Source organism: Agelaius phoeniceus, chromosome 4, assembly GCF_051311805.1.
Source record: "Agelaius phoeniceus isolate bAgePho1 chromosome 4, bAgePho1.hap1, whole genome shotgun sequence".
Classification (NCBI taxonomy): domain Eukaryota; kingdom Metazoa; phylum Chordata; class Aves; order Passeriformes; family Icteridae; genus Agelaius; species Agelaius phoeniceus.
Window position 1 is genome coordinate 50,365,047 of NC_135268.1, and position 113,943 is coordinate 50,478,989.

Here is a 113,943-nt window from a genome sequence, read left to right on the forward strand (position 1 = left end):
GGTTTATCTGTTCTGCCTTCCTACTCATTGGCATTAAAACTTCACACAACACAAGAGAAGAGAGTGTCAGGAAGTCATCCTTGATCTTTCACTGACCTTCACATCTGTACTTTTCAGGACAAAAGAAAACAACTCGTCACTCATATTCTCTTCCATTTCAGTGAGTTGACAGCCACAGCAGTCAGCAAAATTGCACTGGTGGTATGTAGTATGGTAGGTCTACACTAAATGCAGTTTTCTGCTAAAAAAGAGGGTCAACATTTCCTCTAGAGAGGGCTCCAGGAGCATTACAGTTTGTTTTTTTAGCCTTTTAGAACCACAGATTAGAATAGCTCTGTCTGAGGTCTTGCACTCTGGGTCTAAAAGCAGACATTCAAGTCGGAGCAGACATTTTATATGGGGCATTTAGGATTCACCTTTGCTTAGTAATATATTCCCATGATCCATATATGCAAAAGTGATCTTCTTTGTGACATAATTGTTAACATGGGGACTCTTATTTATTTTCTCAGCTACAATGCATGTAAAGCAAATAGACCATAGCAATACCATTACACACACTCCTGCACTCACTTTAGAGACAATCAATATCCATTATCAAATTCTCAGCAGGAGAGAAAAGCTGTGAAATTGCCCATAAAATAAATTTACAAAGTCATCCCAATATCTTCTATGTTCTGTTTGAAAAATGATACATAAATAATTGTTTCAAAGGTACTTTCACTTCATTATCATACCAGAGCTTATTCATGGCAGCAGTGATGATGACTACACCATCCTCTGTTTCACAGAAATGAGGAAAATAAGTTGGATTTTTGTTTCAGTGAAGGGCCTTGTTTTGTAATTGGTTCTGTCTTTTGGATCAGGGTCACTCTTTTTTACTTGCTTCTCAAGCTCTGACATAGACCATAACAGTATATTTTATTAAAATAAAGGTCATGTTTGCTATGTCACCCAAATACTAGAAGTCTTGATCTACTTTAAAAGACCAGGAAAAGAGTTTCAACCCTGGAGGAACTCTTTTTTTGGTAGCTTTACATTTTCTTTTAGGAAGGTAGCCCATAGGGGGTTTTTAGCATTCATGTGGATCTTGTGTCTTTCTCTTGTGGAAGACCCACGAAGTAGAATGATGGTTTTCTCACAACCTTCTAAACATCCCAGGCTCTTGTGTGAGTTTTTCTTCTCTTTCTCCTTGAGTAAAAGAGACAAAAAAATGTACCTTTCTATTTTGTGATTCAAGTGATGATAACTAGGCTTCCGGGAGACTGGTGGATCAACATGCAGGTGATGCTACATATGTGCTGAATCAACTTTGGAGGCACAGGAGGGAAGGAAAAGGAAATTTGTACTTTTGATATATATATTTTAAATTCCATGAGTGTCTAGTGGTACTTGGCATGGTTTCCTGACCCATTTGGCATTTGCTGTTAGTCACATCCAGGTGACAGGACAGAGCTCAGCATTAGTTCTTGGTCAGATTTATCCTATGGTCAAAAAAATCAGTAGATCTGATTCCTGGCAGCTGAAGTGCATTCCAGCCTAAGAGCCAGCACAATATATTTCAGACAACAAAAGTAACACTGCTGTAAGCAGGTTCATATACTATTTTCTGCTTCTCAAAGTGGAGGATTGGGCTCTCCATATATTTTGCCAGTAGTCACCACTTATTTTAGTGGAAACATGTTTCAAGACTTCAATGCATTGCAGCCTTTCCTATCTGTTACTTTCTAAGGTGATTATGTGTATCACACCTAGGCATCATTTAATACTGTGTACTCTGTGCTTGTCCACAGCAAATACAAAGGCACCTGTTATCTTATGATGAGCTACCAACTTAAAAGTGTCGTGTTTGTACTTTTGAACATTTTATATATTTATTCTGCTTGATTCTTTAAATGTCTCATCCTTAATCCTTTATCTTTAATTTAGACAACTAATTGCTTTAGACAAATTATTTTATTCCCTTTCATATTTCCCTATATGCTAAATACTGATAAGTACCCAACATTTATCAATGATAGCCAGCTTTACATTAATTATATTTCAAGGCACAAAAAATCATTTTGCAGTAGCACTGTTTAGCAATGCACACATGAACTACATACTGAATATCAACCAAATACAAAGAATTTAACTGAAACCAAGTGAAATATTGAATCCTGAACAGAGATGAAAATAATATATTCAAATTAATTCAGGAAATTTTGAATACCATCATTTTTCGCTGCATCTTCTGCTCTGAACAATCACTCTCTTTGAACTGCAGCAACTGGGATTAAAGATTAGAATGTATGGAGCCTACCTGTACCTTTTTGAATAGCCACAATTATCTTATGATTTGTAATGCTCTGCTTATGCTCTTGAATGCTAACACCAGGCACTGGTTTCATTACAAAAATCACAAATTTACTAATGCCTTTTAGAGCATTATTTCAGCTGTTTTTATGTGCTGAATTAAACGAACTACACATGCAGCATAAAATTAGGGATAAAATATGCTCTAATATAACTATAATTAGAATAGAAATTAAAGGAAATTAGCTAGTATAGCACCAAAAAACTAGAAAAAAATAATGCCCCAGATATATTTTGAACCTAAGTTCAAACAAGCGATTTGAAAGCAAGTCAAACAGTCTGAGCTAGATGCTAATAGATAACCACCTGTGTCCTCTCAGTGCTCTGGAAAACCTCATTAGCAATGCAAGGCCATGGATCTTGGCTCCTTTTCCACTTAAGTAAATTTAGCACAATGAAGAACCACGATGGAGTGGGTATTTCATGCTAATGAACTCTCTGCACCACATGGTACTCTCTTCCTATTTGAAAAAAATGACCATTTGCAAGGAAAGCCAATCTTTTACATAAAATATTAGTCAATCAGTAGTAAGAGCAATTCCCTGTGCTGATCCAAGAATAACGAATCGGCTAGGATTGTTTTCTAAGTCAGATATGTCTCTTAAATAGAACTCTCTGTGGATGTAGTCCTTTGTTTAAGAACAACAGAAACTGGATCAAAAGTTTTTTATTTTAACTCTATCACACTCAGCGAGGTTGCTGCAAAACAAGATTAAAAGCATATTTGGGAAATGATTTCACAGACCTCTAGTGGACTGAAACTGAGCTACTCAGACTGGTGTTGCTTAACACAGCAACAAATTCCCATTGTTTATCTCTAGTGCTTTCTCACAAAAACTGATTATTTCTGACAAGTTTTATTTTTCAGCAGCTCCAGTGGTGTTTTCTGCTTTTCATGTATAAAGATTTCTGGTATAAATACCAGCCAGTGCATATCCCAGAATTACAGAATCTTACTGTAAGGTAACTTTTAAAAGACAGTGTTTTCATGTATTTGCAGAGCAGAAAATCAGATTTCAGAAGAGTTCACAAAGGTAACTACTGGAGCTGCATAGATTCTATTCAAACAGGGCTGTTTCCACTGTTTCATCTTCCAGTTCCAGCTTCTGAGTTAAATAAATCTCTAAAGTTCTCGGGGATCTGGACCAAGAGGAAGATCTCAGATTTCAAGTCTGATGGCAGCATTAGACTGGAACACACACCATTCTGAGCACCAAATGGCATTCAGAATTGTCAATCCCAGACCAGTAGCAGAATAAGTTCAGGGTATTACAGGCATAGATCTGTAACTATTTGTGGATCTGTAACTATTTAGGCTCCTTGAAACAAAACCTGGAGAGATTAAGCTGATGATGTCACTGGTCTAGAAATTACACCTGTCTTTTCTTTGAAGTGGTCCTGATCTGTATTAAAGTCTTTCCAGGCAAGACAAGTCTTTATACCATCCCCTCAACAATTGTTTTTAAAAATCTTTAATTTTAATTTAATTTAATTAATCCGGTTCACTAAATGAGTCTCACATCATACATCTTGAAGAGGAGACAGAATTATCAGTAAATGCAAAGGGAAAGAGTCAAAGTAATGGTTGAACAGCTCACAGTAGCCTCTCAGACTTTGACTTCAGCATTTCTTTAAGATTCAATAAGAATACAAAAACCCCCAAACCTCCCAACATTTTTGTAAAACACAGAAAATGGAAAGAAAGACAGTGTAAGAGAAACTTTAGCAGATAATAACTGTTATTGTGTATTCTTTGCATGAATGCTTTCTCCAAAATTAAGCATCTGCTGTCATGAGATGAGCACTGATGGCATTAAAGGCCTTATGAATATATATATATATATATATATATATATATATATATACATGCATCACTTTCTCAGAGTTGCTGCTAATTTAAAACAAGCGGTCTCAGACATAGGGCCATATCTTAGCAAACCAAAAGCAATCTTCAAAAAGCTAAAACCCAGTTCAATTTCATTATGGCTGAGAGGAATGTAAATTACAGCTTGAATGGTTTAAACTAATGCTCTCAATATGTCAAAGGCTGAGAACTGTTCACCTAAGAAGAACATTGACATCAAAGGCAGAAGGGAAGGAGTGAAATCAAAGACATCTACAATTTATACATCTGCTCATTATCTTGTAAACGGAAAAATTTATTAATATCCATAGCAATTGGTGGGTTTTCATACACTACTGGAAAAGTGAGTATCAATGAGTGTATTAGAGAGAGACAGCGTATTACAGATAGAACCAAGTAACATTTATCATGGCAACAAGTATATAAAACTACTGAAGAAAGAAGTGAACAGATACATCACTTCTCTGCAAATACAATTGCTATTTAGGAACAGTACTAACCACAGGAGATGCCATTTCTGGATACTTATGTTGCCACAGTGCCATATTGGAACGAGCACAAAAATGCACTACTGAGAAAGCATAGCTTTTTAATAAGGGAATACACAGAAATAATTAGGGTTTAGGAGAGGTAGGTGAATGCCTCATGAGACTTTCAGTATTGCACTTCAATGGCAATTAGGCACTGAGCCTTCTATTGCAACCTTTCTAGGTACTAAAATAGTGCAGTTCTGATGCAAAGTCCTTGCACTCCACACACAGAGTTTAAAGCAAAGGAATTACTTTGTTGAGAGAGATCTGGAAGCATTAACCTTGTATTGCATTATTCCACACAGTTTTGCAGGAGCTAGGTCTCCACAGAGATCTGAGAGGTTTCTGCTGACCAGTGAGTGCTGCCTCCTGATCAGTGCTGTGACTGAAAGCACATGATGCTTGGCTCATTTCTCTCAGTACACAGGTATTTTTGTTACTCTAAGGTAGGTTCTACTCTAAGAAGTCACCTGGAACTGAAAGCATCTCTGACCATGCCTGGCTATGCTGCACTAGGCAGGTACATAAAAGGTGAAGGACACAAAGACCAAAAGCAGGAAATATTCAGATTTATAGAGGGTTAGCAGTGCAATCAGCTTTAAGACACATCTGACCACCATCAAGATGCATGCAAAATTATATTCTCTGAGAAAGCTTTTCTGCTATTAGCAGCATGAGTAAGACATAGCAAGGAAGAAAAGTGGAGAGTGGTACACCTGAGCCTTGTGTCTCTACTGAGAAAAGAAGAGATGATTCTACCTAACTGCATTAGGACCTCTACAGAGCACATCTAAATGACTTAGAGAACACTTAGGCATTATAGTAATAACCACTACAGGAAACTCTAATGCACATGTATAAAACATTAAATAGCTTATTTTTTTTCTAATACATGCTTTTACCCTGCTACCTTGTTCCAACCTTTACATCATATTTAGGGCAAACAGCAAACTCTTTCAAGAAAAATGTTATCCAGGAAGCTGCATAACCATTTCTTCTGCTTTTCTCTTATCTCATTAACTCAATTATATCCATTTCTTCAGTGAGTGTTACTATAGCTACTCCTCACAGACATCACTATCATGGTACTACTGGAAATTTCCATTTACAATAAATATGTTAAAAAACCCCAACTTCTTTGTTCTGGGGATCAGAACAATTTATCCCTAATATTTCAGCACTAAAATAAAATAAAGAGTAGTCCCAAACTTAGTTTTCTAAACCATTTTTTAATTACTCCGTTATGTTGTTTGTCTAATTTATGACTTCTGAATGCTTGGAATTCAAAATTGTGGAAGAAAATGGGGTGGGAGCTAGTAAGTTACACCAATCCTTGTAGAGAGGTTACTGATGCCAATGTAGAGCTCTGAACTAAGATAGCAGGCAGTGAAAGTCTAGATTTTGTACAACAAAATGATAGGATTTAAGGAACCTTTGACCTCAGCACCTCACAGATGATGGTGTTAGAGGGGAGAGCACCTCAACTCCATACTGTGGCTGTAGCCCTGTCCTGGTCTCAGAAAGAGAGAAAGCTGTCTGTTTACACTACCTCTTGAAAGTTGCTGTGTGAGTCTCTATAAGAGCTTATGTATATGCCAAAACACCTAATTTGAGATTAGCAAACAGATGACAGAAAATATTTAGTCTATTATTAATTACTGAGAAAAGAAGTATTTGTGAGTTGGTTGATAGAGCTGGCAATCTCCTTAAACACAGAAAGGAGGGAGATACTGAATCTTTCAAGGATCTCACAACATTTAATAGAGTTTAAAGAGAAATGTTGAGAGCTAAAAAGTACCAGTTATCAAGAAAGGATTTGTCATCTGGCTCAATAAGAAAAAAGGCAAAGAAAAGAGCAGTTTTTAAGTATTCTAGAGCCTATGATTGAAAGTTGTTTCTTTGGAGCAAAGCTGAGATAGATAAGGTAGCTGCAAATTTCCCAACAAGGACTGTGTGAAGCAAGAGAGCCCGAGAAACCTGGAGCTCAACTCCCTTAATCTGCTAACACAACAGGTACTCAGAAAAAATCCTGCAGGGACATTATTCCCTCTAATTCTCCACCAGTATACAAACTCATGATACCCAAGGACCAAACAGGTGCTAATTTATTCCACTTACCCTCTAGCTTGTTCTTCAGTATGTCACAAACTCCATTAAAGCATAACAGGTTGTATTTAGCAAGTACACTGTTTACTCTGAAAGGAACATAACTCTAGGGCAGGGGAGCTGAAACTTGCTGTGTACTTTAATTAGTTGTCTCTTCTGTCCAAAGTTGCTTTTGGCTCTGCATCCACATGTGCACATAACAACAGGTATTGCCTACTGCTGGTTTAAGTATTATCTGCTTGCTCTTCCCAGTTTTAAGAAAAATCAGGCTAGAAAACCATCATTGTTTCAGGAAGACAAGACAAGAAAGAAGAGGTACCATAGCTGAACTCCAGCCCCCCGCAAAAAAAAAAAAGGAAGAAAAACCAAAAGGAAGAAAAACCAACCCAGCAAAACCACAAAATTAAACTGTCTCTTAAATAAAAACATTATAGCAACTCACTCTTCATATATTTATATATTTGTTATAAACAAGTGTAAGGCTATTTCCCAGAACTAACATCACAACTTTTACTTGCTCCATTGTTTCTTTATAGCTCCTTAAGAAATACTGAATACATATGATTTAGAGGTTTTACTGCTTTTATATTTTCCAGAATGGAACCACAACCAAGGCCCACAATGCACTTTACAGAACAAATATAAGTGGTGAGGTTCTCAAATCCTTAATCCAAAAACTGTTACTTTCTATCTTTCAAACTGGAGAAGGGATCTAGTCTTTATTCAGTGGGTAAAATACCTGAGTAAACTAGAATTACAGATGTATGTATATACATAATACAAAAATACAAAATTTACTTACACATACTTTTCTCTATGTAAAGCAAGAAAAACTTACGTTAGGTCATAGCTATTGAGTGACTGTCAAAACAATATCTTAGACATAAAATAGTACCTGCTTTCCCTGACCTTCACAGTTTAGCTTGCTGTACACTTCTTTCCACAGGCTGAGTTCGCAGACTGAGTTCATAGACTGTTTACTTTCTCCACAATTAAGGAACCCAAAGTTTGCAGAATATGCAAAATTCAGAATTATTCTGTTTATCTTATATCTTACTTAACTGTAAAGCAAAATAAAATGGAAAGACATTTTCAGAAACACAGACACCTTGAAAGCCCCACTATAAACCCCCTAGCTCAGACTGCTCTGAGCAACTGAAAACAAGCAACAAAAACCAGCAGAAGCCCTGGACACCAGGGTCACCATAACAGCTCTGCTGGCCAAGAGTAATAACCCATGAAGCCAGCAGTTGCAAAAAGGTGAAAGAAAGATGGATATATCCTAACTTAGCCAAGTGAAACTGTCAGGCAAATTAAAAACTCTTTGAACTCCAGATAAGAAGCTAGCCAGAAAACTGTCAAGTCCCCATTGAGAGAGGAAGAAGGAAAAGACATGTAAACAAAGAGCAGTATTGAATAATGGAAGAGAAATTATAAGTCCCTTCCTTAATGTGTTCTCTCAGAAAAATAAAGAGATCGTTCTTTTCAAGACCTAACTCCATGCTCAAATGGAGAAGACACACCAGCAGGATCTGGGGAAAAAGTGATCTGCAGACAATTCTCTGGATTTGAAGCAAGAGCTTTCAGCAAGTCCTGCACAGTGTTGGCAGTACTGAATAACATGTACTACAGCTTTTGTAGGACCAGCTGCATTCATTTGTGTCTAAAAGTGGCATTTTTGTAGCAGATATTAATTTTTACCCTTAATGAAAACTAGAGTCTTTCCAGAGAGGCAGTAACTCTGTGTGCTAGAAATCACAGGGCTGGCATCCAGGATGTTGTTAGGGACATTCTGAAAGCTTTTTCCTATTTTAATACTCATTACTTTGTCCTTATACTGGCTAATTGGTTGTAGAATCACTGCTGTCAGAAATAGATTCCAGGGGAAGATGGGGTGAATTCCTGATGATCACTCACTCTCTGTTAATCAGATCCATTTATTTTTTTCTTATCTGAAGCGCTTAAAAAAGAGGAAGAATACAGAATCATAAAGTCTGACTGCTACCCTGAAAGCATTATTTCAGGTGTTCCCCCCACAAATTTACTCAGGACAGACATGCTGATAGGGTATCAGGATTTGAGTCACAGAAAAGTGTCCCATCTGCAACACAAGACTTCAGAGAAATTCATAGATGTAGGGTGGTAGATACTCAAAGATTCTGTAAAGAGACTTCAGTGTTGTTCCATTTATAATTGACTTGGACTTCCACATCAGATTTTTATTGCTGATTATTAGCAATAGCATGAGTTTAAAACTTGACGTAATGAAGAGGACTGATACAAAGTGACCATCCATGTCATGACTCCAAAGTATGTTTTTTAATATTTGCATTTAAGGATATTTGCTCACATCTAGATATACTTTGAAAAGAAAGGATAATCTCATAGGAGTGCCAGCAATCACTAAGAAAGCTCATAATTTAAGTTTTTGTAGAGAGCATAATTCGTGTTATATTATCTTTACCTTCACAGTCCATTTCAAGTCAAAAAGGTGTACCTGCACATATTCTGCACCATTTCTTGGGTCACTACTGATACTTGGGTATTTCCTGTGTCACTACTGATACTCACATCCCGAAGGAAAAAGCTTTTTCTCCTCTAATTCTTCTTTGCTGCAACCTGGAAGTGTCACTATGCTTCTGATGTTTCTGTGGTGCTTTGAGGTTTCCTTTCCCTTCAAAGTTTTCATACAGTCGATTAGGGCAGATGGGAACTTCTGCCACTGCAAATATTCTGATTCACTTCACAGGGACATGAAAAAAGCTGAAATGGCTTTTGCAGTCCCAGCCTTGCAGGCACTGTTATCCTTACTTTTCTTTTGCAGGAATACATCTATTTCCTTCAACAAAACAAAGCCACACAAATGTGCTGAATGGCTGTGAATAGACATCATCTCTAGATTCAGCCTCATGGTCTCCCTCAGAGGCCTAGACTTTTGGGTATGGAGACATCAGTGTGTATGACATGCTCTATTTTAAGGAGGTTTGCAATAAGAGTTTGCTAATGAATAAAACAGTGTCTTCATCTCCATACTCTACAACAATTTCTGTTCATAAGTGCCACAACAGCCTTATATCTCACCATCATAAGGGAGGCACCATCTGTTATGGCACCAGTGAGAGATGAACTTCCCATGTGTTGTTTTCATCAATAGTGTGGCATTCAGAATAGCTATTTTTTGAATCAATGTGATCTTTGAGGCTCTTAAGAGCAGCAAGGCCCTCTGAGATTTTTCTGTCACTCCACAGATGAAAACAGCATTCCTGTTATGGTACTCCCTCTTCTGTGCTATGTCAAATTTAACATGCTTTCTTTCCTGCTGCTGAATATGCTTTTCAACATTATTGCTGATGCCTCCTCATCAGCGTGATGTTTTTGTAAGGTTGACTGCCCAAAATGTAAGGCAGCAAGGATGGGCCTAAATTTCTACATAAAAAAGCATTGTATTTTCTACCTATACAGTCCTATACATCTTCATTTCTGTCCTGCAAAACTGCCCAGAGGAGAAAGGATGTTGAGTTTCTGTACATTATGTAGGCCTTTACAGCTAAAGAAGAATTTTCACAATATGAGTCTGAAGGAATGTGAAATAGCCCTAAAGCAGAGTAGGAAGGATATCTGAGGGTACAAAACCTTCTGACACAGACCTGGGGGACTACAGAGAGGGGAGGGAGACAAACCTGGTGTAGTCCCATCTATCTCACATTGTGGGAACTGTCCCTGGTACAAGGTGTCTGAAACCTGGATCAGACATTCTCTAGGCATTCCAGTAAACCGTAAGAAAGTCCTGAACCATGTTAACAGCTAAACAGTGTGTATGGTTATAGTGTAATGGCCAAAACCACTTTCTTGGCTTTGGCTTATTTAATGGGGAAATATTTGTTCGCTGATAGGGGGTAACTGAGCACTGGCAGAGGTTGCCCAGGGTGGTTGCAGGGTTTCCATTCTTAGAGATGTTCAGAAATCATCCAGATACAGTCCTGGACACCCTGCTCCAAGTGACCCTGCTTGAGCAAGGAGGTTGGATAAGACAACATCTGGATGTTCCCAAGCTTCCAACCCCAAGCTTTCTGTGATTCTATGCCTTTGCTCTGTTGAATGTAGACCAAAGGACACGTGTAATTTGTGAACCACATACAAGAGCTTAATGGGTCATAAATGTCTTTTCAGCTGAATTTTGGTGAACCTTGACCTAAGAAAAAAATGTGTCTGCGCATGTGTGTTAATCTCCAGAGAAAATAGAATGTAACTGAATATTAATGTATAAAAAAAAAATCTAAACAAGATACACACACCCTGAATAGTCATTCAGAATGAAATATACTGCAAAAGACATTTTCCATCTGTTCCACAAAGAAACAATCCATAACATCAGAGTACATTTGGCTGAGGGGATTTATTAGTTCTGTTATTAATAATTGTTTATATTAACATAGCTAATAACAGCAAATCCTGCTATGCCAGTGCCAGGGCTGAAATGTTATGTTATGCAGGTGAGGGACAGCTGAGGGCAGGGGGACAGGGTCCATCAAAGGGTCCCCAAATGGTTCCCCAGATCCTGCACCAGAACACTGCACATGATGCAGGATGTGATGCATCAGATCCACAGTCTTGCAAGGGACAGTGTCAAACTGCCCCTCCTGCAGGGGAGGTACCTGGGCTTTCCCACCTGGCCCAAATGTATATTAATCCATGGGATTCCATACTTTTCAGCAGGAAACCCTCACTGCCAGAAGACCAGATGGAGAGAAGCAACAAGACATCATTTGGACCCATGGAGAGGTATATGTTCCTACTTATTCTGTCTCTGTCATACTCTCTTCCCCCCCTCACCTTTTCTATCTCCTTCTTTCTTTCTCTCTCTTTCTCTTTATCTCTTTTACAGTTAAATAAAACATATCTTTTTTTTTTATACCAACATTTAACCTCATTTAGTTTTAATCATATTTTGGGGACTATTGTGAACGTCAGGATTTGTAATCCACTGAGAGATCACTTTGCTCCTCTGGAATTAGGGTGGGTTGTGACAGCTAGAGCTTAGAATAAATAGGACAGAGAAACATTTACATTGTAACAATCAATTTCTTTCATTTACAATTGTTGGAGTATTACATGATTAGAAGACCTAAATAAGAGCAGATTCCTCATTAAAGAAGAACCTAAACTATTTCAGCAGCTACATCTCTTGCCTCCTCTGTCCCGTCCCACACCTCCAACATACAGCCTTTAGAAAGACCTCTCCAGTTACTGTGAATCTGTTCCTGGTATTTTACAGAACTATTTAAGATCTCATTCATCACTGTGATTGTTCATGAACTTGTGTGCTGGAATAATTCAAAGGCATGATGTTCTAAGTTTTGCTCAATAATCAATTGATGTTCTTTAGCCATAGCCAATGCAATATTGAAGCTCTTTCCTTTCATGTACCCACTTCAGCCTCCAATCCTTGATGAGTGCTTTACCAATACTGTCAAGAAGGTAAAATTTCTTTGCCAGGACAGAATTCAGATGTCTTCTCTAGGTAGTGAGACTTTATCAGTTGTTCCAAAAAACATTTCTACTTCCCTTTCCAGTAGATTTACAGCTTTTTTTATCTGATTGCTGCCAAGATCCTGACAGAAATCATTTATTAGCAAATTCTGCAATTCCTACATTAGTCCTTGCACAGCTCTGTCTCCCAAGTGATGTTGCTAGCCATATATATATATATATATATGATCCCTTTTCTTTTAAAGTTGTTTTTCTGCATACATCAATTTTGGTGGGTCACATGGCTTTAAAACTGTGGCATCAGTAAGAAAATTATATTTCATTGCAATAGTTTTATCAGTACTTAGTTTCACAGTAGTAAAGAACCAAAAATATTTTTCGTTTTAGTAAGTATTAGCACTGGAAAAATAATACTGTAAGTTGCTTAATTAAGTGTTCCACTGGTAATACCTGGGATACTAGCAACTCCCAAGAGTAAATGTGGAGTCTTTGTCCCCAGGACCCTGATTCACTTTCTGGGAGTTTCTACAAAGGCAGTTTTTGTTATTAAGCTGTACATCACTTTGGTTTAACAACACAGAGGAGTTAACAACACAGTGAGTGCTGTGAATTAGGGAGGGTGTGAATTCTGAGTTTCTTCAATCCACCTCCTTATCTGTTCATCACAAAGGTTAACTTTATGCTCAGAAGGACAGTAAGAGAGAGAGAAGCAGAGACATTTCTGTTATACTTATGGCAGTCTCCTACTTTTTTGCTCTCCTAAATAAACTTATCATTTTTTATCCTGTAAGTGGTAGAGGGAGTCTGGGCCTCATGGGTATTCTCTCTAGAACATGTACAATTAATTCCAAAATAAATTATGGAAGAATTTGTCTCATAGATAATGATAAGAGGTAGAGCAGATGAGTGGGAAAGGTATCACATCACTTGAAGGGTAAGCTGATCTCCCCAGACTCTGTAGTTAGGAGGGGAGAGAGCAGTTCCTGCAGAGTGGAAATCACAACGTCTAACTTACATGCTCTGATGCTCTCTACTCAGGAGGCTCTCCAGGCAGTGCAGAGGCCTGGGAACAGCTGCAGCTGGGTGAGATGGATAGTTACAGTGAGAATGTCCTCACCTGGAGCCAGTGCAGAGTAAATCACATGCTGCAAATTCAGTCTCTAATTTATTGGGAACCAGCTGTTCAAAGGACACGTCATCCATGGCTGGAAAGGAAACTGTGCACATGTTCTTTTGTAGACAACGCTGCCATGTTAAACCAAACTTTTATGCTACACTTTTCATCCACTGATTTCAAGGAATTCACAGAAACAGATGAACACAAGTACTGTTTTAGAAACCAAGACAGCACATGATACAAACACTCGTCGTTCAGAAATTCTGTTGGAAACCTCAAACAACTCTCAAATCTCTGGGTTTCCAGCCAAGATTTATTGTCATTATTCAGCTGACTTATTGTAACAAGGAAAACTAAGCAACACTTTACAGCGTTGACTCCTTTAGAGGAAATTACATTACAAATATAATTAGGGATGGATGTATACTCTACATAACAAATACACATGAAAACTCAGAGGAGATTCTGATATATGATTAATTTCTCTGCCTACATTTTTATACTACATTCCTGGTATCTGAGAGCAATAATCACTAGTAAGGGTTCAGGAGTGGCTGATTTATGGAAAAATTTTCAAAATACTAAAAATAGATTCAAATTTGCACAGGATAATCTCTTAAAGATAACTAAATTCCAGTTAGAATTTCAGAATCTAACAAATGAGAACTGAAAACCCAAACAAAAAATTTACACATTTGTATGCAAAAACCATGGCTCATTTTGTTGCTGCAGTAGGCAATTTACAGTAAAATAAAAATGTCCTTTCTGTGTCAGACATGCATATAACAAAATAATGCCTCACTTTATACCCACTGAAACTTTGTTCAAGGATTCAGTAGCCTATGGAGTCACTAAAGTGCTGAGGCTGAAGACCTAAATAGGCAAGAAGGAGAGAACAGTGCAGCAATAAAACCTTTCTTTCCATCAGTTGCTTGTCAGTGCTGTGCTGCAGTAACAATGACCAACGACGGCTTTGAAACTTTCACACACTGCTCTTATAATGTGCCACCATAAATCACAATGTAGGAACTGAAGAACTGCAGAGAAGGTACAACATGATAGCACTGACACCATATATTAACTTCTCCAATAGCATATAACTCCTCTTATCAGGATGCCACCAGCATTTGCATATTCTCCCATTGGAAAGTTAATGTCACAAAGAGAAAATCCTGGAAAGTTTCCTGAACCGTTTTGCTTTCTTGCCTTCCTTCCCTTTCCCAGACTGAAAGTGTGGATATGCATGTTTGAATCCCAAGTCTCCCAGGTGCTCCTCTGATGGCAGGACCACTCCAAAAATTGGCTAAGAGCTCTGAGCATTCTCTTTTCCCTGCTGTTAGCCTCTAGCACTGCATTGAAGCGGGGTTTGTGAGAAGCTCCCACCCTCTGTGCTTGCTAGTACATCAGATGAAAACCACTGACCTTGAAAACTGAACCCAGCACAATTGTCACAGTACAGAAAGTTCTGCTGATCTCTTTGTGTCCCTCACATGCACCCCTCAGTGTATGTTATGGCCTTCTGCATGTGCCAGATACAGCTCCACATGAGCTATAGGCACTACAGACCTGCACATTACATCCAAGCTCCTGTCCTTTCCTTCCTTGTGGCCTTCAGCTATGGGCCTTCATGCAGAAAAACTCCCCTTGCAAGAAGAGCCCTGCAGGACAGGACCTGTTGGCTAAGCTTGGGGGCAAAAACCTTGATCTGAAGGGGAACTGTTGATGAGGTCCCACTGCACTCAGTACCCTGACTGCTGGGAAGGCTGGAGGTTCCTCTGGAGCCAAGAAGCATAAACTGGAAATTAATTATATAAAAAATGGAGAAAAAGCTAAATCTTTATCAATTGTCAGGCATCTCATAACCATTCTGCTGGGAAGATGGGTGTTTCCAGCATCTCCTTACTTCAAAATCTCAGTGTCAGTGACTGCACAAGGCTCTTGTCAGAGAAAACAGCTGAAGTACATTCTTCAGGTCAGTACAAGCTTGAATTGATGGCAGATCCACAGACACATTTTTTTTCTTACTGTGGTTCCATACGACCAACACATCCCATAAGACCTAAACAATTTGCCGCATGTTTTCTGAATACTTTGTTCTATGGCAATTTTTGAGCACTATCTATTACTGTGTGAAGAATAGTGAAAAAATGGCAAGATGTCATAAAATAATTTGGACACAAATGCAATAATTATTATTCTTCTCAAGTTATTTTCCATATTATGGCACATCACTGGTTTCTGAATCACTAAGCTGCCCTCCTCTTATCTACCAGCACTTGATAAATTATGGGTAATTCCCTCTTATGCTTGCTACTTTTCTGCTAAGCCAAAAGAAAATCTTCACCCCTGACCCTGACATATCCCCAGCCACAGTTCTATAAACGATTCTGCTCATCTTTTTCCACATTGAGCACAGGTGTCAAAGATTGGAAGCACACTAGCTCCATCTGCTGAAACTCCTTCTGCAGAGCTTTAAATAGATAGCCAGGTTAAACAAGAGATTTATTCTCATCATCCAGCTGATATAGAGAGATGAGTACTGAAAGGAGATGAGATTGCAGTGAAAGTTCCTTTGTCAAAGTTGACTCAATAAAAACATAATATATTAATTGTCTCAAAATCTACTTTGTAGGAATGCAGTCTTTCACAGTGAGAATAAACAGCTTCATTACAAAAATGAATCATTAGTCTTTCACTTCCTTGATTTTGCTCTCCTCCATTTAGGTCAACACTCCTATAATTACTATGCAATTTTTAACCAGATTTAAAAGATTTTAATCACTAAAGTAACCTTCATATTGTGATCATGTAGGGACAGGCTGAATTAAACTTTGATTCAGAAGATTGTGTCTTTTCTTTGTAAAATAGGATCCATGTCAAAATGAATATTTTTCTTGTTATTCGTGAAAAATTTGCAAATTGACTGTAAAGGAAAAGTGACAATTTTTCACCTCCTACCCCTACTAGAGAAAATTATCTAAAGTACTGTTAGGATGAGAATTCTGCATAGAAATCATTAAAACCTCTATTTTTGCAGCTTATATTAAAAAATTTAAAAAAAGAAAATAAAGAAAAAATATAAAAAAAGTAAACACAGCAAAATAAAGAATTCTTTTTTAGCAGATCTCAGGTGGGTATGTAACCACTAATTCACATGACACTGAATCCAGTTCAAGAGCTAGAGCACCAAAAATGAAGCAAGTAATTTTCTTACAGAGAAGTTCTCACAGTTTGCAGAAATGCTAAACAATAATTGTTCCCCACTTTAAAGTAAGCTTTGAAAGACCAGACAAAAACCCAGAATACTTTAAATCCTAATGAAAGGCTTTCATGAATCAACTGTAAGATACCTCAGTGAAGCAAAACAACCCTACTGACATTGTTTTCACATGTAGTTGTTAATGAAACAAGCTCTGTGATAACCTTTCTTGAAGAAGGTCCCAAGATCCAGCACAAGTGTGGGAAAACTTAGAGTTGTCAAGAACAGGAGATTGCTGGGCAGTGCAAATCTGTCCTGTGCTGTGGGTGTTCTGTGCCCAAGTCCTGGCTGGCTTCTGCCCACAAGGGCAGCAAGAAGGATGAAAAGGGCTACAGACCTACAGTGGGGGAAAGAAAAAAAAAAGTGACAACCACAAGGCAAAGGAAGTAACATGTGCACAAAAACTGAATAGCAAAGTTTTGATTACTTCTGAGCAGCACACCCTTAACCACAGACTCTTGATGCAGATTTCCAAAGCTTTAGCCTTGCTAAGGTACATGAAGGGCTTTGTTCTGGCATCATTTCACTAGTGTATCTGTGGACTCACAGATTATTAATATTAAACACACCCCACATGTAGGATTGGCTTATTAGCTCCTGCTGTACTTACTCAGGCTTCTAATTATCAAGATCTGTGCTTAGTGTCTTTTCTGTTAGCTGGGAGGGTTGTGTCCCACAAGAGGTGATAAGAAACTTCTTTCTGTGCTTGATCTTCTCCACCAAGTTTTAAGTAGCTGTTTGTAATTTTTTTTTTGAAGCATGTTCTAGTGAAGTATCTGATATTCTGTGAAGAAAAGTCCAGAATAAACTTTTTACAGATACTGACTTTACTATCTTTGGGACTACATGCATACTTGTCCCAGCCCAGGTGTTAATCTGGTGGAAAATCTAGGGCATTCAGTTACACAGGTAATTAGCATTTTTTACTCAGCCATTGTGCTAATTCTAATGCCAAGCAAGCTGTATGTAGGGTGGTGGTGAAGCTTCTCAGTAACCTCTGGGTGTTTCCTTTCATGAATATCTCCTATTTAAGATAGAAAAAGATTCCACACAGTGGGAGAGACAGCCACTCCTGAAAACCCAGGGTGGGTCCCTTAGGCTGCAGTTGAGGAAAAGGGACATAAAAAAACGAAATGAAAAATGCTATCTACCAGACATGAAAAAAAACCCACAGTAAGTGCTTTAAATATTCCTTCTACAACTGGACCTTTCTAAGGTTCACATGTGACATCCAAAGTATCTCCCATCTTCCATGATTTCAAAGGTGACAACAGTCTCACATCATTACCAAAGGGACCGATTTCACCTAGAAATGGGCTCTGAGCTGCAAGGTGTCCCAAATGTAATTACTCTGCCCTATTTCACTGCCTGCAGAGGTTACATCCATCCCACACACCAGCAGGACAACAAGGGAGGGTGAGGAAGTAGTTTTGTTCCTTTGTCACTCATGGGAAGCTACACATGGATTTAGCAGCTCTCAGCAGCACAGCCCTTTTTAGGGGAGAATGGCCTTTCTTTGTCAGACTCTGAATAGATACCTAATGAGGGAAACCAGCATTTAGGCTTGGCAGCACCTAAGCTGGGAAATAAGTGGTTGAAGTTAAATATATTGAAGATCAAAACCTTTGTTAAATAAAAGCTTGTGATACACAATGAAAAGAGAAAAGTTTAAAAAAAAGAAGAGAGAGAGAAAGGGAAAGGAGAGAAATTAGAGCATTATGTAGTCTCTGTTAAGAGAAGTGATTTATTTTGTTTCTGCCTCTGCTTGTTTTTGACAGTGCTCAAGCTATATGTAGGTTACCAGGGTGTAATGGGTTTGTTTGGTCTGCTTATTTAAGTAGAACAAGCTTTTTGTCAGATAAAAATAAACCTATCCAAACAGTGTGGTCTAGTTGTTCATTTTACATTTTACCTTGAGCATTCTTTTATGTTTCTCTCTTGTGCACATTTATATCCTAGGCCTTACCAGGCATTTGTGTGGCCTTTATGTACTTGAAGATTTCTGTACTATTGGTAGAATTTTTTCAGTAATGATATTTAAAGGCATAGCTCTTTAGGGAAGGGCAGGCAAGCTCTAGCCAGTCTGCTGTCTCTCCAACCTCATTAAAATTATGACTAATACATAAAAGTAAGAATTCTGCTGTGTTTATGTTTAAAAAAACACACACATAAAAATGGGTCTGTTTTAAGGCTTATATATGCACATATAAGACACAACTTATATATTTGACACAACTTATATATTTGCCTTAATTGAGGCAAATCATATTTAGAAGACTACTTGGATCAACACTGAAGTCAAGGAAGCAGTTTGGACAGTGTGGGAAATCAGTACCTGGAAAATGCATGGAGAAGGGGAAAAAAGCCATGGAATCAATAAAGCTTACAAGCAATCAATTTGCTGCTAATGAGTAATCAAAGCTAAAGATCTTGATGAAAAAAAGATAATTCATATCTATATTAGGAGAACTGAGGTTTCTGAAAAGGAGTTTAAAATAATGATAAGGAAAAAAAAGCTAGAAACTTTTTAAAAAGACAGCATAGTCAGGATGTGGAAGGGCAAATGTATTTGCAAGGAGTCTGATTGGTTTTTTTCTTTAATGTTTCTATTTTCTCTTGTGGTAGTATTTTCTGCTTCTACTTGAAGCATCACAGAATGTTTTTGTCCATTAACAGCCAAAATAATAGATAGATAAGTAAATAATAAATAGATAAGTAAACCATGGGGAAAAAAAAAACCAAAAAAAGAAAAATAGCTGAATAGATTAGCAGGATGAGCAAACTAAATTAGTAATTTAATAAATATGAAAATAAATATCTGAGCAAGGTTTTAGTATTAGAAACCAAGAGCAGGCTTCAAAGAAATTAAGGACCTGGTACATACCCCTAATAAAAAAACAACTCCACATAAGCACTCATATGATGCAGCACTAAAAAGAGCTGGCAGTCACTTGATACTTAAATTAGCAATAGGTGTATGAGAAATGAATTTATTTTTAGCTATGCCAAGACTGACATTAATATTGTGAAACTGTGTATAGTTTAAATGTCTGCATAGTAAAAAGGTAGCTAGGAAATCTCTAGATGAAAGAAACATAAATGATTTAAAGGCTGGAGAAATTGCCTTGCAGTGAGAGTTGGAGAGCCCAATCTGTTCAGCCCAAGAAGATGGGCTTGAGAAGTGGCTTGATTACAGCTTGCAAGTGCCTTCACAGTAATAAATTATGTATTAAGAAGATATTTAATATGGGGGTCATAATAAGAACATATGGACAGAAAGTAATGCCAGACACTTCTGGCATGATACTTTTCCAGCAATGAAGATGATTAATCATTATAGGGGATCTTAAGGGAAATGGTGAATTTTTAATTGTTTCATGTCTTTGTATGAAGATTAAATGTCTCTCCTAGAGATATAAATTTGTTAAATGCAACCTGTTTGGTGTCAGGTAGGTGAAAGAAAATTATTCAAGATTTTGTAATGTCTATAAATCCTGAGATCTATACACTGGGACAAGACCTGTGCAATGTCTCTAAGGCACAGAGCTCTTTCTGTATTGTGAACATAACTGTTTTCTATCCTGAAACTATTAACCTACATGGAAGGATGTATTTGGCTATACTTAACCTTCTTTGGGGAAGTCCAAGAACACCCAGTGATGATAACAGTTCATAGGTAGCACCAACATAACATTTTGTGTTAGAGTGAAACCCCCTTTTTCATTTGTGCTTCTCTAACTCTCCCTGCTTATCATAACAGAACAAGTTCTGTAAGTTATTAAATCACAAACTTTCAGTTTGGAGTTTTAGTAAGCCTTGAACCTCAACAGATGGAGATAGACCATAAAAAAAATTAAATACCTTCATAGCTAGTTACATGAATTTTATGAAAAGTTAGGAATGCTCCCTTGTAACAGTCATTTTTACATGTGCACTTTTTGTGTGTGTGTGTTTCTGTTTCACAGTGGAGGCCTGCTCTAGGATTGCTGCAAAGACCAAGAACTATTCTCCCTCAGGACCTCAGGATACTGAAGATTAAGAAGTTAGTGCTATTCATTGGTGTTTTCAAGTCATCCCAAGTGGCAGTAGATAGTCTTGATTAATTGTGTGTTTATAATCAGTCTTCAAATGCTGATCTTCACATCATCAAATGCTGATCTTGTTACCATGGAATAAGGGTAATAAAATTCATTTCCTGCATGGATTCTGTGTTAATGGACAATGTTCTTTAAAACACTCCAGTGAGTTTCATGAGAAGTATCTGCACAGTATCTTTGGCAATGCACAAGCTTACACAGACAAGAAATGCTGCTGGTTGAACTCAATATAAGGTAACTGATACCAATAAAAACAATCAACCTACTTCAGAGCATCACTAGCAAAAATTCAAGTAGATGACTGGGAGAAAGGAAGGAGAAAACTAGAAGACTGTTTCTGACAATAAGAGGAAGAATATAAACCTTCTACTGTCATATTTTTTCTTTAATTGATGCAGTGTTCAACCCATTTCTATCCATGTGAAAGAGGTAGAATATCCAGAGCAGCTTGCAAAGGGCAGAGTGCCTCTCTGGGCAGTGGTTCTTCCCTGAACTCTGTGAAGAATTAAAAAATGTTCTACACATGGACTGGGCTGCAGTTTATCTGATTTTAGTTGAGATAAGGGGAAGAGCAGAGTCTGAGGAAGAAAAGTAAGCAGACTCATCTGGATGAGACGCTTAAGGCCCTGAAAATAGCGGTCATAAAGCTGTACAGCCAAAGAAAAAGTGTGTTTTGGAAATGGCTTGGAGAATGGGAGATGGAGTCAGGTATAAAGCTATGTGCTTCCCAGAAAAAGGGACAAGAAGTCCTGAGTGTGTAATTTTGAAAGAAAAACATTACAGTGCTCTGGAGATATGAAACATTGTGAATATACAGAACAGCCTCTTTTTAAAGGTTTGCTGGTATGAAATGCTGGTGCTATGGCTCAGTTAACTGAAAAAGACGACTTTTTATTTTTCCTTGCATGCACAAAACAAGAAAGTAGCTGCCTGGGGGAAAACCAGCACATTCCTAGTTCTGCCTGCTGCAAGCAAAGATTCAATGGCTAATTGGGCTTCCGAGGATGTGAAACACACCAGTGGGAAATTACACTATGACAATCATGCTGCAGGAACACAGCCAGCTCTGAAACATCTGTCTTTTCCCAAATTTCGCCAAAGCCAATTAAATTCCCTCATAACCAGCTGGTCCCAATGGGACCACACACTGACTCTGTCAATGCCTGCTGACCTTTTTGTGCTGGGGCAAGGCAGTTTTCATTTCCACCCCTCTCACACAACTTGCCCAGCAATATCAGCCCTGCCCACATGGAGTTCCTTCACTGAAGCGCCACTGCCCCCAGTGTAAGACCAAAGCTGTGCTCAAATTGTCCTCAGTCTTCCTTTGTGCTTTACTGTGTGATCCAGATAACTCACTGTGCACAGCCAAAACCACCTGGTTCTTCCTGTGTTGAGTTACAGTTGTTATATTGCTGTCAGTGTCCTCAAGAAAATGTTTGACAGGAAGCACTTCCCCAGTGCTCAGTGCCAGCAAGGCTTGATTTTAAAATCAGTCATTGGCACATGTGCCCTCCTACTCACAAAAACAAGGGCTGGACTGACTGACCAATCCCACCTAAACACCATTTTTCACTTCAAGTAATTTTCTGTGGCTTTTTTGTGGATTTCTGCTGGTTAAGGTCATTTGTCCTTTGACTGGTTGTCTTTTCAAAGGCATGTAAAAATCATTTGCAAAGGTGCTGCTGGTCATTTTATTTTCTAGCAGACAGCAAAATACTCAGTATAATGGCTCTGTTGTCTTTCTGCTCCCATGCATCAATCAATTAAGATCACACAGAGCAGAAAGTCTCATAGCATGGTAATATTCAATAAGGTCATAGTCTTACATTGATGAAGTTGTTAACAAAAATGCAAGTGAATTTAGTCTGGCAAGAGATGAAGCTGTTAAAGGCAAAATGTCCTCCAGTTCATCCCTTAGGATCAGCAGGTTTTCCACCCAACATATTTGCCTTACTCAGTGATGTTTCAGTGGGATTTACAGGAGCCCAGTTTGCCATACAGTACTTTTTGTCTTTGAAGGGCTGTGCCTGGTCAGTTTGGTGATGGAGGAGGGAAAAAAAGGAACATAAGTAACAATGCTGATTTGAAATTAGGAACAGAAACAAGTTTTTTCCTCCATATAGGAGAGCCTAAAGTCATTGTATGCCCCAATCTGAGTAATTACTATTAAAACATTTATCTGATATGAATTTATCTTCATTGCCAAATGAACACTGCAGTAGCAGGATTTGTTTTTACAGGGGGAAAATAAAAATTATATAAAAATTAAAAAAAATTATATAAAAATAAAAATAAAAATAATTAATATGTTATTACATACAAGCAAATTTTATTTTACCTTTTCATCTGTGGTTCATAATATCATAAGTGATCAATATTTCACATTTTCTCTGTTTACAATAATTATTTTTTATAGAGAGACAGTTCTACCTTGATAACTTCCTAGACAAACTCATCAACTTCTTTATAATTGACCACACCTTCCCAGAATACAGAAATACCCCATAAGGATAATGTTTTAGTTTGGTCCTGTTTTCAGAGCCAAGTCTGGAGGCAAAATAATCTGTGTCTTACCATGTCCTGATTGTCTTTTTTATTGGACTCTTAGAGACCAGAGAAAAATTATAAGCTCATATAAATATAACATTATTTGTAAATATTCTAGTTATTTATTGCATTTTCTCCAGTAAATATATTTAACATCAATTTTAAGGGATGATTCAGTGCCCTAAAGAGCATGCACTCTAAATATGAGAATGATGATGCATAGCAAAACATTAAAGGGAAGGCTTAAAGAGGCCCATAGGGTTGCTCATGGTGTAAATTTTTTTGTTTATATCTATATTCATACTTATAAATGCTATACCAATAGTGTATCTTATATATATATATATATGTATTTATCTATAATTAACATACTTATATATGCATATATTTACAGTTGTCCAAATACTATAGATTCACTCTTACATTTTCAAATCTGTTTACATCACCCAAATAATCATGAGCATTTAAAAATTTATTTTAGTGCATTTTTGCTAGCCTAAATGCAGTCATATTTTTATGGGTCAGAAGAGAAAACACCACAACAATTTAGTTGTTTGTTTCTCTGGTTTGGAAAAGCTTGACTCACTGAAGAAAACTATTTCTTTGAAGCAATCTCTTTTAAGCTATGGCTTAAAAACACTAGAGCAAAAGAAGTAGCTCCCTTTTGAGTTTGTTCATTATTTATCCCTTTAATCTCAGCCAAGGGTGCTGCCTCTCTTTCTGTGTAACTGCTTGTGAATGAAGGTCCTCAGCTACTGCTGATGCTCACCAGATTTCTCCTTGTCCAGTGGTAATGTTGTTTGGATTATCTCAGTGTAATGTATTTCTTGTGAAAAAGAGCAGCCCTTTTCCACAGGCAGCTAATTATTCTTGGGACAACATAAAACCACTGTTCCAGAGCTGGAGGCTTTGTCCTCCACTTTTAACCTTATGGTGTCCTGAAGCCTTTTGGGGACAACACATTCTCTGTCTTGTTCAAACAGAAATTGTTTCTCTTATATTATTGCTGTGCCTTTTTTCTTATGATTAATTTTCGAGCAAAGTGACACAAGCTTTCTGAGTAACAGAATAGGGAAGCAGGGAATTGTGCTGCCAGCAGAGAAAGCAGCAGGCAAGTAAACAGATCTTTCCCTCTTACATCATGGTACACAGATTTAGCCCTCAAGAAGCAAGAGCAGCTTTGGGAAAAGCAATGACAATTTTGCCATCACAATAAAAGAGAGTTTGAAGATAAGCTTACAGAGCTGAATTGCCTGGGACAGGAACAACTGGGACTGCAGAAAACACTCTTAAGCAACCAGCAAGTTCAGCCAGTTTCCTGCAGATTTTTTGATTTTGTGCATTTTTTTATTGTCAGAAAAGGCAAAAATATGACAAAAGTGTACTGTAACACTGTGTAAGAACATGTCCATGGTATCACTAGATGTCTCAGTGTGACCACAAATTTTGCCCAGCGTGTGAACAATATAGTCATTAAGAAGCTTTCTAACCATTTTAAATTGCTTCTGGTATCTGTAAAACTCCTGACAATAAAATGCTTTCAGGAAAGAAGTTCACTGATAATATACAACATTTCCCACATGGACATCTACCTACTCTGCTGGGTTCTCATTTACAGCAATATTAGGAAGAACATTTTCCTCTGCTGTCCTCCAGGTGCTGTTTTCATCAAACTTGTGGTAACACTGCTTTCTTGTAAATTGTTGGCAATATTTCTTCTAATCCCTGTGGTTCACTGCCAGCACTACAAGCTATGTATTTCTTACTTCCAGAAATGGCTGTCCTGATGTGAAAGTTCCTAGCACAAATCCTACAAAGGAGTTTTTGACTCTATCTCCACCTACACGCAGCTTTGTGCTTTCCAAGTGAGGAAAATCAAACATGAGGCACTCATAAGAAATGGCCCAGATTTAAAAGAGGCATTAATCTCCACCCTGCCAAAGACAGGTTCTTTCCTACCTTTTCTCCACCTTAATAATTGAGGACAGTAGTGAGGAAGTAAAGGGGAGCACTTCAGTTGTCTTACGTCCTCACTTTGGACCTTTCTGAAAGGTGCTCCAAGAAATCCTTCAAGAGGTGCTCAAGCTAAAGGCACTCAACAGCTCTGCCAATAAGCCTGGATTTGCCAAAAGACTAAAGACGTGAGAAAGGAAGGACAACTTTGAGCTTTTAGAATTTATTAGAGGGGGGGTTATTATTTTTCACTTTCTTCAAGCCTCTAAATTTATGTGATATATTCCAAATAATCATTCTAGTTCTGAAATGAAATCTTATCTTTTGTAATTAAGTTACACTCTCCTTTTTACTGTGAACAATCAAATTTATTGCCCTAATAGTAAATCCTGTCTATTTTTTTTTTGATTTTTCTTTTTTAGTTCAAGATGAGAAAAAGCAGACTTTGCTTGTAATACCTACTTATTTCACTATATTGGATTTAGCAAGAGACAAGTTACTCATTTTCATTCCCTGGTTCTTACTATGTTATCCCTAAGGATGGAAAACTAGCCAAATCCCCAATATTTTATGAAACATTATTTTTGGTTTCTAGGTTTGTAATAAATGTGTGCCAAAGCCGACAAGGTACCTTAAAAATTGAGACCAGTGTTAGTTTTGTTTTGTTTTTTTTTTTGACAGTCAATATTTTATTTTCCTTACACAGACATCATGACTTGCTGACATAATGGCCCCAATGTGTGTCGTATTGCAGAGTCTACATAGTTCCCCTGTGTCATATTTCAGATTGATATACTGGGTATGCAATGGGCAAGGGCCTGCTGTAAATTCAGGTGCTATGGCCATGTGAGACAAGAGGTGTGAAAGATTTAAGCAGAAAGTATTTTCTTCCAAGAAAATACACACAAATATTAGGGAACAAGTGATGCTATGATTATTTGCATAGCTTTGGCATCCAAGATATGGTACTGGATCAGCTGGAACCCTCTCAAAGGGGATTTATTCTACTGCAGCATTGAAATTCAGCCAGCTCATCCAGCTTGTGATCTCTTGTGATATATGATATGCACTTAAATCATGAGCTTAGAGCAGCTGAAATTAGAGAGAGCAACCCCCTAGATTAAGAGAGGTGGAACCAGCATCTACTTTTCATCAGGAACTTAAAATCCAAAGGAAATCATCATCACTACAAAACAGGAATGGTTTCACTGCTTGTTCAGTCCTGCTCATCATACTACTCATTTGCAACAATCTCCATCTTGCTTATGTATAGTTATATCATGTAGCATGATTAGAGACATGCAGTGACAACTTTTGGCTAATCATTCTTCCTCAAAGATATCTCTACTTTCCCTAGAATAACACTGCTGCCCCTTTGGTTGTAATGCCAATTACTTTAGGGTTGTTTTATAAGTCTTTCAACATTTTGTGAATTGTTGTGCTGTGCCAGAATATGTGTTGCATTTAATCCAGGAGATGTGATCTTTGCATGATTACTGTGTGCAGGCTGTCTTTTTCCAGCAATATTTTTCAGGATTCCATGACCTTTCCCCATGAAGTAAAAATAGACCAACAAATTACTACCTCCAGATCAAATAACTTTGAAGGCATCTAGGCAACATTTCTGCCCAGTCTCTCTTATCTACAGCTATTACTGTGTACAATCTTAAATCCTTTCTTTCCCTAAAGAACTCAGTGCTGCTGAAAAGCTATTCTAAAACTGCATGTCCAAGTTCAGTTGCTGTACATCTCCTACAGTAATACAAAGTTTGCAGCAGAAGGTACAGTGCTAAAAAATCTAAACTTGCTAGAAACTCAATAAAAGGCTGCATGGCATAACTTAAAGAAACTACAGTATCATGTATCATATTTTTTTCCCATTAAAAGTTTCATAGTCTCACTGTCTCTTCCGGTTTGCCTAACAGACTATTACTAGTTTAGGGTACTCTACTCAGTCCTTTCCTCCCCAGAAACAAAAACATTATGCATAAATTAAGTTATATTAAGGAGAAGGGACATGGCTTCTGGTGTAGCTATTATGAGTTTCTTTGTACTGGATGGTGATTTGTTCCAATATCATAGGACAGAAAGACAAAACTAACCAAACAGCAACACCATAATTTCACAGCAGGAACATTCACAGTTAATATTAGAATGCAACTCAACTTAATTGGTTTTTTATTACAAGAAACGAGACCGCTGTGTCACCAAATATGTGACTTTTTAGTGCAGTTGCACGTCAAAGCTACTTAAATGCCATTTTGGAGAATGCTCTTAGTTTCAATGAGCATTTAACATGATCACTGACTCTCAACTGAGGCAGCAATTTCCATTTGTTATAAGTTTGTGATAAATTTAATCAGGTTAATTTTCCCTGTTATTAAAAAAATGAATTCATTCTAATGGGAAGAAAAAAAAAAAAATAGTCCCATTTACACAAGGAGACTATGATGCCAGTAGTGCTTTGCACCAAAGGCACCTTTTCACTATTCAAACCATTAGGAATTTAACTGTTACGTGACTTTGATACAGGACACAAAAGTTTTGCTTCTTTAATTATCTTAGGTGGATTACTGACACTGTAGAAATTAGAAACAAATCAAGGATACCTAAAGGAAACTGGTCAAGAAGTCAATGCCAAAGCCAGCTTTCACTGTGTACTTCAAAGGGACACTTCCAGAGTAGCAAGATTGACTTGGATTGTCTCATAGCTGCCTTTCAGAACAAAACCCAAAAAATTAGGCAAGATCTCATCATTTCATATAATTCCCAATCCAAGGAGTAATGAGTCTGAAAGCTATCCTTCCCCAGCATGGACCAGAATGGCACTTCTTTGTATTTTCTCTCAAAAAGGGCAAATCCAGGTCTCTGTGAAAGACAAAAGGTTCTTTGGCACAAAAGTAAGAAAATTAGTGAAGAATATCCATAATAGAAAGAAAACCCAAGAAGCTAGCAGACACAGTAAAATGTTACAGAGAGCCTTCCAGAACTTTAGAGAGGAAGGTGTGAGGTCAGTGGAAGACACTGTTAGGTTGTGCCATTGAGAACATAGTGAGAGAGAAAGCATTCAATCTCTTATTGAAATGAGATACATAAAGGCAAGAGAAAAGAAAGGTTGTGAAGAATCTTATGCTGAAAGCCTGGAAAACTACCAGATAAATGTATGGAAAATACTTGTAATGACATGATTTTTATTACTATTAAATGACATGAACTTATGCATTTGTGAGGGGAATTTTATTTGTGGTTATTTTAAAGATATATGAAAGAAAAATCTGAATACACACCTTATGTTTGTTCAGGGCAAGCTTTTTTTTTTTCATTTTACTTAACAGGCTAAGTTTCAGAAATTAGGAGCAGAGGTTTTCTTTCTTTAGGTTTTCTTTCTATTATCTGGTATAATGTCTTTAATCTGTAAGAACTGGCATTTAAGAATTTCTAGGTGGAATGTTATTGGAGAGCACTAGAGGTACATGGCTGAACGTGGGACCTTGTGAGAAGGATTGTCCTACAGTGTCCATGAATGCATGTGCTCCAGGATAAATCACTCTGACTGTTCTTGTAGCATATTAAGTACTACTAGACATCTTTTACTTAGTAAGTATAAACACTGCTACTGATTAAATATATATTTTGTATAGATAAAAATGCTCCTCTGCACATTTCTTTCTGAAATGAAGTGGTTACTGAGAAAAGAGAACTGGAAATATACAAGCTCTGATTCTAAACAGAATACTTCAGACTGCATTTCATTTCCTTTTTATTTTCAGGTGTGAAGGTGTTTCTAATTTGAAGCTCTTTTATGAGCTGTAGGTCTATACACATTTACTAGCAGGAATTGCTAAGCTTAAAATAGATGGTATAAAGTAAAGTGCTAAAAGAAGGTACTTCAAAACTGTAACAGAAAATCAGGGTAATCATGTTTGGATTGGGTAACATGACAGGTAGTTGAGTTTATTTTCTGAAACACAGAAACCTCACCTAAGGTCTATCATGTGTTCCTAGTTATGGCACAGATTTTGTCCAATTCACAGAGGGACATGAGGAGAGGTGCCAATATGTGCTACAGCATCCAAAATTCACTCACAGTGGGCTGCACAAGGCATGGCTGCATGTAGGGCATGACACAATACCCAAAATCTCTGCTGAAGTGCTGCAGTTCTCCCCAGGTCTCACACAGGACTAAAAGTGCTAATGAGAATGTGAACCAGTCTGCTCCAGTAGAGTCTGGAGAACACATAAGGATTGTGCCAGGAACAGGTTCTTCTACTTCTGAGAATTTTGCAGTAAAAATGAGAAGGGCATGTGGCATTGTGAGAGTAGCAAAACAAATTCCTGAGTACAATGACTCAAATATTCAAGTTATTTTCTTCAGAAACAAAGGAATAAAAATGGGGCTTTACTTTTATAAGTTTTGGTTTTAACTATGTGAGGGCTTAGTCCATAGCTGATGTCACTTGTGGTAAATATAATGGTTTCAGTTATTCATAATCTTCCTTCAAATGTAAGCAAACATTATGAGCAGATTACACATATAACAGGTTCTAGGACAAAAATGCAGGAGAGTAGGAAGTTAAAATGTAGTTAGTTAATAATTCTTTATTTGGTTGATTTCATTTAATAGCAAAATGCATAAACTGTTTCATCCCTGAAGGGTGGTAGATATTTTCTTTCAACTAGATAAAGTATCCAGCTAATGTATGTGTCATCATTAAGTTCCTTCTCTTGCAATCAAGGTGAGAACTGTCCTTCATGGATAAGATGCATTTTCTAGTATTTGGTCAATAGAAAAAGCACAGAAAAACTCCCATATTTCTGTGTGAAATGGCAAAATATTGGCAGTCAGTTTCAATTGCAACTTACAGGAGAAAAAAAATTCTCAGAAGTGCAATGCTCAAAATTGAAAAATTTTCCAAAAAACTGTGACAGCCATTCATTATTATGAAAGGTAAATTTTTGCTCCTGTAGACATAGTCTGATACTTTTGCACTATCACAAAAAAAACCACTCAGAATATAATGGCTGAAGATATTAATAGTTATTTCATGTCATAGAACCAAATACTGATAAAGATAAAATATTACCATACTTCCTACTAGCATGCCACGGTGGACATCTATCCCTAATAAACAATGATGACATGGAGAACCTGCTACTTCATGTTAAGAACAAATTTGTGACAAAAGGATAATTTTTTAATGTACTTTGCAACATAAATTTATTTTATACACACTTAGATTTTTAAATTTAAAACAGATTTATATCTATGTTTAAGACTTAATTATTTCAAAGTATCTTATAACATCAATAGAGGAAGGAAAGAAGAAAAGTTAGAGACAGGTTCTCAGTTATAAAGCTTTTGGAAAAACTTTATAGTTAAGAAAGATAAATACTTCAAAGAAATTTTTTTTTAAGTGTAGAAGACTTACTGTATTTCAGTTTCTGCCTGATAGCATCTACATTAATCTGGGCATCAATAAAAATTGTTTTTATCTGGAGATTTAGATTCTGTGCCTCTGAGGTAAGCTAGGATATTAAAACAGGTATGTTAAATCTGATTTATTATTCAGAATTGTTGTGCTGGTCTTCTCTGCTTATTGAATACTTTCAGATTCACAGCCAAATAATCCTTTATCAGTTTGTAATTATTACTTTCATTGTCAATATGAAATGGCACATTAGGAAAAAAATGCTTCGGAGATCTAGTATAACTTGAAAAATACAAATCTCAGGTTAAGCTGATGCTTTGGCTTTCTGCTGTTCCTCTGTAGGTGTATTGGATGAGGACAGCTGGTTACAGTCAGTTAATAGCCCCCCTGAGGTGGCACTCAGGAGATCTGAAGGACAAAGGTGACACCAGCCAAGGATTTAGGAGAGAAGGGTGGGAAAAATGACCTCGATTAAGCAGGACAGATAAACAGTTTGAGGGAGAGGGGATGCAGCAAGTGACCTGGGATGAAATTCTAAAACCAAATTATGGCATAGCAAGGTGTTGTGGGCCATAATTCACAGTACAGCAAAGACAGAAGATAGAAAACGTCCAAGAGCGGACAAGAGGATTTGTGAGTAGGCCCTGAGGCTATAAATCATACTGTAAGCAGATATACCAAGTTGTCTGAAGGTAAGCATAAAGTGTGGCATGACAAATTTGGCATTATTGAACATTAGATGCACTGCAAGAAGTATAAGCTGCAATAGGAAAGACTTATTGCCATCACAGACCTGATAAAGGAGTGGAGAAAAAATGTGGAAAAATATTCCAGGGTTTTCAAACCATATTGCTCATGAAGTATGTCTTACAAGATGAGATTTGGTGCCTATTAAGAAAGGAGATGGTTTAATTGTTAACTTTTCTTTGGTACAGGATGTGCCCATTTAGTTAAGAACACGAGAAGAGACTGGAAAATTTAGGATCATTATGTTCCAAACTAGTAAAAGAACATGGGATGAGGGAAAAGGCAGCACAGCACCACCTGTCTCAGAGCACTGTGTGCACTGTTGGGGATATCACAAGAGTACATCAAGTAGCAAGGAGCCCCACTGGGAAACTCTGCATCCCACAGAAAACACATTAATGCATCTCTCTAAAATACTGAGGAAGAGGGTTACAGACTAAACTTTCTGATAGGTTTGTCTGCTCATCTTGCTTTGGTTATTCAGGCATATTCTGATTGAGAGCCTAAGTGATGGAGAGAATAATAACAATAATACTATTTTACTCTTGTTTAAAAATATGGTCCTGATGCTTGATAATGTTCTAGTAAATTTTACTCGGTGATTATGTTGGAAAGGAAAACTTACAAGCATCAGCTATCACCATCAAGCTGTAATGAGAGGCAGAATGATTTTCTTATAATGTTAAAAGCAATGATTGCAATATCACAAATATAAGAGTAACAATGATGACTGTTTATTATCTTGGTGCTTATACTTCAAAAAACAATTTTTTACCACATGCCTTAATTTTGAGGCTGAAGTATTGATCTGAAGTTCACTCTGTCTGGCTGGGTCCCTGAGGCAGTATAAAGCATTCATTGCCTCTGCAGCTCTATTGATGCACAAGGATTAAATATCTCATCCCACAGGTTTGGAGGATTTCTGCTGGATTACAGCATTCCTGTCCTACTGTGTCCTAGTCCCAAATGCAATATGAGGAAAGCTATTTTGCAAATGAAGCTGGAGGGCAAGACAGTGTCGGGATATTCTTCAAAGTCTCAGATATTGGCTCAAATCAGGGGCAGAGTTCCAAAATAATAGTATAATATTGGTACTGGGAGTTAGCTCAGAGAGGATTCACATTTAGATAAGGTTTTGTGTATTTGTCATCCTCATTCATTTATAATTTACCTGACTTGAAATCAAAGAGAATTTTGTCCATATCTGACAGACAAAAAAGCACCCACTAGATTAAATATTTATAAAGTAAAATAGCCACTTCTAAGTGGTAAGTTGATGAGTGTTCACATTTATATGGTGATGCTTGATGAATTTTTATTGATCAGTATTTGCCTACTTGGAATAGATCACAATCATGAAAATAGGAACTTGTAGTCAACTCACTGGTCATATAACTGTTGCTTGTTTTGTGTTGTCACAACAGGCTTTTTCTCCAGCTCAAAATATAAATGTCAGCTGCCAAAGGACATAACCCTGCAGCATATTTCTTTCAGGCCACTAAAATAAAATTATTTTTCTTGAAATCAACTTCTGATTGTTGGGACAGAGAGGAGTCTTTTAAATAAACCTTTGTTTGCAACAATTTTTTTTTCCATCAGTAGCAAAAATATGAGACCTCAGAGAGAAAAGAGCAGTATGTGTCTTATTGCAGTGTGGATTTTCTTGAATGGAAAACTTATTCGCTTTCATAAACCTTTTAACTCATTTAAAACCAATTTTTCAAAGTAGAGCTGATAAACTAGAAGAAGCTTAAACTGCAAGTGCTTTTTCACAGTCATTTTCTTCTAAAGCAATTATTTCCTGATTCGCTATCCCTAAGCAAATTAATGCTAGAAGAAGGAAATTGGATTAAACAAAGATTTTGTTCTAATAATTTTTACTTTTCAAATTATTGTTGGATTACAATGTCCTTTACTATCATCTCTAAATTATTTAAAGTAAGCTAAGCAATCTTAATTCTCCTTACTAAATTATTTAGGGCATAAATATTTCCCATTGAATACTTTGGTGGTCAAATAATATATCTCAAGCTAAGAGAATAAAATTCATTTTAATGCAATTATACAATTGCAATAGCTTGGAACAATACCTGAAGTGTCTTCCATTAGGTATTCACTCATGAAAATTGTGGCACTCATGTCAGTAAGAGTCATTCCTTATTTTCATTTATAGAACTCCAAAATTCTTAAGGAATTCTTGTTACTTTTTTCACAGGACACTAAAGTCAAAAGCAGAAACCTTCCTTACAATGCATGTTTACTGACAGGTGAATTAATTTGTCTTATTTCAAAACCTATCAGATCTTTTTCATTCATTATTATGTATTCACAGGTATAGGAGAAATAAACCACAGAGTGAGTGAACATCTTGGAGGGCTTCAAGACACCATATTCTTACTTTTAAAGAGGAATTTATACTATACAGAATAAGTTAATACAGTGCAGCATTAATTACATGATTCTATATTTCATAGCACTTCACTTGTAAAGGGAAGATAGGCTAGACCCAGCTGACCACGAATTTAAATCAGTAGGACCCAGGAATTTAAATCAGTAGGACTTGGTTCTCATTGATTTGACAGGACCATGTCTGAGGTCAGAAAACTTCAGAATTAAGTGTGGAGGTCAGTAAGATCTATGCCTGATGTAGTTTTTAGCTTTAAATAAAAGGCTAAGCATGTTTTTGCAGCTCTGCCTGCAGAAACTCCCACCATTACAAATTTATATAAAATATTTTATTACAGTAGGCTGTTCACACATAAGACAGTCTGTCTGATTTATGGATTTTTAGAAAGAATATACCATGGAAACAAAGTTTAAATAGAAAGCAACTCCCAGATGCACTATCTCATATTGAAAATGCCCAGATTTTTCCCCCACAAAATTAATGTCCATTGGTATATTAAAAGAGCAAACTACTCCCCAACAGAAAAAAAAAAACCCAAGTATGCGTATTTAAGAGTACAATATTAAATAAAATTCACAGTCCCTACTCCTTTAGTGCAAGTGAGAAGAAAATGGCTCTGAAACAACCCATTACAAAGAAAAAACACAGGAAGAGGATGAACACCCTGTTTTATGTGGTCCTCACTATTTAGAGTAGGAAAATTTCTTACCCTCTGCTCTGTCACAATATATGTCACAGTCAAGACAGCCACAATACACAGAGTCTCACCATACAATGTCATAAAGCTCTGACTCAGACAGAGCAACACCACACCACAGCAGAAGGCTTCAAGCATCTGTCCTTCTTCAGCCTAACCTTTTATCCCCCTCATGTTCACACATTGCACTGTGTGCCCTCTGCTCCCTTTGGTGGTTGGTCAGTAACCTCAGCACTCCAGGGCTCATTGCTGTCAATGCTGCTCACCTGCTCCTCACAGCTGTACCCACTGGGGATGAGGCTCAGCCACAGCCCCACTCCCAAGTACCACAAACTGTGCACCTACACTGCTCCTGTGACAGCAAATTTCTCAAGGGAGTTAAAAAACAGTTTTATGCTCTAATATGTAGTCCACTGGAAAGAGTGCTGCAAGCTGAAGACTCCAAACCATTCTTTTTCTTGAGCTCATGAAGACTTCTGCAAAGAAACAGCCGAAGGATTATCTTGCTCTCTGATAACAGCTCTCATATAGGCCAATATGCTGAGCTGTCAGGCAGAGAACATTTACTTGGATCCATACTTCAGCCTTGCCATGAGGGCTAGAAACAAGACAAGCAGAGCTTGATGCGTTTAGAAATAGAAAATTTCCTATACAAAGATGCAGTTGGATGAGTCCTATTTGTTAGAGCAGAGGAGATGTTTGCTAACTCCTTGGAAATAAAGATGTACTACTGGTGTAAATCAGAACAGACCTGCATACCTCATTTTTTTATTTCAGACTGACTTAAAAGCTATATTGCTAGCTGCCTGATGTATCTGCTATACTAGAAACCATCATATCTCTCAACTGGCTCCTGGGCTTGCCTTTGTAATGCTGTCATTCTGCCACTCTTAGTGTTTCTAGGATGGCTGGGGAGAGCTGAGAAGCCAGACCCAAAACCCTAGCAGAGATTGTAAACAATACAGTAAAATATCTACTTTAAAAAAAAAAAAAAGTTTTGTTTTTCACGGAGGCTGTTACAAGAAAAATACAGCTGGAGAGAAAAAGCTAGCAATTCAGTTGATGAGAGAGAAGAGAAAAAATCCTTTTCTAGTACACTGACAAACATTCAGTGCCTGAAGAATACTATGTTTGTTAGCATTAGGTGTCCTGTGTCTCCCATAAAGATCCTTGGGGGGGAAAAAAAGATTCTTCAAAACTTGACTTTTTGCTTTCATAATTTTTCCTTCTAAAAAGAAAACTAAGGAGGTTTTGCCTTATCTTTGCTCACTGGCATTAGGTGCCTCTGAAGGGTTAGAGCCTTGGCTAGGAGTGTCCCTCTAGATTTCTTTTACAGGCCCTGGAGATGAATCAGGAAAGAAGTGGGATTTAGTGGAATTTAGTTTCATTCTGAAGGGAAGTAATTTCTGATTGCCTGAATGTCAAGAAAATCAGCTTCAAACCCTTCTTCCAGGTTGATGAAGAAATTTTGTTTTCAGTGGAACTGAAAATGTTTAACATACTTTGTCAAGGCATAGCAATTTGGTCATATGTGGATGAATAGTGATATGAACCATCTCATCAGGCAATAGGTCCTCTCAGGGGTGAAGGCTGTGGGATTACAGTACCACAGATGCACTGGCATTTTCTTCACTAGTAATTTCCCTCAAGGATGGATTTGAGTATGCCATCTTGAGTTTGATATTCACTACTGAGAGTGTTCTCACTCTCTAGATCCATAGCAAGTTAAAAACTAAAAAAGTTTGTTTTCATGCATCAGAAATGATGACTTTCTAATCATCAGTATTCTGCTTTTTGCTGCCTTTCATTCTGTATCATACCTGTCTGGACTGCAATATTAGCCAGAAATAGAAGGCGCACAACTATTAAATAAAAGAAAGGTAATGTATTTTCTTTCTTCTCTTCCTACCCATGCTGTAAAAAAGTAAGCACATCTGCAATTCAGAATTTTATAGCTGGGATGCTGCTAAGAATTATGGATGGCCTTTGTATAAAATTTAATCTCTCTCATGTTATGCTGAAGACCCAGATGCTCCCTCTGAGCCTTAAGGTAGAATCTGTAGGAGCAGTAGGATCGTACCAGCACTTTCAAGCCTGCACATTCAACATGCAATAGAATATGTATAAGTCCCTTAGATTCAAATGTTGAAAGAGATAAGTAAGCTCAAGTTTTCCAACTCTTCAGCACCAACTACCACCTCTAGACACAGAAAGGGGAAGAGAGGTGGAGGAAAGATGGTTGTCTAATGATTCAGTAAGGAAAATAAGGTATCAGAAAAACAAAGGTTTTCAGAGCGTTTTGTTTTTGCAAACCATGTTCTGTGCAGCTGTGGCTGTCCTGGTTTATACCACAGCTGTGCTGTGCCCAAAATACTGGAAGAATACCTGAGCTTTTCATCACAGGGAAATTAAGGATGGTTATATGGGAAAGAGGGAAGGGAAATGGGGTACCCAACCAGAGTAAACAACATCTGTAAAGCAAACTGCATCTACCTAAACCCCAGTCAGCACAACTTTACAAAGAATGAGGAAAGATACATAAATTACATGGCTCAACACTTGCTAATGCAGCTTGGGCAGGGTGAAATGACTACCAGGAAAGCCTTTTCTAGCCAACACGAATCTCAGCAAGGGGGTTTCCACTACCTTCCTACTCCTTGTGCCAGTACAGACTGGCAGCAGGAACATGAGGCAGATGTGCAATGTCAGAATGAGCAGTTGGTGAATGCTGCGAAAGTTATCCTGTTAAAAAGTATTCTGTGGAAGTGCATGAATGGTAATGCACTTCCAAACTGGAATGTATTCAGTGTGGAGAGCCCACAGTCCATTGAGACTAATAGCTGTTTAATTCTCTTGTGCTTGTGTTGGGGAAACCCACTAAAATTGGCAAAGCTATTTACAGTACTGGAGTTGTCTGGCCATAGACCTGGGCCTTCCTGGGGAACAGATGCCCTGAAACAATCATGTCAGGCTAGTCATTGAACCTCAACAATTACTAAGCTAAAAAAACTGAAATCTCATCCTCTATTACTTTATATGCAATTTATAAAGCTGTCAGGTGTTCTCACTGAATCATGATAAGATCTACTGTGACATACAGAATCATAAAGCTCTGAGATACTACCATGGTTATGAACATCTACCTTATTAAATGTTTATGTAACTTTGTCCAACAACAATAATTTTGTAACACAGAGAAAGCAGTACTAAAAGAGAAAGTTGATTAATGGGACTTTCAAGAAATGTTTCTATTCTTCTGTTGCCACATAGAATTCAGGACTGAATTCAGCCCTAATGAATTTCCAGGGAAGTGCTGTGTGGAACAATCTTGGGCAAGTCCACATTACAAAATCTTTATTCTCACTGAATTTGAAAAAAGCACTGCTCAATGATCTGAAGTTTGAGCTTCATTTTGCTGTAATTTTGAGGGCAGTACTCAAAAACACGTATGACTGCTGATGATTCCATATACAATAAGAAAGAATTTGTGTATGTGATCAGTTTTCCAGATTACAAATCTCTCTATAAGGAAACTAGAAAGATGCATTTTAGAGTTCATGATATGGTCGACAATCAAAGATTAAAAAGCTCAAACGCTCAAAACAGAAGTATACAACAAATGGATTTTTATTGACTGTTTTGGATAAATGGATTAATTAAAAAAAAAAAATTGTATTACAAACTGGTGCAGTACCATAAAATTTGTTACATGTGGAGGTGCCATTTTTAGCCTGCACAGCTCCTGCAGCGCTGGAGCCCGTTCTCGTTGCAGGCAGTGCACTTGAGGGCTTTGAAGGAGTCCGTAAAGCAGTTCCGGAGCACGGACATCTTGCTCCCATGGCACGCTGAGCACGGCAGGAAACCAAAGCCCCCGCAAGAGAGGCACTCCTGGGGAAGCTGCACTCTCTGCTCAAAGAATGAAAGAAAGACAAACATGGTTACCTCATCAACCACCATAAGGTCTAGGACAAAGAGGACTCCAGGCCAGCTGAAAACACACATCCTGGTTCCCATTTTGGGCAAGACCCACCCCCCCATCCCATGGCACCACCATGGAAGAGCAGTAAGTCTGCCTTTTCCTTTGGCCAGATCCACATGCAATGTCAGAGAGACTCACTGCAGGTTCATTGGTCACTTAATACCTCCCTAGCCTGCATTCACACTTGCCAAAACAGCAAGCTAAAGGATAGCTTGCATGCATTACTTGGATGTTGTTTAGGTCTAGATTAAATCTAGGAAGTATTGAGATGATTGAATCCAAACTCCAGGCAGTTTATGCTGATGTTATATTTTCTGTGCTGTACATTAAGATATATATTATGACTTTCAGCATTTGCATGCTCATGCTGAACATATTATACCTACTACAGTTAAAGCTGATGATATCAAAAAGCCATTCATAGCTTCTGACAAGTGGTACTCAAGGAAATAAGTGGTCTTCTCAAATTTATGGGTGTAGAATGCTGAAGCTTTAAGAGTAAAGAAGAAAGATCATCAATGTCCAACAGTTATACCCAGAGAAAATTGCTTCAAGGAAGGCTCGAGGCCTCTCCATTGTCCCAGTTCCCAAGTAAAGCAATAAATTTACTCTATTTTCTTATTGGATTAAAGACAGCAGTGCATAGAAGAAGAGATTTCAAAGACACTTTTAAGTTTCACTTACTCAAAATTTGGCTAGTTTATTTAACAATTTCCTTAAAGTTCAAATCAGAGAAAGGAAAGGTATGCCACTTTGGGTACTTACCACCACCTGCTTTAGCATTGCACTGCTGAGTAAGGACTTTGCAGGTTTGTTCACAAATATAGAACAAAAATCCATAAAATTCCTGCTACTGTCAGTCTGAGAAATTATGTATCACTACAAATTAGTGACAAATTATTACCAGAGTACAGTAAAATACCCACAAAAAATGTAGTACCTGGAGCACCATCAAGAAAAATGAAAATATTTCTGCAAATCCATTAATAACAGCATTCACCTATTGAAAACAGATGAACATGCAAACAAGGCATTTTTTTTCTTTTTGTTCTGTAGCTCATAAACTTGCTGTTCTTCACAAGGCAAACAGCTCCTATGACTATCAGCTCTTCCCTTCCAGGGACAACAATTGGAAATATTTAATGTAAAATTAATATTCTTTTTATCTCAGGTGTGCTCCCATATTTTGTAATTTTTGTTGATTGTTTACTTTATTGAACATTATTGCAAATAATCTCGAAGTCTTAAGACAACAATATTTTTAATCTTTACATTCATTATTGCTTGTTGGGCTTGGAAATATACAGATACCTTTGGATGTAGTTAAGAGGGCTAACAAAGGTTACAAAAACAAAGCAAAATTGCTTTAGCTCGTTTTCTGGAGCAATGGCCATTTCCTCCTTGAACAGATGGCAATTTTTGGAATCACTTTTGGCATCTCCAGCAATGAAGAAAACAGGCTGCCCCTTACAATTGTAGTAAACCCATTTTTGAGGAAAAAATTAAATGAGAGGGAAAAAAACCCAAACCAACCAAACACACCCAAAAAAACCACCAGAAGGCAGTGAAGCAGTGATTGTATTAAGTGAGAAGTTATCAGTTTTCTGTAGTCTGACATTGTTTGTCCTATATATGTACTTTTATGACCCAAGATTAGGACACATATTTAGCTTGAGAATAACGTTTTAGGGCCTCCACCCCTGAACAGGGTGTAAAAAAGAGTAAAACAAAAAAAGCATTTGGGTTCATCAGTTTATTGTAGAAGAGAAGGAAACAGTAAAAAAGAAAACCTACTTGATTACAAATAGTAAATGTATATTCCCTATATTTATTTGCAGAAATACAATTACCTCAATTTTGGTTAAGAGATCCTGCAGTTCCCCAGATTCATTCATTAGTAAAATTTTCTCAGCACCCTATTAGGAAAAGAAGATGAAAAATGTCAGGCATTTTACCATGCAAAAACCAGAGATGATTAGAAGATTTGGACTTGCAACTTTAAACAGGCTGAGGACAAATTTGACTCACATTAATTATATTGCAATTAGGTCAACCTTAGTAAAGTTAGAAGGAGAGGAGAATCTAATCACAGGTCTGATAGTAATGCCTAAAGTTCGTCAGCAATGTGAAGTATCATATTCCCTTTTCTGTAAAAGGTGACCCAGCTTGCAAATTCTGACTATCTTCCCCTTATTTTACAGGGTATGTTTCCAGACAGAATAAAAAATATTTCTAGTTATTATGTCAAAAAATTACAATTTTATAAATATACAACACATCAGAGAATGCAGCAAAATGAGAAGAGGAGATTGTATTTCAAATATTCTGGCAGTTGAGCATTGAATGAAGAGATAATGTACCTAATGTATAACAAAAGGAGAAAAAGACTAATGAAAAAACTCTAACAACATTAAAGTCAGACACAACAGTATGTAATAATTTAGTCTGACTGCATTAGGCCTCTTAGGTTTCTGTGTCCTGAGATAAAGCTCTACTGAAGTACTGGGGATTTTTTCCTCCTGAAAGTAAATGCTAAGAGATCTGCAGACAAAATTCAAGTGTTAGGGAGGATATGGAACTCTTGTTCCTTTCTCTTCTAATTAGAGCACTACATTTGAACATCTATACTTCACTTAAGGAATGAATTTCATTGAATATTAAATATTGTGAAATACTTGCAGACACTTTTAACCAGAAACCAACAAAAGTTGAGGAAACTGAGGAACAGGCCTTACTTACTGTGGGGGCAATTGGCCACATCTTCACCCATGGTGAGTTCATGCCATTGTGCTGCCCCAGTTCGCTCGTCCCTGCATTTCCAAATTGTTAAATTTTGTCTTTGAGTTTGCTTCCAGCCTTAACTAAAGGCTGTGTTGGGACACTGGCACAGGGCTGAGGTGCAGTGGGATGCTGGCACGTATCTCAGATGTGCCATTAGTTTAAGCTGCCCATGGTCAGCCCCAGCTCCTCACCAGCACCTCTCCCAGTTTCTGGGAGGTACAGGAAAAGCTGCTCGTGAGCACAGGGAATATATGTGTGACTCTAAAGTACCTCCAAGTGTCCAGCCATTCACAGTACCTTGCTGGGGACTACTGAGGCTACAAGTGTGTAGCCCAAAAGCCAACTAAAGGCAACCAAACCTTTCAAAGCTCTTTTTATGACACCCTACTAAGGTTATTTTACCTATAGAAAGTCTTTTTGCTTAGGTTTGTGAAAAAACAGCGCACTTTTGACTCTGTGTTTGATGATTTTAGTTAAAAAGGAAAATGTTAATATTTTAGTGGATGTGGAAAGCCACTTTTTCAGTGGACAGTACTCTTAGTTATACTTTCAAGAGAGATATTTAAAAAAAAGTATCAGACAAGGTAATTAGCTGTAGTTAATTAGTCACAGAAGATGAGAGGGGTCTCATGAGCCAGACTGATTGTGCTGACTTTTCTACTGAAATCCATTGCAGATCATGGGCAGTGAGTGCACCAGCTCCAACATGTGCATGAGGCTGTCTGTGTCCCCAGCAGAGCAGGTTTAGCAGTCTGTTGGCCCCTTTCATGCTTTTTCTCTCATCTTTGCTTTCACACAGAGGAGCAGGCAATGGGAGCAATTGGCACAACATGGCCAAGGCAGCCCATGGAGTATTAGCTTAGGGTTTGAATACACTGCAGTAGCTTAAGACAAAGCTTGTGCTGCTCTTCTGAAGTAGAGTCATTAAGGATTTGCAACTTTATTGATGATGGAATTGCAGCACCCGAAATTCCTTGAGCTGGACAAACCTCAATTTGCTCCCTTTAGGAAAAGTTCTCTTCTCTGTTGCCACAGGGAAAAGCATTGCTGTGACTTCTGCCCTACATTTCTGTGATGCTGTATAATGCTAATTGGCTTTTACAACACAGTAATTAGAAGTTTGACAGGTTTCCCATTATAGATTTATATTTTAAAGGATTTATATTTCTGATGACATTCAGTCAGTCAGCTGTGTGCCTTACAAAGTAGAAAGCTATGGTTTTTAAAATAAAACCCAAACATCAGAATAGCTATCAATGTTTTTAAGTGCCACTCTGACTTCTCTGATTAATGGCTGCCCCAAGTGAAATATAAGTAAAAGTCTGTAGAGGTTAACCTTCCCTCTGGATCTTTGAGTCTTAACACACAGAATCCATAATTAATATGATCCATAATTAATAGAGTAATTAACACAGCTGTTAAGTCCAATAGGTGCTTTCTGACCAGAAAGTGACACCTTTCTTTTTCTTCCTAGGTTGTGCTCAGTCCACAATTATTCAGAAAGGTATGCGAAGCCTTAAAGAGTCTGTCCCTCCAGAGAGTAGCATACGGAGTATGAGGGGCAATGAGCATAATATTCAGTGAGAAGGGAGTTTTCAGGGTTTTTACCCATTTTTTTTAAATTTCAAAGCAGAAGCCTGTGAATCCTGTATCTACTAATTTTGCTGAATCTCTCTTTGCTGAATCTCTCATTGCTGAATTTTGCTGGAGGAGTCCAGAGGTTGTAGCCAGATACTCCATTGGCAAGGAAATGCCACAAACTTGGCTAAATCACTCAGCATATTTTCCAGATCCTTTTAATTAATATAATTATTTTCACAATTTTTCCTTGAGGACATCCAGAAATTAACATCGTATTTCAAATCTTAAATTTCCATTAACTGTAGAACTAGGACAAGGTCCACTAAGTTTTCTACTGCTCCAACTCTGTCTGGTCAATAAACCTGTCTGTTGCCACCTATCTTGGATATAAACCATTACCATCTCCACGAGGTAATTCCTCATCAAGGAACAAACACAGATTTATGGCTCTGCATTTGGCTTTACCAGACTACCTGCAGCTTTTGGGAAGCAGCCTCTCTTCCACATCATTCCTTAAATGCTGAGAAGAATTAGTGAGGCCCCGCACCATCCCTCTTGTGGACACATTTGCAGTGCAGATAAATTGCATGCCCAATTTCCTATTTTGCTAAGCACATAAGCAAGGCCTCTTGTTAAGGCAGCAAAAATGCACTCACACACTTCACCATCACTGGCCCACGTTGTTCACTGGGATGTTCCAGTGAAGGGGGAGCTGGGCTCTGTGTGTCCCATCTTTGCCACAGCTCACGCTCCCTTCTGCCCACACCTCTCACAGCCAGGCCCCCCTGGCAGCAGGGATGCCTGGAAATCTGCCCATAAACTGAGAAAATTGACACTGCAATACAGTACCAGCACCAGAAAGCCCAGATTTGGTATGCAAAGAATGGGAAAGGTTGATGTGTAAAAAGCAATGGAGCCCTGCATTTCCTGACATGTCAAACTGCAAAATGGAGGGAACAAGTGGGACAATGCTAGGTGACTGAATGCAATAATTAAATTAGAGTTTTACTGGCACAGAGCCATTCATATCCTCCCATCAAGTGAATACCAGAATAATGCATTTAAAGAGACCCAAAGAACAACTAAATATATATGGCCACTGGAAATCAGATGAAAGGAAACTGTTAATTCCTGCTTCACAAAAAAATATTTTACACACATATTTTCTAAAAGTCAGTTACAAAAACAGTCTCATTGTTCTTTGGAAAGGATTATAGCCAATGTGTCAAATAAAATAATTTTACTATAAATCTAATGCTGTTTTGGATTCATTCTAGCTGGGAAAACTAAACAGATGATATTTTCTTCAGAAAAACAGTAATAAATTTACATATCTGAAAAAAAAATCAAGATTCCCTTGTATAGCTGGAATCCAATCATATATTTCAAGTGAAAAAAACCCCATGTATTTTTAAAATATTATGCTGTGAGTTAATAGATTTACAAAGAATTACTTATTTGCCTGTTTTATTTGCATCCCTTTACCAAGAGTATATGAGTTTATAAGAGTAAATGAATGCTCCATTATTTTTTTTTCTGTGAGGCTTTCTCTTTTTTGGAAGCAATTTTTTATTCTGCATTGGTATCCCACCAGATGGCATAATTCCATTTCAGATGGAGACAACTCCAGGTGAAAAGAAGGGATTAGATCAGCCAGTAAAGAGCATGCAGCAAAAAGAAACAGCAATTTCCTGACAGACTGATATTTAGACAGTGTGTGTCAAGAAATACAATGGTTCAATCCTGAAAAAAAGGAGAAGATTAAAAGCCCTGCTGTACTGCAGCATGCAGTACTTTCCTCAACAGGGGCTAAATATGATTTTTTTTATTGCTTCTGCCCAAGTCATGGATTTGTTTCATTGTCCCTGTGCAGGCAATGATAAATTCCACAGCACTGTGAATATTTCTCCCCACAGCCTGCAATGCTCAAACAACTTTGTCCGTGCTTCTGATCAGCTTGGGTACAATATTCTCTATCAGATGTACATATGCTGGGTTTTGGTGCTTTTGTTACCTTTATCTCATTAAGAATAATCTTTCACCTTTCAAAACTGTTCATATTTTATTTCAGGGTTGGGGTTTTTTCTCATTATGACTCATTGAAAGCTGCATAGCTCAATATAGATTCTCCTTTGTACTGCTCCATGCAATCTCCTTCAGGGAGGGATTTCTCAGGAAAAAAATATTCAAAATGAAAAAAAAGAAAAAAGAGAGAGAAAAAAAGGAAAATAATGCATGATTTATTTACTGACACACCAGGCTTTGGGATTTCTGTGTTTCATTTGCATATCAGAACTTAATTGTTATAAAAAGCATTATAGAAATATCCATGTTACCAATGAGACCAAATTCTGTAATTAGTTCTCAATTGCATTTGAATGAAACACAAGCCTGGCACAGGTTCCAGCCAACATGGAGCCTTTGGGGTCAGGATGCACTGGCTTCTGAAGGCGAATTGACAGAGCTGGAGGGGAATACTTCATTTCCAGACCTTCTCAACACACACACCTCCTTATTTCTCTAAATGAATGAATTTCAGATTCTCTTGTGAAGACATATGAAGACAGTGAAATAAGTGCCATAAAATAGCAGGGCTGCCACATTTACCCAGCAGAATGAGGGCACACAGGTCCCTTCAGGCTGTCCAAGTGACAGGCTCGTGCCGGGGCTCTCCTTCCCCAGCACAGCAGCCGCAGAGCACTGCCCAAGTTACTGCCCTGCTCGTACTGAGCTTGGCCTCCTCATCCTGCTAAAGCACATCTCCTCTCAGCTAAAGCACTGAGCTTGGCCTCCTCACCGTGCTAAAGCACATCTCCTCTCGGCTAAAGCACTGAGCTTGGCCTCCTCACCGTGCTAAAGCACATCTCCTCTCAGCTAAAGCACTGAGCTTGGCCTCCTCATCCTGCTAAAGCACATCTCCTCTCAGCTAAAGCACTGAGCTTGGCCTCCTCACCGTGCTAAAGCACATCTCCTCTCAGCTAAAGCACTGAGCTTGGCCTCCTCACCGTGCTGAAGCACATCTCCTCTCAGCTAAAGCATGAGCTTGGCCTCCTCACCGTGCTGAAGCACATCTCCTCTCAGCTAAAGCACTGAGCTTGGCCTCCTCACCGTGCTGAAGCACATCTCCTCTCAGCTAAAGCACTGAGCTTGGCCTCCTCACCGTGCTGAAGCACATCTCCTCTCAGCTAAAGCACTGAGCTTGGCCTCCTCACCGTGCTAAAGCACATCTCCTCTCAGCTAAAGCACCCCAGAGCGGTGCTGCAGCAAGCAGCAGTGCCTCCCATGATGAGAATTAGTGGGGAGCATGGGGGCACAGACCTTGTGCAGGAGGAGGGGTGAGGCACACGCTGCCATGAGCTCTCTGTGAGCAGAGGAGCTGTCTCATGCGCTGTTCCCTGCCTGCAAAGCTGCTTTTCCACAAATAATGTCACTCTTACATGGAATAACTCTAATTAACTCATTTAAGTTTTTTTCCAGCTAACTTCAGTGTACATCAAGTTAAGGAAAAAAAAAAAAAGGAAAAGAAGCAGGAAAACATACCCCATATCTGGGGGTTTTCCTGGTTTTTAGCAGCCCAATGCTTTCAGTTTTCTTGTGCTAAACAATGAAAGTGTAGTTTCCCTGCTGCAATAAATGTGTCTAGGTCAGAGCACTAAATTATTTCATTTTTCTTTACCTACAGAAGGTAGACTTGTCTCTTCCATAGTAAGCTATCTTCTTAATTCACTTGTCTTCTTTTCTACACCTCTCTAAATAACCTCATACAGTACTTAGAGAGTTTTAATGAAATTTTATTGGGTTTTACACTGTCACTCCTCTTTTAGAAAACAAGTTTTTCACAATCTTTGAAAACAAACAAACAAAAAATCCCCCAACTGGTAGTGACTTATTGGGCCATCCATCATGCCAAAATCACTGTATCCAGGCATTTCTCCAGTTAAGAAAATTATTTATTTAATCAGTTTCAGTATCTTATCTGAATTCTTTTGACAAATTGGTCATATGTGGACTGAGATTTTCTTGGAGACAATCATAACTCAGTACTTACACTTTTAACATAATAATTAGATGAACAAATCTTCATGTGAATCCTGTTGAATTTTAAACTGCTCTTGAATATAGCACTTTTACTCATGACTGACTGGAGAACTCTCCAAATCAGAGTTTTGATAAAAGCATATTCTACAATGAAGTAAAAATCAGTGTCTGCTAATATTCTGCACACAGGTGGTTTTACAGCTGCTCTAGTGGTCTGGCAAGGCCTTAGACTGCAAATGCATTTGTTATAATGCTCAGGGAAGCTTAACTCATGCAGAACACATGGAAATCTTAGAAGGGATGGTGAAAAAGAGGAGAAAGTGTTCATGCAGCCCCAATATTTATTATCCCTGATTGTTGGTTACACTGCATTTTGTTACTTAAATGTTTTGTGAAAATGAAAGCTTTAAGTGATGCAAACACAGTAACCTCACTGTGCTTAAATATAGTTTGCCTTCACAAATCAGAGCCTCGCAGTTGGTGCTAATTGCTAGCTTTTCACCACTCAAGGCAAGTACTTTCTCTGAGTTTTCAAACTGTTTTCTTTGTGCCACTTTCCAGAATCTTTTTATTTTGATTTTTTTTTCTGTTTATGAGAAATATATTTCAAATATACATGTTCAATGAAAAGGTGATTTTGAATGTCAGGAGGCTTCTAGACCTAGAACACTAGTGTACAAATTGGGACTTTCTATTTGGAGTTTATGTCTTACAGTAAGATAGTGTTGGACTCTTCTTCTCTCTCTTCTACAGATGGGCTTTTTAAAAAGTCTTAATCAATTTTGTATCTAAAATATGTTCAGTTGATTACAGATCCTGATACAGACTGCATCATCTAAAATTCAATGTATACTTAAAGTCTGACACTCCAAATGTTAGTCTCTTATTCAACACAGATATTAATAATAACAGGTTTATGCTATGTATATCCATCTTCCTGAGTCAATCACACTTACAGGTTCTCATAAGGAAAAAAAATCAATTTCTCTAGATTTTCATGGTTTCAACTACAAAATAAAATATTTTTTTTAAGAAGCAGATATCTTAGATGTGTTATTGCCTTTTACTCCCTGGTTATCTTTTGCATCTTCAGATCAAACTTATCAGTGAGGATCTCTGATCTGTGCAGTGCTACTACAAAAGAATTTCTGTCTTAGCTTGTTACCATCACTGAAGCATCATAGGCAATTTTCTAAAAATCCTCCTTCTCATTCATCAAGATTTTCATCTGCTCCTCCCAATTGTAGAATAAAATATAGGTTCATGCTTTACTTACCCCAAGATAGTGGCCATCAATAAAGACAACAGGGAGTGAGGGAACCTCACAGACACTTCTGCATCTTTCATCTAGTTCTTTTCCATAATCACTGTTCAGAGCAATGTTTTTTTCTTCAAACTTAACTCTGTGATTTTGAAATATCTTTCTAACCAGTTCACATCTTTCAAAAGTGGTTCTCACCACACGAAGACTGGTAGTATAAATTACTATGCGGCCAAACTCCGGGACAGTTGAGACCTGGAAAAAAAATAGTTCCCATTACATTAAGCAAAGGGTTAATATCTTCCAAGTATTGAGTAATTTTATTTAAAATATTATTTAAAAAAAACAAACAGCATCTTAAAAACACAATCCAACTTTCAACTTTTATTCAAATGTGAAGATGGAACAGGAAGAAGGAAGTTCTTGAAAACAGCAATTTAAGGCAATTTAAGTTCTTAAAGTAAGGTGCAACTTGACTTTTTTGGAAAGTCTTAGAGATGGTAAGTTAACATATATTTTCAAGAAACAGATATATTTTATATCCTGATAGACTTCCAAATGGGAATAAATTGACCCTGTTCTGCTGATGTCTGATTCTGTTAACACAGTCACTTGTGTTTGCACAGAGTTTGATAGTACCCAGACTAAGACTAAACTTGCTAGCTTAGATGTTATTAGCAATCTGCTTCAAGACAAGAGCCTAACCTAAGCCTTAGTACATCCATGACCAAAGATTAACTTAGAGTACTTTAGATCTCCATGCTGAACTAGATTATGACTGCAGAATCCCTAATTTTTAATGTAGTTCCTCAGCAAATTAACATCCAAACAACAGTAAAAAATATATTTTTTGTGTGTTCAATGTCCAATCAAAAACCTACTGCAGCTAGCTGGAAAAAATTTTCACACTACAATTCAACCCCCACTTTTCAATATGTAAAAGTTTATGCTGTTTCTTTCCTTTCTAGGATGACAACAATTAGATAGTGTAAATACTACAGGGATTAATTTCCCCAAGAGAGTGCGATAGATTTTCAAGAAGCCTGAGAAACATTCCTCTAAATAAAGACATTATGTTCAAACATATAACAAAAATCCCAGCTTTTTGAAAGATTGCTAATTTCCAAGCTTTCTTAATTATCCATTGTCTTCAGCAAATTATATTTAATTATTTCATCAGTATTCCAGGAGTCAAAACACAAATTAGAAAACAAAAAGCAAGGATACCTCTACTACACTGTAGCACTGTATGGAAAATGAACCTTGATGGGTGAATAGATAATTTTTTACCTATCTCATTAATTAACTATAAAAACATAGCTGTTAAATTGGGCAGATGTTATTGCAGATTGTGCGATATAAACAGACATGATTTAACTTACTACTTGAATACCAAAAAAAATCCTTGAAAAAGTATCTTCTGCTTAGAGAAGTGTTTACAAGGTTCTTCATATAGTAAAGAGTTCTCACGAAAAATATTTGCGTTTCACAGATCTCTTACAGAACACTGGAGGTGTAATTGCCAACATTTGTAGCCATGGCTTTCATCTCCCATTCAGGAAAGGAACAATGTTGTGATAGGTCAATATTTTTTCTCTTAGAATGGATGTCAGGAATCCAGTTTTAAGAACAAGTTTTATAAAAATGGGATACTTTTCTGCAGCCTGTTTATAGGTTGAAAATCTGTTGCACTGCTACTGCAGTATGAGTCTCCTCCAGCATATCGTTCACACATTCCAAGCGAGAGAATTAGCTCGTTCTCTCCATAAAAGTACTCTACATAAATACTGCAAAATATTTTAGTAACCACACATGGGTTGCTTGAAGGAAGAGGAGTTTGTTGTTTTCCTAAGCAACCAAAAGAAGTTCTTAAATAGAAACTTTCACATATTCCTCCTTTCTTCCTCTTTGGAGTGTCAATACATTTTGAAGTGCAAAACTATTCAACAGGAGGGAAGCTCTTGTTCCTCCGTAGCTCTAATCTCTAATTGTGCTTGTTCCTAGACACCAGAGGCTGGCAGCACGGGTACAGACAGTCATTATCTGGTGAGGCATCAGGACTGTGGTGTCCCTACAGCATATAAATAAGCAGCTGAAGAGATGGAAAAATGGAAAGTTGTAAAGTGATCCGGAAAGATATCAAGTGGAAGGGGTGTACAAAGAGTCACTTTTATGTTTATTCCTTTCTTTTTTCTTAATGTGGCAGTGAAGAAATACCATTGTTTGCCCTGCAAAGAAGTATCAAGAACATTGATTAAACAATTCCTCAGGGAAATTTTCATAGAACCCTTGTTTTCTGTGCTACAAATGTACACGACTTGTCCTTGCAAGGCCTTTACCATGGAAAGGTATCCTTCTTGCCACCTGTCTGAAAACCACATTGGTAATGAACAACAGGGAGGTTATAATCTATATTAATTCTTATTTTTCTAAGCAATATAGAGGCTGGAAACTGTCATATTTAATTACCAGAATACACTCTTGAAGTAAACCAGTAAACACTGTGCTTTTCCTTCCTAGGTTGGAACTGTGGCAAAACCATAATAAATAACAAGCAATGTAAACAAATGAAAAGAAAGACACTTTCGAAAATGAACTCTTACAATATTGCTTTGCAAATTTGAAATTCAAATCACCTCATGTAACTCACAAATGCATATAAAACTCTAGGTGAAATTAAACAGAAGGCTATTCTCTGGTTAATGGGCATGACAAAACTTTAATAAAGCTGTGGAAGTTGGACGGATTAATATATCAAAAGATTTGGAGGAATTTATATTAACCTCTTATTTGCACTTCTTGTTGGTGAAATTCTCATTGAAGCAAGAAGCTTATGATCCCTAAACTTTCTATATATTTTTCATATATTTGTAGCTTTTCAAATAGCTAATGCACAGCTGTAGCTCCAGTACTTTTCCTACCCTTTCCCCCTAGATATTAGAACAATAAGGTAACCTTGTAATACATTCCAGAAATACTGTTTAGTCTTATTGTCAGGAAGATGACCCACAAAAAACACATTTTGCTTTCCAAGCAGAATCTGAGACATCATAACAAGAAATGGGGCAAAGAAGCCCTTGGACCAATGCCAAGAGCTTGACCCAGGGCTGGGTTACTGGGACAACTGAATCTCCTATTGGGCATATCCATTAGATATCCTAATTAATCAACCTTGTAAAATTTGTAGAAATCCAGCCAGGTGTGCCCATCATTACTGGGAGACCTGGAAGCTTCCAAATAAAGGTCTCCTTTTTACTTTACTATTCTAATACTGTTGCAAGGCTTTTTTCTCTTTTGATTATAAGCAACACTTATGGATACCATTTGACCTAAGTTGGCAACTACTGTGTCATATTTAGGAAAACCCCGTGTACATGGGCCAGGGTTGTGCTTCAGAGAAAGTGCCTGTATGGAAAGGCTGCCAAGGAAGAGACTTAAGTTTTCAGGAGGAAATAAAGTTGCTTTAGTAGTAGTCTTCTACATCATTTACATTTACAGCCCTTAGTTTAGCAGCCCAATGTTACCATCTCCCCAAGAGTCTAAGGGCACATCCTCCTTTACTGCCTCAGCCTGAAGAGCTTGCAGTTTCCTTGGGAGAATCAAGTAGCCAGCAACAGCAGCAGCACGACCTGAATCACTTCATAGCAGAGCTGACAACACTTCCAGCCTAGGAAACAGCTGCCCTTTTCTTCTGTCTAGAGAGAAAAAGTAATTGCTTCAACAGTTCAATCCTGTTCATGATTGAAGATGGAAAAACCACAATGTTACTTTGTTCCTGACTCTGTCTTTTCCCAGACTTCTTTACCAGGTCAGTCAGGGCTTTTGCAAATCATAGAATCATGGTTTGGGTTGTAAGGGACCTTAAGGATCACCTACTTCCAACAGCTCTGCCAGGAGCAGGCACACCTCCCACTAGACCCTTTTGTTCAAGCCCTGTCCTGATGTACAGCTGGGGGAAATCTATCCCTCTGCCATCCATCCCTCTGGCATCCATCTGACATGGCTGACTCAATATAATCCTTAACTGGGCAAATCTTGAGGGATGTCATCCATGAGGCTAAATTTGTGAGGTCATTATCAAGTGGCACCACAAAAGAAAGGAAGAAATTGCTGATTAAAAAGAGAAGGCCTAATAGAGCAAGCAGATGAGGAACAAAATGAAGGGATTCTGGGGACTGAAAAAGGGCTGAAAATACAGAACTAAAATCAGATGATAAACCAAAACCTAAAATGTCAGGACACTGAGAGAGCAAGAGTAGTAGACACTAAATGTAGAAATAAAAATATGAAAAATATGACCAAAAAAAAAGGCAATAAAACAAACAAAGTAAATTATAACAAATTTACAAAACAAAGTTAATGATAAAATAGAGAGAAGGTCACTGAAATCCTGAATATTTTTTAAAAGAAATCCTAGTAGTCAACGTAACTGTACAACAAATACATTACAGAATATGTGAATCTTCAAGTTGTTTGAAAATTTTGGAGTGTTCTTTAAAAAAAATGGTTTGTATTACTAGGGCTTCATAAATATGAAATATGTCAGAATCATACTCCTAAAACTTGTCTTTGAGAATTTACCTTTTTCCTGTAACAGTTGCCTCAACAATAATAACAACAGACTTCTCAGTAGCTCTGAAAAAACAGTACAATAGTCAGGTGTTTCCATGGTGCTTCTGAAAGCCAAATAAATACCATTAATCTCATTAATATTTTTGGGTTCAGACTTTCCCCACCATATCTGATCCCTGATCTTTGGGTCCAGCTGCAACTGAAGCAGCAGCAGAAGTGTCCATGTTTTTCTGTTGGTCTCACAGTTACCTTGTCCCTGACCAGTCCCACCAGGCTGAGCAGATATTGCTCTTCTCTTTGGGAGGGGAAATTTATTAAACTAAAAATTGAATAACAGTACCAAATTAATTCTTCAGCATATTTGCCATGAATCACTCTCTAAACACTATAGATTTTATTTAATATATTTTACAGCATTTTTGTCTGTTTGGTGACTTTGAGTGGCTTTTTATCTTTGGACCAAAACCCTTAACATGGATATTTTTGCACCATGACTAATAGCTATTAGTGGTCCAAGCCAAGGCTTTTCTGCTTGTAGTGTAAGAACCACTGTATCCCTTGGGGCATAAAGTGATTGCTCCTAGAACAGTGGTGAAATTTGCTTTTTGAAAACCTTTGTATATGACCATGTCTGTAAACAACTAAACAGACAAGTCCATCAGTGAGAGGAATACTGTACTCATGATGTTAGCCTCATTTTTATTTGGTTGCAAATGAAAACCATGAGAGCAACACTACCAAAGTAGTCATTCCATTTTTTTTAATCCTCTTTCTAGAAAAAAAAATAAATGTCTTCTAAACCCATCGGTTGAAAAGAATAGCTACATACATAGATCATTAATTTCAATAGAAACATCACCCAGAAATTTACATTTGATTCTTTAAAAAAACAAAATCATAAATGAAAAAAAATTATAGTACTTTGTACTCAATACAAGCTGAAATGCTTTATCATATACGACATTTTTAAAGGTTTTTACTATGTTCAGGTATAACACTCAGCATGTTATTTATGCAGTACTGAATTGCTTGTGTGACCTAAATCAAGGGCTGATATACCCTTCTCTGTCTCACAATATCATCTTTCAACATCTCAGAGAGTTCTGCTGAATTATGCACCCCTTGGCTCTGTAATTAGATACTATCAGACTGGCAGAAGTATCTGCTTCACTAAGTAGGCTGAGGCAGGAATCTAGAGCACATTACAAACCCTGTGCCAGAGATGCTTCAGTGAGTAAATGCAACACTCATGATCCAACAAAAATGTTGAGCAGAAGAAAACTAGTTATACATAAATATACATACATGCATATATTGTACATATGCTTGCATATCTAAAAACTTTGAATTAAGCTGCTTACTTCATAATTGGCATTACATAATTTATAGCTTGAATTTGTATCAATAACAGAGTAACAAGAAGAGTTGTGATTTAACAATAAACTGATCACAATCTGGTTTGAACTTTCTGGTTTTATTTTACACTCAGAAAATGAAGGGAAGAAAATAGCTATGAGTTTCTTGTTGAAGAAGTTCTGCAGGAAAAAAGCACCAAAATTTAGGCATTTAATTTCTGCAATATTTAAAAGCTTTTACTAGCTTTTGCAGTTTGAAAGACTTCTAAAATATATACTAAAAGTAGTTAGTAGTTACTAGTTAGTAGTTATTCTGAAAGATAATTTGAAAGTCAAAAGCTATGACCAAAACGTTTCAATTTTTTTCTGCATGATAATCTGTGAGAACATACATGTTTTTAAATATACAGCATTTAATGAAAAACATGCTTTTCACCAAGTCATTGCTTATATGAAAACATGCAACAATTGAATGAGATGGCTGAAGATTGAAGGTCTATGTTCAAGCAAAAACCACAATATTTGCCATCCTAACCACACAGAACAATGCTAATGGTGTTGTGAATCTGTCCATTCTGTCTGTTGGTTGCCTGGTTCAAATTAAAGTTTTAATGCCATTTTTCAGGAAAAATTGATTTGCTGGTCAGAAGACCTCTTCCAACACACAGACTTCATCTGCCAAAGTAAAATGTTTTTCTTTGGCAAGATCTGTTCACACATACCGAAGTTGTTGCAAGCAGTCCCCAGCCAAGGTGTGAATTCTTCATATGAAACCACATTCTCTTCCACTTCACTGTTTGCAGTCCAACCCTTTATGTGCTCTCACACAGCAAAGCAGAGTACACATGGAAATTTGAATCTATGCTGTCTCTTAAGTACTTTAATGTATTAAGACTGCAGTCCTGTTTGCATTGCCTTCAAGGACCCAGCAATACATCAATATTTGGTAAAATTCAGAACTTTATTAAATTCAGCATATTACAAAAGCTTGATAGCATGAAATCTGATTTTTGCAACACAGCACTTGAACACTCAAGTGAAAGCATGTACTGGCCTTCTCTTAAAATAACACTGTACTTTTCCTTATGCAGTTTTGGCATTTAAAGGGACTATAGGACTTGCCACCTTTGACCCCTCAGGGCAGTGGAATGATATCACCAGTATCCATCCTCATGACTCTTGGGAAGATCCATGGAGACCAATTTACAAATGAGGCCATCAAGAGCTGCACTCCTAAACAAGGTAGCTAAAGAGTCTGGGACATTCCCAAACAGATACTAGCTTTGCTTTCTCCAAAAAAAAGGGGCCAGGTCACTGCTTTTCTCAGCTTTTAAAATAGCACAAATACTTGTGTGGCTTTGTTGGGCTGTGTGCTGTAACTCACCTCACACACAAACAGCAGCCCAAGGAATACCTTGGTTTCCAAAAGCTGTGTAGAGCCCAGGCTCCTCTGCTTGTTGTAACGCAGGACAAGAAACAACTCTTTTGTTCCTGCTTGCATTTCATAGGGCTAGATGACTCTGAGGAGCTGGGCATAGTTACAGGGAAGGGCTGTGATACACCAACAACCTGAATTCTCTGATCTTCTAACGCCTGGGCTATTTTGTCTCTCTTATCTACAAACACAACATAATCTGCTGATTGTAAAATAGCACAGTTTTACCTCCTGAAGGTTGACATCCTCAAAATTGTTCAACTGTAGTGTAAAATAGATTCAGAATGCAGTTATAGCTCAGATATTGGTATAGCATATTTATATATTTTTGTAATTAATTTGTACTTTTCAGACTGTACATCAACGTTGGGGATGTCAGAGGAAGATATTTATACTGTTCCTTTTATCCTTAAATCACTTGGCAGTATACTAAAATATGAAAAACCAAAAGGAAGTCTTTCCATCCTCTGACATCATGTGTAGAGTGTGTGTGTTACCCTTTCTGTTCCTCAAATAATACAATATAACATCATGTCTCTTTTCCTGCCACTGCAGGCTTTTCCACATATCTTCAGTACAGACTTCTTTTCAAGGGATATCAAAGTGTTTTCATTTCAAAGCAGAAAAAAATACTTATAATACCACAGCAAAGGAGTACAGGCATGACCTGGCCCCTCCCTGCTCTTTGTAGTGCTCCAGCTATGGGCAGGCTCAGAAGGTACAAAGACCACAGCTGAGCTCACCCTCAGTGTCCTTACTGCTGCTCAGCCAGCACACACTCACAACCAGGTTACAGCCTGCTCCCAGGTGACCTGAGCTCTGATAAGGGAGCAGGTTATCTCCCCAGGGCTCATGGTCTCTGCTAGACCCTGCTGCCTCTGCTCTGTTGCCTCTGGAGTCACTGTGTGATGCACATCTAGCTCTGACTCTGGGGTAAAAGCAGCTCCTGTTTAACAGGGCACAGCAATGCTGTGAAGCCAGTCAGGGCAAAATTTATTTTAAATAAATGAAAAATATGTTCAAATTAGTTGAAAGAAGATCACTATCTGTCCATGTCTAATCGTATTTTATTTATCAAGTGCTGAAAGTTCTATCAGTATTTTCTTGTTAATGTATTTATGCCATTCAGCATATGATAGGACAAAATGAAATATTTGAAAATCAGAAACAAACCTGTGATCAACTCTAAACTAGTCTGCACTTCTCCTGGGAAGAAATGCTGTAGTACAATGCATGTTTCTCTTTTGCTTGCTCAGTCCTTATTTCTCTCTCACCTCATATTTACCAATTTGACATCTCCAAGAAATTCTTCGCAAATAATAAAAAGAGAGAGCCTCTGGGAAGACCCTTGGAATGTTCCTCTGGCTGGTAAGAGAGAAGAAGCATTTCTTTGCTCTGCAAGGACACTCCTTACGAAGATTGAAGGAGAAGAGGCAGGAGCTACTGAAAATAGTTTAGTTCTCAGCCATTTACATGAGGCACTAGAAACCAAAACAAGGAGTGTCCAACACTCTCCTTTCCCATCGTGCAGTTCTTTGAAGCATTCCTGTATTCAGCAGAAGCCAGACAAGGTGTACCTAGACTGTCCTGTGACATTTGTATGAAGCCCCTTCAGGTAGAGCCTCCTGTGTAGGGAACAGGCTAAGAGAAATAATAGCTGAGCTGGTACTATTATTTGAATATCCCTTAATTGTTGCAGAGAGCTGCTTGATTCAATTTACTAGTGTCCTCTTCCCCTCACATTAGCCATATAAAGGCACCAAGCAAAACACAACACTATGGAGCACCAAACAAGTATCAATACAACATCAGAGCCAGCCACATGGTCCAACATGTAGTCTTTCTGCCTGTAAAAAGATGGACTGCCAATAACCTTGAAATTTCCACTACCAAAGAAAATCACAGAATCATAAAATGGTTTGGGTTGGAAGTAGACCTCAAAGTCTACCCCCATATTATGGGCAGGGACACCTTCCACTAAACCAGGTCACTCAAGGCCCCACCCAGCCTGGCCTTGAACATTTCCAGGGATGGGGCAGCAACAACTTTTCTGGGCAAATCACCGCCAAAAGTAAGAATTTCTTCCTAATATCTAATCCAGACCTACTCTCCTGTTGGAAGTTATTCCCCATAATCCGACCACTACATCTTTATGACTTTCACATCAGAAAAATTCAACACAAAATCCAGCATAGTACAATTTTCTTAACATCATTAACACAAGAAAATTATTTCAGAAAATTTCCATCAACCATCACAATCGCCATGCAAAAATAATGTACAATAATTTTCTGAGGACAGACAGGTTGAATTCCTTGCCATTTACAGCAGGAACCTCCCATTGCAACATTAAGGCAGCAGTCAGAAAATATCTAAGCCAAGTTTCAGCAAGGCATATGATAACATTCTGTTTCATTTTCAAAGTGTGCTGTGGGATCTCATACCAAAATAGACAACTGAAACTTCATATACAACTTTTCAGCTTCATTATGATCTCTCCTACAAAATATGTCTCTATAGCAAAAAATTTCCTGGATTAAGTAGCACTTCAGATCAGGAATTGGGTGTTGTCCCATTTCTTTGGTTTCTTTGAGTTTACCAATCATTGTAAGCTATGGAAAGAATTACTCTGGGATGATTATATCTATTTGTTTGGCTAACAATACACATACATTTCAAGGCCTTTAACCAGTTCTAATTGGTAACCAAGATTCAGCCTTGTAAATGTGACAGAGAGAATGCTCTTTCACAAGGCATTCACTAAATAAAGTGAGTGAAACAGCAGTATTTCCTAGAATACACTAGGCAAAAAGAATGTATTTGTCATTAAGAGGGTTGACTGGAGGCATACTTCATAAAATTAGTTTCTATCTCTTGAAGCACAATTCTTTGAGTACACATTAGTGACTATTCACCTGGATAAAGTTCCATGGGAGTTAGTGGATGCATTCTACCAAATACAGTGGTTTCTTGACAGGTGAGCAAAACGGGCTCAGGCCACATGGGAAGTACACTTGCTTTTTCTGACATTGATCTTCATTTCCACTGAGAGCTTGAGTGTTTCTCAGCCTTCAGTGAGAGGGTCATGGCACATTCTGGCCTTGTTTTTTCATCTGTTAGTTTAGTAACTGAAATTTTGTCATCTCTGAAACAAACTCATCAGGAAAGGAGAGAATAAAGTTAGTTGTTGCTCTGATGCTGTTGATCAAACAACCTGTTCTTATATTACCCTCTTCTTCCCTCATCAGTTTATTTAGGAGTTACACGATTTGCTATACAAGAGACAAGGTGCTGGGATTACTTTACTTATTAATACAGTATTTTCAAAATGGTTCCTTTGAGACAGGAAACAACACTAGACCATAAAATTTTTTATTTCCAGCAAAACAAGCTCAGCTTTTCAGTGGGAAAATGCTCCTGTTTCTGATAAGTACTTTTTGCTTGTCATGTCTGTATATTTAATGTGCTTAATATCTACCTTGACCTATACAAAACATGACATTGCCCAGAGAACTTGTCAATATGGGACTCTGGGCAACCTCGTCCAGCAAGTGGCATCCCTGCCCATGGCAAGGGAGTTGGAACTAGATAATCTTTAAGGTCACTTTCAATGCAAACCATTCTATGATTCTGTGATTCCACATTTTGCAAACTCCAGTCAACACCTGTCCTAAAAATGAACTTTCTTTGTCATTGGCTTATGCCATATTTCCCCTCTGTGCCTACTTTGTATTACAATGCTGATTGTAATGTTCTGTAACCTGGCATCCAACCAGGGAAACATTTGTTTCCCCCAGGTGCAGTGCTAGTAGGAGATTTATAAGCTACTATTCCTGATGTTTGATTATCTGCTATGTTTGATAAATGGCTTTCACCTGAACAATCTGAGTGGCAATATAAACATTTTTTCTTTGTTTGATGTAATCATTGGATCAGGAAATTGAAACCATACTTCTGCACAATTGTGTAACAGTGTTATAGGATATATTAGCCCTCTGATTTGCTTCTTGGGTCTTTGCATAAAATAAGTGCTGATTGGAAGTGCTTATTAAAAGTTATTACCACCTCTTAAGAACTAGACTGTGCCAGTCAGGTACAGATAAAGAGTGAAATTCAGGAAAACTAAATGGTAAAAACAGCACAAATTTGGCAAAACTTCTGATTACCTTGAGATCAGAACTGAATTTCTGGTGAAAATTACACTAAGGTTTGTTCTTTTAGCTAAAAAAAGTTACCAAGATAATTCACCATAAGATGCAGTTAAAATATAGGTATTTTGAAGCTGTAATCAAAAGAATGAACAAAAGACTTAAACTCAGTGTTGGTCACCAGCAAGTGTGGTTGAAGTACAGTGTTAAAATAACCTCCTGCGTATTCCCATTCATCTGTCTTTGCCAAAACTTCTGAATTCAAGTTGTAATTGAAAACTCATGTTTCCCTCATCCCTTTTTCTTTCTTTACTTCAAAGATCTGACCAGATTGCAGAGTAAGCTTCCCTTTCCCCCAGAAAGCCTGATTGCTCTTCATCTCTCTTCCATGTCAAAGTGATTAATTTTTAAATAAGTTTTTAAATGAACACCGAATTTTGCCAGGCCTCCAGGAGTGATTTTATTTCCTCTTACACTCCCAGCATGTGAAACCCTTTTTTCTGCTGCCTCTCACTTTTGGCTTCATTCTCTTAAGACAGAATACTTCACTGCCACAGTTGAGGTTTCTGACAGCTATTAAGGAACTGATTTTAGTGAGGCCCTTACCTTTTCATGAGCTTTACATAAGGTCAAAATTACAAACCTGTGCTCAGGTGGGCTGCAGGGGTGGCTGGGAGCTGATTTCCAAGGCACCAGCTCAGAAGTAGATGGCACCTCCTTGTTATGTTTCAGTAGGGCTGAGCACGTAATGAATCAACCAAAATGGGACAGAAGCCCACCAGAGGTCTCACACCACTAAGCAGAAAGATGTCCCCAGATGGAACCTGGGGCATTTGTGGTGAACACAGTGTCCTGGTTTCTGGACAACTGTACTCACTGAAAGTGTCACAAATACCTCACCCTTTTGTATGAAGATCATTACCCTGCATTGCCATGGAACATGTACAATGCCATCATTTCAGATGAACTCTGCTCTTCTGGCACATTCAGTTAGTTGCAGTCTATGTCTGAAATGTGTTGAATTCAAAGTATTGCTTCCCTCTCTGGTAGATTTGTTGAGGAATTCTCTGAATCCAATTGGACACATGTACCTAATCATCTTAACAATGAAAATACAAAGCACTTAAAATTATTTTAGTCTCTCCACAGCCAACACATCAGATTTTCAGGCTCCAAAACAATATTTCTAAAACTGGAATCACAGCTCTTCCATTTCCCTCCAAGATATCTCTATGAATACAGATACCAGAGAGCTTTCTCCAGCATCTCACAGGCAAACTCAGTTTTCTCCACAAGCATTTATCTCCTGAATTCCCTCTACAATATCAGTGTTCCCATTTTATTTCCCTCCAGCCAATTCCCTGTATTCACAGTCACAGACCTTGTGTAATTACCGCTTGAGAGTTTCTGAAAATTAATTATTTTAACTCAGCATCGTTTGCCCTGACCTTGGTTTCTACTAGTTCTGGCTCTTGGTTAGCTTTATCTTTTCAACTATATCCACAGAATAGGGAGGGGAGGGGGAGCAGAGGGGAAGGGGGAGCAGAGGGGAGGACCTTTGCTTCCACCTGCAATAACCTATTCTGTTTTACCCATTAAATCCCAATATCCACTCATCATCATTTTCTATCTCATCTCCTGTACTGCTTGATGTAAGTTAATTTCTGAGAGCATTTGGAGATATGTTAATTTAGGACTAAATTTTGGCTGTAATTTTCATTACATATTAGACTCATTTTGGCTATAGTAACATGTACGATCCATGTAAAACTAAGGGGACCCAGCTTTTAAATTATCCCAGGGAGGGTTTATGACTTTTTACATGAATGAGAAAGGACAAGGAAAGAGTTGATTTCCACTTTGACTATTTTCAGCTGTTTATCTGGAGACAGTTTACTGAAGACTTTGCTCACAGAACAGCAGCATAACAGTTTATGCAATGTGCCTCAGACATGAGTAAGATACAGGCATTTTAAAATGGCTAGAAATTGGGAAGTCAAACTAAATGTGAAAGTAAAATGATTCACAGTTTATCATTCCTATATGTTTTCTGTGTCTACTAACAGACAACACATAATTAGAGAACAGGCAAACTGGAAGGTCATTGTTATTTCACTGTACCTTGCAAACAGAAACTAATTAATGTAAAAGAGGGGGAAAAAAGTCTACAGCATGTCACCTAAGGAAATGCTGCTATCAGTAAATTAAAAATGTATGCCTTGAGCTGCATTGCATCTGCCTACCTGAAGCTGTGCCTGTAAACAGTGTGGAGGACCAGAGAACTGAAACAATGGATCCCAGATGGGTCATGAGAAGAATGTTAGTATTATTTACACAATTCTAAAAAAACCACAATCCCAGAAATCTGAGAATAAGTCTCTGCTCTTAGATTTGTCCTAGATTACATCATTTAATTTCCTACTACTTAACAGTTATGAGTTACCACCTGGTGATAAGAGTTATGTGTAGGAGTATGAAAATAATTATTATTCAACAGCTGATCAGTGTTTATTTCACTTCTATCTTTTATCACTAGCAGCAGGAATAAATACAGAGTGAAATGAAAATTGAACTTTGATAAAATGGAAGTTTTTCTCTAGTTTAAAAAACATTGTTCAATTTTTGCCTTTTTTTTACCTTCAAGGCCTTTCTGTTTTCTGGTTCTACTCAAAACAAGAGGAGTTGGAAACAGAAGGAGGCAGCATGTAGGTCCACTTGAAATTGCTCTGTTTAGTTACTTAGTATTTGGTCATTTGACCAAAAAGGACCTTTTAATGCCTATAGACTTTCTTATATTTGAATGTATGTATGAAATATTTGAATAAATGACTAGTTATTTTTGTGGCATAGTTATTTTCCATACTGTCAGTTGACATTTTAAGTTACTTTGGGGATTTCTCTCTAACAATATGAGTAAGGTTTTTCAAATATGTTTACTTCTCTTGGGAGGGAATGTTTAATCCTACTACATATTCAGACTTCGGTGGTAATTCTGCTGTTTACTTATGTACCTTTTCCCACGATGACACCCTGAGTTGTTAAAAAAAGAAACACAATACATTTGCCTGAAGCAGCAGTTGTGGAGCTCAAATCCTATTTTCTCCTGTTATGAGCAGCTTTTCGTTTTCCTGTTATTTATCACATTTTTCTAGGTGTTTGAAGCTATGTTGTGAATTTGGGGACAATCACAGGCCACCTCATATCCTCTTTGAGAATATTCTGTAAGTAAGGACGGCTTTAGTCAGAAGTGAATAGGACTTGCTGAGGACAGACAGATAAAAATGAAAGTGTTTGGTATCTCAGATCATGTGGAAAAGTTAGCAAACAGCATGGTTCTGAGTGAGTCCTGGTTTGTGAACCCTGACCCCATCTGGCTGTAAGCACTGCTGCTTCACCCAGTAGAACATTTCATACTGCAGGGAAACAGACTTGTGTGATCAGCAGCAAATGGCTGTCATGAAAAATGCAATGTCTGCTCTGGTCCTCTTATTTTTAACTTGGCAGTAGCTTTGGAATACCCTGTACAGTGTTTTTCTGCAGGCAGATGAAGTTTAAAAACAAGATGATTTCTATCCCTTCCCTCTCTCTCTTTGCTCCTGTCTTTTACTAAATCCTTACTCATTCTTTCTAAAACAGACTTAGACTGCTGTAGAAACTGATAAATGCTAATAATATAATAGTAGCACATGCACACAGGGATCTCTGACTCATTTTACGTTTAAACATTGCCAGGTGCAGTTAATGCATGTGGTGATCTCCTTTATAATTCCCAAATTTCAGTTAGTTTGGTTAATTAATAGGCATTAGAGGTCTATGAAAGCTGTATTCTAGTCTGTTGAGCTTCTTAACAATGCCATTCATCATATTGCTGAGTGGAGAATAAAACAGTTAGCTGGTAAGATCCTACTCATGATATTACATGGCTCTGCCTTTTTTGGTCAGCTATGCTTTGTGTGGTAAGTGGGTCTGTTTTCCCAATATTTACTTTCAGTATACCAGCCTATCTTAGGAAACAACACAATAATCCATTACTTCTTTATATTTGCAGCAGTGTTGCAACTGGTGATATTCCTAGTGCTAGAGAGAATCAGCAAGTAAAAACTGGTATTCAGGAAAGCCCTAATCAGTCACACTTAGCTCAGTCAAAAATATATTGCATTTTAATTGAAAAATGTTTCAATGTTTCATGGATTAATTACAGCCTGGAGTCAATCTGTCATATATAACAGAACTGTTCACTCAAAAACAACTGACGAAGGTAATAGCATAAATGAAATAAAGTGTCATTCTCAACTGCAATCATCAGCAGAGAAAATTCAGAAATTGCTATCATTTGTCACAATTCACCTTCCTAAGGAATAAAATAAGTGGAAAGGGTTAAAAAAAATCCTGGGTTTGATTTGGGATACACCCTGGAGTTTTCATGTTCAGCAGACAACAAGGTTTCTGTCAAAATTTATTATACCTTTTGCTGTATTCCTATAAACAGAAGCTGAAATGAGATGCACTAGAATCCTGAAACTCCCAGGGAATGGTGAGCAAATCAGGGAAACTACCACTCCCTCTCAGTTTTCAGTTCCACACACCTAACATATTATGTACTTTTTCTTTCCTGACACTTTATACAACTTGAAATCTAGCTGAAAATATTACCCATGTGGGTGGAGATAAAAAGAGGCTGTTGTGTAAAGGTTGGAGCTGTCATTTGCACTACACTAAAGTTAAGGAAAAGGACACCCGTTTCTGAGGTGGACACGGAGCATTGTCTCACCTGGGGTCACAAAGCCCTCTGCAACTGGTAATGAGTTCTGCACAGGTCTTTGAAGGAGGCAGAGATCAGAGTTATGGTGTGATTAGTGCACTGAAGTGCTGATTCAATCCTTAGCTCTCAGAGAGCCCTGTCACTCAACACATGGGAGTGCTGCAAAGGGGTGTATTGTAGTTATAGCACTCCTTTGTCCTGCACCAGCACTGAGTGATGAACGACCTTGTTTCCCCACTATATTACTTAACCTAATTGGAACTATGCTCTCAGCTATCTCATTACTTAATAATACCTAGAAATTTGGTACCTTCATCTTCAAACCCTGAGTAGTTAATTATTACTTATATACTCAATATCCATTTTTAAAATTAAAGATTTGTCTACACTGCACACTTTAAGTGCTTCATTTCCTTTTTTAAGCAATAGATTTTCAAAAAAGGCAGAGTGCTCAAGATTCTTATGCAGATACAACTCCTCGACAGCATACATAAACCAGCTCTGCCCTAGAATAGCCTGTACTGTGGCTGCTGGCCTGATGTATGAAAGGGGACAGATGACTCATCCACCAGTTCTTTATAAACAAAATACAAGACAACTTCATGAAGCAGAATTATAGACTTCATTGCTGGAAATACTTTAAGGTGTAATCTTTTGTTTTCTTTTAGTTTTTAATCATATAGATATAATGTCTGAAAATCAGAATGTAGTAGGTTGTATGCTTTATACCAGCTCCTAAACCTGTCGGGAAAAAGTTCTTCAAAGTTAGTTATTCTGTATATATCACATCTGCAGCTGGACTAATGTTTTACCAAGGCCAGTGTAAGCAGCTTTACGTTCTAGTCTGATTCAGGATTTTGCTCAGAGGTGTTTATTTTATAAATAAAATATTCATATAATAATACTTTTCATATGATAATGTTCTTACAGTGGGGCTAGAATCTGTATCATGTCATAGAGTTAAATGTGCTCTCTTCCAGGAATAAGACTACAAATGAAGAAGCTGAGATTATTAAATCATCTGTCTGCTTTTCTTTTGGAATAACATTACAATGGCTTCTTTGCATAGATAATCATTTAATACCGTGCAGCAAGAAAAATCAATAACATTTATTCTAATTTCATATCATGTCTTCTAACATAAAACTCCATACTTGATTGCATTTCTGCCAGCTGAATAACCTTCTTCCAAAATGACAGTTGAGACTGCACAAAAAAACAGATCAGAAATTTCACTGGACTGCTCTCCTGTTTTGAAACCTCTTGCCCTAATTTTTTGTGTCTTCCCAAGAGCCACTGGAGTAGCTGATGATGAAACCATCTGATTGAAGGAACTACATGATTCAAGTGTGCTCCCAGTCAGGAGCAGCCAAAAAAAAAACCAAGCAACCAACCTATAGTATAAATTATCTGCATTTAGCTGTAAATATTGGCCAGTGAAAGTGTCCTTCCACCCCACAATCTTCCACATGAGGATGCAAAATAATATCATCCACCAAGCAGACAGGTTTGCAGAAGGCTTGACCACCCAGCAGATACAACAACAGCTGCCATAGTAGTATCTTCCAGTTAGATTAAAATAATCTATTTCCTGAACAAGTCCTTTAGAAATGGAGCTTTTGAAATCCTTATGACGCTTTGAACTTTCTGAGTAGGTGCTTATATTTTTGATATCATTGTGGGATTTGAAAGAACAACCAGATTTACCCACTGCATGAGTGAATCTAATTGAAAGCATCATAGAATCATAGTCCATTGGCAGGATACTCTCACCTAGACCAGGTTACTCAGAGACTCATCCAACCTGGCCTTGAATGCTTCCAGGGGACAGGCATCCACAACTTCCCTGGGCAAGCCACTCTAATTCCTCACTACTCCTACAGTAAATAATCTTTTCCTAACATCTTAGCTAAACCTACTGTCTTTGAATTTGAAGAATTCCATTCCCCTTTGTCTGTCACTACATGCTCCTGTTAAGAGTCTTCCCCATCTTTTCTCTAAGCTCCCTTCAGTTACAGGAAGTCCACAATTAGATTACTCCAAAGCCATCTCTTTTCTGGGCTGAACAAACCCAATTGTCTCAACCTTTCCTCATAAGAGAGTCTGATCAACTTGGTTGCCCTCCTCTGGACTTGCTCCAACAGGTCAATTTCCCTCCTGAGCTGAGAATCCCCAAGCTGGGTGCAGCACTGCAGGTGGGGTCTCACCAGAGACCTCATCAGCCAACACCTGGAAAGAAAAGTTCTCAACGTGTAATGTGACAGGTGGAAGGAAGCAATAATGCTTAAAGAATTTAAGCAATAATGCTTAAAAAAAAAAATAATGCTCTCATTTTTCACTTTGTCCATCAGTCTGCCTCTTAGGACATTCTCCACTTGAACAACAACGTTTCAAAGTTGCCTGCAGGGCTAGGAGGGAAAGTGCTTTGCATTTGGAGGTAGTAAACAAATAGCAAGACATGAGAGACTGGGCAGGAAAATATTGCATTTTCTTTAAAAAGCTGTAAGTTCTTTAGAGACTAAGTTCCTTCTGTGTTACAGAATTTTCAAGGAGAAATTTTCTTAAATAACAATGCATGTCTCCTTAAAATTTCTAATAGTTTTAAAGCTTGTTAGACAATTAGCAATCAGTAGTATTCAAAACAAGGGTGAATTCCAAAGCAATTGTTCTTTGCCTTTGTACCAGCATTGGCTGATTTGTCAGTGCAGTTCATAACACTGCATGGTGTTATAAATGTGTGCAAATATTGGCTAGAAGGACTTTTTATATTTCTTTTTGAGAAATGGAGGAAGAATGAGTCCTTGTGGTTTTACTGCAGTACAGAAGACATGCTCATTTGACATTGATGGATGATGTCCCTAGATAAAGTTCCAAAGCAAAATGGTACTAAGGTTGTTAAAATGCTTTCCACAATCTGTACTAGCAATGAATGTTGGTTTTTCTGTCTTCTTTCTTGCCATGCGTGAAATGAGTCTCTACCTCAGTGACTCCAGCTGCTCATCTGTGACCATTTCTGTTGCTTTTTCTGATGGAGGTTATAAAGAGTTGTGCTGTGGCAGCTTCTCCACAATATAACCACTGCATCAAGCAAAACCACAAGATTGCCTGTTTGCATGGGGAGATGCAACTTTACACCTGCTTTTCAAAATCAACAGGCTGGGGATCCTGTCCTATCTATTATTCCTCTTACAAGCTTTGGAAAAATTCATTGAGGTTTCATTTACATGTTTTGTACTACCTTGCAATGGATGTTGCAGCAATTAGAAAGATTTTCATGCATGAAAGCCATACCCTTTTCCCTCTGGTTGCAAATTCCATTCTAAAGAATGTTTTATTATATTTCAGCTACAAAATTATGATGCCACAAAACATTACAGTTACAGGCTAAAGTTCCAGCCAAGAAAAAAAATTGTCTTTTTGACCATTTCTTTCTGTCAAGCTGTTAATCATGTACCTTGTTTTGGTGCAGTATGTAATAAACTGTAGATGAATATCCAACCTGAGTAGATAAATATCACAGCAAGCTGTAGACAGACTGGAATAGTCTAGCAACAAAATACCTGTGGCACATATACATTTATATTTTCTAGCTTAGTGTATTTGCAAATCCTAGTTCAGAACTGAAATTGTTTTGAGATCTGTAAACTAAATAATGGGATTTTAATGCACTTAAATTGTTAGAAATTTTTTTAAGTTTTAATAAAGGGATTTTATCTTCATTATTGGTTTTTATTTTCATTATAACCATATTTTTGCAATTGCACAGCTGTGCACTTTGGTGACAAATTGGCCCAATGTAGCCAAATATTTGCTTCCATGTTTGTGAAGTTACAATTAAAAGATTAACTTAACCTAAGACACTCAAGTGTGAGAACTCCAAAATATTTGGTTGCAGATTAATTTATTTGTGCACAAAATTAAGGGTTAATGACCAAGTATGAGGCTAGGAATTAAGCACATAGGTAATTTATTTCATCTTTATGTGTTCTACAAAATGTATTTGCTGTGTTGAAGGCATGCAAAGGTTCAGGGTCAATGAACTACCAGGCAGCCTGTTGTACCATGTCAAAGAAAAGTGAATAGCCCCAAATTTTCTTAACAGTCTTAGTTATAAGAATACTTCAAAACACAGTTTCTCCTTATTTTCCTGCTGAGTTATAAAGTTGAGCTTCACAGATAGCAAAAGACAAGAGTTATTGCTACTAATTAATGATTAAGACTAATCAGTTAATCTTTTTCATCTCTGTTGTAAGAGGCCAATTCAGGGAAAAAAAATCTACTCTTAGAATAAGTAGAAAAAAATTCTGTGCTGGAATCCTAAGATATTTTTGATAGGCTTCTTATGTAACATGACCCTTTTTCAAGTTAGTTTGAAGTAAGATGAAGCATTTTCCACGTTAATTCAAAGTCTGAGCACCTGATTGAGCAGTCCCACAAAGCGACATTATGCAAGAGTCACAGAGCAGTACATAGGATCAGACCCAGTGCTCGTCTGGTATTCCAGGTCATCTACCAGACTGATAATTAAAAGTAGGAGTCTGAAAGCATATATGGCACTTCCTACTAATACTGTTTCCTTTTACGACTATTTTCAGCTCAGAAAATTTCCTGAGGCCAATATGACTTAGGAATCCCACTTAGTACAACCAGGAAGCCTTTTCTTCCATTTGGCAGTTGCATTCATTCTTTCAAAAAGAAAGCAAATCTATTTTTAGATTTAAAGAGAGAGGATGAAACAAGGCAGCAGAACATGATTATTTGCAATCTCTTATGTCTTGAATACCGATTCTATGCTCTATCTTCTCTCTATCTCTTTTTCCTAACAAGCAAGTCACAGGCTACAAGTTTTCCTAGGATATCTCCATTCTGGAACACTGTGATCACTATTGTGCTTAAGAGAAAAAGGGAGGGAGGAAGGGAGGGGGGCTCTTGGTGCCTCTGAGGCTTGGTGGCACCAAATGAGATTTGGAGAATCTTAGTTTTTGAGCTTGATGTCTAAGTCCTTCCTCAGAGGCCTGTGAGTTTTTTGAATCTATACCTAAAGTCGTGATTAAATCTAGTACTACATATTCTGCATATATGCATTTACTGCAGTAACACCACTCCTTCTTTGCTATGCTCTTTCCCATGGAAGGGACAAGGCCAGCATCCCAAGAACACTGACCTCATTTACAGATCCTTTACAAGGATCAAGACCTATCAGGGCGAGAATAATTTTGAGGCCATGCAGTGCACTGGAGCGTTAGACAGATGTCCAGTACATGCTGGTCAGACTGCCAGCAGTAAAGCCTATAATTTTGTTTATTCAATTATTGATTCAGTCGTTAAAAAATGATATATATAACAACAGTTTTGTTGGTAAGCCACCCAATGTTGAGTGTATTGAGAAGTTAAGACATCCCATATCTACACTTTCTGAAAATGAGACTGCTGAGTCTTTTTTAATTCAAAACTTGTATATCACTTTCAGAGGTTTAGACAGTTAAAAATCTATTTACTGATCTTATCAAGTATATGTCAAATATATATTTCAAGTTCAACAGGAGCAAATCCTAAAATGTTCTGAATAGCTTAGTAATAGACCTGTCTGACCTCAGTGCTTTACAACTGATTTCTCCAACATGTGAATAATAAAACCAATATCTTAAGTACTGACCAAATCCAGGTTCCAGTTAAAAGCTCACAGACCTGACCATCTCCCTTTTTAATTCAGTGTGTCTGTTCAGACATCCACTCTGGAAACCACTAGAACATGATTAACAGCATCAGCAGAGTCACTGTCCAATGCAGTGTGGTCACAGATCAAAGCCCTTCTGAGGCTACAAAGCAAGTGGTGAAGCAACTCTATGCCCATTCCAGTAGTGATCTAGTTTTCCTTCTAACTCTGAATTTTCTGTAAAAAGCAAAAACCTGCTTTTCATAATCACTTGATCCTCTATGTTATTACAATTTTTCCTGTTCTCCAGTTGATTTCAGTTCAACACTGTTCAATAATTAGTTTTCCAGACTTAATAACACTGTGAAAATACACTGGAAGTTTGTTACTCAGATACCACATCTCACGTATTTATCTCTATCCATATAAGGGACATTACTACATTAAATGCTCTTTACAAGCAATCCATTGTTTTCTTTTGTAAACTATGTCCTTTTGGGAGTCAGAGTAGTGTGTATGGAGGAGAATATGAAGGCAAAGATCAGGAGAGTTTTTACAATCTTTGCCCAGTCCTAGAAGAGGATTTTGAATTCAAATAATCCAGTGATTTCTGGAGTCTCAGCACTGATCATCAGCTGATCAGTGAGAAAGAGAATACTCTTTATCAAGAGAAGTCTCTTCAAGTCTTATCAGGACTTCTCCAATGAAAGTGCAGATCTCTCTTTCTCGTCTCCCCAGACTTTTGGGGATTGTAGTGATATATGCTCCAGAGATATACAACAGTGGGATACAACATGCTACCCACCCTAAAAACCTTTGCTTGTATTACTACACAGGAACCTTTCCTTAACATCACTTTGCAGCTTCTGACTTCTTTGGAAGATGGTTGGTTTTTCTGCTGTACTTCACTTTATTTTGTTTGTAGCATTAGCTAGCCCTATCAGTTTGTAAGCTCTGCATGTCCTGCTGTATATTCACTTTTCCAGGCCACCTGCAAGTAAAGAAAGATGAAAGTGCTCTTAACCACCCCAAAAGCTCTCCTCTTAACAAACTTCCATGTGATTCTTTATTCTTTCCCACCTTTCTCTCTAAACATTAATAAGCTCATTCTTCATCAGGCTGAATAGTGACTTGCATGTGACAACCTTACATGTGAGCTCTACCTGAGAAGCTGTGCTCGGAAATTTTGTAAAGACTGTGTGTGTTATGTCTGACTCCTCACCCATATCCTCTCTGACGCAATGCTCACCAAGGCATTCATCAGGTTTGTTAACCAGACCTGCCCTTTTGCAAGAGACGTCAGGAAGCCCTGCCTGAGAATGAGTTCTGGGGCTAATTTAGCAGAACCTGACCTTTCAGAGGAGGCTGGGAGGCCACTGGAGTGTGTAAGTATGGGAATGGAGGGAAAATACCCATGCTGAAACATGGAAAATGAGGAGAGACCTGTGTAAAACCTTTGGCTGAGCTCCATTGCACATTGGGATGCCAGTTTGGCATAAAATGATCATTGTGCTACCTAGTAATATATGAGATAACCCAAGGATTTTTGCTCTATGAGATTTGGCCACAGCCATAGGAATGGCTTAGTCATAAAAATTAGTTGTGAAGAGAATTATATTTATTTCAAGGAAAAAATAACTATTTTTCTACTGCTTTTTACAGAAAGTTACAGGAAATATTCATAACCATTTGCATTTAAACAATATTGAAATATTAGAATATGGAATTTTTGTTAGTATACTGAAATAAAACCACCATTACTTCAGATATGCAGAGAAGGGGCTTATGCTTCTGACATAATGGCAAATCATGTCTCCAGCTTCACAGCTGCCAATGCTGTCAGCTTTAGAGTCTCAGCAGGAGAAAATTTATACCAAGGAGGTGCATGAACAGGGAGAGTGGGAGCTCCAGCTCCCTCCTGCTTTTCAGGATTTTCTGTAGTGTGTGTTTCTCACAAATAAACCGTTCCCAGCTGTCTGCCGCCTGCATTTCCAGCACTGTGGGAGGCTATCCCCAGGCCCAGGTTAGGTGCTAGTGGAGGCTGGGTGACACATGTGACTGTCCCTGCCTGCCACAGATGACCACCAGTGACCTCCCTCCCACCTTCCCAACCCAGAGTGGTTGTTACATTAACACCCATCACCACCCCACCCACCACTCCCTCACCCTGCCAGGATGTGGTTGCCATGTCAACAGTCTGTTAGTGGCATCCACACCAAGGAGGAAAAGGCTGGAGGTGTTGCCATGGAAACCATGCTGTCCTGAAGCATCAATAGAGCTGGTCTCTTCCCCACCTTTCTTCCCCCAGAATGTTCTGCCTTGAAGCTGAGGAAACCCATGGATGTGTCCTGCTCCATCCCACATTCCTTCCCCATGGCTGTGTTGGCCCCCACTCACCTGGCAGCAGCTTCACCAGGGGATGAGCTGATGTGCAAGGGTGACCTGGAGGGAGACCTTTCACTGTCACAGCACTGGAGCAGCTCTCATCTGGGGACACAGTCCTCAGACAGAGTAATGTGAAGGACTCAGCTTCCCAGAGAACAGTGGAAATGAGAGGCCACAGATTGAACGGGTGAGGGAAGTGCTGGGTGCGTGACTGTGGGAAGATGTAGCAGGGGACACACATCTAGATATACATTCTCAGACCAGGTTTGAATCATATAGCAACAACGACCAAAAAGACCTTTTAATGTAAAAATACTTCCTGCCTTACATCACTCTCTTAAAATTTAAAAAAGCTCCAGAAGGTGTGATTTCTTTCAGATAAGTTTGTGGTGGGAAGAAAGTGTCTGAACCAATTCTGTAGAAAGGCTGTAGTAAGAAAGTGTGAAAAAAATATTCACAAATCCAAATATTTCCATAGAACATTAAAATACACAAGTGCTTTTAGCACAGGTATTTGAACAGAGAAAATCAAAGGTCTTGACTGCACAACATAATGAAGCCCAGTTAATGAATCCCTGCTTATCCCTAGAACATCTGAACAAAGTTATTTGCTTTAAAGGATCTCTCCTCTATCAAAGGGATCCTCTAGGAGATTTGGGGAAGTTGTACATTAAAGGAGCTTGCAGATAATCTGAAGAATCAGAATGCTGATATTGCAGAAAAAAGCCACCCCCTAGTTTCAGGATCACAGGACACTCACACACACAATATTTGGCTTCTTACATGCACATTTTAGTAAGACGGGAACCTCGCTTACCTCCCAGCAGGGCCCAGCCACAGCTCGGAGCAGCCCGAGAGAAGAGAGGGGTAGAGAGGATGAGAGGATAAGAGCATAAAAGCATAAGAGTGTAAAAGGGGTAAGAGCTAAGAGACAAGAGTAAGAGCTAAGAGCATAGAAAAGTAAGTAAGTAAGCGAAGTTCCCGTTACAATACAAGAAATCATCTTCTGTGTTGAATATTCTGATTCTCACTAACCAATCTTGTACAACACACAAATCCTATAGCATTTCCATTCAGCCTATAAGAATCACTACATTACCATACTGTGCTACATTTCAAACCCTAAAAACTCCACTTTGGGCCCCTTCTGCCAAGCTGGCAGGGTCTGCTCGGACCCTTGGACCTGCCTGCTTGCAGAGGGTCTTGTTTCATCAAAAGGGGATTACCTTCAGCGGCCACAGCATTGTTTTCCGGTTGTTCAGTAACTAAGGGATCTCAAAGCTTGCTTTCATTTCAATCTCACTTATAGTTTCCATATTCTCAGAATCTTTTGACAGCCAATCATATTTAAAAGGCTTTCCTATTTCATCCTCCCAAAAAGTTGTTATACATTTGCTACTGCTTATCTAAGAGAAACATGTAACTGGAGATGACCTCACATAATCAAGAGGGTAACTCAGAAAAATGCCCAGATCGAGAGATTTTGTGTTGTACCTGCTAGCAAAGACATCTTTCTGTTGTACCTAGCCTTCGAAAGAAGAACTCTTGTTGTTCTCTAACTGGTATTACAGCTCAATTAATTGTCTGGAACATGCTTACAGAAAACTAGAAATCATCCTCTAATCTCATTCTAAAGGCCATTATTTCATTTGTAATTGGATGGATTTCAATCATACTTCTCATTAGGATCGAGCAGTTTCAAATCCATCTCAAAGCTAACCTTTGTCTTTTGCTCTCCTCTGTGCTCAGCATGTGGCATACAAAATTGGCTCAGAGCATGACATAAAAGATATGCAAACCACCATTCTTTTTCACTAGATTTAGGGCTTTATCTCTGGGGAAATCTGAATTTGTGTAGAAACCTCAAATCATTCTATTCTCTGTATTGCTGAATATTTGTCTTAATGTAATTATATACAGTTTTTTCTGGACATCACTCATCTAGACATGCCTAGGAAGAAGCTTCTCAGTTCCACATGTATTTTCCTCATCCACTTTGAAAACCTGCCTTTTCTTTTGGACTTTGCAAAGCCTGTAGCAGAGTTCTTCATTGGAATTACATGCCATATGAAAAACTGTTTTCATCTTCTTATTTAATTTTCCCCCTTTCTTCCACAGTATGATGTTGTCAACTAAAAAAAAAAAAATCCTTACCACCTTTTAAACCAGTCATTATTTTGCAGGTTTTAATTAAGGAACTCTGTGCCAGACTTGGACACATCTACTTTTCTGAAGTTATATATGAGACGGATATGCCTCCTTTCAAGAAAATACTTTCTTCTGGCAAAACACTACATGGAAATAGCACTGGTCCTACCATTAACTCTGCTAGGAACACAAGAAGCCTTGCAATCAAAGTACATTGATCTCAGTCCATGGGCCTTTCCTGAACAACTTCCAACCTAAAACTGGGGATAGAAAAAGCAATAAGGCAGGGACACTAATTAAGATGCGTATGTTTTCAAATGGGTCTGTTTATTTAGCTGATTCAAATTTCTTAGTTTAGTGCTACTGATGTAGGAGAAGAAGAGAGCTTTTAGAAGGGAATGAGGCTAGTGGGGTGAAATTGGGTACTCTATGTAGTGAAATAGCACAGGACAATGAAATTGAAGTTGGAGAAGAACCGAAATATGGCTCAATTAATACTTACTAATTCAAATCTACTTTCAAAAAGTCAGTTTGTTGCAAATTTTATCAGAATAAGGAATTAAAGACAAACTCTTCCATGAGTAGCTTGAAAGAAAGCAAACTACTTGAGTGCTATGTGATGTGATGTAATGAAATGAATGAAAATGAACACGAAATTCTTCTCTGAAACATCAACTTCTTCAGGAACATTCATATTGACAGAAAGACTGTTCATTTAGCTACAACACAGAGGATAAATTCCTATCCAGAAGCAAGAGAATGTTAATCTATTGCCATTTTTTAATGTAATACAAAATTACCTCATTTCAAAGTAATTTCAAAATGCAAAAAGAATCATTATTAAAATCAAATTCCCCATGATTTAAAACTGCATAAAAAGTTTTAAAGTAATGCCCTGAAACCATCACAAGATAATTTAATTGAAAAGCATAATTCTGGATTTTAAGAACTTCAGAAAGAGTCTGGTTGCACATTTGTTGCTGTCTGTGTGAATATTAATGATTGAAAGGCTTGAATAGCATATACAGATAAATTATATATATGAGATAAATATTTTAGAACTTTTATCTTGATTTTTCTTAAGGCCTGTGTTTCTCTGACTAAGGCATTAGTGTGGCATATACTGTTTCAAATACAGATGTTCTGGTCTTTGTACAAAATAGATAGAAAACAGACATTAATAAAAGAGACCTTTGACTAAGATTTCACTCCCCTGAAATTTTCATGTGGGAAAACCACCATTGTTGCCACCCTGCACCTACTTTGATCAACTCTGCAGATTAAACAGAATGGAATTTACAAGTATACATATTTACATGTAGGAGACAGTAGATAACATCATAACCTCATTAGAATTAATATAATAGGAGAGGAAACATGACACGTTCCTGTACAGGAAACCTGTACAGATCTCCAGCAAAGCCCCAGTTAAATCCTCTGGCACATTTCTTTCCTCATCCAGACATGGGAACCACAACATACATATTTATACTCAGCAAATATAAGGTCAATTTTAAAAAGCAAAGTTCACAGCCAATATGGAGTGTGGAGCTGTTTGATACTAGAAGGACCAATGAGCCCCTCTTGTGCAAGTAGATAGCAATGGGAATGAGACAGAATATTGAGAAATCCTAAATGACAGCAGTCTGAACAAAGGGAAGAATAATGTGTGGAGTTAAAAGGGACAGAGAGACAGCTTACAGCCAGCAGATCTGCTCCACCTACCTGAAATACTTTTGCCAAATTGTCAAAAAGGGCTTGACCAGCGCTGACTTTATGCTTGACTCCCCTGACTGTGCCATTTTTGCTGAGGATGTTGACTCGCTTTGTACCAAACCCCTTCTCTTTAGTGGCTCTGACCAGAATGAGCAAGTCATCCTGCTCATTATCATTCTCATCGCACTCCGACCCCGCGTGCCCGTTCTGCTGCCCGTCCACCTCGCTCAGCCGGCTGGTCTGGTCGGTCTCGGAGCTGCTGGCATACTCGGAGTCCAGCGAGTCGGCGGCCTCGCCGTCGGCGTACACCTCCTTCAGCACCCGCCCGCTGTGCGAGGACGCCACGCGGAACCGAACCTTCCTCAGCAGCCGCTCGCCGTCCGCCTTGCCCTCGCCTTTGAACATCGCCTCTTCCATGGATATCAGCAGCTTGCATTGTTCCAGCGTGGTGCCCATTGCATTCGCCAGTTTGTCACACTTAACAACAATATCAGCGCTGTTTTCTGCTGACAGGGGTTCTCATATTAAACTAAAGAGGGTTCCCAAGAAGCCACTGCCGTTCTGCAGTTAATAATGGATGCATTTGTGCTATGGTTACCTTTAAACTAAAACCTGTAAAGTGATCTCATTAATTAAATATTAAAAGGACATTGTGTACTTTTTAGCATTAAGGAAGAAAGCAAGAAAGGGAGAAATTATATTCATTGATTAAAATAAGGGGAAGGGAAGGGAAGCGAAGGGTTCAAAAAGCATTTGGACAATGCCCTCAGGCCCATGATGTGACCTTTGGGGTGCTCTGCATAGGGGCAGGAGCTGGACTTTGATGATCCTTATAGGTCCCTTTGAACTCATTATACTCTCTGATTCTGTGATTCTGTAATAAACCAAATAATAGCAATTACACAAGTTTATATGAAAGCAGTTTGATTTGCTAAAAAAGGCAAAGAGGAAGAGTTTTTCATGACACCTACAAAGTCAAAATTCTTTATGTTCATTGCACCTGGGGGAAAACATGAAAAACTTCGGCACCTGAATCAATGATGAGTACATTTCTTTCATCAAAACATTTAACTTAACATGTGTCCAAGTCTGGCACAGAGTTCCTTAATTAAAACCTGCAAAATAATGACTGGTTTAAAAGGTGGTAAGGTACCAGTCAAACTTCATTCACCAAAGTCTGCTTTTTACACAACCTTTTGGAGATTCAGCAAGGAGTTGCTACTTGATGGTTTTCAGTGCTGACCTTTTCACAGACTGGCAGAGCAGTGGAAACAATTAGTCAGAATTTGTTGCACATTTATTTAATAACCCAATGTTATTAAATAAAACTGAGTTGTAGCTAGCACCACACAGCAACCACAGCGTATGTTCTGCTTTCTCAGGGACTGGGCAAGGGAATCTGAACAAGGAGTAGGAGAAAGCTAATTAATTGAGGCAACAAGGATCAACAATAAGAAGTAGGGTAACATGGATTCATCCACAGGGAATCACATTGCCCTATCCTAGCAAATCACAAGTAGCTGTTGCCACAGTGTTCAGCACCAAGCTCTAGATGTAAAAATAACCAACCCACACTTGAGGTTTCTAGCTATGTCTACTCAATATCATGTAGTAGCACCTTAAACCTCCAAGCTGCTTCTGAGTTTGCATGATGATTCCTACTTACAGTGCTATTTCTGTGTTTTCTTCATTTAAAGAAAAATGCAGCATTAAGACCTCAATCCCCTTCTCACTTTCCTGACAAACATTCCCTAGACACTCTCCATAGCTTAATTTTCTCTCTAGACTCATGAATACTGAATTGCTTCCTGAAGGCTGTGACCCCCCCAACAGGTGTAGGCATGAAATGACTCCCTAGATGCTCAGCCAGCCCAGAGTGGTAACACCTGCATTCACAAGCAGCTGCAGAGCTTCAAGCATCTGAGACTTTCCGGCCAAGATTTTAAAAATGCAGGTTCAAGTCTTTCAATAATTATGTGGGGGTTATTTTGACTTTATTTAGAACAAGAGGCATGAAAATATTGTTCTTCAGCCCAAATAAAATCACGATTTTTCAAGGCTGAAATCTAAAATTACTTCTCTCCCATCCACAAAATGGAGACACAATGATTAGTGGCATTTCACAGCACTCGTGTTTGCCACACTTCTTTCTACATAAGATGATTCACTGTATTATTAACTACTATAATTAATGCAGAAAAAATTGGTAAGAATAATAAGTTACAAGAGTTAAAATACATTGTTACTTGTCTTTCAAAGAGAAACATCTAGTATCAAAGTCTGTACTAATATTGAATACAGTTATAAGAATATTTGTGAAATTCATTTGAGGAGGAGGATGCTGAATCACACTGATTGTCATAGCCACTTGCCCACAGGAGTTTTGACAAGAAATATATTTCATTAGTATTAAAATGTGACTCAGAACAAAGAACATTCTGTAGAAGAATGAATAGTTCAAAGTATCTTTCATGGAGTTGTACAAACAGGGCTGCAAGACACCTGGAGAAATTACTTAGCCTGCTACCTATGCTGAAGTTACTTATATCATAGTATTTCCATGATTATCTGAGTGGCTTGGAAACCTGCAGTAATTTACTTTGTTCATATTCATTTTTATTTAAACAACACAAACCGTCTCTCAATTAATTGCCATGCATTTAAAAAATCAGATCTTCTATAACACACATATTTTGCACAAAAAATTTTGAAATATTTTTATCTTCTCCAATTGGCACTATATATCCTTTAACAGAAACCATTTTACTGCTGTTGCAAGCAATGAGTAAGCTTGTATTGTCTGGAGCACAAATAACTTGATGCTACCTGAGTGACTTAGAAAATTAATGTAGCATTGTATAAATGCAGAATCAATCAGTACCACATTTTAAAAACACTCCAAATACTGTTCACATCTTGCACTCTGTTAGTAGGAAATTAGCTCGTTGTTTAGTTTCATGGCAATTCCATTATTCACTGGGAAATATTTTTATGTCTGGTTATGACAGATAAGAAACTGTATGCACAGTTTTCTTGGAAAAAAATAATTAAGCAAAGTGGAGAGTGCCTCTTGACAGAAGCATTTACATACATAAGATTTCATCCTGGTGTTCCAGCTGTGGACCTTCTGTGAGCAAATTAGTGATTTTGGGTCTAAGTGCACATATCCAGTAGTAAACAGATTAAGACTCTAAACAGGTTGTATATGTGACATAAGACATTTGAGAGTTCAAAAACCTGAGATCCACATATTTGTACCATCTGCCTGTTGCATCTCAGCAACAGAAAGGATAAAACTGAGCATCTCTCTTCCTCCTGTAGACTAAAACTGTATTAAATGTCTAAACTCACTCCATTTGTGCAGTTTGATGCTGCACCCTGCCAACTGTTTTATTTCTGTTTATCATTTTTAGCTTTCCTACACACACTTCTGTTCATTCAAAGGCTTATCTCATTTAATGAGCAGTATCTGTTAAAAACTCAAGAGTTTTGCAGTAGTGAGATATTTCTTGTCCATAATTTTTACTCTTCCTGACTCATTTGGCTATTGTAAGATTTTGTTTCTGCTTAGTTTGGTTCTAATCTTCTGCCACTGATTAATTCAAGGACAGGGGTTCCAGCAACCATAAAGTCAAAGCACACAGGAAATAAAGTGTCTCTAGAGAGATCTCGCCTGGATAGAGAAGCACTCTGTAAAAAAAAACAGCAAACACTTGTAAATAAGATGTTTAATCCATTCCTTTTTATGTGACTGTTTCATTTCACAAGGAACTGGACCAACACATTACCCTGATGCTGTGATAAATAATATGGCTGCCAATAAAATCCACAGATTTATCACGTTTAATATATCACTAAGTTGAAAGAAACAAAGAAGATGATGCTTCTGCTAGTTGTTGACTACTGCTGCTTCTGCTTGACATAGAACTAAGATACCAGTACTAGATGAAGACCAGGGGACAGATGCTGTACGTGGCAAACTGAAAGACAGACATCTACTCTGAGACTGACATCTGAGAAGTCACGCTCCATGAAGGAAGGTACCTGCAGAAGCAGCTCATTATATCTTTCATCCATGACAAAGTAGGGAAGTCTAGATAATAAACTTAGTCTCAATATTTACCTTTTAAATCACTCATATTAGGTCAAGTGAGGCAAAGCCTTTAATACTTTTATAATGAAAAACTAAGCTGAAGTAGCAATAACATCATGCCAAGTGAGATCCTTATAGCTGTACCAGGAAGGAAAAAAAACCCAGAAGAGAATAGAAGGAAACTCTAATCTCATTTATAATTCTGATGTATTTTCTATAATATATAGGTAAATCTTGCTGTCAGAGTTCATCATACATATACATACTTCAATTTCTACACCTTACACAAGTAGAAAATCTCTCCTAGGTGTTCCATTTCACTAAGTTTGGAGCACTACCTGTTTCGACTCTGGAAAGAACCACAAATCAATAACATTAAATTGTAACAAAATTTTTGAAAGAGTATCTAGACATGTGTTAAGAAGCAAAGATTGTTTGTACTTTGCTGAAGAAATGTCGAGTATGCTGTTTGAAATTACTATTAAAAATGTACCTCATGACATTCTCATGGATCAGAGAATAAAAGGTATAAAAAAATAATAAAATTTCTGGCATTCAAATAGCAGCAAAATGGAACCTGAATCATGAAATGAGGCTTCAGGAGAGAATATGTAAAAAACAAAGAATAAAATGGGCTCAAATCAGCAAATGCCTTCTTCATTTCTGAACATGTGACCATTTTAATAGACCAGTTTACCCTGTGGCAAAACATTATATGCTCTGCTTTGATGCACAGTGTGTGCAGGGCCATTTTGTGTGATGTATTTGCAGGTTACTAAGTATATATAACCAATCTGTAGGCTGACTTGATACCAACCACACTGGTGTCATACATCATTACACAGATGGTATGAATTCACAGTGACATGTCTTGTGATACTGATTTTTTTTTTCACTCTACAAAGGACTGTTTGCAACTGTCTCCAACTCTATTACACTGGCAGTAATCAAAAGCATATTCTGTAATCTCTAATTCTTAATACAAAATTAGCAGAGTAATCATCAGGACACAGATATTCAAAGGACCTGGATTTCTCTCCTGTTGTTGGGGAGCAGGTTTGTAAAAGCAGGTGTGGTAAGCTGAATTTGTTCATTTTGCTACAAGTAAGTAAAGTTTGTGAACAACATGCTCTATGCTTTAGAGGTTACAAAAGCAAATAATATGAATAGTGAATGCTAACAAAACTGTTTCTATCTGAGACAGATTTAGTGCATTTCCCACTTGTTCAGAGAAGGAATATTCCCATTTGCTAAGTCAGCAAAACATCTGTCTACTTTTCTGCAGGTCCAGAATCACTTTTTGACTGTAGTAAAGTTCATGAGGACACTCAGAGCATGTTCATGTCCCCATCAGAGAACTCTTGCATCTGGCAATTGTTTGTCAGGTTTAGCAGCTGCTAAATGGAAATAATACAGACAAGAACAAACCAAGCATACTGTTGCTATTGTAATGCCTAATTATTCATATGGTATGTGCTTTACACTGCCATTTCATTTTATATGTAGATTTCATTTAACTTCTGTTAAACAATTGTTAGACAGAATGTCAAAGGGTTTGTGCCTTTATTTCTGTTTACAGTAGTGAATTGGGTGCATTTTTTGTTCAATTTATATAATGAAGGAATTAAATCAATGTGGAAATCAAGACCTGTGTCTAGGCCATACACACAAGTGCACAAGGACCTAAGAGACATAGGGAAACTTTCTGCTATCCTTTTTGCTAGAGTGAGCAGAAAGCATCCATTTCCAAAATCTTTAGAGAAGAATGCTCTACATTGCATTTGGAAATGCAATCAATTAGTATCCTGAACTTGAAATTCACAGCCATCTGAAGAGTTAATTCATTTCTATTTTTCCCACCGTAGGTTTTCATAAAAGTCAAGCTGCTAAGCTAAACACAGAAGCAGCAATACATGAAAAGCTTCTGTCATTATATGGTACTTCCAGACTTAATTTGTTTATTTACTCTGGACAAAGTAAAAGGTCAGCTATTAAATATGTTATATTTTATCTGAGTCATGCAAAGCAAAGACCAGTTTTCCTTCAGGAAGGCCTGGAAAACACTTATGGCCTACTGACTGCAGTAGTAAGAACAGTGGCTAGAAATTTTGATCCATGCCAGATAGCTGATAACAAGCACTATTTTTTGTTACTTCTCTTACCAAACTGGTATAAAAATTCATTGTTTGTAGCTCTTTCTTTTTCTAGTCATGTAAGTGGTCACCATACCAGATGTGTAAATGTTAGCTGTTTTTCCAGAAGCTCTAGCCTGTAGCTATGTCCCAAAGTTTTTGGTGGACACAAATTTTACAGTCTAGATTAGAACTGAATTCCTATGCTGAGCTCCATTAAGACCTCTGCTATATCTTCTCCTGTGTTCTATTTGACCAGGAAAAAATAACGACAGAAAAATATTTCCATTAGAGCAGCAATTTGTAGAGGAAAGAAAAACTTTGTTGTGAAAAAAATGTTGTGAAAATAAGAAACATCAGGGAGAAAAAAAATCTTCAGTCCAGCAGAGAATAAAAAAAGCATGTCATAAGATGGAGTCAGCTAGAATGTTCCTTCATGTGATGCATGGGCCAGATATTAAAACAGACATTTAGCTCCACCCACCCAAGTAACACCACGAGTTTCTGGGGCCACATATGCAGTCAAGACATCCTACTTGGGGGTAGGATTAAGTACAGAGAATGTACCTCTCCACCAACCCACCTCCTTACTGACAGGCAAGTCCCAGGGAAGGAGATCTGGATGCCAGAATCCAGCACAGAACACATCCGAGGGTCAGCTAAAGGTTTGCTAGGCTTTGGAGCAACCACTAAAAAAGAAAGAAAAAAAACCCACAAAAATGTTGTTTTCTGTCTGATGATTCCAATGGCTCTGCCCAAGCTCTACTGAGCTTGGATTCACTGTCATTCACACTGGAAACTATAGGTAGGGCTGTGTTGAGAAAGAAAAAAATTGAGATTAGAAGATAATAGCAGAGCAAAATATTTGTACACAGTCCTTGTAAGTTCTCCTCAAATTTCTGAAATGTGAAAATGTCTTCCCATATTTTTTTATTTGAAATCTGACCTAAAATCTGATACCACTTCTCCATCACATGTCCCAATCCAAATACCAAAGCTTTGGAAGAAGAACCTACTACAGGAAGCTCTGATTCACTAGGAAGAATATCTCCTCCTGTATCCATAATGCATTTATCATTGTTTCAATGACTAGGGAACAGCCAGGAACTTTAAAAAGAGATACACTCTTTCCTTGTAAAGAAAAATGACTAATGACAGTTTTCAAGGTCTGTTTTCAAGTATTGTAATCAGTCCTCCTTCATTGCAAACAAAGACGAAAAAGTCAGCATGAAAGCTTCAGAGAGACATTTCCATTCTCTGAGCTCCATATGAAACAGTTTCAGCAGCAGCAGAGATTCCTGAACCCTGTTCTGAAATTCCTCATACATCCATTTCTCCTAGCTCCCACTAGAGGTAGAGGCCATCTTTCTATGTTTGGCTGGTTGAAAAATATAAATAAGACAAGTATCAGGAATAAAAGGACCTGGCATTCTGTTACATTGAAAAGAACTAACATCAGTGAAATTCAGTTTAGTGCTGCTCTTTCTCATGTGATTCATAACCATCTGAAGTACCACAAGTACGCTTTCCAGGTTATCCATGTTTATTGATAGCTTGTCTGAGTGGTATCATCTAAATAAAATTTCAAATTCTGTCAAACTTCTGTCATCTTTTGACTCATAAATATGTGCACATTTCAGGCACCAAAACCTTGTAACTCTTTTTATAAAGTAGGTATGTTAGGCCTACATGTTGCTTTCAGCATTTTGGACAAACTCCAAGTAGATAATTGTATTCAGCTTGCCCCACCCCATCAAGACAGTGACCAGCGTTTTGACAATACTGGGACACTCACCACTAAGACCAGAAGAAGGGGACAAACAGGATTCACAGCATCTTTCTTTTCCTATTTCTTTCTCCTTCTCCCTCTCTACCTCACATTTACTGTTAAATTAAAATCCATGCTATTGACTTTGCTACATGGTCTCATTTGCACCTTAATTTGGGTAGAGACAACTCTAATAATTTTAATAACTGGCTCTTAACAAGGTGGAAAATTCTGCTGCTGAGCATGGAAATATCTATCATAACCCTTGATCTGACTTGAAGCACGTATCTTGCATGCCTCCCTCAAGCATTCCACTATGTACTACTTCTGACATTTATTTTTGAGTCAAAAACATGACTACTAGTCATTTATGGCTTTCATGGGAGAAAAAAATATATTCAGTGCTTTCTTCTTATCATTTTCTTCTCCTCAGAAGACCACATCATTATTGTGATAGTAGGCAGTAGATACTCTAGCAATAATAATATATAGTAATGCAGTTTAGGTCTCATTTCATACCCAGAAATAAAAGTGATGAAAATAAGATAAAGGACTTTCATTTAGTTCTATTGTTACTAGCTGATGTCACCTCTAGTATTCTTGCTGCAGGTTTCTTTCATTCAACACTTGATAAATCTCTATATGTTTGTTCTCCATGTCTTCAGTTTTTTCAGCTAAGACAAGAAAAATTTTGTGAAGTTGGGTTTTTTCCAAATGCTGTTGAACATGACATCACAATGCCTCCTATATAAAGAAGATGATTTGCACACAGCGTGATTCCCCATGGAGCCATCAGCTGATAAGAAATGTCATCCAATCCCTGAATTGCTATGCTGTTTTTAATTTAAGGTGGATATCAATTTTTGTGACAGCAATATTTCTGTATATACAAATATATTCAATCCTAGATGGTGTTTCATACAGCCTTCAGGATATCAGAAACATATCAGCCTTCTCTTATGTGCCTCTGAGGAGAGTTTAATAGCCATGACTTCCCAAAGGTAAATCATTATGACATCTGGAGGCAGGAGAACCATTCATGGACACAGCAAAGGTGAGACTGGTGTGACTTTTCCACCTGAAGGTGAACTATAACAGAGTCTAGAGGCAAACAGAGGAAGACCAGATAGAGGGTATTGGTCTGTTTAATGGCTGAGGTAATAGCAAGAGGGATGAATCATTAAGTCACTTAGGCTCTGTTTTCTCAGCAAACAAATGGAGAATCACCTCACTCAGTCTGAATCAGAGAAACCCTTACTGTGAGCAGGGAAACAATGTCAGCAAATGCTTGTCTGGACTGACTGATGAAACCACTCTGAAGCTGGGTGAAATCTCTGCCTTATACCAAGAGAAATTGAGAGCATAGTCAGTGCAAATGAGCAGCCTGGGCAGTGATTCACCCACTGGCGCAGGATGTCAGGCTCTGTCAGAGCCAGGCTCTGGGTGACGCTGGCATGCTGCAGCCCCAGGCAGGTGCAGGAGGGCTGCAGAGGCACCAGCAGCAGAGGAGGGAGGCTTCCTTCTCTGTCTGCCAGCAGAGAAACAGCTAGCTATCTTTTTGATCTAGAGGAAGGAAAAGCTTGGAAGGACAGATTACGTTTTTTTTTTTTTTTTCTTCTGGCACTGATTGTTTCAAAACCATTGGGAACAAATGATGCAATGAGAGGCAGCTTTTTCACCACACTTGAGTGCACTGTTGCTATCATAAATCTAGTTATTTATGACTCCAATTTGCAGTCACTTCCCTGGGCCATTCATTTGCTATTTAAAAAAGGAGATGACAAACATTGTCCAAAAGTATACGCACATACCACAGCACCAGGGAAAAAATTAAAATATGAAGCCTTCCCCCTTAGCTACTCTAATCTCTTTAGAGACTGCTCTTTGGAAGTGGGAAACACTGATGCACTGACTGAGTACCCAGCACTCTGATGCTTGAACACTGTTTAATGGGTTGCTTTGTACAATATAATTAATCATATCTCTTCAATCATATATTCTTTTGTTGTTGTTATTATTATTGTTACTAAGAGTATTATAATTTCAGTCTTACTTACCAAGTATAGCCACCATACTCCACTCTTATCCTGTTTTCTTTTCATTGCAGCTTGGATTTTGGATACTTCAGCTGAGTTAATTCAATTTACAGGCTCATTAAACAGACTGCAAATGAATGGGGAAGTCAGTGTATCTCCACAGGAATTCTCAATATCAGAATGGTCTCTGGGTCTTAAAATCTCAGGAGCTTCAGGTGCAGCATTGGTCTGATTTCTTATACTTGCAACCCAAAACAGGATCTAAGAGGTAAAAAAAGTGGCAAAGAAACTGAAAGAAAATTTTAATTCTTTTTCCTCCACTAAATACAAAGTTGCATGTCATTTTCTCTATATGCTTCCTGGTCAAATCTTTACAAATAATGACTGACTTGCCAAAAGGCTTGTATGCTGAATCTCTTTCTTTTTCTGATTTATCTTAAAGCTGTTTCAAAACAAAAGACTTATTTTTTCTCTCTGAATCTTTGTATTTCTAGTTCTATCTTGATTTGTCACTGCTGAGAGACAGTGACAGCATTGAACACTGTTTCCTGAAGGCCTGTCTGAGGGCTGTATCCTGAGCCTGTACAAGCTTTTTCAATGTAGCCAGCCCCACAGCATTATTCTGATCACATTGCTATTCCACCATTTAGTTATGAGGTTCTTTCTGTGAGTGTGAGATTCCTTCATTTATAAGTGGCTTTCTGGTTAGAATACCTTTTTGGAGGGGCTTTTTGTTTTGTATTGAATTGTTTTGGTTTTATTAGTTTAACTGTTAGCTTGCTAGTTCCAATTTCCTTCCTCCATGGAGCTGAATTATATCAGTTCCCAAAGCATGCAGCCTTCAGTAGAACACAAATATAAAAATGACTATTTCTTTTGTCATGTGTATTCATCAGAGACAAATTCAAATGCACAGTCTCATTTTCTTGGGTTTTTACATTTGAAGTAAGTATTCTCAAAGGTACACAATTTCAAACCAAATTTTGGTGAGGATTTGTGGCAGTCCTAATTAGGTACTTACCTACTTAGGTAAGCTTAGCAGGAACTCAAACTGTCTCCTCACCCCTCCATTAATGGTGTTGAGCTCAAGATATTGACTGAGCTGCAGCACATTTAATTTTAAAGTTTACCCTTAGTCTCCAGTTAACCACACATGCCTCAAACAAACTCTGTTCACAGGCAGTGGCATTTATGCCTGGCAGTTAAATGCCTGGTGACTAAATGTCATCTCTTTGAACACAAAAGCTATTTCATTGTCCAGAACTGTCCCTGGAACACTGAGCAGCATAATGATTCCTGAAAAAATAGGCACCTGAGATGTCTGGTACTGCAGTGAATTTTCATGGGCATGCTCTGTCACTAAAATGCCTTTACTGTGGTCTCCAAAGGCATTTATTGAATCCAAAAATCTCCTTTTGCAGGGACTTCAATTCCAGGCCAAGTAATTTGTAAGATTTACCCTCACAAATCTTTCTGTATCTTACTCTTTGAGGGAGAGTTTCTCATTTTCCTGCAGCAGGCTTTGGTTTTTTTTCAACAAAAACAACCCAGATGAAAGCTGAATCCACTGGGCAGATGAAGACTCCTTTTCAAATAGTGAAACATTTTGGTGGTTGATCTCTAGTGCAGAGATCAGATTTAAGGATAACCCCGTGACTGACACAAATTAATCTTAGTTATCAATGGCACTTCCTAAATGTTCAAAACTACTGAGTCAAGTCCCCTAAAACCTGAAGACTGGGTAAATATGCAAGTTTTAAATGTGCATATTTCTTTTCTCTTTGATCTTGAACACAGTTGTTATTTTCAGACCTTTCCTTGCAAGCAGATAGAGAACCATCACATTTTTTCAGAGATGTTAAGATCTCCATGCAGTCCTTTTACTTCAGCAGTTATACAGTTGCCCATGACCAAGTCCAGTCAGGTTTTGAGTAATCATATTTTTCAATCTTGTGCTGAAGGTCACCAGTCATTGTGATAGAACAAAATTGCAAGAATTGCTGAAGTTAGTATCTTAGGGTGAATTGCAAAAGGGTGCATACAGTACCTTGCATCTCTCTTGAACCTCTTTGTATAGTCTATTGTGTAAGGATAGGCCAGCAGAAGATACAGCCAGTAACTCACACAGCAAAAGTTATTCCCTTCTGTGAGATCTCAACACCTGATATCTAATCCATCAGCCACTTGCTTACATGGATTTCTACAGTCAGTTCTTGCCAGTTATCACAGTGGATAAGCACCTAACCTTATTTTAGAATATCTTCACAACGTGCAAAAGCATCATCAGCTATCCACATTGTTTAATCAGGGAACAGCTGGATAGCAAGTTGCCAGCCCTTGCTGTGGGAGGACTCCAGACGTGGAGGGACCTCAGGGGTGAAGTTCTTTACAGAAGCTGGATACAGAACTATCTATAGTTCACATGTCCTTTATTGTCCTATTTTAGTGATAGTATTTTAATATTTAATTACAGCTCAGGTTTACATAGACCTTTCTCAGAGGGATGCTCTGACTGCCTACTACAGGGGTAAGGGAGACTTGTGAAGGTTGTGTGAACACAATAGGCATGCCAGCAGCTAATGGAAGAAGCACTCTGATCTTTGAAGCAAACATAGATTCTGTGCCATTTCCCAGGCCCTCAATGATACTCAGGGGTTCAGTCCTCATGGACAGACCTAAATCTCATAGTAGGAGATGGAGTTTCTGAGCAGCTCAAAGACTACACAGTATCTGTGGTACTGTATGGCACTTACTTGAACCAGCCCACTATTAGTGTTCAGATGGCTGGACCAGTCTTTCTTGATGAAAAAGTTGAACTCTAGACCACCTGTCAAATTTTACTGTTGTTGTTTCAGTCTCTCTTCCCTTTAAAAATGTCACAGGGACTCAGTAAGGCACAGGGTTAAAGCCTCACTGAGTCAAGAGAGGGTCAAGAGGTTGAAGAGGGGGTTTTTTGTGCCTCTCCCCTTAGGCAGCTTGACAGTGGAGGGCAACACAGTGTACAGCAGGGAATCAAGTTATAATTTGCATGAGAAAATAGGATAAAGTTCCTGTCAGAAACACTGATGGGAACTAAGGGCATGGTTCTTCAGTTTTAGAATCTCAGCTACAGTTTAAACAATGTATTTGCCTAAAGGTTTTTTTAAATACTACTTTTTAAAAAATACTATTTGTCAAATCTGGAGGGAAAAAAAAATAAATTCTCACAGAATGACTTTCCATGCTTTTATGAGCTCTATATCACCATTATTTGCTCATGTAATATGGATTTCTTTCCTGATAGACAAGGATGTCAATTTTTATACACATTATGCCCCCAATTATACAAGGAATGTTTTAATCAAACACTGTATCTGAACACCTTAGAAATTTGTACACTTTTGGCAACATATATTTCTGTTTCTTAGGGTTTATTATCCTATCATTTGATATCATTCATAGGCCTGAAAAAATGTTCATTCTGGGATAAAAGTCAGCATATAGTGTGATGATATTACTTACAAGAATACCACTATTGTATTACTGAAAATACATATGTGCTGTAAAATGCTGCTTTATACTGATAAATAATTGATTTGAATAAACATGAAGTTTAATTCCCAGTTTTGGTTTTATGTGACTGTGGCTGGAGTAGATGTACACACATGCACACTCACTGGAATGAAATGGATTAATGTGTCTTGTTATTTTCCCAAGACTGTTTTTTTCTATTTCTATTTTCCTTCTAAGATTGTTTCCTCTCTGTTGATGCATTGTTGCAGCCCTTAATTCATAAGACTATACTAGCCAGCACATATGACGGGTTTCAAGAGCTAATAGGTTTCCTTGGTGCACAGTAATTGAATTTGGTGCCATCAGCTAGAGCCAAGAGTCTCACTTCACCTTACAGTAAATTAATAATGCTGATGTTCTTTCATTATTAACAAACACATATTGATGGATTTCACATTGCCATGTATTGTTCAATACAACAAACTATTTGCATGTGTGTTTCAGTGTCAAATTTGAATTTGATACTTCTATCTTCCTTCCTCTGTCCAAACTTCCCTCATCTTGAAACATTTTTCTCTGACTTGCAGGCACTGTTAACAAGAAAATAAAGCAGAGTGAGAAAGATATTAATTGGTATAATCATTTCCATTTGTTTCATATACAATGATTTCATTAGAAGCAAATATTTTATTATGGCAAATTCTCTGAAAGCCTTTTAATCAAATGCAAAAATCCTGGCAAATGGAGTGGTCAAAGCAGAAACATTTGCATATTAAGCAAAGTTTTCACAGTCCTTTTTTTTCTCCACTGCTCTGATCCCCTGCTCATCTGCCTCCCCACCACTCAAGCCTTGCTGCTTTGCCTGCTTCTTTCTGATCTCTTTTGTTGATCCTTCCTTGGAATCTCTACACTTTACAGTAAAATAAAATTATTATTTAGAATGTCTAGCTTGTAAACTTCCAGCAATATACATATTAATTTTCAGAAAGCCCTGATTTATCAGCTATTAAAAAGAGATGCATAGTTCCTCTGACTGGAACAATATAGATCACAGCCAAGTCATTTCCCACCAAATTTTCAAACTATGCAATTTGCTGTTTCATGATCAATAGATGGTGTAATGCAAGAAGTGATTTCATACCTCTCTGGGTCCTGTAATAAAATAGTTTTATTACGCCAGAACTATATGTATTATCCTCAAACTAACTGTAGAGCTTCATGTGCTATCTTGGGAAACATACATATTCCTATTGAATTGGCTGATACTTTAACAGGGCTTTTTTTTACAGTTTGACCCGAGAAAGTTATCTGTCTTCAGTGTTCCTAGAAACCTAGTATTTTAAGGGGAAAAGTGTAATATTTCATTTGATCTGGGCACTTCAATTATTGTTTCCTTTGCTGAAATCAAGAACAAAACAAAAGTTATGCAGGAATAAGAAATTAAATTACATTTACAAATGTAGCTTGAACTGAGGCAATGATTGCAATGCCCATTGATTAAACTAATTTCTTGTTTAAATATTCAAACAATCTGACAAGGCAGAGAGTAATTTTGTACTTGAAGTCCAACACTGCAAAGTAAGAGTTGCTATTTACATCTTTGCTTGTTTACATATGTTTTCCTTTGGACACTCTTGCTTTATGAGTCTAACTCACACTCTCTAAATTGCAGGATTGAAATATATAATATTGAAATAATGATTAAGCATTTTCTATTTAGCAACACATTGCTAAGTAAGTAATTGTGTAATAATATAATTAAATAATAGGCATATCACTAATTCTGATTTAGCTGCATAATTTTGAATAATTATTGCAGACTATTTTAAAGCTATCATCGCTCAAGTATGGCTGCAAGTCCATCTATCTTTACCATACCCCATACCAAGTCTTTCAGACATAGACATGATGGAAAGCTCTGTGGGTTTTCTAGGAGAGCTCCCTCCAGCACCCCAAAAGATGGACCAAGATCTCAGTCTACAAGTCAGCCTCACTGTTTGTAGATATCTTTGCGCCTGGCATCAGAATGCTGACCCCGTCCTGTGTTCCTTACCTGATATCACTCCTTATTCCAATTTATTCCATTTCCAGAACCACCTTTTTGCCACTTTTGCATCTCCTTTCCTTTGACCAAACTCTTCCTTAAGAGCCAGATGTGCACAAGATTTTTGCTTGAAGGCATAACTGGCTCCTCTTCACCTTTGAGTGTAGTGGACCTATCTGGTACTTGTAATCTCCCAGACAGTGTAGAATCCTTCCTCTTGGTGCTAGAAGTCACCAGCTTCCATCCTTTCACTTCTCCAGAGGTTGCATTTACCTTAGGACTAGGTGCACCCTCTTACCTCATCCTCACCTGACAGCAGCAGGCACCCTTAAGTTTCTCAGAGGTTTCACAGCCATTATCACTGATCCTGGATCTTGTTCCCAGAAGGCCCAGAAGCTCCCTAAGCAGAACTGCCACATCTGCAGCTGCCCCTGTCAGCTGTGCTCATGAGAGTCCCCACAGCAGGAATCACTGAAACCCTGCAGAGTAGCTAAAAGAACACAGAGACCCAACAGCTTGGACCAGCTCAGAGAAAACCAAGCCCCATGAAGCTTTGTAGAAGTGAAATATCAGTTAGATAACTGCAAGTATCTGGAAAAGCCAAAGCAATCTCTGTGTAGGAAAGCTCTGAATTTGGAGGGGGAACATACTGTTATGTTTTCCTATGGCTGTTTTCTTAGACTGACCACACTGCAAATCTGAATTTAAACTCTGAATATATACTAAATATACTAAATTAAAAGGCTGTTTCTTATGGCCATGTGTTGGCAATCCTTTGATACTGGTAGCAGAGGTAGGGTACAAAAGCCTTTGCCCAGAGCCTGAGCTATTTATTGTATTGACCTGGTGCTTCAGGTTATACACACTGACACTATGGACAGCCAGAAATTTTGGACTATGGCATGTGTCTCTCTGACACACTATCCCAAAGACTCTTCTTTGTGGCCTTGTATTTTGTTGCATCCCTTGATGGCAAAGTTATAGTTTGATACTTACTACATGTGCAGGCCTGGAGCTCAACTAGTTATCTGCCTCTCAGGTTGTATAATGGGAGGTTTTGCAGATACCCAATTAAACTGTGATCACTGAAAGATAAAAGAAAGCCATCATGAGATCAGGCACAGACCTACAAAAAAATCTTGTCTGTAAGACAGAGTAGCCTCAAACACCAATGCCCTTAAGCTTTGTAATGTTTTTGATTCCCAGTGACTGCATGTACACTGCTATGTGGAGCACCCTAGAGGCTTGCAGTCCAAATGATGCTCATCTGCATTGCTGCAGTGCAGGATGTCCTCATGGTCTGCAAAGTTTTTAGGCTAAATGGAAACCCTGGGTATAGACTATGCTTAAAGTGTCTCTTAGAGCTTACTTGCCCTGTGGACAGGATAAAGATACCTGACCTATTCTTGGGATAGATGTGACAGATAATACTGAATCTGCAGGTACAGTGCAGATGGAATATTTTGAGTCAAGATGTCCAGCAGTAGAGTTTTCTTACATGTTTTTTTTTGCAGTTCATTCATTAGGATATATGCACAGATGGGAGAAATTTAACCAATAAAGTCTGAAGAATGTAAATATGCTCAGGGCAAACACAAACCTGTGGAGACCTATAAAGGGAAATCACTACATTCTCAGCCTCCATTTTATTCATGTTTTGTTTACTATACAAACATGGAGAGGCAGAGGTGATGAGGCATTTGCTCAGGAATTATTCAGCACCATCTGGCATCTTGAGGTAATTAGTCTGCACTGTATCTCCTCTGGAAACCATAGCAACTCTACAATAACTTAATTGTGTTCTCTGATGATAGCATAATAAATAATAAGTGTTACTGCTATAATATACTAATTAATGCATTTTCAACTGCCCAGCTGCTGTATACAAACGTCCTGAACATTATGGCTTTCTTGGTAAAAAGTGTTTGCAAAACAGAAAAAGGATTCAAAAAGAGCATAATTTTGCATGACCTCACTCCTAGATAAATTCAAGGAGGAAATGGTACATGACTTAATTGATTAAGAATTGCAGGAATCAGTCAGTCAGTCAACATAGTATATGGGAAATACATCAGCTTTGTCAAACAAATCTAATTGCATTTCTTAAGAGCCTAAGCTCTGGTGATTAAAAATAAATAAGCAGATATAATCTACACTGCTCTATAAGGCATTTGATGTACTGCAACATGAGAAAATATGACTAGAAATTAGTATTACACAGTATCAATAAGGTGCATATTAAAAAGATCAAGAAAGGGCTAACAAATGGGCAAGGGGGCATGAGAGGGTTTGTGTGGAAGCCAAACTTCAAAATCACAGTTCAGCTTTGCAAAATGTACTCTTTTACATCTAGAAACAATGAATACAACCCATTCAGCCAAAACATATGAATCAGAAAAGTAGTGACTCTGAAAAATATCTCTGAGTAACACTGAGATTTTTGGGAAGAGAATACAGGCTAGTGGATCCAGTAGCAATAAACTTGGTGTTGAATACAGTTAACAACATTCTGGCGCATGCTTGTATGCATTGTGTGCTTGTTTCCAATACAGACAAGTGAAAGAAATTATTCATGATTGGGGAAAATACTCAAGCAGAAAAATGTGGCCATGCTGCAGCCCTGGCCATGGCACTAGCCAGTGTTTATTTGTCAGGCTAGCAGTGGGAAGTCATACAACGGCAGCAGTACAGTGCAAATGTGCCCAGCTGAAAGACAAGGGTTATTTCCATGTGTTCTCTCTTCCTCAATTGCTTCCAGAACCTGTGCTTGTACTCCAGCATAAGGCTGCCCTACAGAGGGAGCATGGGCCAGCTTGCTCAAACCTAGCCCAGGGATCTCTAACCAGGCCCATTGTCATGTTATTTAGACACAACAATTTTGTGCTCAGCTCCTTTCAGACACCATGAAATATGGGAAACTAAAGCCAAACACATATTAATGTCCTAAAATCAGATTGGATACTTTTCAGGAACACTCAAATTACTGGGCTTAGTCCAGAAAATAGCAGTAATAAAATGGCCTAGGATATAAAGAGGATGTGACAAGAAATGATCACATGGCCCCAGTCAATGAGCACTAACCTATGATTTAAAAAAAATATACAGTCACCTCATTCCTAGATTGGGTTTACCACCATTACATTGGTCACACTGTGAAAAAACAGCAGCGTGATCCTCCAGTCCTGGAACAGCACAAAGTTTGGAAATACTGCATTTTCACAAAGACTCAATTTAACTGGTCAGACACATTTTAAAAACAGGTATTTGTCAGTAAAAACCAAATTCCTTAATAAAGGAAATTTCTAGGGCAAAAAAGTGGAATTTATCCAGCTGAATGTTGCTTACTGAGAGTTAACTGAGTGCCATTGTCATGCATTCAGAATGTCAACACAGATGTCTCCTTAGTGACAATAGTATTCATTTCATTTCATAGTGATAGGACAAGGAGTATTAGGTGCAATTTGAAAGAAGGGAAATTTAGGTTAGATATAAAGAGGAAACTCTTTACAGTGAAGATGATGAAGCACTAGAACAGGTTGCCCAGGGAGGCTGCGGACATTCCAACCCTGGCTGTGCTCAAGAACATGTTGGATCAGCCCTTGAGATAGCTGGTCTAGTGGGAGGTGTTTCACTCCATGATGGCAAATGGGGCTGGGACTGGACGTTTTTTAAGGTCCTGTCCCACCCCTTAACATTCTATGAATTCTATGATTACCTAAAACACCGGTACAAAACAGCATGTTTGTTTTCTTATCCCCCCAGGCCTGCTGGTCATGTTGGCTTTGAGCCTCCTTCCTTTCCTAACACAGGTATGACTGTGTTGATTTTCCAGCTCCTTAAGAAGGAATGTACACAGTGAAATCCAATGCAAGTAAATACACTTGTGTTCAAAGTGGTAACTGAAATATTTTATAATCTTTTTATTACAATACTCAGCCCCATCCCAGCTTAGGTAACAACTGTACCTTGATCCCTCACAACAGACCTAGCTTGTCTTATAGCAGTATAAATGGTGAGTTATAAGTAGTTATAGAACAAAGGTACAGAAGATAATATCACATATAGTAAAAACAAATAAAAAAAAAAATTGGTTCAAAAGTATAATTACAGGTTAAAATATATTGATACTCTAGGGAAAAGTTGCCAAGCATACACACAGGACTTTCAGAAAGAGCAAATAATCATAAGACAATTGTGAATTATGCTTCTATTCATCGTGACTCATATTTGACTCATGGTAAGTGAAATCAATTTCAGTCACAGGCATAAGCACAAATATTTTTTCTGTGTGAAGCTAAAAGTTGTTTTGACTGATTATTAGCTCTGCCTCAGACAACCATTCCCAAATACCTAGGGAGAGTAAAATCCCACAAGATCCAATTCTGCTGAATTCAGCCCCATTCCAGCTCACAGAACGAAACGCAGGAGTGATTGTGCAGTTTTTCCCTTTATCTGGCAGCCAACCCTCCCCTTAGAGACAGATCATCCTATGTACTCAGGCTGAACCTGGTCTCAGCAGAGGAAGGGCGCTGAGCTCCGCAGGCTGCCCTCCCGGTGCCGTGCAGTGCCCGCCGCCCGCCACACGAGGGTTCGCGTCCCAGGCAGCGCCCACGGCGCGGGCTCCAGCTTCACACCTGCCCAGGTCTACGCCAGCAGAGCACACAGCCCTGGGCACACAGGGGGCAAAACCCACTTCTCACTCACAGCATGGCACGCACATGCCCGGGGGCTCAGCTTCACACCTGCCCAGGTCTACGCCAGCAGGGCACACAGCCCTGGGCACACAGAGAGCAAAACCCACTTCTCACTCACAGCATGGCACGCACATGCCCGGGGGCTCAGCTTCACACCTGCCCAGGTCTATGCCAGCAGGGCACACAGCAGAACCACCACGGGCAAAATCCGCTTCTTCTCACTCACAGCGTGCCAGGCTTGGACAAAATTCTATAGCTTTGCGTGTACTCCTGTGAAAAGCAGATGATTGTGCAGTATTTCATGCAATCAAGTCAATGAAATTTGTCCATTTATTTCTGTATATTCAAATACTGAAAAAGCTAAAGGACTGCTATTAGCTCCAGTTGAGCCAGTTTCAACCCAGAGCTAAAAGGGACATGCTATAGACCTGTGTAACTGAAGCAGAATTCAATACTGTATGTATTTTTTTTACTGATTCTATTATATGAGCATACTTCATTGTTCATTTTCAGATATACTGGGAGTTAAGCATAAAAATAACAGTAACTGTGTCAATGTAATGTGTGGAGTGGGAGGAAAAGGGGAACTTTGAAACAATTTCAGAATTAATAACGGTGTGCTATTCTAGGCACCGCTATTTTATACTAACTTTACAGAAAACTTTGAAATTGTTTAAATGTTTTCTGTTAGATGAATAATGCTAACTGCACAAAGTATTGTATGTTCTTTATAGAACAAGGGAATGGGATTGATCCATTTCCCCTCCTTTTCCCTTCTTTCCCAAGTCTCTCCTTTTCTTCCTCCATCCTCACATTTCTGTGACATGTATTTTCCTGTGACAGTAACTCTTACCTTCACATCCCCAGGAGCACTAAGCTTAGAAGCAGCAATTTAGCAATCACCACCACAGCCAGCTGGGCCTTTGTCCTTACAAGACATTTATGGATATGTGACAGAGAATTAACATTAGTTCCAGATGAAACCCAGCCTGAACAGTCAGTGGATCTCACCCCTAATAATAAGTTTAAGTGAGATACTTCAGCAGCTTGACTTGACAGCCATCATCAATCTCAATGCAGAAAGCAGTTCAGATCACTTACTGCTTAGACAGGTTGAGATCTTTCTCCGTGATTCTAGTTAATCCACAGAATCACTTAAGTAAACTTAGCTTCATTTCTGAGAATAGATGGATAGATGCTGGTTTTCCTGCCTCAGATGTTGTAACATCAAAAAGGAAAAACGTTCTAGGCTGATTAAGGAGTGGTGCTCTAACAAACTCAACATCTCATCTGGATGTGCAAGGAAAGTGTGCAGCACCAGGAACTTTCATGGCTTTCACTGTGAGGACTCTCACACTCCATGAAACAGCCTTGGCTCTCCAGCTCCCTCAAAGAGCCTGCTACCCTTGCTGTCATCCTCCTGCCTCCCACAAGTTAACATCTGCTAGCAGGAATTAATGCCATTTAGCAATATCTGACATTCTCTACCTTCCTGAAAAGTCTCAGCCTGACACCCCAGGCAGTGTGCAGAGGTCTGCCTGAGGACAGAGCTGTCACTTACCTGCTCCCATTCTCCCAGGTCTCAGTCCTGATTCTGCTTCCTGGGGTCCTGCCACAGCCTCCCTAGGAACAGAGCATCTGTCACAGCTCCTTGGGCAGCAGCATGTCCTCACCCCATGCTCCTGTGGAGGGCTTGTTCTGGCTGTGCACCGGGCTGTGCAATCTGCTGCACTGCCTTGATGCAGAGCAATGGGGAAATTCTTCCAGACCACATTTCAGGGCTTCTTTCTAATCTTTGTTTTTCCTAGACTAAAATCACAAGCGACTTCCACAGCCCCATTGGCAAGGTATTTCAGAAAACACTGACAACCTACATGATATGATTATTGTAATAATGAGGTCTTTCATCAGGGAAGTCTATGAATAATTACTTCTAATTAAGTAGCTCATAGATGCAGTAAACCATTCATCAGTGCTTCAGTCCTGCATTACAGACTGCAATAATTTTTCTGTTAGTGTAAATGCTGAGCAAGAAAGTGTAATCAATGAAAACATTATTAAAGATTTGTGTCTCTGCTAGGAAACAAATTGAATTTTTTTTTCTTGGTTTTGTTTTCCGTATTTGCTCTTGCAGTATTAGGCAGTAGTTGTCCTTAGCCAATGACTCATTGTGACTGCAGCACTATTTGAAAAACAGAAGTGAAGCAGTAAGTACAATAGGAAGAATAAGGAAAAGAAGAAGAAAGATGGACTACACACAGAAAGTCATTGACTTTCTCTATTAAGAAAACTGAACAGGAAATCTTTTCTTGAAAGTTCTGAGCCAAAGATAATAGACACAGAAAGCTTATTTTAGAGAGTTTTACCATCTGTGGACTGTCATTACACCTACCGTATACAACTGAAACTTTCAGTTTTATAAAATTGGCATCTTATGCCTTATTCTGGGACCAGATACCCCTGAACTGTTTAGGGGGTATCTGATGGCAAAATCACTGTAACAAATAGAGTTGTGATTACATGTAGAACAATAATACAAGAAACAATAAATATTAGGATAGAATACATAGTAACTCAAAGATTGAATATTCATATGTAAATAGACAAAGTTCTTCTTGGACCCAAGTGTTTGCACACTGCACAAGAAAGAGAACCAGAGCACACAAAGGATTCTGGCAACATTATAGGCAAGAAAATGCATGGAGAAGCAGTGGCTGTGTTTTCAAAATTTACTTTTATTTTTTCCTAGAAAGAGAATTTTTATCTTATTAATAATACCAGAAAGTTGTATATGGAATAACCCCTAGAAAGAAATCTTTGTTGAGATTCCCCAAATCTATGTTGAGATGCCATATAAAGCCACAAGAGACAGAAACTTCTGTGGTAGCTTAGATATTTAGAATCAATTAAGAATCCAGGCCTTAATATGCTTGGGATATGAGATAATAAGAGCAGGTTTTCAGTGCTACATCCACAGTGAGTAAAATGGAAAAAAAGTAAGCATTCTTACATACTATACTCCTTAGAGAAAAGTCATAATTAGAAAAGGCAATAGCAGCAAATGTAAGAAGTAATTTTTAAAATGCATCAACAATATTAAGGATCACTCAAAAAAATTTAAGTTCACAACTTTGTGAAGAAGAAACATATAAAAATCAACTGTTTGCCCAGAAACAAAAACAAACAAACAAACAAAAAAGTGGTAATGCAACCATAGCAGTATTTCCTGAAAAAAGTCCCTATTTTTAATGAAGTTTTAAAATTTTATGAGAACAACAATTATAAATACAGGATTTTGAGTAGATGCCTACCAAGAAACCAGAACTTAAAAAAGGGAAGAGAGGCAAAAGAAAAACAAAAATAAAAACAAAAACCCAAACAAAACCAAAAAGTTAGAGCAAACTGGTAAACAGAATTCTCAGATTTTATGACAATATTCCTCCAACAGTATATCTGCCTATTTTGTACTTGCACAGCATTCCAGCAGCCACTGCCATAGGAGATATTGAACACCCCACATTATTTTTTCTCTCCTATAAATTGACAGAACCATAGCTGTTAATCTGAAGCAGAAACTAAACACCTCAACAGCATGCAAGTGCCTACTTGCTCAGACATGTAGTACAAGCACAATATTGGTCATTGTGGGGAGTCCCTCCAACTCTAAAAAAGCAAATCAGAATTGTATCTGTCTTTGTAGAATAAAGGCTGCAAGTTGCCATTGATATAGAAGAAAAAAATACTTATATGGCAGGTAGAAGAAATGATAAATTGTACCACACAGCTCTCAGGCATGAGATTGCAATAAATATTGCACCTTTTTTTCCTTCCTTTTCCTTGAGTATCTTTGCCATCTGTAGTTATACACAACCACCAACTTGGAGACAGGTTTTTTTGTTTCAAATATATTCACACACCACTGAAGCTATCAGTCATCTGCAATGCCTGGGCATAGCTCAAGGTGGAACACAGGATATGAGACTCAGATCTTTCTCATAGGATATGAGGCTGAGACCCACTGGAGACTACAGCTCTCACTGCTGAAAGAGACACAGAGGAAGGTCTAGCAGACAAATGAATAAAAACTTCTCTGTATCCGCAGTTACAAAAATAAGGTGCTTAACAGATGAACTAATGAAGACCCAATGCTGAGCAGCAGTCACCCATGGCACAGTCTCCTCCTTTTTAACAGTAAGATGGACCCTCACTTCTGGCAAGCAAACCCTATTACCACAAGGTTTGTGAACCATTTCTAATGCAAAGCTCTCTGGCAATGTTAATGTGATATTCAATGCTCCATTGACAGAGCTGGCATAATGGAAACTGGTGTACAGAGGCCACCTCTGGTTTTATAAGCAAGACCTTTGTAGGCTACAAAGGTTGTAATGCTTGTCAAAATTTTTTACTATGCATCCTTCAGTATTTATTCAGCTCCATGAGTCCACAAGTGACTGAGTCTCTTTTCTGGGTTTAATGCATATTCTATATATTGAAACAGCCAGTCTAAAGTTAAAAATCTGTCTCTAAGTGGCAAGATCTAAATCCCATCCTCAGGCAGAAAATTTGTAATTCCTGTTTACCAATTTCACATTTTAAGCCAGTCACATTTAATTAAAACTGCAGAAGCAGGCATTTGTAGTAAATCCCAGTATGGCAAATACATCAACACCACTGAAAAAAATAAATAACTCAATGCTACTTTTACTTAACCAAGTTTTCAAGCACATCATGCATGATTTCTTTACCTTAATCTTTGAAGTCCTCCAAAGATTAAAATAATATATTAGGATTCTTGCAATCAGGAAAAAGAAATACAGTGGTGACACACATGAGAAAATGTTTCATTCCTTCTGCAGTCAAATTTATAGCATAATAATACAGTAAATTTTGAACATGCAAGTTTGAAAATGAATGTATTTCAGGTGCACTGAGAATAGAGGCTCCATTATCTTTATTGTATGATACCAGCTAGATTATCTTTATTGTATAAGTGCAAAAGACATTCTATAAAATGAGTCCAGGTATTTGCAACATAAATTTATAACTCACTCTTCTTTATACTAGAGCATTATTATACCTCCCAAGTGTTTCTATACTGAAAGAGTGGCTACTTCCTTGCAAAGTGAAATTGATTTAGTATTTCATAAAAGAGAAAAAAAAAGCAACAACAAATTTTTTAAACTGCTTTTTCAAAACCTTATAAAGGTATGTATCAAGTCAAGGGACCAAAAACCCTTCTCACTTGATATTCAGGCTCAAGCAGTGACCAATAATGGAACCTTAGGGATGTCCCTCTTTCTTTTCAAATTCCCACAAATTAAAAAAAAAAAATTATTTAGGGTTTAAGAATTTATTTCATTGCATTCCTAACTGCTATGACTAAATGCATCTAGTTTTAGACTACACTTATGAATTTGTTTTTTCTGCAAATCATCGATTTACAGTAAATATCCCTCATTAATTATGTTATCCAAAACCACAAAATGTTTTGAATACAATGAATGTAAAGTAAGCTGTGTTAGTCTCTTACTACGTTACCTTTTTTTCATATTTATAAAAAAACTTATCAAAGACCAGATTATACGGAGTGTATATATGGAAAAATTCTGCCTGTCAATCCAAAGTGCTCTGTGTCATTTACTCACCTTTAAAAGAATCCCCAGAAATTGCAGATTTCTATTTATGAGAGTTTTAACACAATGCAGATACCTGCTTCTCATATATACCATATATATATATGGTATATATGTTATATATTATAGATACCTATGCAGATACCTGCTTCTCATATATACCATATATATATATGGTATATATGTTATATAAATATAATCCCATATATATATATATATGGGATTTCTGTATATGTCCAACATAAATCTATTTCTACCATACCTCCAACTAAAACTTCAGTACAAAATTGACACTTGACAATAAGGTAATACCATAAAGTTGCCCAACAGGACAGCAAACAATCCTAGACTCTTTCTAGAAAAGTGACAAAAGCACATCTTTCAGGGTGGGGGTTCTTTTTAGGTTTGGGGTTTTTTTGGGGGGGGGGGGGAGATTTTTGGGGTTTTTTTTAATTCAAAGTAGAGTTCAAAGGAAAGTCGTTTGAATTCTTAAAAATGAACATATTTAGCTTCTACTGAAAATAAGATGAGAATATAAGAAACAGCAGCTGCCTGGAGATGAGAGCATTAAGACATGCTGTACATCTCCCAGCTGAGTGTTTTTCCTAAAGTTGTTGATTTAGCCACAATAAAAATGAAACAATGATTTGAAGGAAAGTTTTGTACGAGGGTCACTTGGTCATATCCACATAGATTCAGTGACTGCTATACCATTTCTTGGTATATAATTTAAGTCTGAAAAGTAGTTTAACAGAAATGTAGTTACAAAAAAGTACTTGCAAAAATACTTGCACCGTGACCTCAAACAGAACACGATTTTTATTTGATTTTAAATGTGTGATATCTGTAGTGTCTGATCTGCTTTTGTTCTTGTAGTGAGACCCTACTGACTGAAATCACTGCATATATTCCCTCTACTGAAGTGAAAATAAACAAGGTGAAGAGGGAAATGATGCATGCCTGTTGAACTACAAGAAATTTGCAAGGAAATGTTCACAGAAAAAGGAGGATCTTCCACATGGAAGCTCAAAGTGAATGGCAGCTCTCCATCTGGAAAGCTTATTTGATCTTGTTCTCCGGTTACTGTTTGGAGGGTGTTCTGGAGATGAATATTGAGTTCAAAATTAATTGGGACAATCATTTTTTCAAGCCCTTGATGTAAATCTTCTGCTTGCCACCAAATTAATGACAATTTTTTACAGTAATAATCAAATTAAGCAAGGACAACTCAAAGTCCCAAATTTAGACAAAAGATTACAGTAATAACTCATCAGGTCCTTAACCATTGCTTCCCCCAGTGAGCACTATAGAGAGGGATCTACAGAGTTTTCTCCAAGTATGGGAGGAAGTTGTCCTAGTCAGGACTTTCTAGTCATTCAACTTATTGTCCCTACTGCTGCTCTTCCTCTTGTTTTGAAAACTTGTTTTCAAAGAGTTAATCTAAGTCCTTAAGTTTAGAGTGGGGCACATTGCAACACTGCAACAACAGCCTCTTGCAGCTTATATATATTTTTTATCTCTTTTTTATATCAGGTAGTCCATGAAAGATTAATAGTGCTTTGAGACTGGCTCTGTTTTCTTTACCAACAGCTTTATTGTCATTTTTCACTTAAACACTGTATTCAACCTCCTATTGGAAGTTCAAGGGAAGGGAGATGCCTTATTAAAGGTCAACTTGTTCAGACATGATGATCTATCTAGACACCAGAACTGGCCATAGGTTGTGTATATATTGCATTTTGGTAGGATCACACAGCTTTCTGCCAGTTCCCCAGGCTCAGTGATGCTCCTCCACCCACCCCAGCTGCATCTTCATCGATGATGCCTCAGTTGTTTCCATACCATACTTTTGCAAGGAGACACACAAGGTTTGTGTACTCTTGTTTCCCCTGTCCTTCACACATCTTTGGCATGACAGACACCTGCTAAACCAGGGCTGAGGTCCTACCTGAACAAAATGAAAGCCTATCCTTGGGTTTTCAATTGCCTCATGGCTTCAGGACCCTGTCTTTCAGGCTACCAAAGTAAAAGACCTGCACAAGCAGAGGTCTCATGCAAGACATGACACTTCATGAACACATTGGCTACCCTAGAAATCATTTCAGCTAACTTTTACTCACTAAGGTAAGTGTCCTACAGCAGTGAATAATGCCAGCAGTACTGTTTATAACTTTTCTTTTAAAGCATGGTTGTTCTGCTCGTAGGTGTGACAGGAAATGTTGTCCATGAAGGTCCCCTATTTGTTCTAAAAATGCACATAGACAAGGGAAAAAGAAAGTGTAGCAAGTAGCAGGAACAACATAGCAATGGACAGAGACATGCTTAGGATAAGGCAGGCTTTTTAAGATCACATAATCCAGGACTTGCACCTTATGAAGGTTCATTAATATGTCTCTTATGAAACCTGAAAATGGCAAGGATTTGTTGCATTCTTCTAAAGATTATGCAAAGACTAAAAGTCTATCAGCCCTAATTGAGTAATCTCTATCCTCCTTCAGATTTAAAAGCCACAGTAAATAAATTCATGTACCAGGATGGGTGGTATGAAAATACTGCTTCTTATTTTTTATGGGCAGTCATTTGGACTTTAATATTACATGGAGAATAAGACAATACCTTACTAAACATAACAGAGGACAGATGCCTGTTAGGACCTTAAACTTAGATCTGCTGTTGCCATCAATAATCATTCACCAGTTCACCAGATCTGTTAAAAAAATATTAAGCTGATGTTTTAACTAAATTACCAACTTTACTGGATCCCTTTCCAGTTCCAGTTTTCACTTTACATTCATTTCACAGGGCATGTCTCAGCATTACAAGTCAGGTAGATGTCCTTCACTGAATTACCTGCGTCACTGAAAGCTGCTGCTCCAAAGCCTGAAGGGATTGTTGCCATCCAGCTCTCCCTTCCTTCTCAGCAGCCCTTCAGTTCTGTGGAGCTCTCCGCTAGGACGCTAGCTTGTCATTCCTCACACAGGGCACCTTTTCCAGGGATTGAGAGACACAGACCACACTATGCAAGCAAGGCCAGTTCATTACACTAGTCACCAGTATTTATAGTTCTCTAATTTCCATACAAAATTTTCCACTTGGACCCCTTTGCCCCTGTTTCCGTAGCAACACAATCTTTTTGGCTTACATTCCTGTGCCAGCAATGTCCTTGTTACATCTTCTCTCATCAGATTGGTCAGAGTGACTAGACATGATGTCTTCACTTTTGTTTTTGCCTTGAGTTAATCTCTCCCATGGCTTTGTACCAGGGCCAAGAGGTCAGCGGCGCCACCCAGCTCAGCTTCTGCAGCGGATGTTCCACACTCCCCATCTTTTTCTAAAAACAGTAAAAGGTCACCACCATAAAATACCAATTTTGCTTCAGGCTAAATAAGCATCATGCCTGTCTCTAGCCCTACTTTCCCTACTGCCACCTTCTTAGAGCACTTTGCTAACTACATCACTACAGCCTTCCTGACTGTCTCCTTGCAGCTCAGCTGGGGTAATCCAATATCACTTTCTGTTGGACCTCAAGGCTGATTTTGATATCATCACTTGCCCTTCTTCACTGTCTACAAACATGCTGGAAGAAAACTGTACAAGTCTAACTATTGCACATGAGATACAAACTGTAAAAGAGCATCAGCAAACAGAAACAATATTTTAAAAACAAAACAAAACAGTTGGATATTCTGCAAGAATGTGTTTTTTGTCTTGAAGTGAAAATCACAGCAGGTTTCTCTCATATGTTTTTCAGTTGCTCATCTTTATATCTTTACCTAGCAGGAGATCGCCTTAGAGTGGGAAGTCATTCTCCATATGATTTCATCCCCTGTTACAACATTGTTTTCGTGGTTTCATGATCAGTAGATCTTCTCAGTCTTGCCATGTATACAGATCCATATCTTGTCTTTCCTTATCCCTGTGGCTTTTTCCAACCAGCATTAGCTCTGCCATTTTATGATAAATATTCTTTCTTTTCTTAGACTCTCACATCAGCAGATTTCATCTCAGGCCAACAAAAGAGAAACTGCCTAATAGAAAAGACTAGTCAAAGGTGAAATGGGTGGGGAAAAGAGAAGAGGATCAACTAAGACTACAAAAATTATTAGTCAAAATAAGGCACATTAAGGAGAAAATGGTTCAGATTAAGGGAAATAAGCAAAAAAAAGTAAAGAGAGTAAAAAAACTAAATAACCTAAAAAAAGAAAACTCAGCACCAAAGTTAAAATAGACTATAAGAATCAACTTACATCCCCAAAAGCTCATACACATATGCTAACATGACTCCTCTGGGAACAGCATGGGAGTTGTGTGAGAAAAATATTTTACCGTATAAAGATCTCAGGATGACAGCAGGTCAGTGGCAAAACCACAACGATAATTTGCTCAGAGGGTGACAAGTCCTAGAAAAACAAGTGAGATAATCCCTTCTTATTCAGAGAAACAAAGCCTATGATTCACTTTATGAAATTTAAAACCAGTGGGTCAGAGCTCAACATTAAATCATCTATCTGTAAGTACTATGCCAACAAATGGAAAAGCAGACCTGAGGAAAGAAGATAATGAATTATACATAAGCATTTCTGCAATATTATAAGCATTTTAAAAAAGTAAGTATAGGAATGAATGTGCAAGCAGCTTCTCTTTGTGTGGCAAGGCCTACTTAACAGTCTGGTGTAACTGAAACCCTGCCTACTGCTCCTCCGTGTCCCCAGGGTGTGTGCAGAGACTGGAGACCAGCTCTTAGGAAGAGACATGCTGCATGATGGAAGAGTAAATGCAACTAGGAGATTGCTTGGAAGGATCCCTGAAACATGCCCATTTTTCTTCCACATAGCCCATATCCTGGCAGTGCATTACTGAAATCTTCAAAAGGCAGGATTTTGGAACTTACATATATATATTTACACACACCAGTAGCATACATATATTTAATTATATTGCAAAATATTGCCATTATCAAACAAAACATGGAGCATGGAGTTACCCAAGTAGTGGAGATCTTGACAAATTTGAAATCAGTGGGAGGTCTGTACAAAGAGGTATTTACAGTAACAGAGATGGAAGAGAAAGATTTGTAGGAGCTAGGTGTGTCCAGGTAAGTATGCAATTTCAATTGCTTAAGTTTAGGGACATTTTCTCCCTTGAAACAATACCCTTTTGTTTGCTTCTGTGTTCCTACCTAGCATGTACCTAATATGTCTTACTTTAATGCATCTTTCAGAAATGGCAAGGCTATGTATACTGGGCAAAGAATGCAAAGTGACTCCCTCCTATAAATGACACAAAAACATGGGAATTGGAACCACAGATAATATAAAAAGAATACATGCTCTGCAGGCGCATGGGCTTTCACCATGAAACACAGTATTTTTATGGGAATCTCTTCTCTTTCATGTGAGCACACCCTGCTGAGAGTTATGGCCATGTTGTACTACATATAGCTTCAGTAGAAAGGACATACAAGATCAGTATCTCCTGTAATGTATGCATATTTTTGGTTAGACTTTAATCTGTTCCATTTAAATTCGTGACTTATTTCTTATGTGTAGCTGAGATTTAAGGATCTACATTTAAGTTAAAGACTGTGAAATTACAATATTTTGACAAATCAAAATGCTTAGTGTTCAAAGATTTCTACTTCAATAGCACCATAGATTTTTAATATGTTTAAATTAGTCACCAAGTATTATTAGAAATCAGTCAGTGCTTTTAATTAACTGTCTTTTCCCCATTAAAAAAGAGAGAAATTTGAACAGAAATTTACATCAAATAGGGAACTCTCTAAAACCCTTACTGTATGTTTCATCTTCAATCAACTTCTCGAAAAATGCAGCCTGATTACCTGGATTGAGCTCTCCACAGTAGATCTTGTAGCCACACTTACATTTCCATAGCACTATGTCCCTCTCTTTCTCACTGTGTCTCAGAACTGGCCAACATTTGGCAATTCTACCCCAAATATGAACTATCTGAGGTGTTTATTCTAATGATAATATGGATATAGGCAGATCTGCTGTATAATTTTTCTCTCCTGTAATGCTGTCTCCAAGCCAAAATCATGGTCCTAGTACCCATATTATGCTAGATTACTGTCCTGGGAGGACACACATAGTTATGGCACAGAGCTATGGCTTATTCCCAGTATCTAAAAACCCACAGACAGTCCACCCCCACCCCCAAGTAGGATTGCAGCTACTGGTTTCCAAGACAGTTTATTTCCATGACAGTAAGAAGTGGGGGTGACAGAGACATGTCAGCAAACTTTCTATTTGTGAGCAAGCTGAGCCTTCTGGCAGACTAGGTTTTGGAGACCCTGCCACATCAGAAAAAGGAGTGCAACCTCCCAGATGCATGCTCCCATATGAATTCCAAGTGGTTTGTGAAAAAAAGACTTCAGTGATAGCTGATATGATCAGTAAACACCAGTCCAGCAAGTATTCACCATCTAAGGAAAACCCCAGCCATCAGCTTACATCTGTCACATCTGGTGACAGGAGATGGCTGGGCTGCATGGCAGTTTCTGCATGGAGTCCAGGAAGCTGTGATGTGCTGATTGTTTTATTTTCTCACCTATACAGCTTTGCAAAAGACTTCCAGATATGCCAGCCAAAGATATTGTCTCTAGTTTTGACCCCACTCTCTATGTGCTTAAAGGTGCTGGAAAATTGATAAACCTACAATGCAGGAGCTACAAAGTCAGGAGATACAGACACTGGTCCAGCAGAGAAGGGAGCTGACTCAGCAGGCCTGGCACCAGTAACAGAGAGATTAGATTAATCTAGAGCCAGAAGTGGGAAATAGTTCTTTCTCAGCAGCCACCCTGCAACAGTTTCTGGTTTATGAGCCCTCAGGGAGAGCTGAATTGAGAGCAGCTGTGAGAGCTATTTGTCAGGAGCATTTGGTCTGCTCCTGAGCCTTTCCTTACTTTTACCATTTACAGTGAAAGCTAAATGACATAAATTCTGGGCAAACCTAGCTGTCTCAGAGGGAAGTGGGGCTGGAATGACCTCTCTGGCAAATCTGTCACCTCGGACGTTCCAAGAGAGAGCTTAAATTACATCAGAAACTCCTCTAGGGCAGGTGAGTGAGCAGGATTCAGCTGAGCATCCTGCAGTAGTTGGGATTTTGCACACTAAGGTTCTCAAGGTATAGTCCTAAACATTCCTGGGAGGTGCTGGGGTTGATGGTAGATGTGTGTTTCTTCTGATGAGTATAAAAAGGAGGCACCTCTGTTCAGTTTGTATTTTTCTGTCCTGCAGAAAATAAGGCTTTTCTTAGATGTGTTTTCTTAGATATGTTTTCATGGAGGCATCACCAGCTTGGATGGCAGGCTCAGCTCCTCCTCAGAGGCCACTCTGCATCCCACCCACTATGAACACCTTTCCATAAACACCCAATACACTTGGGCTTTACCGGCTCTAAGAATGGCACCAGACAGAGCTGCCTCATATGGCAAGGATTTGTTAAAATTATGTTCTATGTAGGACTTCAGACAAGTCAGTACTTAAAGCATGGAAAAAACAAGGATGAATTAATGTAAAGATTTTTGCAAAATATCTGTTCATGCAGTACCTGACAGGACATAACACCTACCTAATACTATAGGGCAAAAGTTTTTTGCTTCCACATACAGTCTATGTATGGATATTGAAAAGAGCAGAGGCAGACAGGAAACAAACTAAGAGAACTCTCACCACTGCATAGAAGTCTGCATAGTAGATCAGAGAAATAAGATTATTAGGATGTAACAGGATCTCCAGAGGGATGCCTGCATCTGAGGAGATACCTATAACACTGTCTTCCCTGAATATAGTGAGATGTCTTGCAGATCTTTGTCTTGTATCTCCAGTGGCTGCCTGGAGACATCACTTTTACAGCTGTTTTTCTTGTGCCTTCAAATAACCCACACAGTTTCTCTCAGGCAGGCAGAGAAATCCCTGTAATCGTGACCACAGAGGCTGGTATGCAAAATATCTCAAGTTAAAATTGTGCTGTAGAACATTACTTCATAGTCTAGACTTATCACCTCTGCAACAATTTAATCGAGGTTACATAAGCTACATAAAGCTCTTCACTATAAGAAGATAAGCCTTACCAGAGTTTTGTAATAAAGTATAATAGCATATACTGATGGGTAGGAAAAAAACCCAAAAACATTTTGTTTCCATAGCAATAGGAAAACTGTGACTAGTTTTCAAGGCCTTTGCTTTCTTTCTTTTATTATTATTGCTGGTTGTAAAATATCTGAAGGAACAACAGCTAAAGTGCCTCTAGTCTAGGAGATATGAGAATCCATCATTCAAATTACATCATCCATCAGGGATTAGCTTCCAGGAGTCTGGCTTAGTGTTGCTTGAAAAATTACTTTAAGCAGTCCACAGGTGGGAATGGACATAGGGCAAGAAGAGCAAGGCAAATGCAACCAACCAGCAGCACTGAGGCAATAACATTAGATTGCCAGCTAAATACAATCTTAAAATTGAAATGTTCTCAGGACTCATTTTATTGTACAGATCAATTACACAGAGCCTCCTCCAGTCAACGTTATAAAAAATCCACCTTGAAATTTATCTGAGACTCTTTTAGTTAAGCCTGTTCTGTGTTTGCTGAAAGTGGCATGGGACCTTTCATCCCCAGTGTACTGGTATGCAAGGAAGATTGATCAGAGGCCAGGCAGCCCAGGAAAGATGAAGAGACACAGCTGCAGAAGAGCATCTCCCACAGTCTCCACCAAGCAGTGAAGCCTCGCTCTTATTCTCCCTTTAGGACTCCGGCATCAGTCCAGCTGTTGTATGGAATTGGTAAGCTCCTGAAACCTCTGTTGCTACCTGGCCTCTCTGAGAGCTGTTTTTGGGACTGCCAGCCTTATGTCACTGGGAAAGGTTTATGGAGTCCCAGGTCTTCTCTAGATAGTCCCAATCATCTTTCAGGATGTTCTTATGAACATGCAACCTACGTGAAGAACAGAGGTAGACCAGCTGCAGTTCTCATTATTGCTGCTATTATTACATCCTTTAACTGCATGTGGATTTTGTGATAGAACTGGCTTCTATCTCTGTTCACCACTATCAAACAGTGAAGAGCAACAAGCACTCATTCTTACAGCAATGCACTACTTAGTTTTCCATTCTTATGTAAACTTAGCACACTAAATCTACTTACTCTGACAGGGCAAAGACTCAAATGGCGGGTAGAGGGCAAGATGGCAGTTCTGCTTCAGTCTCAAGTCAACAAGTATCATGTTCCTGAGTACTTTGTAGGAAGGAAACAGGTGTTCTGGGATAAAACTCTCCTCTAAAAAGGGAAAAATGCTGAGCTGGTACAATGGAGTAGATTAAAATTTGTATTTGTTTGACTAAAATGTGGGAGAGATTATTTGCCACTTGGTCTGTAAAGAAGGGCATTTTTACTTAAGGCTTGGCCATGACATTTTATGTGATTAAACTCTGAAATACTTGTGGAAGACATTTGGAAGAATTTGTGTACCCCTCAAACATTAGAATTTTCTTTTTGGTTTAAACTAAAAGAATAGTCATTTTTTCATATAGGATACTGATGAATTTTAGGTTATGTTACATCAATATTTTCTAAGACTAAGCTTGTGCAGGTCATTGGCATGAGTTTTTTCTTGTCTTCTTGGGAATTTTCTGTCTTTGTCTACTTTCTCCCATTTCATTTAAGCATTTTACATTGTTTCTGTGGCTGTTTAAAATGGTACATATTTCTTTAAGGTCTAAGACCCAGCAGAATACTCAATCACTTCCTAATGTATGAGTGTTACAGATTTACTAGAAGGTAATAAAAAATCCAAAAATGTCACCTGGCTAATTGTTTAATAATACTCATGCATTCATTATGCTACATCCTGCCACAGATGCTGATAAAATGGAACACAGATGAATAGCTGTAGGCAACTTGCAGAGAAAAACTTCAACCCCCTTGTTCAAATCTTCCTGTCCCTGGAGTTTGCCCTTGAGCACAGTGTGCACTGGAGAGCTGGATGTACAGCAGTGGACAAAGCTGGTAATATCACCTATTGTCAGTCTCCTGACATTTCCATTGAAAGATCCTGTTTTGGGTGTTTCTGCCTAACTATTTGGACTAAAATGTTCTATGCCAGGTTCTCTGCCTGAGGCTGAGTTTTATTGGAAGCATTGCAAGGAAAAAATATTCTGCTGTGTCAGAAAGCAGAGTTGGAGGAGGGGAATGCATTGCTTTTTCCACATTACCAAAACAGTTTAATTAACCAAACTGGAATCTGCTTTACCACTGTTCTTCTCAGCCCTTGCAAGGTGCTGCAGCTGATCAAGTGGCTGGGTCTGTGTGACTATGGAAAAAAACACCTGGGTGATGAAAATTGCTGTGGAACAGATGTGTTTGAGTAAACAGGTTTGAGATCTCCATTTTTGTTTCAGTGGAGCTATTCCCAGCTAGAAAAAGAGGCTAGCTCAAACCATTTAGAGAGAAATTGGTATCTCACAGTGGAGAAGGACACAGTATTGGGATGACACAGAAAGAATATACACTTGAGGGAGGAAAGGAGAAAGGGAAGGAAAAGGCAAAGGGGAAGTGAGTAACACAGCCTTGGGTTTGCACCAGACAGTAGTCTCTATTTCAGACCCTGATGGAGACAGAGATCACCAGGTTCCCCACCCTTTCACTGCTAGCAGAAGCTTATATTGTCCTCATCATATGGCTGCTCTGAGAACAGAATGAGTTGTTATCTCACCCAGTGATGGAGATTTGTGTATTGGAACTGAAATACTCAATACTGTTGATTGTGACCCTGCCATGTTAATATAGCCAATATGATTCCTCTATAGCAGCATTGGTTTCCTCAGTTCTTGGAGTGGTTAGATCTAAAAAATATGCAGGAAAAAACCATAAAGATAAATTGCAAAGTCAGGTATATAAAACTAGATTAAAGACTGACTCTGTATTTCTCACCACATGCCACATGGGACTGATCCATTTAATTTCTCACAGCAGTTAGTTGCCAAATTCTGCTTACATGCTTGGAGCAGAGACAAACAGGACCAATGGTCAACAATGGGCTGAGGGGAAGAGCCTGGGCATTTCTCAGTTTACCTGGCTCTTGCTCCCTCCCATCTTGCTCAGTCTTGTTTTTGCATCTATGATTTAAAACCAAACAGTTGGTAAAATTACTGTTAAATGCATGTGTATATATAATTTACCATTTGTCTTAATTTCAAACCTCCATTTTAAGCTCTTTCAATAAAGAACAAATTTCTTTCAACAGACTTTTTTTTTATTTCTACTTCCCTAGTTATCAGAGCAGCAGGCTCTAGTGAATGCTAGAGTTCTCTCTCCTCCTTTCCTTTTTTCCACCCTCCCTCACATGGAGGATGTATTTACAAATCATGTTTTACAGGAGACTTCCAGACTCTAAACAACCATAAGCAATGCAATGAATCACAAGCAGAGACATAATACATACACAGGAAGCTACTGAAATCACTCAAAAAAGTAACTGAAAAAATAAACAGTTCTGTGGTGGTGTTGGAAGTGATGGAGAGACAGAAAATGCTCATTTCTGAACCTATTCTCTCTGAGTTACTTGAGGAAATGCAAGGAAAACAGCTAGCAATTGTACACCTTTCATGGGATGTTTTTCA

General features: G+C 38.1%; 1 protein-coding gene across 1 annotated transcript; it reads right to left on the reverse strand.

The window, feature by feature from the left end:
• Positions 1–38,324: 38,324 nt before the first annotated feature.
• Positions 38,325–76,854, reverse strand: GRXCR1 (glutaredoxin and cysteine rich domain containing 1). Its single transcript, XM_077176596.1, has 5 exons — positions 76,425–76,854; positions 59,767–59,787; positions 48,254–48,475; positions 40,428–40,493; positions 38,325–38,504 (listed from the first exon to the last, which is right to left on the reverse strand). The coding sequence occupies exons 1-5, from the start codon at positions 76,830–76,832 to the stop codon at positions 38,325–38,327; spliced, it is 897 nt and encodes a 298-aa protein (XP_077032711.1). The 5' UTR covers positions 76,833–76,854.
• Positions 76,855–113,943: the final 37,089 nt, after the last annotated feature.

Bases quoted from the DNA above. Each gene is read 5' to 3' on its own strand.
- GRXCR1 (XM_077176596.1), bottom strand. From the start codon at position 76,832: ATGGAAGAGGCGATGTTCAAAGGCGAGGGCAAGGCGGACGGCGAGCGG. The intron at 59,788-76,424 runs GTAGGTGGAGCA...AATTTTCACCAG, and splicing joins ATTTGGCAAAAGTATTTCAG to AAATTCAGTTCTGATCTCAA. The intron at 48,476-59,766 runs GTAATCAGAAGT...ACTGTCCCGGAG, and splicing joins AATTCAGTTCTGATCTCAAG to TTTGGCCGCATAGTAATTTA.